The 133,459-nt window shown below is 41.8% G+C and overlaps 5 protein-coding genes and 1 long non-coding RNA gene across 17 annotated transcripts in view; 1 reads left to right on the plus strand and 5 right to left on the minus strand.

Moving 5' to 3' along the window:
- Positions 1–15,116: 15,116 nt before the first annotated feature.
- Positions 15,117–35,291, minus strand: LOC105028730 (NACHT, LRR and PYD domains-containing protein 12-like). 8 transcript variants are annotated; one of them, XM_020054105.3, is made up of 14 exons: positions 34,364–35,291; positions 32,482–32,637; positions 31,922–32,035; positions 27,504–27,605; positions 26,845–26,958; positions 26,387–26,421; positions 23,398–25,258; positions 23,146–23,319; positions 22,229–22,402; positions 20,868–21,041; positions 20,446–20,619; positions 20,293–20,339; positions 16,411–16,937; positions 15,117–16,172 (listed from the first exon to the last, which is right to left on the minus strand). In XM_020054105.3, the coding sequence occupies exons 1-14, from the start codon at positions 34,480–34,482 to the stop codon at positions 16,116–16,118; spliced, it is 3,828 nt and encodes a 1,275-aa protein (XP_019909664.3). In that variant the 5' UTR covers positions 34,483–35,291; the 3' UTR covers positions 15,117–16,115. The 8 variants fall into 8 exon arrangements, with proteins under 8 accessions (XP_019909664.3, XP_019909668.3, XP_019909667.3 ...); XM_020054109.3 differs by having other exon boundaries at positions 34,818–35,273; XM_020054108.3 differs by having other exon boundaries at positions 34,796–35,273.
- A 3,022-nt stretch (positions 35,292–38,313) lies between these two features.
- LOC114840938 (NACHT, LRR and PYD domains-containing protein 3-like) lies at positions 38,314–47,029 on the minus strand (the record flags this gene model as incomplete). The annotated part of the gene is made up of 7 exons (XM_029125527.2): positions 38,314–40,050; positions 40,344–40,390; positions 40,502–40,675; positions 41,498–41,671; positions 42,552–42,725; positions 45,091–45,264; positions 45,348–47,029. Coding segments are annotated over 7 exons (2,964 nt in total), but the record flags the coding sequence as incomplete, so codon positions are not given.
- On the minus strand, positions 47,005–54,562 carry LOC105009885. The gene is made up of 6 exons (XM_034297600.1): positions 54,511–54,562; positions 51,722–51,939; positions 51,470–51,580; positions 50,889–50,975; positions 48,215–48,240; positions 47,005–47,367 (listed from the first exon to the last, which is right to left on the minus strand). The coding sequence occupies exons 2-6, from the start codon at positions 51,916–51,918 to the stop codon at positions 47,030–47,032; spliced, it is 759 nt and encodes a 252-aa protein (XP_034153491.1). The 5' UTR covers positions 51,919–51,939; positions 54,511–54,562; the 3' UTR covers positions 47,005–47,029.
- Positions 54,563–66,784: 12,222 nt separating this feature from the next.
- Positions 66,785–91,056, minus strand: LOC105031568 (NACHT, LRR and PYD domains-containing protein 3-like). The gene is made up of 11 exons (XM_034297599.1): positions 91,040–91,056; positions 79,148–79,303; positions 78,095–78,208; positions 77,656–77,690; positions 74,655–76,515; positions 74,403–74,576; positions 73,487–73,660; positions 71,489–71,662; positions 71,040–71,213; positions 70,887–70,933; positions 66,785–68,138 (listed from the first exon to the last, which is right to left on the minus strand). The coding sequence occupies exons 2-11, from the start codon at positions 79,270–79,272 to the stop codon at positions 67,603–67,605; spliced, it is 3,414 nt and encodes a 1,137-aa protein (XP_034153490.1). The 5' UTR covers positions 79,273–79,303; positions 91,040–91,056; the 3' UTR covers positions 66,785–67,602.
- A 6,940-nt stretch (positions 91,057–97,996) lies between these two features.
- nhsl1a (NHS-like 1a) lies at positions 97,997–121,407 on the minus strand. 5 transcript variants are annotated; one of them, XM_034297414.1, is made up of 11 exons: positions 118,561–121,405; positions 111,466–111,573; positions 108,545–108,681; positions 107,301–107,360; positions 106,640–106,889; positions 106,391–106,525; positions 105,562–106,046; positions 102,915–105,332; positions 101,645–102,860; positions 101,195–101,267; positions 97,997–99,881 (listed from the first exon to the last, which is right to left on the minus strand). In XM_034297414.1, exons 1-11 carry the CDS (start codon positions 119,417–119,419, stop codon positions 99,011–99,013), a joined length of 6,612 nt encoding a protein of 2,203 aa, XP_034153305.1. In that variant the 5' UTR covers positions 119,420–121,405; the 3' UTR covers positions 97,997–99,010. The 5 variants fall into 5 exon arrangements, with proteins under 5 accessions (XP_034153305.1, XP_034153306.1, XP_012993045.3 ...); XM_034297415.1 differs by having other exon boundaries at positions 101,645–102,660; positions 102,715–105,332; XM_029125575.2 differs by adding an exon at positions 100,976–101,038 and having other exon boundaries at positions 99,773–99,881; positions 101,645–105,332; positions 118,561–121,407.
- Positions 121,408–131,852: 10,445 nt separating this feature from the next.
- Positions 131,853–133,459, plus strand: part of LOC105031567 — a 3,708-nt gene continuing 2,101 nt past the window's right edge. The window contains exon 1 of the long non-coding RNA XR_829698.4: positions 131,853–131,971. This is a non-coding gene — a long non-coding RNA (uncharacterized LOC105031567). The remainder of the gene's footprint in view (positions 131,972–133,459) is intronic.

A 133,459-nucleotide genomic window follows, 5' to 3' on the forward strand; every position in this document is an offset into this window, starting at 1 on the left:
GCCACAACCCCACACGCCACAACAACCCCACACGCCACAACAACCCCACACGCCACAACCTCACACACCACAATAACCCCACACGCCACAACAACCCCACACGCCACAACAACCCCACATGCCACAACAACCCCACACGCCACAACCCCACACACCACAACAACCCCACACGCCACAAACCCACACGCCACATCAACCCCACATGCCACAACCCCACACGCCACAACAACCCCACACGCCACAACAACCCCACACGCCACAAACCCACACGCCACAACAACCCCACACGCCACAACAACCCCACACGCCACAACCCCACACACCACAACAACCCCACATGCCACAACAACCCCACACGCCACAACAACCCCACACGCCACAACAACCCCACACGCCACAACCCCACACGCCACAACAACCCCACACGCCACAACAACCCCACATTCCACAACCCCACACACCACAACAACCCCACACGCCACAACAACCCCACACGCCACAACAACCCCACACGCCACAACAACCCCACATGCCACAACCCCACACGCCACAACAACCCCACACGCCACAACCCCACACGCCACAACAACCCCACACGCCACAACAACCCCACACGCCACAACCCCACACACCACAACAACCCCACACGCCACAACAACCCCACACGCCACAACAACCCCACACGCCACAACAACCCACATGCTACCACAACCCCACACGCCACAACAACCCACACGCTACAACAACCCACACACCACCACAACCCCACACACCACAGGGTTGGGTGGATATACAGAAGACCATCATTATGTGCTGTAGTAGTCCATATTATGGCAAGAACAACTCAAACTAGCAAAGGGAACCTGCCTGCCTGCCAGTCTACCTGCTCTGCCCACGCAGCCTGCCTGCCTACCCATTTGCCCTGTCTGCCTTGCACTGCCTACCCCACCTATCAGCCCAGCCCTTACCCCTCCAGCCTTGCCTCTGTCCTTCTACCCCAACCCTTCATTAAACACCCATGAGTCCAGTTGCTTGTGTCTGGTGTCGTGCGCTTGGGTCCACTAGTGATAGCTCCCCTAACTATACTAGCTAACGTGGGCTATAGTTTTGTAAACAATGCTGTTTGCCGGATAAATCCTCCTCGCAGACAGATTCACATTGGTTTACCAGCAGCTAATACAACTTGTTAGCATTTGTCTTTGAGCTCATATTCTATACTTGCTAATGTGAGCTACAGATGTGTAAGCAAAGTCGGTTACAGATACAGCCTCCTCACAGACCGTTTCATCCACATGGCAACTGCTTATACCCACGGAGACCTATATCAATATACCCTGGCCTTCCCAGGAAACTGAATGTATCATATATTTTTGAACACTATATCGGTTGCCCTGTTCAGTTCCATTGTAGCCTGAGAGACTTCAACACTGTAATAATTCCAAAATATGTCTCTACAGTCCAGGATTATGCTAGATAATCTGAAAAGGCTCAAAAATAGCAAACACATGAAGGACAGTCAATACAGGACATTTCAAGAACTCTGAAAGTTTCTTCAAGTGCAGTCGCAAATACCATCAAGCCTCTGCGTCCACCATCTCCAGACTAGTGATGGGCATTTTGGCTCTTGTCAGTGTGCCGGATCTTTTGCGTCCCAAATTGCATTTTTTCAAGTCAAACAGTTTGCGATAGTTTGACTATGATTGGTGTTAAAACAATTCTAATTAAATTATTAAATGAAATCATAAACTACCTTAACCACAATGTATTTAAAATGCAGCCCTCCGCCAGGGCAGCGCTTTGTCACCAATCTTGTTTGTAACTTTTATGGACAGGATATCGAGGCGTAGTCAGGGTGGGGAGGGGTTGCAGTTCGGTGGGCTGGGGATCTCACCGCTGCTTTTTGCGGATGATGTGGTCCTGATGGCATCATCGGTCTGTGACCTTCAGCACTCACTGGACCGGTTCGCAGCCGAGTGCGAAGCGGTTGGGATGAGGATTAGCACCTCTAAATCTGAGGCCATGGTTCTCAGCAGGAAACCGATGGAGTTCCTCCTCCGGGTAGGGAATGAGGCGTTACCCCAAGTAAAGGAGTTCAAGTATCTCTGGGTCTTGTTCGCGAGTGAGGGGACAATGGAGCGGGAGATTGGCCAGAGAATTGGAGCAGCAGGGGCGGTATTGCATTCGCTTTACCGCACCGTTGTGACAAAAAGAGACCGAAAGAACTAGATTGCGAGTACAAGCGGCTGAAATGGGTTTTCTCAGAAGGGTGGCTGGCTTCTCCCTTAGGGATAGGGTGAGAAGCTCAATCATCCGTGAGGAACTCGGAGTAGAGTTTGCATCGAAAGGAGCCAGTTGAGGTGGTTCGGGCATCTGGTAAAGATGCCCCCAGGACGTCTCCCTAGGGAGGTGGTCCAGGCACGTCCAGCTGGGAGGAGACCTCGGGGTAGGCACAGGACTAGGTGGAGAGATTATATTTCGACACTGGCCTGGGAACGCCTCGGGATCCCCCAGTCAGAGCTGACAAATGTGGCTCGGGAAAGGGAAGTTTGGGGTCCAACAGCCTGTACAAATAGATAAGTGTCCAAGAGCCTGTACAAATGATGTCCGTGATTGTAGGTGTTATTTACGGTAACAAAATAATTTAAACGTTATTAAAGACTGATATCAGCCTGCGTGGTAGGGCCTTAGTGCTTTTAAACTACAACAACTTTGTGCAAAATGTCACTTTTTTTTGCTGTCTTGAAAACCCCTTGATTACCTACTAGCTATTAGCATGTAATCTGATGCATTTCTTTATTTCCTGTGAAGTTTAAACAAATGACTAATGATAGTTAAACCTCCGATCTCTGGCCGTAATGCTAAAACATGCGTCAAAATAGAGAGGATGAGGTGTTTTCACGGCTCTCTTTTAAGGTGCGGCTATAAACGGGGAATGGCGGTAGTGTGAGCAGACAGAACGAATGTGTGTGCTTGAGCATTTAGGCCTGTATTATTTTATAAATTTTTTCATTCTTTGAATATAACTCTATTCATTTAAATTGTTGGATTGTTCATATCTTAATGTTTTTATTAATATATTCAGCTCTTCTGATATGCGAACCGGCTCCCAGCGTTCACCTACAAGAGCCGGCTCTTTGAGCCGACTAGTTCGCACACGACCCATCCCTACTCCAGACCTTAGCCTGATTGAGATGGTTTGGAGTCATTTGGACTGCAGAGTGAAGGGAAAGTATCCAACAAGTGCTCATCATATGTGTGAACACCTACAGGACCTCTGGAAAGCATTCCAGGTGACGTCCTTGAGAAGCTGGTGGAGACAGTGCCTAGCCTGTACAACGATGTCCCCGGGAGAAAGGGTGGTTACTTTGAATAATCTGAAATATAAACTTATTTTGATGTGTTTGTTTGTTTTCTACATGTTTCCCTATGTGTTATTTCATAGCTTCGATGTCATCATTATTATTCTACAATGTGAAAAATAGTAAAAATAAAGAAGTACCCTTGAATCAGTAGGTGTGTCCAAACGTTTGACTGATACTGTACGACTCAAACCTCACCACCCTTGTGGAGTTAAGTTTCCACGGTTAAGTTAAGGTTAGAAACATTGATCTCTCCTAAAGCATCTGATAAAGAGTCTTTGCATACTTTGTATGCACGCACACAATACCACACACACACTAGCACACTCACCAAGAAAACAGAAACAAAATCACACACACCAACACGTTCGCTGAGACACACATTCATACACACAAACATCCTAATCAGCAATCTTTAAATGGCCTATTTGGGTGTAATTACTGAAATGGTGGACATTATATTGGACAGGGCCCCAGCCAGTGTATCGGATCTAACAGGCTCATCCATCACCCCACCCCACACCACCCACATGGACACAGAACAGATCACCCCACCCACATGGACACAGAACAGATCACCCCACCCACATGGACACAGAACAGATCACCCCACCCACATGGACACAGAACAGATCACCCCACCCACATGGACAGAACAGATCACCCCACCCCACCCACATGGACACAGAAGAGATCACCTCACCCACATGGACACAGAAGAGATCACCCCACCACACATGGACACAGAAGAGATCACCCCACCCACATGGACACAGAAGAGATCACCTCACCCACATGGACACAGAAGAGATCACCCCACCACACATGGACACAGAAGAGATCACCCCACCCACATGGACACAGAAGAGATCACCCCACCCACATGGACACAGAAGAGATGGAGGAATTGAGTGTGAGAGGGGGAGAGCCCTGGAGAGAATGTGTTTGTTTGTAGGAGTGACCAGGTGTATCATGTGGACATGCGTCCAGGGTGTGTGTTTGTGTGTGTGTGTGTGTGTGTATGTGTTTGTGTGTATGTGTTTGTGTTTGTGTGTTTTGTGTGTGAGTGTGTGTGTGTGTGTAGACGTGTGTCAGAATCACATTTATTCACTGACTACATTCACACACACCCAGAATGTTCCTCAGTGTGATGGTGCTTCTGGCGGTAGACAACATAAACAGAATACACACACACACACTCACACACACACAAACACACACCCATACAAACACACACACACACACAAACATACACACACACACACACACACACACACAAACATACACACACACACAAACACACACACATGTACACACACACACACAAACACACACACACACAAAATCACACACACACACACACATACACACAAACACACACACAAACACTGAGTATCTTCTCTGGTGATGCTGGGTATCTTCCCTGGTGACGCTGGGTATCTTCCTTGGTTATGCTGGGTGTCTTCCCTGGTTATGCCTGGTATCTTCCCTGGTTATGCCGGGTATCCTCTATGGTTATGTTGGGTATCTTCCCTCGTTAAGCTAGGTATCTTCTCTGGTTATGCTGGGTATCTTTTTGGGTTATGCTGGGTATCTTCTCTGGTGATGCTGGTTATCTTCTCTGGTTATGCTGGGTATCTTTTTGGGTTATGCTGGGTATCTTCTCTGGTGATGCTGGGTATCTTCTCTGGTGATGCTGGTTATCCTCCCTGGTTATGCTGGTTATCTTCTCTGGTTATGCTGGGTATCCTCCCTGGTTATGCTGGGTATCCTCCCTGGTTATGCTCAGTATCCTCCCTTTTCTCTCTCCATCTTCAGCTGTTGATGGTTCCTTCTCAGCAAAAATAAAGTCACGTTCAATTTGATTTATATCTGAAGATGGACTTGGCCAATCGATCACTTTCCACTTGGACCTAAACCAACCCCTAGTTGCTCTGGCTGTATAGAGACATTTGGCTGTACTTAAGCAGACTATACATTTATGAATGAATCCATTCTTCTGCCGTCAACTGCTCCATCATTATGATGAGAAGTGAGCCTGTTTCAATGGCAGCCATACATGCCCGAGCCATAACACTACCATATTTCATATTGCTGTATGTGTGCACGCGTGCGTGAGGGTGTTACAAAAACAGACACGCATGCACAGACACAAGAACATACACACTTAAACTCACTGAATAGAAACACAAAGAAAAAGCAAAGGTGTGTGTGCTATGTGTCCAAAAGGGCTGATTGTGTGTGTGTGTGTGTGTGTGTGTGTCTCTGTGTGTGTGCGAGCATGGGAGGAATGTGTGTGTGTGTCTGTGTGTGTACGTGTGTGTCTGTGTGTTTGTGTGTGCGAGCACGGGAGGAATGTGTCTGTTGTGTGTATTAGTACGTGTGTGTGTTTTTGTGTGTGTGAGCACGGGAGGATTGTGTGTCTTCACATTTAACTATACTTGTGAGGATCAAAACTAACATAAGGATACTAAAACATGAATAATGGGAGGACATTTTTGAAATGTTTAAGTTTAATGGGTAACATACTTTTTTCATTATTATTTTTTGACCCCAGAAGTGCAGAAATTCCTAAATTGTGTTTGTGTGTGCAGAAGGCAGACTGGTCAAGTTGACCAATGTGTGTCAGTCCCGGAGAGACCCTGTCTGTAAGAACAGTGTAGTTATAAGGCATACTTCTCACAGTGTAGTTATAAGGCATACTTCTCACAGTGTAGTTATAAGGCATACTTCTCACAGTGTAGTTATAAGGCATACTTCTCACAGTGTAGTTATAAGGCATACTTCTCACAGTGTAGTTATAAGGCATACTTCTCACAGTGTAGTTATAAGGCATACTTCTCACAGTGTAGTTATAAGGCATACTTCTCACAGTGTAGTTATAAGGCATACTTCTCACAGTGTAGTTATAAGGCATACTTCTCACAGTGTAGTTATAAGGCATACTTCTCACAGTGTAGTTATAAGGCATACTTCTCACAGTGTAGTTATAAGGCATACTTCTCACAGTGTAGTTATAAGGCATACTTCTCACAGTGTAGTTATAAGGCATACTTCTCACAGTGTAGTTATAAGGCATACTTCTCACAGTGTAGTTATAAGGCATACTTCTCACAGTGTTCTTGAACAGGACTTAATTCCACCGGGACCAGTGAAGCACTAACCTCACCTCTTTATCCTGACTGAATAAATCAATTCAGTAGCACGGAAATCTGATTGGGCAACTAAAACAACCACGGTCACCAACTGGAAAAGATATCAACCACGATCCCCAAGTGGAACAAATACCAACCACGATCACCAAGTGGAACAGATATAAACCACGGTTACCAACTGGAACAGATATAAACCACGGTCACCAACTGGAACAGATATCAACCACGGTCACCAACTGGAACAGATATCAACCACAGTCACCCATTGTTAGGCAACACTTATACTTTTCTATCATATGCCAGGGAGAAAGCCTCTGTAGTCCAGCGAGCCAGCCGGTAAGACAGCCCCCTTACCCATAGCTGGTGTGGCAAAGCAAACATAAAGCTGGTTGTATGAAGTTTAACACACTGCCCACAGAGGATCAGTAGTCTTCACCCTGGTGAAGTGATGTTAGGAAGTAGCTTGAAGGTACAGCATACCACTCCTCTTTTCTCCATTCTCTACCCAGGACTGCTTTTCTGGGGCCCTTTCATCTTCCTTTCATCGCCTGCCAGACGAGGCCTGATTGGGTGGTGTGCCTCGTCCGGGGGTAGCAGCCCATCTTGCAGTCCATGGCCGAGTGGTTTGCACCACAGTTTCGACATCTTCATTGTCTAATTTCCTAGACCAAACAGAAATATTTTAGGGCAATAAAATGCAAACTATTGGCCATAATGCTGCATTAGATTTAAAGCATGTACATAATCCACAAGGTCAAATCTCTGACTGGGGAATTACTCCTTTTTTCTGTTTTTGTTTATTCTCTGTATGTTATTTTTGTATTTTAGATGATTATTTACTTTTAATTCATTACTTATTTTCCAAAGGAAACCATGAGAAAAATGTGATTGTACAGCAGTTAGGTCAACAAATGTGCTTTTGCAATAATTCTGTAGCTAATTCTGTAATATACAGCTAAGGAAAACATTAAGAGACCACTGCAAAATGAACAGTTTCTCTGGTTTTACTATTCATAGGTATGTGTTTCAGTAAAATGAACTGTCTTATTTCAAATAAAAATATTGTCATTTAGAGTATTTATTTGTAGACAATATCAACTGGTCAAAATAACCAAAAAAAGATGCATTGTTTTCAGACCTCAAATAATGCAAAGAAAATAAATTAATATTCATATTTCAACAACAAAGTTGTTCAGAAGTCTGAAACAGAGTTCAGAAGTCAATATTTGCTGGAATAACCCTGATTTTGTATCACAGCTTTCATGCGTCTTGGCGTGCTCTGTCACATTGCTGTTGGATGACGTTACTGTAGAGATGCTGATATAAGTGGTCTCTTCATTTTTTCCAGAGCTGTATACATCATGTGGATTTATTTCTCAAAGCTATTGCTTAAGCAACCAATAGTGACTAAACACATCCACATGTTTTAGGTTTCCAAGTTTTTGTTTCTTTTAGAAACCTACTTGTTATATTACAAATGTTGCTGCTTATTCAACTTTTCTTTCTTGGAGCTTGTTTCTTGGAATGCTCTTACAAACAATCCAATGAGAATTCAGTTGCCCAGATCCACGGCAAACCGTTTCACTAACGTAATACCAATTTTCTGATTCATTAAATATTTCACTGGAGGATTCGTTCCTCTTGCCAAACAGAAATAATATACAGATGCTGGTCATATAATTAGAATATCATCAAAAAGTAGATTTCTGTCAGTAATTCAAATAGTCAAACATGCATATTATATTCATTCATTACACACAGACTGATATATTTCAAATGTTTATTTGTTTTAATTGTGATGATTATAACTGACAATTAATGAAAATCCCAAATTCGATATCTCAGAAAATTTGAATATTACTTAAGACCAATACAAAATAATGATTTTTAGAAAAGTTGGCCAACTGAAAGGTATGAACATGAAAAGTATGAGCATGTACAGCACTCAATACTTAGTTGGGGCTCCTTTTGCCTGAATTACTGCAGCAATGCGGCGTGGCATGGAGTCAATCAGTCTGTGGCACTGCTCAGGTGTTATGAGAGCTCAGGTTGCTCTGATAGTTGCCTTCAGCTCGTCTGCATTGTTGGGTCTGGAGTATCACATCTTCCTCTTCACAATACCCCATAGATTTTCTATAGGGTTAAGGTTGGGCGAGTTTGCTGGCCAATTAAGAACAGGGATACCATGGTCCTGAAACCAGGTACTGGTAGCTTTGGCACTGTGTGCAGGTGCCAAGGCCTGTTGGAAAATGAAATCTGCATCTCCATAAAGTTGGTCAGCAGCAGGAAGCATAAAGTGCTCTAAAACCTGGTAGACGGCTGCATTGACCTTGGACCTCAGAAAGCACAGTGGACCAACACCAGCAGATGACATGGCACCCCAAACCATCACTGACTGTGGAAACTTTACACTGGACTCAGCAGCAGTCCAGTCCTTTTTGTCTTTAGCCCAGGCGAGACGCTTCTAATGCTGTGTCTTGTTCAGGACTGGCTTGATACAAGGAATGCGACAGCTGAAACTCGTGTCTTGCATACGTCTGTGCGTAGTGGTTCTTGAAGCACTGACTCCAGCTGCAGTCCCCTCTTTGTGAATCTCCCCCACATTATTGAATGGGTTTTGTTTCACAATCCTCTCCAGGGTGAGGTTATCCCTATTGCTTGTACACTTTTTTCTACCACATCTTTTCCTTCCCTTCGCCTCTCTATTAATTTGCTTGGACACAGAGCTCTGTGAACAGCCAGCCTCTTTAGCAATGACCATTTGTGTCTTGCCCTCCTTGTGCAAGTAGTCAATGGTCGTCTTTTGGACAGCTGTCTTCAGCAGTCTTCCCCATGATTATGTTGCCTACAGAACTAGACGGAGACCATTTAAAGGCCTTTGTAGGTGTTTTGAGTTAATTAGCTGATTAGAGTGTGGCACCAGGTGTCTTCAATATTGAACCTTTTCAAAATATTCTAATATTCTGAGATACTGAATTTGGGGTTTTCATTAGTTGTCAGTTATAATCATCAAAATTAAAAGAAATAAACAATTGAACTATATCAGTCTGTGTGGAATATCAGTCTGTGTTTCACTTTTTGAATGGAATTACTAAAATAAATCAACTTTTTGATGATATTCTAATTATATGACCAGCACCTGTAGTCCTGACAAAGTAGAATTATTTGTCTCCGACAAACTGTAGGATGTCATTCGGTTGTGATCCTTGACACATACCTTTTTAAGACACAGCGGCTGTTAAATGAAATGCTGATGCCCAAAGAAACATTTTAATGTTTGAAGTATCCGTGTTTCTAGTTGATTTGAGATAAAACCCAAATATTAGCAGTGTCAAATGCACTTATAGGCAAAATGTCAATAGAGGCTTTTTTTGTTGGCGGCGTATGAGAACTCCCTCATGTTCCACAGCCAAATTGTGCACATTGCTCTGATGTTTGCAAACACAGAAATCTCCTTCCCTATTTCCAGAATAACAGAACCCTCCTCTATCATTATTTCAACAGGCCCTTCCCCTATCCCAAGGTCATTAATGGAACAGTTGCTGCCCTTATGTTCTCTTTACACATACAAACATACAGAAAAACACACACACATACACACACACACCAGCTCACTGGAGTACATGCTGCAGGTTGTCATGTCAGGGAACCTGTGTGTGTATGTAATGCTGAAATGTGTGTGTCGGTCACATGGTGCGGCTGTGTAAACACACAATCTGAAAGGGTTAGATAAACAATGCATACTCTTTGGCTTTATCACATCAACATCTATGTTTGTGTGTGTGTGTGCAAATGTGCCATGCTGTAGAAATGAAAAACAGATATCCTGAGAACAAGGTGTACTGTTCATCTAGAAGGCGATCTACATATATTGAATTCCAAATGTATTTAGATAGTGACACGTTTAGTTTTTTGGCTCTATATTCTACTTTGGATTTTTAATGGTTAATGTGGAGATGCTAATCTGTGGGTATTTTCATTCATTATGGATTATCTGTTTCAAATTTACAACACATTATGCACCCATCATTTTATGTTACTAAAAGTTGTTTGGACGATTGGCATCACAGAAGTTTCTTATTAAGCAGGTGTGTATTTTTGCATCATTATTGTGTGTGCAAAATCAATGTCGGTTATTAATTCTAGGCATGGGATCTGCATTTTGCGTCTGTTGCTGGTGTCTGACAGCATGATGACCCCAGAAGTGGCCATCATAAGGCAAATCTATCAGTAAACTAACTAAAATATTTGGCGTGTCAAAATCAATTAAGAAGAAATTAACTGCGAGACCAAGGATGAACTCTGCAATAGATTATCAAAGATTGCTCATCATGCACACAATTAGTAAAATTGTGTGCATGAAAAAGTAAAAACAAGAAGTTCTGCATCAGCTACTATGATGTGCAGAAGGCTTCATGAGCCAAACTAGAGAGGGTGGCCTGCAAGGTGCAGGAAAATCCTTTTCAGCCCGAAAAACAGGATGGCCGAAAAAGCACCTAAAAACTCTACAGGGTTTCAGGGAAAGTAACTCAGCTGGGAAATAGTCTCTCCATCCATACGGGTGATTAGCCATCTTGAACACCTAAAGTGAGCAGAAAAGTACACAAACATCTGTGTGTGTATGTTAGTTTGAGTGAATGGGTATTTATGTGTGTGTGTGTGTGGGTGTATTTTAAAAGGTTTGGGAAAAATTCTTGTAGACTGATGAGAGAACGGGTACCTGAGTAATGGAAAGAGGAAATTGTGGAGGGAAAAAAAAAATGGTTAACCAAATAATCTGTATCATATGGTGTAGGGAATGTTTGGTTATGGAAATGTATGGCGGTTTCTGGAACTTGTCTTCATGGACTCTACTGACTGCAGCGTATGAATGAGGTGTACAGCAACAACTTGTCTGCTCAGATAAAACAAGTTACCTCCAGGGAAGATAGCCAATGTCTGGTGAAGTTTATAAGTTGCAGACTTCAGGCCGTTACTGCATACAAAGGATGAGCTTCTTTATTTTATGTAATATTACAGAAGCCTCATCTATTTGTCTTTTTTAACATCCCTATTAAATACAACCTATTAAAGTACAATATACATTTTGCAATGTATTTTGCTATTTTAATTGGTATTTGAAAAACCCAATTAAATTGAAAATCATTTCTCGTAACATTTTTCAAGGTTAAAAAAATGACTAAAAACACAAATCATGGGAATGGATTTTACTTAATATGCAAAGAGAAGCTTTTCTTACCTAATGGGAATGGAATAAGCTGAGAAATTAGTTCAGACATAAATTGATGTGTGCTGCTAAATTAAAATGAAATAAAAATAAGAGAACAACAAGACATTGGCTTCCACTGAAATACCAATATCAACCACAATGTGAATAATAACTTATTTACTTGGCTGTAATGCCATTATTAACCACATGAGGGCAATATTAACATAACTTCTTAACTTAGCTGTAATGCCACTATCAGCCACTTGAGGGCAATAATAACATAACTTTTTAACTCAGCCGTAATGCCATTATCAGCCACTTGAGGGCAATAATAACATTAACATGTTAACTACAGTAAGCTGTAATGTCATTATCAACCAGATGATCAACCACAAAATCACTTGGTTCTCATTAGCACCAGCATGTTTTTAATTTCCCCTCTAACAGTCACCCAAAACAAATATGAAGAAAATCAGTGAGGTGCGTGAGCGAGTAGAAAGAAGAGACAAGAATTAGGGGATGGATGAGAAGGACTGGAGGGGGGAGAAAAAAGGAGCGGGAGAGAAAAACAGGGATAGGGAGAGGGGGTATGAGAGGGGAGATGATTGGGGTATTAGGGGCAGAGCAGAGAAGAGGGTGAGAGGGAAAGGAATAGAGGGAGGTAAAGGCAGAGGGAAGGGGTGACCACTTGGCACACACATATGAACACTGCTGAACATCCGCAATATTCAACAAAACGTATTAAATCGACAATCTTTTTAAAATAAATGTATTTAACTGGAATCAAACCAAAGCAGAATAGTTTTGCCAAACAATTGTGTACACAAGGTAAACCTGAATAGGTTCACAGATTTTAAACACAAATTAAGGCAGTCAGCTTCCTAAGGAAGCCATTAGGAACCCTTTGCTACCTTTGAATTACACTTAGAAGAAACATTTGAGTAAAAAATACCTTAAGGTTTACAGTGCATACATTCTGTATACAAACAATACAATATCAACCACACAGGAGCAACAATAGAATGAAAACCCTAAGATTTTGTAGATTCACACTTTTCAAGCAATGTGCTGATTCTAAAGATTTTGTCAACTTCAAGGCTATATATTTAAGGAATAGGCCACAGGCAGTATAGTACATGGCCAGCATACCCTAGCAAGAGTTAAGTGTCTAAATACAGCTCTTATCCAGGGTGTATTGGCAATATACCACAAACCAGAATGTATGCATTACAACTTTAAGACTGATGTACTTTTACAGGCCTTTCTAGTGCAGGTCAGAATGAATGCTGAGCATAACACTGAGTCTTAACAGCCAGCAAATGTGGCACCACCCACATTAAAAAAATTGTAAATTTGGCTTGCAAATTGCTTTGTTCAAAATGAATATGAATGCACATTGAAGCATACAAAATATTTAGGGCAGATAATGATCGTGTTGAGAAGAGCAATTGAGGGGGGGCAGTTTAGAAACCTGTTAACATTTAAATGTGAGCAAGAATGTAGCTTGTTTATTATTTTATATACAATATGAAGGAAAATATTTTTGGATGTGTTTGTTCATTTCATATACCAATTTGGGAACCACAATTGGTAGAGAATAGCAAAGCTATCAAGGTTGCGATGAAGCCATATAAAAATACGTTAGATTGTAAAATTTCAAATTTTCAAGAAATTAATCTGGCATTTAGTAAACATTTAAATTAGCTATGTCGGATAACTACTTTTCCCCTCACAACCCAGTAACAGGTTGACATGGACAGGACTTGGGAGGGTTGATCTCCATGCAGGCCCTGGTAGGCAAAAGGAGGAAGTCCTACCAACAGTGTGTTGCAGTAGTCCAGATGTGAGGTGTTGGGGTGTGGTGAACACAACATCAGAGGTGATAGAATGGAGAGTAGGGATGTTGTGTTTGAGCATTGCCTGATGTCAGGGAGGGGCGGTTTCCATATGCCTGTCACCATTAGAGTGAAACATATTCCATTAAGTCTCTAAGATAGGTTTGAACTGGAGTGTGATTTCCTGAAGATTCAGAAGGCTATTTAATCAATCAATCAAATGTATTTATAAAGCCCTTTTTAAATCAGCAGTTGTCACAAAGTGCTTAAACCCCAAGGAGCAAACAACAGTAGTGTTGAATTTCAGTGGCTAGGAAAAACTCCCTAAGAATGCCAAAATGTAGGAAGAAACCTAGAGAGGACCCAGGCTCAGAGGGGTGACCATTCCCCTTCTGGCTGTGCCGGGTGAACATGTTAAGAGTACAAATTGTAATAATTAATAAATGCATGTGGGTTGAGTCCAGAGTCTATTTAAACTTAGTCCTGGTCGAGAGCATGACCAGATGGACAAGGACAGGGACAAAACAGGGGAGGGGGAGGTGTCAGCACGGTGGCAGCTGAAAAGGTTTACACTTGAATATTAATGACCACTCAGGGTCTGGGCAATATCTGATGAACATTACTGTAACCTTACGGAAAGGGTCTTCAATAATCTTATTCTGTCTTTTCAAACAGTAAGGTCCATAGCCCTGCTCCGCCTGGGCCATTAGTCAAATGGCTGCTCACTGGTCATGGGTAAAATGGCATAAAAGTCAGCTAGGGGCATGCTTGAGTGCCACTAAAATGTTGCTTCAATATGTCAGAAATGGGACTTTGGCCAACAGACAAATCAACAGAGGGGTTGCTACGTAGGCCCACTTTAACAACATCCCTGGCTCTCTGCATTAGCCTACGCATGACCTCCTCTGCCTGATTCCCTACAGATAACAATTTTTTTCGCATGTAATTCATCACCATTTCTAGATTGTACATTTCTCAGAGCCATCACCCCTTAAGTACACTGGCTCCTTGACATCAGACCTCAACACCAAAGTAGACACGTCCACAGAATTAGGGCTGCATGTGTTCCTCACAACATCGGAGGAACGCATGCTTTTACTCCCACCAGAACCTTCCATTATCACAATAGATATGTGATGTGGCTAAGCAAAAATAAATGGTGAAAAAAAGGTAAATGGTAAAAAAATACAGACTATAAAGATTTTCTTTTTTCGATAACATTACAGATAGATAGAAACACCCTGAATATAACTACAGTAAACAACATTTAACGTTGACAATTATTAAAGACAATTGCGACGCTAGCGCACTCCAGTGGCAGAAAGCGGTAAAACAGTTCAGACTATCCCTCTGAACAGCCATGCGCGATGGACGATCTAGAAGAATCGAACATAGCGAGCAGTGTGTTGGCTGGTTTAGTGGATTACTGTAGCTATACATTTAGTTTTTTTACAGTAAGTACAACGTGTATAAACGTCAATGCATTTTCATTGCTATAGAACAAACAAACGTGATAAAATACAAGCTTTCTTCTGCCTAATAAATAGTTAAGACGTAGTTAGCTAGATATCTTTATTTTCAAGTTTAATCCAACAAACGTTACAGTAACTTGCTTGTCAATGTCAATGTCAACTTTATTTATAAAGCACATTTAAAATAACTGTCGTTGACCAAAGTGCTGTACAGGAAGAAATATCAAAGTATACAAAATATATGAAATTTACAGGTAAAACATTACATAGACACACATAAGACAGAAACATTTGCAGCACAGCCATTTAACTCAGCTGTAATGCTATTATCAACCGCATGAGGGCATAAATAACATGTTAACTCAGCTGTAATTCTATTATCACCCACATGAGGGCATAAATAACATGTTAACTCAGCTGTAATTCTATTATCAACCACATGAGGGCATTAATAACATGTTAACTCAGCTGTAATTCTATTATCAACCACATGAGGGCATAAATAACATGTTAACTCAGCTGTAATTCTATTATCAACCACATGAGGGCATAAATAACATGTTAACTCAGCTGTAATTCTATTATCAACCACATGAGGGCATAAATAACATGTTAACTCAGTTGTAAAACCATTATCAGGCGGGTGAGGGCAAAAACAACCTCACTTGTTGCTCATTAACACCAGCATGTGTTTTTACTTACCCATAACCAGACCCCCAAAAACGAGATGAAGAAAAAAAGCGAGGGGGGGTGAGCGGGGAGAAAGGAGAGACAACAGGAGAGTAGGGAATTGATGAGAAAGAATGGAGGGGGTAGAAAAAGGAGTGAAAGAGAGGGTTAGGGTTAGGGTCTTATCTCTCTCACTTTCTCCCACTCTCAGTTTTCCTGTATGTTTTCGACCTCACCACAGTACTGAAACGGCCCTGATTAAAGCTATAAATTATATAAGGGTGCATATTGATTCTGATAAAATAACAGTTCTGGTTCTTTAAGATCTCGGTGCAGCATTTGGACATTTACAGATAGGCTGGAAAATTGTGTAGGACTCTCCGCATTTTTTATGCACATAGAAGCATAAAAAATATTTACGGCAGATGATTATCGTGTTGAGAAGAGCAACTGAGGGAGGGAAGTTCAGGAACCTGTAAAAATACAATTTGAGCTTGAATATAGCTTGTTAATATTTTATGTGCATCATGAAGACTAATCATTTAGGTGATAGAATGAAGAGTAGGGTTGTTGTGTTTGAACATTGCCTAAAGTCAGGGAGGGGCGGTTTCCATATGCCTGTCACCATTAGAGTGTAACATATTCCATGAAATCTTTAAGATGGGTTTGAACTGGAGTGTGATTTCCTGAAGATTCAAGTGGCTATTTTACCTGACACAGAGACACTGAGGAGTCTGACCCAACCCAAAACCCTGGATAGAGTGGCTCAGTAAAGGTACAGTGGAATGTGTGTATGTGGCTAAGTGTGTCAGACGAGATGCTGTAGAAGGACAGAGTGCCGGCCGGCCAGTCCAGATACACTCCTACTCTGTTGGGCCAGGGAGACGAGGCGGGGTCAGGTATGGACGTTTTCTTACTGTGGTGATAGGCAAAGCACCTGTTATCATAGAAGTCCAGACTCCAGGACTTGTCATTGTATCCAAGCCGACTGTCATCATCCTTTCCTTTCCTGCTGATTCCTTTATATGTCACTGCAATCACAACCTCTCCATTCCTCTCTACCTCCCAGTAACAGCGTCCAGTTAGACCCTCACTACACAGCACCTGGTTCCAGTAGTCAAATCTCTCTGTGTGGACAGGATACGGCTGCAACTCTGAAAATGTCACATTCCTGTTCTCCTCAGACACAGAGAGGTGGGTGTATGCAGTGTTAAGGTCCAGTGTGAGATCACAGGCATCTAATGGGTGAGACCAGGACAGTATTAGAAATCATCATCAACTTTCTTCACTCCCCCTTATTTCCTTCGCTGTCTATACCGCTCTATTTTTACAAACTTCCCTCTATTCCTCTCTTCCTTCTTCTCCCTCTTCTCTCTCACTTTGTCCAACTCTCAGTTTTCCTGTATGTTTTGTTCCTCAGTCTGCTCTCTTCCCACATACCTGCTCTCCTCTTCCTGCTCTATATTCTAACCTGCTTCATGTCCCCTCAGTCATCACCACTTACTCTTTTCACAATATTTTTGATTCCCCTTTCTTCTCCCCCTGTCATTATCATCTCATCGTCTCATCTTCATCCGCTTATCCGGTATCAGGTCGCGGGGACAGTAGCTCCAGCAGGGGACCCCAAACTTCCCTTTCATTAGCCACATTTGCCAGCTCTGACTGGGGAATCCCGAGGCGTTCCCAGGCCAGTGTCGAAATATAATCTCTCCACCTAGTCCTGGGCCTACACCGAGGTCTCCTCCCAGCTGGACGTGCCTGGAACACCTCCCTAGGGAGACATCCTGGGGGCATCCTTACCAGATGCCTGAACCACTTCAACTAGCTCCTTTCGATGCAAAGGAACAGCGGCTCTACTCTGAATTCCTCACGGATGACTTAGCTTCTCACCCTATCCCTAAGGGAGAAGCCAGTCACCCTTCTGAGAAAACCATTTAAGCCGCTTGTACTCGCGATATAGTTCTTTCGGTCATGACTCAGCCTTCATGACCATAGGTGATGGTAGGAACAAAAAATGACCGGTATATTGAGAGCTTTGCCTTCCGGCACAGATCTCTTTTCGTCACAATGGTGCCAATCTCCCGCTCCATTGTTCCCTCACTCGCGAACAAGACTCCAAGATACTTGAACTCCTTTACTTGGGGTAACACCTCATTCCCTACCCGGAGGAGGCACTCCATCGGTTTCCTGCTGAGAACCATGTCCTCAGATTTAGAGGTGCTAATCCTCATCCCAACTGCTTCGCACTCGGCTGCGAACCAGTCCAGTGAGTGCTGAAGGTCACAGACCGATGATGCCATCAGGACCACATCATCCGCAAAAAGCAGCGATGAGATCCCCAGCCCACCGAACTGCAACCCCTCCCCACCCCAACTACGCCTCGATATCCTGTCCATAAAAGTTACAAACAGGATTGGTGACAAAGCGCAGCCCTGGCGGAGGCCAACCCCCATCTGGAACGAGTCTGACTTACTACCGATAACCTGAACACAGCTCTCACTTTGGACGTACAGGGATTGGATAGCCCTCAGAAGGGACCTCCTCACCCCCTACTCCCGCAGCACCTCCGACCGTATCTCCCGGGGGATTCTCCAGATCCACAAAACACATGTAGACTGGATGGGCATATTCCCAGGCCCCCTCCAGGATCCTTGCAAGATTAAAGTGCTGGTCGGTTGTTCCACGACCAAGACGGAATCTGCATTGTTCCTCTTCAATCTAAGGTTCGACTATCTGCCGAACCCTCCTTTCCAGTACCTTTGAGTAGACTTTCCCAGGGAGGCTGAGAAGTGTGATACCCCTGTAATTGGCACACACCCTCTGGTCCCCCTTTTTGAACATGGGAACCACCACCCCGGTCCGCCACTCCTTAGGCACTTTCCCACGCAATGTTGAAGAGGCGTGTCATCCAAGATATCCCCTCCACACCTCTTTCACAGCAGAGGTTGCAGCCCTTCGGGTCTGTCGGTACACTGCAACCGTCTCTGGAGTCCTCCGGGATAACATATCCCAGAAGACCACCTTCTTCAGTCGGACGGCTTCCCTGACCACCGGTGTCCACCAGGGTGTTGGAGGGTTACTGCCCCTTGATGCACCTAAGACCTTTAGACCACAGCTCCCCGCCGCAGCTTCGGCAAAGGAGGCTTTGAACATCGACCACTCAGGTTCAATGCCCCCAACCTCCACAGGGATGCCAGAAAAGCTCCGCCAGAGGTGTAAGTTGAAGATCTTTCGGACAGGGGCCTCCTGCATACGTTCTCAGTTCACCCGCACTACCCTTTTGGGCTTTCCTGGTCTGTCCAGAGTCTTCCCCCACCCCCTGACCCAACTCACCACCTGATGGTGATCGGTTGACAGTTCCGCCCCTCTCTTTACCCGAGTGTCCAAAACATGCGGCATCAGATCCAATGACACGATCATAAAATCAATCATCGACCTTGGGCCTAGGGTGCTCTGGTACCACGTACACTTATGAGCATCCTTATGTTCGAACATGGTGTTCGTTATTGATAATCCATGACTAGCACAGAACTCTAACAACAAACGACCACTCGAGTTCAGATCAGGGAGGCCATTCCTCCCTATCACACCTCTCCAGGTGTCTCCATCATTGCCCACATATACGTTGATGTCCCCCAGCAGAATAATGGAGTCCCCCTACTGGAGCCCCATACAGGACTCCAATCAGGGTCTACGAAAAGGCGAAATACTCCGAACTGCTGTTTGGGGCATATGCACAAACAACAGTCAGAGATCCCCCCACCACAACCCGTAGGCGTATGGAGGCGACCCTCTCATCCACTGGGTTAAACTCCAACATAGCGGCACTCAGCCGGAGGCTTGTGAGTATCCCACTATCCAGGAGTACGGTTCCAGAACCGAGACTGAGCACGGATGTAAGCCCCACCAGATCTAACTGATAGCGCTCCACCTCCCTCACAAGTTCCGGCTCCTTCCCCCACAGAGAGGTGATGTTCCACGTCCCCAGAGCCAGCCCCTGCCGCCTGGGTCTGGTCCGTCGAGGCCCCTGGCCTTCACTGCCACCCATACGGCAGCGCACCCGACCCAAGCAGTTCCTACCATGAGTGGTGGGCCCATAGGATGGGAAGGGGGGTGACACGTAGCTTTTTCGGGCTATGCCCGACCGAGTTCCGTGGCAAACCCGGCCACCAGGCGCTCGCCAGCGACCCTCCCTCTGGGCCTAGCTCCAGACGGGAGCCCCGGGCTTGCTCCGGGCAGGGTAATTCCTCCTCTTCCTCGTTTGTACACCACTTTGCCATGGGAAACCCTACCAGGAGCACTAAGGCCCGGACAACACAGCCCTCAGTTTCATAGGAAGACACAAACCTCTCCACCACAATAAGGTGATGGCTCCTGGAGAGGCCCCTGTCATTATCCCCTGTCCTTATTCCTGTATGTAATATAATGTATAGATACTCACACACTAAACCTTGTACACTCACTACGTTCTTGAATACAAATGGATGCATATGCACATATGCCATTTACAGTGCATTTGGAAAGTTTTCAGAAACCATGAATACTTTCTGAATTTACTGTATGTTTTGAAAAATATGTTTAAAATATAATCACATTTCCGGGGTCCTGATTTCAGCCTGTCATTTTCACAGTGGTCCATACTGTAGAAAAGGCAGAGTAGCAGATTTCAGTTGACCTTATTATCACTCTATGACATGGCATACAAACACACACTCGCTCACTAATTGATCCAAGACCTCTACATACCTGAGTTTCTCCGGTCTCCATTGTAGATTGTCCAGTCCAGCAGAGAGCAGCTTCACTCCTGAGTCTCCTGGGTAATTGTAGCTCAGGTCCAGCTCCCTCAGGTTAAAGGGATTTGACCTCAGAGCTGAAGCCAAGGAAGCACAGCCTTCCTCTGTGACCAGACAGCCAGACAGCCTACAGACAGACACACACAACAGCTGTCTTAAGATAATGTACAGGTGTCAAATAACTACCATGTTGGCACCCATTCATTTCCATATGCAAGAAAATTAACATGTTTGAAAGTCTATTGGAAAAAAAATATTTCCATGTACATATATAGTTGCCTCTTAGAACCTATAAAGTTCTCTGGGTTTCCAACTTAGGGCAGAGTATAAACTTTAATAACTTATTACCAACCTGAGTCAAACAGCTGTACCTACCCCAGTGCATGTAGTTTACAGTTTGGATCCTCCATTCCAGTAGAGAGCTGAGTCACACCTGCATCTTTCAGGTCATTGTCTCTCAGCTCCAGTTTTTTAATTTGTGAGTTTGGGGAACGCAGGACTGAGGCCAGATATAAACAGCAACCCTCTGTTAGACCACAATGACCTAGACTGAAGGACAGAGGGAACATTGTTAATAAATCTTAAAAAAACACCATATAATTATTATTGATTATTATTATTGATTATCTAATATTATCTCAAAATGGTTGCACTATTATTCATATTTTGTTTGTATACAAAATGTATATATTATTAATGTATTTTGGGTGTTGTTGAAGCTTTTTTTAAAAGCCTTTTTAAAATAATATAAGCTAAAATGTATTTTAGCTAACATTGCTTTTTATTTAAAGATATTAACAATGTCTTGATAAAAAAAACCAAAAAAAAAAAAACGAGTTCAACATGATCATTACATCACTACTGTTGCTCAAGTATAAAAATACAGCTTGGAAATTTCAACACATCTACAGTGGATATAAAAAGTCTTCACATCCCTGTTAAAATGCCAGGTTCTGGTGATGTAAAAGAATGAGACAAAGATAAATCATGTCAGAACCTTTTCCATCTTTAATGTGACCTATAACGTGAATAAACAAACTGAAATCTTTGTGGGGGATAAAAAAAACAAAAAAACAATTACAACAACCTGGTTGCATAAGTGTGCACACCCTTAAACTAATACTTTGTTGAAGCACCTTTTGAATTTATTACAGCACTCAGTCTTTTTGGGTAGGAGTCTATTAGCATGGCACATCTTGACGTGGCAATCTTTGCCCTCTCTTCTTTGCAAAAGCTTGCTCTCTGGCTGGGCCATTCCAAAATGTTAATCTTCTTCAGGTGAAGCCATGCTTTTGTGGATTTGGATGTGTGCTTTGGGTAATTATCGTGCTGAAAGGTGACCTTCATCTTTCTAACGGACGCCTGAAGGTTTTGTGCCAAAATCGCCTGGTATTTAGAACTGTTCATAATTCCCTCCACCCTTATCTTTGTCTCATTCTTTCACATCCCAAAAACCAGGCATTTTCACAGTGGTGTGTAGACTTTTTATATCTACTGTAAGTATTAATATCTCAGTACCCTACACAAAGAGGCTTGCACTCAATAGCTCCTCCAGTCTAAACCAGGAGAGACTAAAATGCATGTCATTCATATTCAGCCTCCATTTACAGTAAGTGTTATATTTATTTATATTTGTGACTCTATTCTGGTTAAACTGCAATTTCTACATATTCTATATTTACAGTTGTAATCATCTGATACAGTAACTGAGGCACAAAATACAGTAGTTAGCTCACTCAAGTGTCCGTATGTTGAAGATTGGAGTGGCTGGTCCAGCACAGAGCAGTTTGACTCCTCTGTCTTCCAGGTGATTGTAGCTGAGAATCAGGTCTCTCAGGAGGCAGTTTGGTGTCCGTAGAGCTGAGATCAGAGTCTCACAGGATTTAGATGTGAGTTTACACCGAGCCAAGCTGGAGAGGGGAAATAATATCAGTTAGATATACAGTCTACAGAATAATTACCTGAAAAGAGACCATCTGTCAAACCACATGACTGAACACTCTTGGTTAAGAAAGATTAAACACACATGGTTAAGAAATTCTCAAAATCCTGTTTGTCATTGATAATGTTCCAGTCAATCATTTGATTTGAGTACATTACAGGGTAAGAGGCTGGGACACACTTTTCTCACATGTGAACCAATAAAACAGACACACCATGTACCCACTTTTCCAGGCACCGCTACACCATTGCTTCTGCTTAGGGTTGCATGGTTACTGTGTCGCTAGTGGGAAACCTCGTAGTAATATGGACCATGGAGCATAAATGAATGGGAACTGTGACCAAATACTTTCTTTTGAACCCGCCATTTGCCGAACAAAGCAAATAGTAACCATGCAACTATAGGTGGAAGCAATGGTGTAGCGGTGCCTGGTAAAGTGGGTACATGGCGTGTACCAGCGTATACCCTGCACTACACCACTGAGCAATACTGGATCCAATTAAGAGGAAATGTAATGTAGCTGAAGTCCTAAAAAAGACAGCTTGGAAATCAAGAGAGACTCGCATGCATATCAAACATTCAGCCTCCATTTACAGGAAGTGCAGTATTTATGACTCTATTCTGGTCCAACTGCAATTTCCCTTTGTCCATATTTGCAGTTATAATCCACCGATACAGTAAAGAATGCTCAAGATACAGTGGTTAACTCACACAAGTGTCTGTATTTTGCAGATTGGACTGGTTAGTCCGGCACAGAGCAGTTCCACCCCTCTGTCTTCCAGGTGATTGTAGCTGATGTCCAGTTCTTTCAGCAGGCATTTTGATGTCTGCAGAGCTAAGCCCAGCGTTTTACATGATTCGTAGTTGAGATTACAGCTACTCAGTCTGAGGGGAGGATATAATCTGTTAGATACACCAAACATTCCAAACTGCACTGCACATGTACAACACAATACAACTTACAATGCTCTCTTGCAGTTTTTCACTACCGGTAAGAACCTCTGATAACCTTCCGCTGATCTGTTGTATCTCTTCAAGTCAAACTCCTCCAGGACATCCTCTGACATTAGTAACAGATAGGTCAGGGCTGAACATTGGTGAGGTTGTAGTTTTGCTTCTGAAAGAATTCCTGATCGTAGGGTGATCTGCATGTTTTCAACAAGAGAGTTGGCACCAAGTTCATTGAGACAGTGGAATAAGTTGATAGTTCTTTCTGGTGAGGATTCCTTCTTGATCTTGTCTGACAGGTACTTCTCTGTTCTCTTTAAGGTTTCCATATTTTGCTGTGTTGTACTTCCTGCCTGTGTCAGAAGGCCTTTTAAGAGATCCTGATTGGACTTCAGTGAGAGACCCATAAGGAAGCGGAGGAACAAGTCCAGGTGTCCATTCTTACTTATCAAGGCCTGGTCCACTGCTCTCCTGTATAAGTCGTATAACTTGTCTGGCTTCCTCACTTCAACATCATCACCATCATCATTATCCTCAACATCATCACAGTGGAATGGGGATTGAGTGACAGCTTTGGGGGGGAAAACATGTTCCTCTTTGCCCAGACAAGATTCTAGAGCATGTACTGCTGCTAGAAACTCCTGAAGGCTCAAATGAACAAAGCTGAAGACTTTCTTGTGGTACAACCCACATTCTTCTATAAAGATCTCTGTACACAATGCTGAGTACCCTGAAGCCTCTGTCACATCAATGCCACACTCTCTCAGGTCCTCCTCATAGAAGATCAGGTTGCCCTTTTGCAGCTGTTGGAAAGCCAGCTTTGAGAGCTTCAGGATCATTTCTTTGTCTGTCTGAGAGGGTTCCTTTGGGTTTGTCTCTGTGGCTTTGTTGTACTTGTTCTTCACACTGGTTTGAATGAGTATGAACTGTGAGTACATTTGGATCAGAGTATTGGGAATTTCATCCTTCTCTTCTTGTTTCAGCATCATCTCAAGGACAGTGGCTGATATCCAACAGAAGACTGGTATGTGGCACATGATGTGAAGGGTTCTAGATGACTTTATGTGTTTGATGATGTTGTTGGCCAGATTAGGATTTGTGATTTTCTTTCTTAAGTACTCATCCTTTTGTGCCTCATTAAAGCCTCGTATCTCTGTCACCTGGTCAACACACTCTGGAGGGATCTGATTGGCTGCTGCTGGTCGGGTGGTTATCCAGAGGAGAGCAGATGGAAACATATTCCCTTCAATGAGGTTTGTCAGCAGAACATCCACTGAATTTGATTCTGTGACATCGTAGCACTTCTGATTGTTTTTGAAGTCAAGGTGAAGTCGATACTCATCGAGACCATCCAAAATGAAAACAGTTTTGGTTTCATCATCTTCAATACTGTCAATCTCTTTCAGCTCTGGGAAGTAGAGGGAAAGGAGTTGCATCAGACTATATTGGCCCTTTATTAGGTTCAGATCACGGAAAGGAAGAGGAAACATGAAATCAATGTCCTGATTGGCTTCTCCCTCTGCCCAGTCAAGGATGACCTTCTGCACAGTCACTGTTTTTCCAATGCCAGCAATTCCTTTTGTCAGGTTTCTCAAACCTCTCAATTTGGTATTATCCCACTGCTGTTGGCTTACTGGCTTGAAGATGTCGTTGCTTTTGATTGTTGTCTCTTGTGTGTTTTCTCTTTTGAATGCCATCTCGATCTGTCTTACTTCATGTTCTTCATTGATCCATCCACTTCCACCCTCTGTGATGTAGAGATCTGTGTAAATGTCCTTCACGAGAGTTCTTTTTCCTTGGTGTCCTTCAGATAGGTGTTGATACTTCAGTCCCAGTTTAGTCTTTATGTCTTGATGGGGTCTCAGAACAGTCTGAACTGTTGGAAAATAATGAAATTGATTTTAGTAGCAAGAAACTGGTATATTACTTTCTAATGTTAGAAAATAAAAAGGTATTGACACAATATGATGTCAGAAAAAAATAATCTATGCTCTTGAAAATCTATTTGTTCAAATTACTCAAAACATTTGAGGAAACCAGCTGCACTGAAAATATTTGAGTACATTAAAGAAATCATTTGATTAATGATGTGGGGTTCAGATCCTGGTATTACTATGAATCTGGAGATCAGAACTCCACACATTATTAATGAATTAATAGCTTTCGACATTAGTGTTTGGGTTGGAGTTAGCTGTAGATTAGAGGACCATTGGCTCTAAAATAAATGTATCTGGGAATAAGGAGGAGTGGACTATTGCCTCTAAAATGAATCTCAGGGAATACCGAGATGACTACTGCCTCTAAAAGGAGTCTCTCCCTCCCAGATTTAATTTAGTTGTAACACAATCAAATGTGGAATGTATATACTTTTGAGAGCCACTGGAGAAAAACATTGTGATGTACTGTCCTGAATGTCTATAGAGATTTTCTTCTTCCACTCCCTTGTCAACCTGTCATTGTTCTTTATCTTTTACCGCTAATGTTGCCATTCATTGTTTCAAAAGGTAACCTTACCTGTTGCACTTTTCATTCTTGCCAACATCCTGATTGGTTTTTGAGTAACTAAAATCCTGGTTTGTTTTTAGACATCAACAACTGTTGAGTGTGTTAAAACTTTGATGATTTGAGTTAAGTTAATGAACGGGGGTGTTTTCTACATCATTGGTTCCCAACTCAAGACCTCAAGTAATCCAAACTACACATGTTTTTGTTGCAGCCCTGGACAAGCAAACACATTTCAAATCAATGAGGGCATGATACAGAAGTTTGTGTCAAAGCAAGTGAATATAGTTTTGTGCATATGTGAAAAGGCTTTTGAGTACATTGTTTGAACCAGTTTTACTGAGTTATCCATTGTCAAAAACTGCAAAAGCGTCTGTCCCCAGTGTCACATTCAGTACCTGAAGCTTCAACAGAAGTTTTGAATTTGATTACAAATTTTACTGTGATTGAATAAATTCAATACTTACTTTCTATGTGCTTATGTAGAAAAGAAAACACTCACATTTCATCTGTGTTGATTTCTCATGCTGAACACGCCTGCAGAAAATCACCAGATGGTAATTGGATTATTTCATTTAATTGAACTTTCATTTCATTTTTTTTACTTTTTCATTTGAACTTACTCTTTCATTTGTAGGTGAGTTGAGCTGTGTGCTATCTGGTTAGTTAGTGAAAATGTTATCCACAAAGAATATCCATAACACGAGTATCAATTTTGATTCCCCACTACACGTGAAAAGGTAAAAAGTCACGTTTACACTTAAGGCGGTAAAACACTGACTAAGCTGTCTGTGTCCTTAATGGCCTTGTAAAGCATGAATATAGACAGTGTAAAAAAATGACACAATACTCTAGTAGTTTTTAATCAAGCCGAACCAAAACTAGCATTCTACACTGTGGTTTAAAGTTATCAATTACAATTTCAATCAATTCAAGTCAATTCCATTAAAAAGTTCTCACCCTTGATGAGAGGACAAGTCACCCTCTCCGAATGATACTGGCCGTTCCATCGTGTGATTACTCTTCATGGGCACACAGCTGGGGACAGGGGAGTCTGATCTCTCCTGATGGACCCTGAACAAACCGTAGTCATGTGACATCAGTAATCTACAACTGTTATACATAAGAGGGATGAATGCCAACTTCCTGCACATTACCATGGAAATAAAGGACAATGAATCTCTAATTCTCTAAGTAGAGTTCTATCAACAGGTAGGTACTTTCTGTTTTGCATCTATAGAAACAACCTAGTCATTTGTTCTACAACTAAAGCTCCGGGCACAAATCAAGAGACCACTGCAACTTTTTCTTTTCTTTCCAAAAAATGCTAAAAAGGAAAGCTTTGAATGAGGGACAGAGGCATTCAATTTGCAGTGGTCTCTTAATTTTACCCCTCAAAACCTTCCTTTTCCACATTCCCGGAAAGGAAAGAAAAAGTCTCTTAATTTTTTACGAAGCTGTATAATGCAAGATGGTTGCAAAGTATCTTCTTTTCCAACTGTAAAGACATTGAGATACAATACACATTATAGAATGCCTTTTCAAGACAATTAGAAATGAGTACTCAACAATGAGGTGTAAAGTTATATTTTACATCAATACTACATAGGAGTTATTACCCTTGTTCTCCCTTTCTGAAATATTCTGGCAGTCCCATCGAGTGACCACTCTTCATGGACACACAGCAGGGGACAAGGGAGTCTGGTCTCTCTGGACGGACCCTGAAGAAATCATAGTCATGTGACATCAGCAATCTACAACTGTCATGCACAAGAGGGCTGAACGCCAACTTCCTGCACATTACCATGGAAATAAAGGACCACGCTTCGGAATGAGGTACGGATGGTTCTCTAAGTAGAGTACATTTTTCCAAGTTAATGCACAGAACGAAGACGTTTACACCAATTAACTGCAGATGTCTACAAACAATATTTACAGGTGCATCTAAAAGAAATTGAATATCGTAGAAAAGTTCATTTTGTTCCGTAATTCAATCAAAAAAGTGACATATATTCTAGATTCATTACAGATTATGTGAAACATTAAGTTTTTTTTTGTTTCAAGCTTGATGATTACAGCTTACAGCTCATGGAAATCAAAAATCCAGTATCTCAACATTTTTTTTATTAAAATATACAGTACAGAAATGTCAACCTGAGAAGAGCTCTAATCAGCTAATTAACTCCCTGAGCCTCCAATCTCTCAGTCTGGTTCAGTACACACAACCACAATCATGGTTTAAGACACTCATTGACACCCTCAACGAGGAGGGTAAGCCACAGAAGGTCTTTGCTGAAAGGGCTGGCTGTTCGCAGAGTGCTGTATCAAATCCTATTCTTGGAAAGTTGACTGGAAGGGAAAAGTGGGGTAGGAAAAGGTTCACCAGCAACAGGGATGACCGCAGCCTTGAGAGGATTGTCAAGCAAAGCCGATTCAAGAACTTGGGGGAGCTTCACAAGGAGTGCACTGAGGCTGAAGTCAGTGCCTCACGAGCCAGCAGGCACAGATGTGTCCAGGAAATGGGCTACAATTTTCAAAGTTGCATACCTAGTGTCAAGCCCCTCCTGAACCAGAGACAACGTCAGAAGCGTCTTACCTGGGCAAAGGAGAAAAAGAACTGGACAGTTGCTCAGTGGTCCAAAGTCTTCTCTTCAGATGAAAGTAAATTTAGCATTTCATTTGGAACTCAAGGTCCCAGTGTCTGAAGGAAGAGTGGAGAGGCACAGAATCCAAGCTGTGTGAAGTACAGTGTGAAGTTTCTATGATTTGGGTGCCAGCAGATGTGTCATCTGTTGGTGCTGGGCAACTGTGATTTATCAAGTCCAGAGTCAATGCAGCCATCTACCAGGAGATTTTAGAGCATTCCATGCTTCCATCTGCTGAAAAGCTTTATGGAGATGCTGATTTCCTTTAACAGCAGGACTTGGCACCTGCTCACCGTGCCAAAACGACTGCTAACTGGTTTTGCCAACTTGTCTGACCTGAACCCCAAAGAGAATATATAGGGTATTGTCAAGAGGAAAATGAGATACACCAGTCCCAACAACACAGAAGAGCTAAAGGCCGCTATCAAAGCAACCTGGGCTTCCATAACACCTCAGCAGTGCCACAGGCTGATTGCCTCCATGCCACACCGCATTGATGCAGTAACTCGTGCAAAAGGAGCCCTGACCAAGTAGAGTGCATATATTAACATACTTAGGAAATAATTGAATGTGTTTCGAGTTAATTAGCAGATTACATCTCTTCTCAGGTCGACATTTCTGTATTATCTATTTTTATTCAAACATTTTGAGATACTGGATTTTTTATTTCCATGAACTGCAAGCTGTAATCATCAAGATGGAAACAAAAAAGGCTAGAAATATTTCACTTTATGTGTAATTAATCTATAATATATGAAGGTGTCACTTTTTTATTTGAATTATGGAAAAGATTCTCACAAAATTATACTTTTTTGAGATGCTGGAAAAAAACGATATCATTTTTACTTATTTCATAAGTTAATTCATACTGTCTCTTCCTTACACCAAATATGAATGTTAGTTATATCAACAGGGACTCCAGCCAGTCAGAAATACTTTTTGTTCAGTATCTATAGATGCCCAGTCATTTGTTCTAAATCTATGGACATGACCGGGTCGTGCAAGTTCCTAGACAAAATATACTTAACTCATAATACATTACACATCCCCTACTGCTTTATTTGGAAATTGGGCATAGTACTGTGGCCAGAAAATCATGGGTGCAAAATTCTGAAAACTTTCCTGCAATTCCCTAGAAAGTCCAAAAGAATCACAGCATCTATACTGAGAGTAATGGAAAATATTTACCAGAACTTTACCAGAATTGACCGCTGTTCAAAAGCATAACCTTAGTTCTTAATACTGTGTATTGCCCCCTTTAGCATCAATGACAGTATGCAGTCTTTTGCAATAGTTGCCTATGAGGCCCCGAATTCTTGCAGGTGGTATAGCTGCCCATTGGTCTTGGCAAAATGTCTCCAGGTCATGCAAAGTCTTGGGTAGTCCTACATGAACTGCACGTTTGAGTTTTCCCCAGAGTGGCTTGATGATATTATGGTCAGGAAGCTGTGATGGCAACTCCAGAATCTTCACCTTTTTCTGTTGTAACCACAGGAGGGTCAACTTGGCCTTGTGCTTAGGGTCATTTTCCTGGAAAGTCTAAGAGTGTGCCAGTAGAATGAAAATTGTCTGCCAGCATTTTCTGATAACATGCTGCATTCATCTTGCCATCAATTCTCATAAGATTTCCTGTGCCTTTAGAGCTCACCCCCCCCCCCCAAAACATCAGTGAGCCACCACCATGCTTCACAGTGGGGATGGTATTCTGTTCACTATAGGCCTTGTTGACCCCTCTCCAAACATAGCTCTTATGGTTGTGATCATAAAGCTATATTTTGGTCTCGTCACTCCAAATTACAGTGTGCCAGAAGCTGTGTGGCATGTCACGGTGCTGGCAGGCATATTGTAACCAGGCTTTTTTGTGGCATTAGTAAAGGCTTCTTTCTGGCAACTTGACCAAGTAGCTAATTTTTGTATCATCGTATTGTGCTCCTTGATACAACCCCACCGTATTTTTCCAGAGCAGCCTGTATTTCTCCTGATGTTAACTGTGGGTTTTTCTTTGTTTCCAGAACAATTCTTCTGGCAGTTTTGGCTGAAATCTTTCTTGGTCTACCTGACCTTGACTTGGTATCAAGAGATTTTCCACTTCTTAATAAGTGATTGAACAGTACTGACTGGCATTTTCAAATATCTTCAAATAGCTTCATATGATCACATTATAATTTTTTTGCATGATCAGTCATACTTTCAAAATCAATGCCAACATTTCACAATTTCTGCCAGGGTATACAAATGTATGAGCATAACTGTAGCTAGGATGAATCAAGTCATTGCACATGCCAAAAAAAGATTTATGAAACAATTCTAAATGATAAACCTGCAGTAAAGCACGATGGGAAAATGTTCCTTTCAAACATAAGTAGAAGTCAGTGTTACAAACCTTTTAAGTAATTAGTACCATTTTACTATCTTTGAGTTCAACTTACTAGAGATATAATGCAGACAAGCCAGTTTAGCACCCAGTCTATTTTACTAGCCATGCTGTTGTAATACGTGCAGAATGTGGTTTGGCATTGTCTTGCTGAAATAAGCCTTCCCAGAAAACAATGGCGTCTGGATGGCAGCATATGTTGCTCCAAAACCTGTATATATTTTTCAGCATTTATGGTGCTTTCACAGATGTGCAAGTCACCCATGCCTTGTGCACTAATACACCCCCATACAGTACCATCACAGATGCTGGATTTTGAACTGTGCGCTGATACCAAGATGGATGGTCCCTCTCCTCTTTAGTCCGGAGGACGCGGCGTCCATGATTATTTTCCACTTCACCTCAGTCCTTTGTAAATGAGCTTGAGCCCAGAGAAGGTCAGTGGCGGTCCTGGATCTTGCTTATATATGGTTTATTCTTTGCATAATAGAGTTTTAACTTCCATTTGTGGATGCAGCGATGTACTGTATTCACAGACAATGGTTTTTGGAAGTCTTCCTGAGCCCATGCAGTGATGTCCACTAAGAATCGTGTCTGTTTTTAATGCAGTGCTGCCTGATGGCCCAAAATTGGTTTTCGGACTTGTCCCATGCATACAAAGATTTCTCCAAATTATCTGAATCTTTTTATTATGTACCGTAGATGATGAGATCCCCAAACTCTTTGCAATTTGATATTGAGAAATCTTATTCTTATATAGTTTAACTATTTGCCTGTGCAGTCGTTCACAGAGTGGTGAACCCCTCCCCATCCTTACTTCTCACAGACCCATCCAGTTGTGTGGCACATATTTTTCAAGTTTAGATAATATATACATTTCTGCCGCACTTCTGGGTTGTCCATGTATCACATTTGCCGGACAAAAACAATTACAGATACAAGTATGATGAGATCACCACATCCCTACTGTCAACTAATATAAAGGTATATTTTACATGGTAAAACTAACTGTTCTTACCCTTGTTCAGAGGATAAGTCTCCCTCTCTGAAGTCTATTGGTCGTCCCATAGTGTGTTCATCCTTCTCTGACTGACAACTGGGGACAGGGGAGTCTGGTCTCTCCTGATGGACCCTGAACACAACAGTCACGGGACACAGATTTTGCTTCAACACAACACAGGAACAACCTTAGATAACTGATGTGTTCAGTTAAATATAGCACTTGATGTGGAACAACTAAAACATATAAAAACACTTAACAAGACCAGGTAAATGTAAACCTGTCACTTAACACCTTGGATGTGTGGGCTGTGGAGATGGGGATTCAGACGTTTTCAGAAAATGGGCAGGAACACCACTGTCCTAGTTATAAGCAAGGGGAAGCTTGTTCCAGGGCGATTGGGCAGATATATCCTCTCACTGGACGACCTCCAATGGGTGTGAATGAAAGTTTAATAACAGACAAGCTGCTGTGCTCTGGATAAGTTGCAAGGCTATGATGGCAAATGCAGGGAGACCTACTGTACCAACTATGAGTTCCAGGTCCAGATGTCAGATGAAAAGTGTCTGGATTGTTACCTGCGTCTCTTCCTTTTAGAGGCAGTGGTTCCCTCAAGAAGGCTCCTTTTAGAGGCAGCGGTTCCCTCAAGAAGGCTCCTTTTAGAGGCAGTGGTCCCCTCCTCTCTGTCCCCAGAGTGACTCATTTTAGAAGCAGTGGATTCAAAATCTAGTAGCCTACACAAATTAAACATGCAGAAAGAAGCAGAAGAAATTAAACAAGAAAGCAGGCAAGCCTAGTTCAGCTGGCCCGCAATAGAAAGTGATAATCGTTAGTGCTCTCCCTGGGCTCGAACCTGGGTCTCCCACGTAAGAGGCTGTATCTTTAACCACAACGCCACACAAAACTATAAACCACCTGACAGTTAGTATAGGATTTCAACATCAGATCACTTTGTCACACATTGACATCACACCAAGTTTGAGTATGTCGCTAGACACCATTAAGCATTGTGTTAAACTGACTTATATTTCTTATTAGGTTTACCTTCACCACAAATGGCATCTATGAACTGTATGGCCACTGGCTGTTTTAACAGCTTATTAGCCATTTGTGAATGGCATTGATTCAATAAACACCAATATAGGTAATGATAACTGACTTTTTTGTCAAGTGAAAAGATGAGAGAAATGTCTAGCCAGCAGGGTTTTTGTCAGTCCTGAACAAATCCTAAAACATAATTCAAAGATCCACCAGAAATAGTTGCAATATAACAGTAAACAGTTTTATTTCAGGCTTCCTATAATGTAGCTACTGAAGGTTGTAGCCAGCGAAGCTTTTGTCTATCCTGAACAAATCCTCTTTTGCCACTGGCCATTTTAACAGCTAATTAATAATTTGTGAATGACATTCTTACAGTATCTATCAATATAGGTGACGATAACTGACCTCACATGAAGAGACGAGAGGATCGTGTAGCCAGTAAAAGTGTTTGTCTATCCTGAAGAAATCGTAATATTCACCAGAAGTGTTTTATTTTATGCTTCCTCTAACATACTGAAGGTTATAGACAGCTATGTTTTTGTCTGTCCTGATCTTTGGAAAACATCATTTGAGGAATGGCTTAAAGAATAAGTTGAATATCAACAGGAATATAGCAGAGCTGTGGAAGAGGACTGGCTACTATTCTGAACTTTATATGGTTAGCTTTCTGGCCTCCAGAGCTGCTGAGGCAGAACGGTATAGAATACATCCAGCAACTATAAGACTATTTTCCCGATTTTCCCTGAACAAATTATTCACCAGACTCCATTACATGGCCTCTACCAGTCATGATATAATTGTTCATGGTTGATTGCTCTTGAAGTAGTTTTAAAGATTCTATAAAAAGTGCTATAAAATTCTGCTTTTGAAGCAGAAGGCTGCCGTTACAATATTATTCATTGATCTGAATTGTTATTATTATCATAGTACCTTAACAATTTTGGAGGCAGGACACAAGCGCAGGGAGAACGGTGGACAGTTATTAAAGAACTACAAAAAATGAAACACTACACAACTAGTTGAGACAGAGTAATCGTAACATAAGGCAAACCCCAAACAAAGACCAACAAGAAACACTGTGAAAGGAGGAATTTAAGAAGAAACAGTGATTAGGAACACATTTGAGGGTAATAACAACAAAACAGGTGTCAGTGATCCAAATGAAGGAAAGACGGCATTTGATGTGACAGTACCTTAATTTCCTCTTACACCATATATGCTAAAAACACAGTTCAAACTTTAAAACGTGCCTGGATTGAGTTGCATGCATTTGCGTAATTATTTTGTATACTTTTCATACAACATCACTTATATAAGCAATTAAGCATAATAAAACAGGTTTTGTTCGTTTACTTTTTTCTCAACTTGTTTCTGTAACATTGTAGCAAGTCAGGCAAGCCTAGAAAGAACGCTGCTAACCTCTTACGTTGACGGGCTCTGTGGCCGCGCTTAGATGACGCTGGGGCCTTGATCGCAATACAACGTATGTAATTACGCTTACGGAAACGATTTTGGATAAGAGTACGAGATCGCCACATCCCCACTATCAACTGATATAAACGTATATTTTACATGGCAAGACCGACAGTTCTTACCCTTGTTCAGAGGACAATTAAGTCTCCTCTGAAGTGAACCAAAACGTTTTAATGGTAGTGTGTATATGTATATATATATCTTCACTATAAATAGTATACATAAGCTGGGCTGGATGACGTTATTCAAACCAAAATGAGACACGCAAGACTTTAATTTACCTCTAATAAAGAAATCGCCTTGCTGGAGGACATGGAATATATAAATACTTAATTATAAATGTCACTTTCTCGAAGTGTTCTCTATTCAAATCTTTACCTGATTGTACTGAAAAACTCACAAATGTATTTTGCTTCGGGCGCGTACTGTGTCGACAAATACCAACTGCGTGCTGAACAAAAAATATTTTACTTTCGTTTGTGTGGACTGTGCAGTCAGGGTTGCCAGATTATATTGACTGTCAACCTAAAATCCCGCATGAAATGCCTTGAAGAACTCTTTTTCTGTACAATCCTATCTGTAAATCGAACCGCCCAAGCACAGTTTTGCCCGCACACAGCCATTACAGTTTTTTTCAATTGTTCTTTTTTTCAAAATATAATCACAATTATCCAAACACCACACTCAATTTGCATGATTCCTAGATTGTTTGCAAAATGACGCAAAACATACACACCTCAGTCAAAACATACACATATTTGTGAAAATGCTATTAGTTTTCATTTAACCAACACAGTCCTCAATGATCAGACACTATTGCAGCCAATTTCACACTGCTGTGATAAATAAAAAACACATTTAAAAAAAAAAACAATTTTAGAAAATAGCATGTGCTAGATATTTGGCCAGACATTGTTATGTAAGGGATAATTTAGATGACAAAAAAATGTGTGACCAACCCACAACATTCTTCATGATTAGTTTGAGATAGGGATAATGTACACAAATAGGCCTACTATAAACGTACCAAGCACTGCACAACACTGATGCTGCAGACTGAATATTTCAAGTATTTATTTCAATACTTACAGTATTTCTTACCATAACCAGTTACAGTAATCAACCACCAATGAAATAAATTAAACAAATAAAATCTGTAGACAAATAGAAATTACTGCATGAAGTACATACACCTTGACTCTGAAGAACATCTACTGTAAAAGCAACAAGAAATACTGTAACTACGCATCATCTCTCCGTCTGGCTGGATCAAGATTTCATCCACATCACAGGCCGTGTCTTCATTGGCAAGGCCCCGTTGGAAGAATCGCCTCGTGTGACGAATCCACCCCTGCACAGCTGCTGCGACATGACCACAGGCTCCATGGCCTGAATGAGGGGCAAACGTCACAGGGCCGCAGGTCGTATACCTTTCCACCGCCATGCTGAGAAAAACTCTTCTATTGGATTCAGGAAGGAGGAGTATGGGGGAAGGTATAAGACTTCAAATTCAGGGTGCTCATGCAACCAATTCTGGACCAGAGCAGCCCGATGGAATGAGACATTGTCCCAAACGACAATGTACCGCATCTGGTCCACTTGGTTTAATGCTGTGACCATCTCGTGCAATCTGTCAAGAAATGCAAGTATCAGATTTGCATTATAGGGTCCCAGATTTGCATGGTGATGGAGGACCCCATTTTGTGTAATAGCAGTGCAAAGGGTGATGTTACCCCCTCACTGCCCTGGTACATTGGTGGTTGCCCTGTGTCCAATTACATTTCTCCCTCTTCTTGTTTTCACAAGGTTAAATCCAGCCTCATCCACATATATAAATTAATGTTGAATTTCTGTAGCAACCATTTGCAAGACTCTCTGAAACACAGTAAAAGACAATAGGATGCTATTCAATATCTATTGCACAGTATTTTTTTGTGCCAGAACATTATGAGCAGTGCACAATACCACACCATAGTAAGATGAACAATACATACCTCCACATACTCATTGCGCAGATGTTTCACTCTCTCTGAATTTCTGTCAAATGGTACCCGATTCGCAACAGTATTTCTGCTGAGATTTGGTTGAACTCTTTGTCCAGCTTCCATCAGTGTCAGTCCATGGTTGATAACATGGTCAATAATTTATTGAGTCAAATTTGGTCCTCGTCTTCTTTGTTCAGGTTCTATCCACTCTTCAAGTCCTTTTTCTCCTCTTCCTCTACCTAGGCCTCTTCCTCTACCTCCTTCTCCTCCTCTTCCTTTTCCTAGGCCTCTTCCTCTACCTCCTTCTCCTCCTCTTCCTCTACCTGGGCCTCTTCCTCTACCTCATTCTCCTCCTCTTCCTCTACCTGGGCCTCTTCCTCTACCTCCTTCTCCTCCTCTTCCTCTACCTGGGCCTCTTCCTCTACCTCCTTCTCCTCCTCTTCCTCTACCTGGGCCTCTTCCTCTTTCTCCATCTCCTCCTCTTCCTCTTCCTAGGCCTCTTTCTCCTTCTCCTCCTCTTCCTAGGCCTCTTCCGCTATCTCCTTTTTCTCCTCTTCCTCTACCTGGGCCTCCTCCTCTACCTCCTTCTCCTCCTCTTCCTAGGCCTCTTCCTCTATCACCTTCTTCTCCTCTTCCTCTACCTCCTTCATCTCGTCTTTGAGCTCCCCCTTTCATTCTCACTCTTCTTCTTCTTCTAGCTCTTTCCATTTTTGATAAAGACAGGTGAACTCACCTGCTGCCTTTTATAGCACACCTGAGTGCTGCGTTTTCAAATTATCTTCCACACCTGGTGGATGTGATTATCCAATTTGTTCATTAGTGTAGTCATTGGCAATCCGGGGCTTTGTAATGACAAGGAAGTAACTTCACATTCCTTATCTGTGTCTAAGGTGTGAGAATGTGTGTAGAGTTTTAGAAATCACTGTGTGTAAAGTTTTGCAAAAAGGGTGAAGCAGACATTGTGTATAATGTTGTGCAAATCTGTGGAGGTGTTTTACTCATTGGAGTAGAATTTATCAAATAGTGTGGACATTTTTATTTTAGTGTGTAAACAAATGTAAAAAACTGTAAAAATAGCCCAATTGAGCAATAGCCCAATTGGTTAGGAAACCACTAAATCTGGCAACACTGGCTGCCGCTTACAGGAGGAGGATAAGGAGGAGCGGAACTGAACTGAACTCAACATCTAAATTCTGCAACAGCCATACATCACACATTAAATAAAGAAATGTTGTTCAGAAGACTGAAACAGTAATTTCTCCTGGAGACACCAAAAGCCACAATTACAGTGGGGCAAAAAAGTATTTAGTCAGCCATCAATTGTGCAAGTACTTCCACTTAAAAATATGAGAGAGGCCTGTAATTTTCATCATAGGTACACTTCAACTATGAGAGAGAAAAAAATCCAGAAAATCACATTGTAGGATTTGTTATGAATTTATTGGTAAATTATGGTGGAAAATGAGCCTGGTTCCTCTCTAGGTTTCTTCCTAAATTTCGGCCTTCTTAGGGAGTTTTTCCTAGCCACTGAAATTCTACACTGTTGTTGTTTGCTTCTTGAGGTTTAAAGCCAGATGTTTTGTAAAAGCACTTTGTGACAACTTCTGATGAAAAAAGGTCAGATTTAAACATCGGCTGGCATCGTAAACACTTGACCAGTTAGTGGGGCAGTTTTGACAACAGCTCCTTGCTCTGGTGAGTGGTGATTGTGGAGGCAGCAGTAATGTTAGATGAGACAGAGTGGATAATGACCAGTAAACACCTTGTATCACAGTATCCCTTCATTTATTTAAAGACAGCATCTCTCTTGGATACAGACGCTGCTTATCAACTCCCCTGCAGGTAAGACTGGCTGACATCCGGTATAACCAGAGAGCAATACAGGTCAGAAAAGAAACTAAACCATCTGAATTGACATGCCATTTTCTGTCTTTTATTGATGCTTTATAACTGTTTTTACATGTACATGGCTATGTCTACTGCTATACTAGTGTCCCAACATTTTGATTGTTTGAACTGCTCTACGAGGGCGTTAAAACATCTGATCGTTATAACTGGTTTACAAGTGTACTAAACCATCTGATCGTTATAACTGGTTTACAAGTGTACTAAACCATCTGATTGTTATAACTGGTTTACAAGTGTACTAAACCATCTGGTTGTTACAACTGCTTCAGAAGGGTGTTAAAACATCTTATTGTTATAACTGCTTTACAAGTAATTTTAAAACAGGGGATTCTAATGTTTAGCAGGTGTCTTAAAATGGTATTTATATATCAAGTGTTTCTCCAGGACTCAGGAGACTATTCTACCTGAAAGACACTGAGGAATCAAGTGTTTCTCCAGGACTCAGAAGACTGTTGTACCTGACAGAGAGAAACTGAGGAGTCAAGTGTTTCTCCAGGACTCAGGTGACTATTGTGGAAGATGGAAAATGTTTGTGATTTATTAATGAAAAAACCTCTCAGTCGCTCATATAACAGTTGATTAGTTCAGGTTTAATCGTATATGCAAGAACATGCATGACAGAAATTTACAAGTACAGAGACCAACACACAGTGGTGTCATGACAGTTTTTCTGATTTTACATTGCCGAGGTTCAAACTTATATTCCTTCCCAACTGTACAGGTGTTGAAATCAGCACTTGCAAATATGTATATACAACAAATTGTTGTTGCCATGAAGTAGCCTATAGAATGCAAGGTTGCATACAGACAGAGAGGCACTGAGGAGTCAATTGTTTCTCCAGGAATCAGGAGACTATTCTACCTGACACAGAGACACTGAGGATTCAAGTGTTTCTCCAGGACTCAGGAGACTATTCTACCTGACACAGAGACACTGAGGAGTCAGGTGTTTCTCCAGGACTCAGGAGACTATTCTACCTGACACAGAGACACTGAGGAGTCAAGTGTTTCTCCAGGACTCAGGAGACTATTCTACCTGACACAGAGACACTGAGGAGTCAAGTGTTTCTCCAGGACTCAGGAGACTATTCTACCTGACACAGAGACACTGAGGAGTCAGGTGTTTCTCCAGGACTCAGGAGACTATTCTACCTGACACAGAGACACTGAGGAGTCAAGTGTTTCTCCAGGACTCAGGAGACTATTCTACCTGACACAGAGACACTGATGACGAGTATGATCCAACCCAAAACCCTGGATAGAGTGGCTCAGTAAATGTAGAGATGAATGTATGTATGTGGGTTATTTTGTTAGAAGAGACATTATAGAATGACAGAGTGCCGGCCGGCCAGTCCAGATACACTGCTACTCTGTTGGGCAAGGGAGACAAGTCGGGGTCAGGTATGGACGTTTTCTTACTGTGGTGATAGGCAAAGCACCTGTTATCATAGAAGTCCAGACTCCAGGACTTGTCATTGTATCCAAGCCGACTGTCATCATCCTTTCCTTTCCTGCTGATTCCTTTATATGTCACTGCAATCACAACCTCTCCATTCCTCTCTACTTCCCAGTAACATCGTCCAGTTAGACCCTCACTACACAGCACCTGGTTCCAGTAGTCAAATCTCTCTGTGTGATCAGGGTAGTGCTGATTATCTCCAAATGTTACCATCCTGTTGTTGTCAGACATAGAGAGGTTGGTGTATGCAGTGTTTGGGTCCAGTGTGAGATCACAGGCATCTAATGGGGGAGACAGGACAGTATTAAGAAACCATCATCATTCTCTCTCTCTCTGTCTGTGACTTTCTATTCCTCTCTCCACAATCACCTTTCCTTCTTTCTCCCCTCTCTTCTCCCCCTCATTCTGTCTCTTCACCCTCTCTGATCTTTATTCCTATGTAGTTCGATAACTCACACGCAAAAACTTGCGCGCACACACACCCACGCACACACACACACACAAACATCGATGTGCTCCAAAACTTAGGTATACACCACAATTCCTGTGCTTATGCACAAAAGGAAATAATTACATTTTCTCAGTTCAGATTTTATCCTGAGTTCTCCACCATAGTCAATACTGTAGGAAAAACAGAAGCACAAACAGTGATTAGTTTATGACATTCTCTCTCCCTCAAATGACAAAGACACAAACAAAATGCGTCCTTACTGATCTAAACCCTCTACATACTTGACATCCCCCAGTTTTCTGTGTGGGTCCTCCAGTCCAGCTTTGAACCGCTCAACTCCTGAGTCTCCTGGGTGATTGTAGCTCAGGTCCAGCTTTCTCAGATGGGAGGGGTTTGCACTCAGAGCTGAATCCAGGGCAGCACAGCCTTCCTCTGTGACCAGACAGCCAGACAGCCTACAGAGAGCCAGACATACAGTTAGGTCATGTTCATAATTTTGATTCTGTATGCTACTACAATGGAGTTGAAATGAAAAGACCGAGATGCAATTCAAGTGCAGACTTTCAGCTTTAATTCAAGGGGTTGAACAAAAATATCCTATGAATTGTTCATTTTAAATATTTTGTCGAGAATTCTATGCAGGCAATGACTGATGGACATCACCAAACGCTGGGTTTCTGCCTTTGTGATGTTTTGCCTTTGCTGCAGCTGTCTTCAGTTGTTATTTGTTTGTGGGTCTTTCTGCCTTAAGTTTTGTCTTCAGCAAGTGAAATGCATACTTGATCGGATTGAGATCAGATGATTGGCTCGGCTTAAAAAACAACTGGGTTGTTTCTCCAGGACTCAGGAGACTGAGTCCTTACTACATTTCATTTAATATGTTTTTTAATGCCAAATGACACATTATGCCTCCTAGAGTGCCAGGAATCAATTTGCTCTAAGTGAATAAAATGCTAATTAATTATTTAAAAATCATACAATGTGATTTTCTGGATGTTTTAGATTCCGTCACTCACAGTTGAAGAGTACCGATGATAAAAATTACAGATTTCTACATGCTTTGTAAGTGGGAAAACCTGCAATATCGGCAGTGTATCAAATACTTGTTCTCCCCACTGTATGTTTCAAATAGAAAATGTGTTTTGGATTGTCATGACTAGGGCTTATTTTCTCATTATATCATGTGAATATAATGGAGTGCTTTACTATTTTGCGATTTATGTAGTATTTCTTTTGTCACTGACTGTTACCAAACTGAGTGAAACAACCATACTTACCCCAGAGTGTGTAGTGTACAGTTTGTATCCTCCAGTCCAGCACAGAGCAGAGTAATTCCTGAGTCCTTCAGGTCATTGTCTCTCAGCTCCAGTGTTTTTAGTTGTGAGTTGGGTGAACGCAGGACAGAGGCCAGATCAGTACAGCAATCTTCTGTCAGACCACAGTGCCCTAGACTGAAGGACAGAAGGACACATGGTTCAAGGGACATCAGGTTATGTCCATATTATATCTGCATCAATAATGGAAGGGAAGTGAAAATGCTTTTTAATGTGTTCTTTTCAATGTTAAAAAGTGCTTGAATTTTAAATAAACTACTGGGAAGTGCTTGGTAGTTATCTAACTTAGATAATTACTGTCCTAAATTGGCAATCAGATTCAGTTTTGATTTGGTTGTACATGTGGCCTGCAAGAGTGTACCGGCTTAACAAACAAAATGAGGGGATGAGTGGATATCATTGACAAATGTTTCAAATTTAGCTGCTGGAATAAGTTGCTGTTTAAATGATTGGTGGCTCGAAAATTATAATTTCCTGTGTGAGATTATGTGCTGAAAAGAGACCACTGCACCTTTTTCTTTCCTTTCCAAAAAAGTCGAAAGGGAAAGTTTTGAGTGAGGAACAGAAGCATTCAATTCGCAGTGGTCTATTAATTGTAACTTCCTTTTTGAGATAATTGAATTTTAGAGATAAAATGTTTTTGATTCAGTTGGCCTGCTTGCCATTGTCCTCCTGCATGTTGATACACTAAGTTGGGGGTGTTGCTAATAGATTTATTCTGTTGGTTTCTGGGGAGGCTTTGGCCTGCAGCAGGACTATTCAACTCCAGTCCCGGTGGGCCAAAACACTTCTGGTTTTTGGTTCTACCTGCTAGTTGATTGCCTTTACCTGGCGTCTCTGGTCTGAATCAGTCCCATATTAATAGTAGTAAGAGACTGTGTAGGTCAAAGTGCTGTACTGTTCTGTTGTCAACACACTGCAATTGCCTATGTCTTTCTTCTCCAGTTGAAAACAATGAATAGAGTATCTTATAATAAATACTACCTAATACACTCACTTAAGTATCTGTATGTTGCAGATTGGACTGGTTGGTGCAGCGCAGAGAAGCTGCACTCCTCTTTTTCCCAGGTGGTTGTTGCTGAGGTCCAATTCTCTCAGGGGACAGTTTGGTGTCTGCAGAGCTGAGGCCAGAGTCTCACAGGATTTATCTGTGAGTTTACAACCAGCCAGTCTGGAGAGAGGTGAGAATCATTTAGATATTGCCTTCTAAATATTTATATTCTACATCAATCATCTGACAGAATGAGTTCTTCAATTGTATTACTATTATTATTATCTGTCCTTTGTTGGGGATGGGGTGTTGTTTATACCTTATAACTCATGAGAAATACAAAAACATTGTTGAATAATACATACTTATTATGTAACTAAATGTATTACAAATACAAAATAAGTATATCTTGCAATGAAATACATTTGAAAATGTATATTAAATACATTCGTTTTTTTCTTCCTTGGTACATTTTATATTTTACTGTAAAGCAGCTGCTCTTCCTGTTGTCCAAACAAAAATCAAACCACAACAAAAAATGATACTGTACATTTTTATATTTATAATAATACTAAGGCATGTGCCAACTGCCTGAAAAGACTGCCTTAAAAGTCTCAACAGATGCATGCCCTGCACAAACAGGATGCAGGAGTGACTGACATGCATGTCACTGGCATTTGTCTTGCATGTACATCAAAGTGTTACAGTGTGTAACACATGCTGTTCTGTTATGGACCAAATGCAATTTCCCCCTGTCCTTTATACCATCCTGTTTCCAAAAATGTTCAGACGATGCGTAACGTGTGAATTAAAATGAATGGAATGATGTGCAAATCATTTAAACCCTATATTCAACATAAAATGGTACAAAAACAACATATCAAATGTTAAAACACATTTTATTGTTTTATACAAACTAAATGCCCACATAGAATTTGATGCCTGCAATATGTTTCAAAAAAGCTGGGACAGAGGCAACAAAACACTGGAAAAGTTGTGTAATGCTAAACATTTTTACCTGGTCCAATATCTCACAACTAATTAGGTCAATTGGTGACAGATCAGTAACATGATTGAGTATTAAAAGATCATTCCAGAGAGGATGGATCTGTAAGAAGTGAGGATGGGGAGGGGTTCACCATTCTGTGAAAGTCCGTAGGCAAATAGTGCAACAATTTAAGAACAAATTGCAAAGAGTTTGGGGATCTCATTATCTACAGAACTTAACATAATTTAAAGATTCAGAGAATCCAGTGAAATCTCTGTACACAAGGAACAAGGCCAAAAACACATAATGGAGGGCCGTGATCTTCGGGGCCTCAAGCGGCACTGCATTAAAAACACAAATGGTTCTGGAGTGGAAATCACTGCACGGGTTCAGGAACACTTCCAAAACCCATTGTCTGTGAACACAGTACATCGCTGTAGTTCAAACTTCAAACTTCAAAAGGTTTATTTGTCATTTGCAATAACAAGTTATGTCAATGAAATGCTTGGTTTTCCTACTCCCGACAATGCAGTTAAAAGTTAAAACGTAACAGTAATTATAATATATAAATAAGAAGATAACACTAACTATAAATAATAACACTATACAAAAAAACATGTATCAATAATAACCACAAATGTAAGTCAAAACTCTATCATGCTAAGGAGAAGCCATATATAAGCAAGATCCAGAACCACCATCGCTTTCTCTGGGCCCGAGCTCATTTAAGATGGACTGAGGCAAATAGGAAAACTGTCCTGTGCTCTGGTGAATCGAAATGTGAAATTATTTTTGGGAATCATGGACGCCGCATCCTCCTAAAGAGGAGAGGGACAATCCGGCTATATATCAGCACACAGTTCAACAGCCAGCATCCGTAATGGTATGGGGGTGCATTAGTGCACATGATGTGGGTGACTTACACATCTGTGAAGGCACCACTAATGCTGGACAATATACTGTATACAGGTTTTGGAGCAATAAACACTGCCATCCAGATTATGTCTTTTTCTGAAAAGGTCTTGGTCATTTCAGTAAAACAATGCCAAATCTGCATGTATTACAACAGCATGACTCCATGGTAAAAAAGTCCAGGTTCTAAACTGGCCTGCCTTCAGTCCAGACCTGTCACCCCTTGAAAACATTTGGCACATTATTATAACAAAAAGTACAACAAAGGAGACTCTGAACTGTTGGGCAGCTGAATTCTTAAATCAAGCAAGAATGGGAATACATTTCACTTTCAAAACTATAACATTTGCTCTCTTCAGTTCCCAAACGTAGGTATTGTTAAAAGGAGAAGTGATACAACACAGTCCCAAATTCTTTAAAATGTGTTGCTGGCATCAAAGTCAAAATGGGCATGTATTTTTCCGAAAACAATAACATTTCTTAGTTTCCAATTTTTTTTACGTATTTTTATGTACTATTTTCAAATAAAGTAAGGGATAAATGATTTGCACATTGCATCCTGCTTTTATTTCCATTTTAAGAATTTTTTTGGAAACAGGATTGATCAACCAATGAAGTATCTAATATGGATGACAGTTGACTCACACAAGCGTCTGTAAGTTGCAGAGTGAACTGGTTAGTGTAGCACCAAGGAGCTCCACTCCTTTGTCTTCCAGGTGATTGTAGCTGATGTCCAGTTCTTGTATGTGGCAATTTGGTGTCTGCAGAAATGAGGACAGAATCTCACAGGATCTAAAGTTGAGGTTACAGCCATTCAGTCTGGAGAGAATAGATCGTCTGTTAGACGTCTTCAGACAACAAGCTTTCAGAATAATGGTAAACAAGACACTGGCATAACTTACAATGCTCTCTTGCAGGTTTTCACTACCGGTAAGAACCTCTGATAACCTTCCTCTGTTGTGTTGTATGTCTTCATGTCAAACTCCTCAAGCACCTCCTCTGACATTAACAACAGGTAGGTCAGGGCTGAACATTGGTGAAGTTGTAGTTCTGTTTCTGAAAGAAATCCTGATCGTAGGGAGGTCTGCATGTTCTCAACTAGAGAGTTGGCACCAAGTTCATTGAGACAGTGGAACAAGTTGATAGTTCTTTCTGGTGAGGATTCCTTCTTGATCTTGTCTGACAGGTACTTCTCTGTTCTCTTTAAGGTTTCTGTATTTTGCTGTGTTGTACTTCCTGCCTGGGTCAGAAGGCCTTTTAAGAGATCCTGATTGGACTTCAGTGAGAGACCAATAAGAAAGCGAAGGAACAGGTCAAGGTGTCCATTCTTACTCATCACAGCCTGGTCCACTGCTCTCTTGTATAAGTCATACAACTTGTCTGACTTCCTCACTTCATCATCAACATCGTCTTTCTTATCATCATTATTGTCATGTGTTTTGTAGGGGAAAACATGTTCCTCTTTGCCCAGACATGATTCTAGAGCATGTACTGCTGCCAGAAACTCCTGAATGCTCAGATGCACAAAGCTAAAAACCTTCTCATTGTACAGCCCAGATTCTTCTATAAAGATCTCTGTACACAAAGCTGAGTACTCTGATGCCTCTGTCACATCAATGCCACACTCTCTCAGGTCCTCCTCATAGAAGATCATGTTGCCCTTCTGCAGCTGTTGGAAAGCCAGATTTGACAGTTTAAGGATCATGTCTTCATCTGACTTAATTAGTTCTTTTGGATTTGTCTCTGTGGTTTTGTTGTATTTTTTGTTTTTCACACTGGTTTGGGTGAGCAGGAAGTGTTCATACATTTGAGTCAGAGTTTTGGGCAATTTAACACTCTTTCCTTCTTTTACAATTCTCTCAAGGACAGTGGCTGATATCCAACAGAAGACTGGTATGTGACACATGATGTGAAGGGTTCTGGTTGATTTTATGTGTTTGATGATGTTGTTGGCCAGATTAGGATTTGTGATTTTCTTTCTTAAGTACTCTTCCTTTTGTGCCTCATTAAAGCCTCGTATCTCTGTCACCTGGTCAACACACTCTGGAGGGATCTGATTGGCTGCTGCTGGTCGGGTGGTTATCCAGAGGAGAGCAGATGGAAACAGATTCCCTTCAATGAGGTTTGTCAGCAAAATGTCCACTGAATTTGATTCTGTGACATCGTAGCACTTCGGATTGTTTTTGAAGTCAAGGGGAAGTCGACACTCATCGAGACCATCCAAAATGAAAACTGTTTTGGTTTCATCATCTTCAATACTGTGAATCTCTTTCAGCTCTGGGAAATAGAGGGAAAGGAGTTGCATCAGACTGTATTGGCCCTTTTTCAGGTTCAGATCACGGAAAGGAAGCGGGAACATGAAATCAATGTCCTGATTGGCTTCTCCCTCTGCCCAGTCAAGGATGAACTTCTGCACAGAAACTGTTTTTCCTATGCCTGCTATTCCTTTTGTCAGGTGTGTCAAACCCGTCCTCCTGATAGACTTGTCTTCTCCAGGTAAATGTAACAGTGGTGAATCTGGCTTATGCTCTTGTGATGAGGAAGCCCGGCCTGCCTCTTCAGATTCTGTGTGACCCTGGGCCTTTCAGAACATGTCTTCATGGTCCAATGATTTAGATGTTGGTTTCATAAGCAGGAGATTGGGTTTCAAATCCCTCTTCTGATGGTGTTTTACTGTTCTGAAGATGTTGTTACAATTGATTGGCGTATCTTGTGTGGTTTGCCTCTTGGATGCCATCTCGATCCTTCTCACCTCGTGTTCTTTATTAACCCCTACACTTCCACCCTCTGTGATGTAGAGGTCTGTGTAGATGTCCTTTAAGAAAATTTGGTGCCCAGGGCATCCAATTTCATCATATAGCATTTCATGCTTCAGTTTCAGTTTATTCCTAACTTCTTGTTGGACCCTTAGAACAGTTGGACCTGTAGGACAATCATGAAATGTATTAAAATTGTGGAATGTGAAACATTTTCTCCCCAACAAAGATGGCAAAAACATGTGTGTGTGTTTTGAGGCAGGGGAAAACTGACTCAAAAATGTGTCTTTCCAAAATGAGTCCGTCCATGAGGTAGTTTTTATTGGAATTTTGGGGGGGGGATATTTACTGGATGTAAAGCTCTGTGTAACTAATTAGAGTTTTTTTTTATTTGGATCAGATTCAAAAACCCTTAATTATATCTATTTTGATTTCCTGTTGTGACACAAAATTTCCAAGGGGGTAAATACTTTTGAGATCCACTGTGTCCTGATACCACACTTATACACTACAAAAGAAAGATCTTGTTTACCCTCCTGGCCAAATGTTGACAAAAATATTATAAGTATGTGATAAATAGATTGAATCTCTGGTACTGTAGAACTAACTTGGTTTTCTTGGGTATCATAAGAATACAAACAAATATATAATTTCAAATAACACAATAGCATTTTCATTATTTCATGTTATTATCAGTCGCAGGATTCTTGAGTGAAAAGGGTTATTCTTGGATAAATAGTTAGTTTTAAATAGAGCTCAAAATGTATGACACTTTGAGACGTTGACATAAGAAAATATATGTTTTGCATCCAATCTTTAAAATTAATGGCATGCATGTGAATTTGTAGGAAGATTTTAAAAGTAACACTTTGGGTTGTCCTGCTCTTTATTTAATTTAGTATTCAAAATGTCTATGTGACACACTGTACACAATTTATTCTAATATAGACTGTGTATGTGCTTAGGTAAAAGTAAGAACAAAAAAAGCAAACATTTCATTTGCGCTGATTTACCCCTGATCTTCACATTTTGGTCCTTCCTGCAAGAAAAGCAAATGATCACACAGTCATTAGTTCATTCTACAGTATACTATTTCTATATATATTTCTCTCTCTGTGAATAACAATGTCCAATCTTGACCCTTTGCAGATTTTGAGGAAAGTAAAGTTAGATAGCTAGGGCAAGCTTTAGGTGTTAAGTGGCTAGTAGATGGTTATTTGGTTGTATGTGTTATGGTTCCATGACAAACCTGCAGAGTGTTTTATTAGGGGCCAAGCAAAGAAGTTGCTGGAACCCTCTTATGTTTGTACGTTTTATTATAATTATTTTTCTCCAGGGCCATTTTCAGAGGTCCATAGCTCGGTCCCCTCTGGTTCAAAACGCTCCAAACTTTGGCTGATTGTAGACATGGTACCCATACTCCTCAAGGTGGCACTGTAGCACTCAGTCGAAAATGGAAAAAAGTGAAGCTCAGATCTCATGAACTGAATGTCATAGACACGCAACCAAGTTCCAGATAAACCCCTTCTCATGCTGACCAAAAAGGTCTCTGGGGTCTTTTAAATTCGCCCCTTGGATTTTCCTTCATTTTGAATTTGGTGAAAAACACGTTGATGACATCTCCTTCGAGACCGCGGAACAGATTTGCATGCCGTTTGGTGTGAAGGACCTTTGAACCATTATCTTTAAATTTTATGTAAGGAAAGTTGATATCTCAAACAATATGGCTGAAATCAGCGAATGAAATTGAGCTGGGCGGGTCTATGACTTTAGACGTCCATTAATCCCAAATGGAACATCAAACAGCTACGAAACTAAACATACTCGTAAATGTGTCTGCTATTAATGGACAGGAAAACTCCCATACAAAGATACTGCTTGGGGGCGCTATAAACATCACCAATGTTTCTCACGATTTTGACATTGATAAAAACACACTTAAACGACATCTCCTCCGAAACAGCTGAATGGATGACAATTGGTGTGAAGGACCACTGGGCCATTGTCTTTAAAAGTTAAATAAGAAAAGTTGATAGCTCAAACAATATGGCCTTTATTTTGACATCTGTGAAAACTTCATTAACGACATCTCCTCTGAGACTGCTGAACAGATTTGCATGCTATTGGGTGTGATGGACCCTTGAACCATTATCTTCTCAAGTTATATATTGAAAGTTGATATCTCAAACAATATGGCTGAAATCAGCAACTGAAATTGATGCGGGCGGGTCATGCCCATTAACATCTGTGACACAAATGGACAGCAGAAGTCAAGTGTTTTGCGTTATTTTGACATCTTAAATGACATCTCAGAGACCGTGAGATTGGCATGCTGTTTGCTGTGAAGGATCTGTGTACCATTATCTCTAAAAGTCTGTAAAAAACGTTGATATCTCAAACACTGTGGCCGCAATGCTACTTGCTTTACTGATAAACACCGAAGCCAGGAATGAACCCTGAAATGTATGAACAGCTAGCTCTCATGGTGGTGCTACAAACCTCACAGATTTTACGAAATTCATAAAAAATCTGCCAAATGTGTCAGAGACATAACTTTCTCTAGATGTTAATCACTAAATGAAGTAACTGAGCCAAACATTCTTGAGCTGAACAAGCTAAACCCTTTCCCATTCAAATGTCAATGGTATTAGGAATTCATAATTATATATAGTTTTGGCCACTTTGTGTGTATGTGACGTTCGAAAGGAAGAGGATTTTAGCTGTCAACGCAGGGTGGCTAACACAAGATGGCTAATATATGCACTCCTCCCTCCACACTATCACACACACATTATATTCTAATTTCACACACAATCCACACTCTCCACACCCCACTCCTCACCAAGACACATTCTTTGCTCCACACACATATTCCTACCCTACCCTCTAGTGACAGAATACTGTGAGATGCTTCATGTGCCCTGCTTGGCCCCCTGAAACACTGCTTGCAGCTTTAATTACATTATTGAGCTTATTCCATTGGTGAACCATTCCCGGCCCAGGCCTTCCTTTCCTAGCAATCCGCCAAATGTTGCAGATAACTGGACTATTTATTATTTTAAATAAAAAAATGCTATAAAGGAGGAAAAGAGGTACCAAATAAACAATATCATAACATGCCTCCTTTATATAAAGTACCTACATTTTGACATTTTGTGGCAAATGGGGTCGTTTTTGTCTTCTTTTGAGGTGTTCGTCCACACTAAATATTTCCTTGAGGCAACTTGAAGTCTAGTTGCCGAAGTCTTAGCCCATTCATCTCGTCTGGTTAACTTTGGCAGAGACGGCAATGACAGAGGTTTATTCTCAATTAAGCTAAATATGACTTCTGTACTACCAGCTCATTGTCCTTCTACTGCCCCAATAGTAGTATTGATGCTTTCCCCCCTTGGTTTAGATTTTCACAATATCTTCTTTTGATGGAGTTTATGAGCAAACACTTTGTTTTCACATGTTCTAGTGTGTGAAAATGCATGCAGCTTGCTTAAAGGGGAATAACGACAAATATCTATAATTTGTCGAGGTTCATAAATCACTTGAAGTAATGTGGTTTGATAAAACTAAGTAACGACTATCTACAAGAAACATTGATGTTTGTAGAATGCTTTTTCAGCCATCAGAAACAAGTATTCAGCATTGTGGTATGTAGCTATATATTAAATGTAAAAACCATGAAACAGTTCTTACCCTTGTTCAGGGGAGTCTTTGTTTCTTATATATAAGGATTGCCCCTTTGAGTTTGGGACAGGGGAGTCTGGTTTCTCCTGATGGACCCTGAACAAGCAACAGTCAGGTAACATCAGTTAACACATTTTAAATTATAATACCTAAGGGATAAACACTAAAGTTCTGTACATAGAAATAATGGAAAATCTATTTGAATGAGACAGAAATGATTCTACAATAATTTTTCTAAGTAATGTACTGAACAAATGCATTGTCAGCTGTCAACATACAACACAAAAGCACACATTTACTGGAACAAATATAGAAATAAATATATATACATTTATTTATAATATCTTTTTTTATAATAATATATTTATTTTTAAATAAAGGAATCAATATGTTTTCATCTTTCCACTGAATCTAGTCCTGAGTTATTTCAACACAGACTTCAAACATTTGTGAAATATTTTTGTTCTGTATGAACGGACACATGCAGGCATTTGAACTAAATCCACCCAGTTATGTAAATGCAACGTTCAGTTATATTCATTTATATAATATTATAAAGCTACATGTCAATTCCATAATACATTTCTTACTGTTCTGCAGAGGAGTCTTCCTCTCTGAAGTATAATGGCCGTCCCATCGAGTGTTCACTGTTCATGGACAGACAGCTGGGGACAGGGGAGTCTGGTCTCTCCATATGGGCACTGAACAAATAACACTCATTTAATGTATTGCATTTTGATTTCACACAACACAGAAAAAATAATCACTGAGCATTGTAGAATATGTAGAATTTTTTTAAAACAAATTAAAATATTAACATGGCAAATGTAAGTCTCTCTTACCCTAAAGATTCAGTGTGTGGGTTGTTCTCCACACAGAGACACAGAGTTTCAAAGTCACTGGTGCCCTCCGCTCCCTCCCCAGAGACATTTGTTTTAGAGTCACTGGTCTCCTCTTCTCCCTCCACAGAGACACTTGTTTTAGAGTCACTGGTCCCCTCCTCTTCCTTCCCATAAAGCATTGAAACCAAACTCCACATTATAAAGCAAATGGTAGTAGTCTGCAGAAAGAAAACATGCAAAAGTAATAGAAATCAAGAAAAATATATATATATCTGGAGGGCTGTTGTTGTGTGATTGTGGGACAACTTGACTCTAAACATTAGTTATGTTATTCTCACTCCCACACACATGTTTCTAAATGCTTTATTAATAGTTATACCAGTCAAAAATGTGTACAGCTCCGGAAAATATTATGAGACCACTGCACCTTCTTCTTTCCTTTCCAAAAAAAGTCGAAAAAGAAGGTTTTGACTGAGGAACAGAAGTGTTAAAATTAAAAGACCACTGCAAATTGAACGCTTCTGTTCCTCACTCAAAATTTCCTTTTCAACTTTTTTGGAAAGGAAAAAAAAGGTCCAGCGGTCCCTTAATTTTTTCCCAGAGTAGTATCTGTCAATATTGTACCAGTCAAAAACATGGGCACACCTACTCATTCATGGTTATTTCTTTAGCTTTTTATATTATCCACAGTGTAGAATAACAGTGTAAACATCAAAACTAATGGAATATGGAATCAAGTAGCGAAAACCTGTTACATTTATATTTAAGATTCTTTAAAATAGTCAGCCTTCATGACAGCTTTTCACGCTCTCTGCAATCTCTTAACAGTATATATATATAAATATATTATATACATAGTGTATAAAGCTGTGCTCTTAAGTTTGCCTATCCTTGCAAAATCTTGGAAAATATGACTGATCATGCAAAAAATCATATGAAACCATTTATTATCACATAGTTGCTTGGCTCCTTTTTAAACCATAATGATAACAGAAATCACCCAAAAGGCCCTGATCAAAAGTACGTACCCTTAAATGTTTGGCCTTGTGACAGAAAACAAGGTGACACACACAGGTGAAAATGGCAATAAAAGGTGAATTTCCCACACCTTTGGCTTTTTATATTGCAATTAGTGTCTATGTATAAATGATCAATGAGTATATTACCAATTATCCATGGGTATGCAAAATTTTTAGCACAACTGTGTGTATATATATATATGTATCTGTCTGATTTTCATAAGAATTGGTAAGAAAAGATTGCCTGGCAGGTTAAAACTTTATAGTTTGAATTGTTGTACCCAGCTAGGCTTACTTATGTTTCTGTATTTTTAACACATCTGGACACAGAAACAGCTTCTTAAATTTGTCTCCCAGTTCTTAATAGTTTGAGAAAATCTGCAAAACATTTTTCCACATATACAGTGCCTTGCAAGAGTATCCAGACCTCTAGATGACCAATTGTCTCTTTTTTTTAAATTAGAAATTTGCAAAAACACGCAAGTTGAAAAACACATGCAGCGCACCAAACACACTGGAGCCTTGTCCCACAATGCACACTTTTTTTTGAAGAATGCTCAATAAATAATGAATAATTTAACATTGCCTTTCATGTAAACTCAGTCCATACAGAACAGGATAGTCAGGTTTCGGCTGTGGTTATTTCAAAGTACTGTGCCTGTAATTTGAGCCATGACCTGACAGTCTCACCTTCAGAGAATGCAGAATTCAATGACTTGGTCTCTATTATACCAGTAAGAAAGAGAGACAACAATAGGACTACCATTTTGTTATCTGTCCACCATACTTGTATTATTTGTTTTACAGGTATAAGACCATTCCAAAACAACATTGGAATTAATAAAGACTAATTGTACACACACTAAGCACTGTAACAAATCAAGTAAATGTATATACTGCTCTCTCTTTAATGGTTATAGTCTAGGAGAGTTGTATGGGTCTATTCTAAAAAGTAAAAAACATCGGTATACCCCTGTAGTTTAGGCTTCTAATTTCAGTTTCTGGCCCGCATTCAGGCTGTGTCTGAATCAGGCAATCTGTGTTAGAATCTGCGTTTCTCCAACATTGTTTAACACCTCCACTCCCCATACCTCTCCCTCCATCGTTGGCCTGGGGAATGTTGTTTCATAACACATTCAGTTGGAACGTGTTATGAGACGACAACATTTCAGTTTCATTTTGAAGGATCCCAGAAAGGGAATGTCTGGTTTAATCTCCGGGTAAGTAAAGTGCCTGTACTTAGAATCCCAAGCCATTACGGTGTAGATTGTATAAAAACTGGTCTACTATTCCTTCATTTTGAAATGTTTTTGATGAAGCTCGCATTTTCATTAGTATCTTTGTCTCTGTTGGTTGACCTGATTTAATTCCTGATTGAGGGTTGCTATTGAAGCATTAAGAATATTAATGCAAATGTTTATACCAATGAAAAATATATACAAATTGTTATAATTAATTGTAGCATGAACTCTGTGAAGTTCTATAGAAACCAGAAAAAAATATATAGCACATTTACATGTGATGGAAAATATTGCCATAAAGGACAATGAACAGTACATCTGAAAGATGATCATAATAAGATTTAAAAAGCACATCATTTATTTTTATATTTGTGAAAGCATAAACAATGTAACATAAACATATTTTGTTTTCTATTCTCACAAAAAAACACCAGACAGCGATAACTAAACTGAAAGCTCTGCTCTGTTAACACTAGTAATAACTCAAGTTGTTTTCTATTTATTTTCTATCTCCTTCTGGAATACTCACATCATTTTTCTTTTGCTTTGACCACCTTCGGTGATGCTGTCTTGAAACGGGAGAATCATTTCAGCTCTGTTATAAACCGTACTGGGTAGTGGGTGGAGCTATAAGTAGGTATTATTACTTGTTTTGACTTTAATAGATTCAACGCCATTGTCTCTGAGTTTGTCCTTAAACAGAAGGTGAATGTTCTCAAGTGATCTTAGTGGACCCTAATGGTTAACTTACCATTTACAGGTTACCACACATCCTATTTTGTCTTTTTATTAACTTGGCTTATTACTGTATGTCTTATGTTTATTTGTATGGTCTTCTTTCCGACAATTACTTTTGCTGATAACTAACGGACTAGAATGCACTCTCTACTTAAGCTGTTTGGTTGTTTCACCTTGCTTTCTTGAAATGCATGCACTTGCTCTAGAGAAGAGCGTCTGCAAAATTACTAAAATGTAAATCTAAATTAAATAACCCACACACCTTTTCTGAGTTTAAGTATATGCATTTGTTTTTTGTTTCAAGCATCCAAATATTTCTTTTGCTAAGTGGCCCTAATATGCGACAGTGGATTTGTTGACAAAAAGAGCAAAATAGAAGAACTTAAGTCATAACTTGCCTTTCAAAATGGTTGGGAACTGAGAGGACATAAGAGATTACCTACCTGACCTCAGATACTATCACAGCAGGTTATTCAGGTTGAGCATGTGTAATTTGAGAACATGTTTGCTTTTCTTTTTCAAATGAATTGAAAGTGAAATGAATAAGCAGTGAGTAAACAAACCAAACATTAAATCAATGGTAAACGAAGGTGCAGTTTCTTAAGGATATTTATTTTTGAAACGATATGCACAGCCCATAATCTAAATAATGAAAAGCATAACAGTAAGATAAAAAGTACTGTAATGTAGTGTATTTAGAGTATAAGTCGTATCAAATGTTTCTAAACTATGTCTGTTCATATAATCTTTTTCTATAATTAACTGTATGTTGATTATTGTCCAATAATATGGTCAGGGGCGTGTTTATGAAGGCTGCAGATGATCAGGCTGCAGATGATGTTTCTTGCCCTTCCATGTAATCAGAGGGGCACCTTTACGTTAATTCCATCCCCAGGCTAATGCACAGAGCACATTTGAGCTTGGGACACCAGAAGTTGGTCTTCAGGGAAGGACCATATCATTCTATACAGTAGGTGCATAAAATATTAGTCTTCTCATGTTGTGATTGTAGTGCTCTGGTTCTCAACGAGACAGCACCTGAAAAATGGGGTTATATGAGTATGTGTTGAAATGGTAGGAAAGGAGTGGCTGCCCTATTCAAGGATACAATCCAGTGCAAAGAAAATACACTTGGAAATTTTATTTTGAATACCTCCGTTTTACATTGAAGGGGTCTCCCATAATTTAGTTTTTAACCATTTACAGACCTCCACGATATTGCACACGTTATATTGATATTTTTGCTGAACTACTCTCTGTTATATCTGTTGAAAAGAACTTGTTTATTATAACAGGGGATTTTAACATCCACATAGATAATAATACGGACAATCATGCCAAATAGCTTTTTGCACTATTTGACACCTTTGATCTCACTCAGCATGGGAAAGAGCGTACGCACACTAGAGGCCACGTTCTAGATCTGGTTATCTCCAAAGGTCTGGATATTTCCTCTGTCATGTTTAAAGACTTACCCCTGTCTGATCATTTCTGTGTCTTTTCTGAATCACTGATTAACCCAGATGATCAAGCAGGGGCGATTTTAGGGTCAGAGCTTTAGGGGTGCTGACCACCCAATGAGCCCCACTGCCACCACCCACCCTCTTTTCACACAAAAACAAAAAATATGTCTATTGAAAAATAACTTTATCATTTTAACATTGGTTCAACTAACTCCAAAATCCAGATTATTTTTTTCTTTTTTTTGAGACCTTTCAGAGCACCAGCCTATTTGTGATAGTTCACACAGACAGCCCCCTGTAACAAACACAAAACCTTCTTCACTCAGCTGGTTTCCCTACCGTTAACTCCATGTGCCTCCTTTTGTATCAACAGTCATCAGATTGGTTAGATTAGATTCAACTTTATGCTGGAGTCTGCTTTGGCCTGTGGTTCTCCTGAGCCATGGCCTAGATAAGTAATTTGATACAACAATAGATAGCTGGTTTGCATTATCTGTTACTTTAGCTTAACACTTTTCAGAAGAAAGAAAATAACAAGACGGAGGTCATTATGGACTGTCCCTAGTCTCTCACTTGAATCTGTCTTTTTTCTTTTAAAGAACTGTCGTATGTCCATTGCTCACTGGCAGGCCACACACACACACACACACACACACACAGAGAGAGAGAGAGAGAGAGAGAGAGAGTAATGCTAGGAGTTCAAGAGTTAAGTCTGGTTCAGGTAAAATCCTCTGTGTGTGAGGAATGAATAAATACAGCAAAAGAAAAACAACTTTCTTTTATGGTCTAGTTTGATAGTCAGCCACAACTTAAAAATAACAGATATAAATCTAGAAATGAATAACAATTCATTTAAAAAGTCACAGTGAGTGTTTTCACACATACTGATGGTATATACACTGATATGTTTTTTTCACTCTGGTCCAAATGCCAGGGCTTCATGTTTCCATGACGACTGACCAGAAAAGACGCACGTGATGTCATGTTTACATGACCCGATTGTTAAAATGAGTATCAAATTAATGATAAACTTTAACAACAGAGACACACGTACGCACTACACAGGTACGCAGTTTATTTGTCGCGCTGCTGTTTTTGTTTCACGCTCTAGCAGTTACAGTTTTTTTCAATCGCTAACAAGCGCTTGCCCATACTTTAGATAATTTTTCTAAACTCTTAACACAGACTCACACCTACAAAACACAATTGGCCAAATTGTTCATTTTCTTCTCAAAAACACATTTTGTTCAATATATACTAACTCTTAATTTCAAAACAGAACATGTTTTTCTCTACACACACTAACTTTACCAAAACACTGGAAATCTGACTCAAAATGAAATAATTCTGTCAAAGAGTAACATTTGTTTTCACTTCACAAGGTACATGCAGTCAAACGAAGTACACCAGGTTTCAAAATTCTGGCTATTGTTAAAATTATAAAAACTGCATAGATTTTTATGTTTCAGGTAACATGCAATCCACCGTTTACACAAAATTTATTGGTTTGGAACTGTATGTGCACATGTACAGTAATGTTCACATTCAAACGCATTCCAGTAAAAAGCAAATCAGATATTTCTTACAGTAACTGTTTACCAAAGAAGGTACAGTAGAACAGACAAGGTTTATTTTATTTTCAAGGTTTATTTACAAAATATCCATGAAACACAAGAGCATTCTGACCAAAAAAAACCAGCAAAAAGCCCAAATAAAAAGGGGGGGAACTAAAAATGGCACAAAATTTATGTATCTAATCCCTGCGATCTTCAGGGTTAGGCCACATGTTTTCGTCAACATCACATCTGATATCATCTAAGGCGATGCACCTGGGATAAAACTGCTTGGTATGTCGGATCCACCCTTGGCAATCTTGAACTGTGATATCCCTGCATCCAGCATCCATGGCTTCAAGTAGGGACATCTGGTCATGTGGCTGATGGTCATAAACCTTCCACCTCCATGCAGAACAGAACTCCTCTATGGGGTTGAGGAAAGGTGAATAGGGTGGAAGGAAGAGACTCACCAGTACTGGGTGGACTTCAAACCATGCTGTTATTGCTTGTGAATGATGGAAAGCAACATTGTCCCAGGTAATTACAAAGGTCCTCATGTTTTCACCCTCCTGACCCTGCTCTGGTACCAGGCGCTGGTGGAGATCATTAAGAAACGCAAGGAGGCGCTCAGTATTATAAGGTCCAACCTGGCATCAGTGAAGGAGTAATCCTGTATTTGCCATTGCTGCACACATAGTAATGTTTGCCCCTCTCTGTCCTGGCACATCAACTGTGGCCCTTTTTCCAATTATATTTCGTCCACGTCGACGCCTTTTGGACAGATTGAATCCTGCCTCATCGATGTAAATGAATTCATGAGGGGCCTGGTTGGCTTCCAATTCCATAACTCTCTGAAACAAAGTTTAAGTCATGTCATTACTGTGTCTACCATACTGTACTGTAACCTATTACTGTGTAGGTAACCTACTTGCAAAGTGCAAAGGTTATATAACTGGACATTGAATTGAATATACACTATACTTGGACATATTGTCGTCGTAGCTCCTTGACTCTCTCACTGTTCCTTTCAAAGGGAACAGTGTAGAGCTGCTTCATCTGCACTCGGTGTTTGGACAATGTCCGCGTAATGGTTTTGAGGCTGATGCTTTCTATATTGGCAAATATCTCATGGTCCTCCACAATTCTAGTTTTGATTTCATGCAGTTTAATTGCATTATTTGCAACAACCATTTCTACAATGGCAAGCTCTTGATCATTATTGAGGAGCTTTCCTCTTCCCCCAGAGGGTGGAAGACGTTGCATTCTGTAGAGAAAAATAAAAATATCAACATATGCATTACTGTATGACCTTATTGACATGTCAAATGAGAATAGAAACAAACCATGTAAAATGCAATACTTACCTGTTGGTTTGTTGAAAGATGCGAATAATGGAGGCAACCGTTGACCGACTCAAATTGGGTTGGACTCTTTCACCAGCCTCTCTTAGTGAGAGACCGTGGTTGATTACATGGTCAATGATAGTGCCACGAATTTCATCACTGACTACTGTTCTTGCAGCCCTTGGAATGCCACCACCACGCATTCTTACACCTCTACCTTGCCCTCTCCTTGGGCCTGCACCTGCACCTCTCACTGCTCCTCTCACTGCACCTCTTACTGCTCCTCTCACTGCACCTCCACCTCTCACTGCACCTCTTACTGCTCCTCTCACTGCACCTCCACCTCTCACTGCACCTCTTACTGCTCCTCTCACTGCACCTCTTACTGCTCCTCTCACTGCACCTCTTACTGCACCTCCACCTCTCACTGCACCTTCTTCTGCATCTCTCACTGGACCTGGTCTTCTCCCTGGGCCCCTTGCTCTTCCTCTTCCTCGTCCAGACAGTACAATGTTTGTCTTTTTCTGTTACTGTTTCCAAAAACATCACTCCTTAAAGTCCTCCTTTTATAGTAATAGAAAAAATAAGCCCCTGCCACTGAGTCTAAGCCAGACTGGAATCAGCTGTGGTTGGCCCAATTCACCAAACATAAATCAGCTGTGTCAATTATTCAATTGTTTGTTTATTATCAGCTGAGATATATTTTTGATATATTTTGTTTTTGAACTGATATCATTTCAGAAGCAGAGGTTTTTATACTGTATTTAAGGTTTGGAATATTGTTTTTGCTATTGTGGGATGTTGTGTGTTAACATTTGTAAATACTACAAAAACAATCCATAATTTTGTTGGGAGGTATAGCTTGTCTGTTAAGAAAATGTAAGCATTGTGGAAATGTGTTCACTGACTGCATATTGTGTGAAAACGACATTAAATGTGTGAATGGTATGGCCACAAAAGACCGATGCTGTGCTAATTGTGTTTAGAGTTTTGAAAATGTGACTAATGTTTGGACAAACGCTTGTTAGCGACTGAAAAAAACTGTAATAAACAGAACTGCATGCGTCTTGCGGAAGAACATTGTAACTGGCGCTTCTTCTCTCCGTTTATGACTATGGACGAGGTCCTGTGCTACTCCACAGCGGCAGGGAACCCGATGGACTAAAATAGTCTGAAAATAAACACTTATTATAGGTGTACCGTGATTCAGGATACTGACTCCAGTACTCACCGATATGGTTTCGGAATCGGAACAACTCTAGGTAAAAGGAAAGAAGTGTGAGACAGCTTTGGAGCAACTTAGTTGATTCACAACACTACGTAACGGGTTTTCACTCTGCGTCTGTCGTGCTGAGCGGAGATGTAGAAGTAGAAGAGGATGACACCATTTGCTAAGCGGGGATGTTTTCATTTTCATCCTTTACACATACATTTTAAACCACAAACTACGGAGTATGTTTTGGACATTGTTTAACCTTGTCAAAAACGAAACCACATTTTTAGAATAACAAAATTTCTTACTCCAAGTTTTAGGGGTGCTGATCTCCTTTTTAGGGGTGCTTCCTTTTTAGGGGAGATCAGCACCCCTAAAACTTGGAGTAAGAAATGTTGTTATTCTAAAAATGTGGTTTCGTTTTTGACAAGGTTAAACAATGTCCAAAACATACTCCGTAGTTTGTGGATATTAATTTCATGTCAATAAAGTAAACCCTCTTGGGAGTTAATGTTTGTAGTTTTCATAACACTTAATTAATCTTAATTACATTAAGCTTTCAGTAGCTAACCGTTTACATTAGCTTGTAGTTTACTGCATGTATGTAACATTAGCTCATTGTCCAGTAGCTTCTAGCTTTCAGACAAATGAGGTGCAAAACATGAACAACAAGGTAAACGCTACCTGCTAATAAAGGTTGCCACAGGCAGTATGATAAGCAATAAACTGCAAGTGAGAAAGGTTAAATAGTACTGTAAACGCACAAGCTACAACCAACATAGGAAAAGTCATAATAACACCATTGATAAACACCCACTAACACAGTAAAGGTAGGTGTAAGTGTGTCAAATGGTCAGCAGTTGTCAGTTAAGACCATGATGAAGAAATTACCATTATGTTACAGCATGTGTAAATATACTTTATACAATTGTTATCTTACCAGAACAGGTTGGATAATTAGACTAACCTAAAGCTTTCTCCTTCTGTCTACAGTCTGGAAGCATCCCCATCATCGGCAGCTGAGTCTGATCGCCGCTTCATGTTAAATATACTTGTGTACAGCTTATAGTCATGTTTGAATAAATGTTATAATAAAGATATGTTTCGTTAATGTCTTTTTAGAGCTTGTATACCTAACGAGTTATTAAAACAGGTACAATCTTAATAATTATTCAGCTACAAGTTTCCTATGTGCAGATCACAATTTGATGGAAAAATACACATTGAACAACAGTTTATATAATATACACAACCAAAAAAATTAAAGACACAGACAAACCAGTTAATTTAATGCATTTATTTTTAGAATGTCAATCTCAAATATAGCAAATAATATATTCAACATCTTGGCTTCTGTCTCCCTGCTTGTCTTTGGCTTTCCCATCCCCAGTGACAGTCTACGTTTGTTCCTTAGTCCCTGTTAACAGAGATCAAACACAAGAAAAATATGTTTACCGTTATGAATGCTATAACGAAACGTTACAGAACATTATACTTGTAACATGGGAAACTACACATACATTTTAGCTTTCATTTAACGTTGCTAGTGAAGTTAACAAGGGGTAGCGTTACCTACCATCCTGAAGCTACAACGGATAAACACATCATTTTCAAAATCTCTGCGAACGTGACGTGCCGTGACATTAACGGCTTATAAAAAGAGATGAAAATGCCACCGGACATTAAACTTTACAAACACAAATGGTAAAAAAGACGGCAAGCTAGCTAACAGCCTAATGTTAAATGATAGGTTCAGTTAGCTAACGTTATTTCGGGGTGTATCTACCTAACTATGATAGCTATTTGTACCAGCATTAAACCGTTAGGCTTTACATTGATTTAACACATTAGTGTGATAACAAATGTACGGCAAACACTAAAGATACTTACGTTTAAATTATTATTTCGCCGTCAGCGATGCCGCTCCAACTCCCCGCTTAGTTCCGCAATTTAATTTATTTTTACAAGCTGGCAAAAGGTGTGCGCATTGGATTGTGGGTGATTTGGGGCCGCGAAGGATGCACTTATGCATCCTTCGCCGTCTATGGGAAATTCTCCGAACGAAGGACTCAGTCCTTGGTAGGATTCGGAGGATCCTCGACATTGGAACGGTCATTCGACGGACGTCCATGACGTAGCATCCTTCAAATTCTGGCTTCGAAGGATCCTTCCTTGACATTGAGAAACACCTACTGATTAAGGTTTAACTGTGTATGTTGAATATAATTCACTATAGCTTTTCATTCTGTTGAACTGTGAATGTTATTTTTGCTTGTTATTTTTCATGTAGCCTATGTTGTGCTAAACTGGCAAATTGTTTTGATATTGCAAGAACTTAGCTTCAGTAGCTCACTGGCGTAGCATGTTAATAGGGAATGAACAGAGATTGTTGAAATAAGTTGAAATAAGAATTTATGGCTGAGACAAAAATTTGTACTGAAAATCGAGTTAACTCAAGATAATAGAAACTAAATAGCAAATTAAAGAGAAGCTTTATTTTAACTTAAGTTGAAGGACATTCTTGAAACCAAATAGGTTGAATCAAACTGAAGATAAGAAATATAGTATTTAATTTCTTTGACATTCAAAGAAAAGTTCAAACTTGAATAGATTTAAGTGCAAATATTGTGTCCATGTTATGGGAATTGTGTATTTAAATTGTGTTAAATGGTACAATTTATTTCTATCTGCTTCTAAATTCTTTCTAATCTTTTATATAAACAAGCCGGCATTTAAACTTTTCTGTCTGGGGTATTATTTATCTACAAACTGCTCCTCTGAACCTAGAGCCTGGTCCTAATAAACGGCTAATTGGACAGTATACCACAGCAAGTTCTAAGTCCTAAATATAGCCCTTATCCAGGGTATATTGGCAATATACCACAAACCAGAACGTATTTATTACAACTTTCAGAATAATGCACTTTTATAAGACTTTCTAGTGCAGGTCAGAATGAGTCCTGGGCGTAATACCATAGACATAATAAAGAGTAGACCCCGCATTGGCTGCTGGGCGCGAGAAATACGGCCGCCATCCTAGTTGCGTAGCAGCAGAAGCAACGATGCCAGAGCACTGTGCAGCATATTCCTGCTCAAATCGGCGGACCATCGAAAGCAGGGCTCGGTGGATTACTTTTCACAAGTAATATTTAACATTACCGTACTATTGGTTGTATTTTGTGACTAGAATATAACCAGAGAGTTGAGAAGGAGCAAGGTTCTTTGATATTACTGTACTGCACCAGCCTGTGTTCACCCCGCTATGAACTGAGACTTGATTAGTCATATTCCATAACACTGGCTTAGATTACAACTGACACAAGAATGCTATTGTAGAAATAAAACAAATATTACTGGTATAACATTGGCCAGCTAATTTTACACAAGTGGCACAGACTGTATAATATATAGTCGTGTATATATAAATAAAAGACAGTATCATCAGTGTTGGGCAATACTAGCTTAGCTAGTAACTTAGTATTTTGGTGGTAGCTTCTCTATTTCCAGAGTCAAGGAACTTTTCAGTATTAGTAACTCCTTTATGTACAAAGTAGCTTGGCAACACAAGCTACACTTTTCTTGTCATGTGAAATTAGCGCAACTTAATGTAGCTTCCTCTGTAGTGAACTAGCCTACTGCTGTGTTTTTGTTATGCATTGTGTTCCTAACTGCTTCTGTTTTGTTTGTCTGAATTGTTTTGTATTCAGTGTTTTTCAGGTCCTAGATGCTTCTAAATTGTATGTATTACACAACATCAACTTTATGCAGGTGTCAGAAAGATTGGTATGTATGTTGATATGATGTTATCTTGTTTAAATGTTTTTCAATATGCAGTTTTGTTTCGGTTGGCATTATCTTGTATTCAGTGTGTTTTTCAGATCCTAGATGCTTCTAAATGGTATGTATTACACATCAACTTTATGCAGGTGTCAGAAAGATTGGTATGTATGTTGATATGATGTTATCTTGTTTAAATGTTTTTCAATATGCAGTTTTGTTTCGGTTGGCATTATTCAGTGTCTTTTTCAGGTTCTAGATGTTTCTAAATGGTATGCATTACACAACATCAAGTACATGTAGGTGTCAAAAGGGTAGGTATTGCATGTGTTGTTTTCAAGTTATCCCAGTTCTGCAATTACATTGTTACAAGTTAATGTTCCTTTGTGTACAAGTATACTGTATAAGTTAAACAAGAAACTGATCCCATTCCTAAAAACATGGATGCAAACTTATTATCTATCTGCCCTGGTAGCTGTTTACCATTTTTATTTTCTGTGAGTTTGCACCCCTGTGATAGGCACTTTACTGCTTTGTATTAACAAAATCACATGGGGCTTTCTTGGGGTGTCTTTTCGCCATGATCAGAGTAATAAAACTTTTTTTCTTTTGCAGGTACTTGTCGGTCATCGGATTAGGGTTGGTGTTCTTTTAATTACAATTAATTTGGAAAATATACCTAATGAATAGCTTTATGTCTTGTGAGTAATGTATGTATTGTGTGCCTGTTTTCCATACAAGGCGGCTGGAATAACAATCCATCGGCATGCCAGTTCCAGGCCATCTTCCGCCAGCTGATGGTTCGGTGTGGTGTCTCACCTGGTGAGACAGGCAATGTGGCAGCCCAGGATAACACTGTGTCCCTGTCTGCTGTGGAGATGTCCTCTCCTGAAACTGCTGAAGAGCACCCATCTCCATTCGCCAACATTTGGCCCTTGTGTGTGATCACAGTTATCTCCCCTCTCGGTTTGGTGGTCTGGTGGCAAATACTCTGGTCTACATAGCAGGGTTTGTAGTCCGGCAGATTCTACGAAAACTGTCCTGGGATGTGTGCCGTGCGAGCTTGGTCAGAGATGCTGTACCATCTTCATTTGACAAGAGCTACCACCTTCTAACCCTGAACAACAACGGCGGCCTAGTTATTCCATCACAAGTATGATGTTAATTCCATGTATCGACACTCGGAGGTAAGGGACACAGAGACAAAGTTCTCTTGGCACTTTATTAACTATTAGGCACATATGGGAGACGCGTCAACCGCTTACACACACATAATCGTCTGAGGAGTCTCTAACTCAAAACATGCACAATCCGTATTTATTACAGTGAAAAAGGGGTGTGGTAAGATGCTGCCATCTGTCTCAGGTCAATCAAACACCTTTGTTCTATCACACAAGTCAAATGCTATCTTCTCCCACCTTATCCTTCCTGCCATAATGTTTACTGTTGTGTTTACCTAAGCTTCACACAAAGGACAGCTCTCCTTCCCGCCATAAGTAACTTCTTCAATTCTAAGAGTTCTTACAGTATCTGGACAGACGATAGATGCCCTGATGAGTTATACAGATGAGGAGATAAAGAGTAACCATTTCATCAGCTGATCCAAGTCAATGATACCCCCTTGGCAAATACCAGATCCCCCACATTCCTGAGGAACAAAAGACTGACACCCTTCTTCTAGGCAGGAGGACATGGCCCAATTGTGTCACAATCAAAGTAAAGATCTACATATCAGCCAAATGGAAAGACAGACATTTCTCAAATGTACCTTAGTTCAAAATTACCATAACACAAGGCACAGTGAAGGCTTTTTTAAATTAATTATTTATTATTTTAATCTTTGTATATTAAGGTTGCTTTGTTCTTATTTTCTCTATTTTGTAAAGTGTCTTTGAGCACTGTGTAAAGCGCTATATAAATATAATGTATTATTTTATTATTATTATTTTAATAAGGTGCTGAGAGCTGCAGAGGGGGTGATTCACCAATGCAAGCTCCTGAGGTGTCGACAGTCACACACATTGTCCGGGAGGAGATTGGAACGGAAGATGTTTTTTGCTTGGGGAACATATTGAGGAGACAGTTTGGCATCGACAACCATCAGTCTGACTTGTTGTCATTGGCTGTGTCTGTGTTTCTCAAAATAAGGCTGCACCACATTGCCAAACTCACCTCTCTTGAACTGCAGAAAGGGAGCACGAGGAAGAAGCTCTGCAAAACTCATCTTTCAGGGCTTTTAGAGCGTGTGCGTGTGTGTTATTCCATGACAATTCAAGACTTTAATCCTAAATTCCGGCATCCCAAAACTAATTCTAAGCTTTATATCTGTACTTTAACCTTACTCATCACACATAGTATCTTTGTCATATCTGTCATCATTCTGACAAGATTAACACTGAAACTGAAAGCAATGGCTTAAAAATGCCTGGAAACAGTGGTCTGTCACATTATATGTGAATACTCCTGTAAGTGTTGGTGGGTCTGTAAATACCTCTGTTTGTTTGTGTTTCATGAACTCTAGCCTCATGGTGTGTGTCTCCAGGAATCCAAATTTTGGTCTCCTTTGCCTTACACTGTGTGTATTCATTTCATCCTGCTATTTTAGACAGAGTACTGGGACCCGTGTGTGTATGTTGGGAGGGGGGCTGCGAAATTAAAGAGAGAGAGAGAGAGAGAGAAGGAAAAAAATAATATATACAAGACTTTACTGCCACTATTTACACATTAGGTGTATCAATCAGAATGATAGTCAAACTGGAAATGTCCCTGTTTTTCTCCCTTTTTGGGGATAATGTTCCCAGTTTTGATCTCGGATGTCTGGTCACTTTATATCATATATCAGAAAATTATATTACTGTTAAGCCCACTATGAATATTAAAATACCCTGAACCATGTGTCCTGTATCATAGCTGCATGTATGACCTATGCAGCAAAAATACTGCGTGAAAATCAGTATGGTATTCACTGAGGTATGATTAAATGCGCTGACAGCTCATTTCACCTGCCAAAACAGATTACACTGAGTGGAGCGGCTGACCGGTCCAAGATGGCGGCCCCACGGCTCGTCGGCGCCAGTAGGAAGTAGCGGTCGATGCGGCGTCTACTCTTTATTATGTCTATGCGTAATACTGAGTCTGAACAGCCAGCTCATGTGGCACCGCCCAGATTAAAGAGACAGTACATTTGGCTTGCAAATTGCTTTGTTGAAAATAAATATGAATGCACATAGAAGTATAAAAAATATTTAGAGCAGATGATTATCCTGTTGAGAAGAGCAACTGAGGGAGGGAAGTTCAGGAACCTGTAAAAATACAATTTGAGCTAGAATGTAGCTTGTTAATATTTTATGTGCCTCATGAAGACTAATCATTTAGGTGATAGAATGAAGAGTAGGGATGTTGTGTTTGAACATTGCCTAAAGTCAGGGAGGGGCGGTTTCCATATGCCTGTCACCGTTAGAGTGTAACCTATTCCATTAAGTCTCTAAGATGGGTTTGAACTGGAGTGTGATTTCCTGAAGATTCAGGTGGCTATTTTACCTGACACAGAGACACTGAGGAGTCTGACCCAACCCAAAACCCTGGATAGAGTGGCTCAGTAAAGGTACAGTGGAATGTGTGTATGTGGCTAAGTGTGTCAGACGAGATGCTGTAGAAGGACAGAGTGCCGGCAGGCCAGTCCAGATACACTCCTACTCTGTTGGGCCAGGGAGACGAGGCGGGGTCAGGTATGGACGTTTTCTTACTGTGGTGATAGGCAAAGCACCTGTTATCATAGAAGTCCAGACCCCAGGACTTGTCATTGTATCCAAGCCGACTGTCATCATCCTTTCCTTTCCTGCTGATTCCTTTATACGCCACTGCAATCACAACCTCTCCATTCCTCTCTACCTCCCAGTAACAGCGTCCAGTTAGACCCTCACTACACAGCACCTGGTTCCAGTAGTCAAATCTCTCTGTGTGGACAGGATACGGCTGCAACTCGGCAAAAGTCATCTTCCTGTTCTCCTCAGACACAGAGAGGTGGGTGTATGCAGTGTTAAGGTCCAGTGTGAGATCACAGGCATCTAATGGGGGAGACCAGGACAGTATTAGAAATCATCATCAACTTTCTTCACTCCCCCTTATTTCCTTCGCTGTCTCTACCGCTCTATTTTTACAAACTTCCCTCTATTCCTCTCTTCCTTCTTCTCCCTCTTCTCTCTCACTTTGTCCAACTCTCAGTTTTCCTGTATGTTTTGTTCCTCAGTCTGCTCTCTTCCCACATACCTGCTCTCCTCTTCCTGCTCTATATTCTAACCTGCTTCATGTCCCCTCAGTCATCACCACTTACTCTTTTCACAATATTTTTGATTCCCCTTTCTTCTCCCCGTCATTATCATCTCATCGTCTCATCTTCATCCGCTTATCCGGTATCAGGTCGCGGGGACAGCAGCTCCAGCAGGGGACCCCAAACTTCCCTTTCATTAGCCACATTTGCCAGCTCTGACTGGGCGATCCCAAGGTGTTCCCAGGCCAGTGTCGAAATATAATCTCTCCACCTTGTCCTGGGCTTATCCCGAGGTCTCCTCCCAGCTGGACGTACCTGGAACACCTCCCTAGGGAGACATCCTGGGGGCATCCTTACCAGATGCCCGAACCACCTCAACTGGCTCCTTTCGATGCAAAGGAGTAGCGGCTCAACTGAGCTTCTCACCCTATCCCTAAGGGAGAAGCCAGCCACCCTTCTGAGAAAACCCATTTCAGCCGCTTGTACTCGCGATATAGTTCTTTCGGTCATGACCCAGCCTTCATGACCATAGGTAGGAATGATAGGAAGGAAAATTGACCGGTATATCGAGAGCTTTGCCTTCCAGCTCAGCTCTATTTTCGTCACAACGGTGCGGTAAAGCGAATGCAATACCGCCCCCACTGCTTCGATTCTCCGGCCAATCTCCCGCTCCATTGTCCCCTCACTCGCGAACAAGACCCCGAGATACTTGAACTCCTTTACTTGGGGTAACGCCTCATTCCCTACCCGGAGGAGGCACTCCATCGATTTCCTGCTGAGAACCATGGCCTCAGATTTAGAGGTGCTAATCCTCATCCCGCCTGCGAACCGGTCCAATGATCGCTGAAGGTCACAGACCGATGATGCCATCAAGACCACATCATCCGCAAAAAGCAGCGATGACATCCTCAGCCCACCGAACTGCAACCCCTCCCCACCCCGACTACGCCTCGATATCCTGTCCATAAAAGTTACAAACAGGATTGGTGACAAAGCGCAGCCCTGGCGGAGGCCAACCCCCACCTGGAACGAGTCCGACTTACTACTGAGAACCCGAACACAGCTCTCACTTTGGACGTACAGGGATTGGATAGCCCTCAAAAGGGACCTCCTCACCCCATACTCCCGCAGCACCTCCCACAGTATCTCCCGGGGGACCCGGTCATACGCCTTTTCAAAATCCACAAAACACATGTAGACTGGATGGGCATATTCCCAGGCCCCCTCCAGGATCCTTGCAAGAGTAAAGAGCTGGTCGGTTGTTCCGCGACCAGGACGGAATCCGCATTGTTCCTCTTCAATCTGAGGTTCGACTATCTGCCGAACCCTCCTTTCCAGTACCTTAGAGTAGACTTTCCCAGGGAGGTGGAGAAGTGTGATACTCCTATAATTGGCACACACCCTCTGGTCCCCCTTTTTTGAACAGGTGAACCACCACCCTGTTCTTTAAAGTGTTCCTTCCATCGCCCAATTACCTCCTCAGTTGAGGTCAACAGTGTCCCATCCTTACTGTACACAGCTTGGATAGTTCCCCGTTTTCCCCTCCTGAGGTGGCGGACGGTTTTCCAGAAGCACCTTGGTGCCGACCGAAAGTCCTTCTCCATGGCTTCCCCAAACTCCTCCCACACTTGCTGTTTTGCCTCTTTCACATACTGATCGGTACACTGCAACCGTCTCTGGAGTCCTCCGGGATAACATATCCCGGAAGGCCTCCTTCAGTCAGACGGCTTCCCTGACCACCAGTGTCCACCAGGTTGTTTGAGGGTTACCGCCCCTTGATGCACCTAAGACCTCTAGACCACAGCTCCCCACCGCAGCTTCGGCAATGGAGGCTTTGAACATCGACCACTCAGGTTCAATGCCCCCAACCTCCACGGGGATGCCAGAAAAGCTCCACCGCAGGTGTGAGTTGAAGATCTTTCGGACGGGGGCCTCCTCCAGACGTTCCCAGTTCACTACCCGTTTGGGCTTTCCCGGTCTGTCCAGAGTCTTCCCCCACCCCCTGACCCAAGTCACCACCAGATGGCGATCGGTTGACAGCTCCGCCCCTCTCTTTACTCAAGTGTCCAAAACATGCCGTCTCAGATCCAATGACACAATCACAAAATCAATCATTGACCTTCGGCCTAGGGTGCTCTGGTACCACGTACACTTATGAGCATCCTTATGTTCGAGCATGGTGTGGGTTATAGATAATCCATGACTAGCACAGAATAACAACAAACGACCACTCGAGTTCAGATCAGGGAGGCCGTTCCTCCCTATCATGCCTCTCCAGATGTCTCCATCATTGCCCACGTGTGCGTTGATGTCCCCCAGCAGAATGATGGAGTCCCCTACTGGAGCCCCATACAGTACTCCATTCAGGGTCTCCAAGAATGCCTGATACTCACACACTAAACCTTGTACACTCACTACCTTTTTGAATACAAATGGATGCATATGCACATATGCCATTTACAGTGCATTTGGAATGTTTTCAGAAACCTTGAATACTTTCCGAATTTACTGTATGATTTGAAAAATATGTTTAAAATATAATCACATTTCCGGGGTCCTGATTTCAGCCTGTCATTTTCACAGTGGTCCATACTGTAGAAAAGGCAGAGGAGCAGATTTCAGTTGACCTTATTATCGCTCTATGACATGGCATACAAACACACACTCGCTCACTAATTGATCCAAGACCTCTACATACCTGAGTTTCTCCGGTCTCCATTGTAGATTGTCCAGTCCAGCAGAGAGCAGCTTCACTCCTGAGTCTCCTGGGTAATTGTAGCTCAGGTCCAGCTCCCTCAGGTTAAAGGGATTTGACCTCAGAGCTGAAGCCAAGGCAGCACAGCCTTCCTCTGTGACCAGACAGCCAGACAGCCTACAGACAGACACACACACAACAGCTGTATTAAGATAATGTACAGGTGTCAAATAACTACCATGTTGGCACCCATTCATTTCCATGTGCATGAAAATAAACATGCTTGAAAGTCTATTGGAAAAAAATAATTCACTGTATACTTTAAAAAAAAATTCCATGTACATATATAGTTGCCTCTTAAAACCTATGTAATAAAACCTGTGTTTCCAACTTAGGGCAGAGTGTAAACTTTAATAACTTATTACCAACCTGAGTGAAACAACTGTACCTACCCCAGTGCATGTAGTTTACAGTTTGGATCCTCCATTCCAGTAGAGAGCAGAGTCACACCTGCATCTTTCAGGTCATTGTCTCTCAGCTCCAGTTTTTTCATATGTGAGTTTGGGGAACACAGGACTGAGGCCAGATATGAACAGCAATCCTCTGTTAGACCACAATGACCTAGACTGAAGGACAGAGGGAACATTGTTAATAAATCTTCAAAAAACACCATTATTATTGATTATTATTATTGATTATCTAATATTATCTCAAAATGGTTGCACTATTATTCATATTTTGTTTATATACAAAATGTATATATTATTAATGTATTTTGGGTGTTGTTGAAGCTTTTTTTAAAAGCTTTTTTAAAATAATATAAGCTCAAATTTATTTTAGCTAACATTGCTTTTTATTTAAAGATATTAACAATGTCTTGATAAAAAATCAATTAAAAAAACGAGTTCAACATTATCACTACATCACTACTGTTGCTCAAGTATAAAAAGTCTTCACATCCCTGTTAAAATGCCAGGTTCTGGTGATGTAAAAGAATGAGACAAAGATAAATCATGTCAGAACCTTTTCCACCTTTAATGTGACCTATAACGTGAATAAAACAAACTGAAATCTTTGTGGGGGATAAAAAAATGAAATAAAAGAAATCACAACAACCTGGTTGCATAAGTGTGCACACCCTTAAACTAATACTTTGTTGAAGCACCTTTTGAATTTATTACAGCACTCAGTCTTTTTGGGTAGGAGTCTATTAGCATGGCACATCTTGACGTGGCAATCTATTCCCATTCTTCTTTGCAAAAGCACTCCAAATCTGCCAGATTGTGAGGACATCTCCTGTGCACAGCCCTCTTCAGATCACCCCACAGATGTTCAATTGGATTCAGGCTTGGGCTCTGGCTGGGCCATTCCAAAACATTAATCTTCTTCAGGTGAAGCCATGCTTTTGTGGATTTGGATGTGTGCTTTGGGTTATTATCGTGCTGAAAGGTGACCTTCATCTTTCTAACGGACACCTGAAGGTTTTGTGCCAAAATCGCCTGGTATTTGGAACTGTTCATAATTCCCTCCATCCTGACTAAGGCCCCGGTTCCAGCTGAAGAACAGCCCCACAGCATGATGCTGCCACCACCCTGCTTCACTGTGGGTATGGTGTTCTTTGGGTGATGTGCAGTGTTGTTTTTGCGCCAAATATACCTTTTGGAATTACAGGCAAGAAGTTCAACCTTGGTTTCAACAGACCATAACACATTTTCCCACGTGCTTTTTGGGGAATTTTGTAAGAAAAGCCTTCTGTCTTGCCACACTACCCCATAGCCCATTCATATGAACAATACGGGAGATTGTTGTCACATGTAGCACACAGCCAGTACTTGCCAGAAAATCCTACAGTTCCTTTAATGTTGCTGTAGGCCTCTTGGAAGCCTCCCTGACCAGTTTTCTTTCTGCTGAACTTTATTTGTGATTAATCAGAGTCTCTTAAAATGATGGCAGGTGTGTAATGACTTCTAAGTTTGAATGTGATCGGTTAATTCGGAACACAGCCACATAACCAGTCATAAGAGGGTGTGCACACTTGTGCAACCAGGTTTTTATTTTTCCCCTGCGAAGATTTAAGTTTGTTTTTCAATTGAATTGTTCACATTATAGGTCACATTTAAAGTGGAAAAAGTGATTTATCTTTATCTCATTCTTTTACATCCCAAAAACCAGGCATTTTCACAGGGATGTGTACACTTTTTATTTCCACTGTAAGTATCAACATGTCAGTACCCTGCACAAAGAGGCTTGCAGTCAATAGCTCCTCCAGTCTAAACCAGGAGAGACTAATATGCATGTCATTGATATTCAGCCTCCATTTACAGTAAGTGCTATATTTATTTATATTTGCGATTCTATTCTGGTCAAATTGCAATATCTACACATTCTATATTTACAGTTGTGATCATCCGATACAGTAACTGAGGCTCAAAATACAGTAGTTAACTCACTCAAGTGTCCGTATGTTGAAGATTGGAGTGGTTGGTCCAGCACAGAGCAGTTTGACTCCTCTGTCTTCCAGGTGATTGTAGCTGAGAATCAGGTCTCTCAGGAGGCAGTTTGGTGTCCGTAGAGCTGAGATCAGAGTCTCACAGGATTTATATGTGAGTTTACACCGAGCCAAGCTGGAGAGGGGAAATAATATCAGTTAGATATACAAAGTCTACAGAATAATTACCTGAAAAGAGACCATCTGTCAAACCACACGACAGAACACTCTTGGTTAAGAAAGATTAAACACACATGGTTAAGAAATTCTCAAAATCCTGTTTGTCATTAATAATGTTCCAGTCAATCATTTGATTTGAGTACATTACAGGGGAAGAGGCTGGGAAACACTTTTCTCACATGTGAACCAATATAACAGACACATGTACCCACTTTTCCAGGCACCGCTACACCATTGATTCTGCTTAGGGTTGCATGGTTACTATGTCGCTAGTGGGAAACCTCATATGAATATGGATCATGGAGCATAAATGAATGGGAACTGTGACCAAATACTTTCTTTTGAACCCGCTGTTTGCTGAACAAAGCAAATAGTAACCATGCAACTATAGGTGGAAGCAATAGTGTAGCGGTGCCATGAAAAGTGGGTACACGGCGTGTACCAGCGTATAGCCTGCACTACACCACTGAGTAATACTGGATCCAATTAAGAAGAAATGTAAGGTAGCTCAAGTCCTAAAAAAGACAGCTTGGAAATCAAGAGAGACTCGCATGCATATCAAACATTCAGCCTCCATTTACAGGATGTGCTGTATTTATGACTCTATTCTGGTCCAACTGCAATTTCCCTTTGTCCATATTTGCAGTTATAATCCACTGATACAGTAAAGAATGCTCAAGATACAGTGGTTAACTCACACAAGTGTCTGTATGTTGCAGATTGGACTGGTTAGTCCGGCACAAAGCAGTTCCACCCCTCTGTCTTCCAGGTGATTGTAGCTGATGTCCAGTTCTTTCAGAGGGCAGTTCGATGTCTGCAGAGCTAAGCCCAGCGTTTTACATGATTCGTAGTTGAGATTACAGCTACTCAGTCTGAGGGGAGGATATAATCTGTTAGATACACCAAACATTCCAAACTGCACTGCACATGTACAACAAAATACAACTTACAATGCTCTCTTGCAGTTTTTCACTACCGGTAAGAACCTCTGATAACCTTCCGCTGATCTGTTGTATCTCTTCAAGTCAAACTCCTCCAGGACATCCTCTGACATTAGTAACAGATAGGTCAGGGCTGAACATTGGTGAGGTTGTAGTTTTGCTTCTGAAAGAATTCCTGATCGTAGGGTGATCTGCATGTTTTCAACAAGAGAGTTGGCACCAAGTTCATTGAGACAGTGGAATAAGTTGATAGTTCTTTCTGGTGAGGATTCCTTCTTGATCTTGTCTGACAGGTACTTCTCTGTTCTCTTTAAGGTTTCCATATTTTGCTGTGTTGTACTTCCTGCCTGTGTCAGAAGGCCTTTTAAGAGATCCTGATTGAACTTCAGTGAGAGACCCATAAGGAAGCGGAGGAACAAGTCCAGGTGTCCATTCTTACTCATCAAGGCCTGGTCCACTGCTCTCCTGTATAAGTTGTATAACTTGTCTGACTTCCTCACTTCAACATCATCACCATCATCATTATCCTCAACATCATCACAGTGGAATGGGGATTGAGTGACAGCTTTGGGGGCAAAAACATGTTCCTCTTTGCCCAGACAAGATTCTAGAGCATGTACTGCTGCTAGAAACTCCTGAAGGCTCAAATGAACAAAGCTGAAGACTTTCTCGTGGTACAACCCACATTCTTCTATAAAGATCTCTGTACACAATGCTGAGTACCCTGAAGCCTCTGTCACATCAATGCCACATTCCTGTAGGTCCTCCTCATAGAAGATCAGGTTGCCCTTTTGCAGCTGTTGGAAAGCCAGATTTGAGAGCTTCAGGATAATTTCTTTGTCTGTCTGAGAGGGTTCCTTTGGGTTTGTCTCTGTGGCTTTGTTGTACTTGTTCTTCACACTGGTTTGAATGCGTAGGAAGTGTGAGTACATTTGGATCAGAGTATTGGGAATTTCATCCTTCTCTTCTTGTTTCAGCATCATCTCAAGGACAGTGGCTGATATCCAACAGAAGACTGGTATGTGGCACATGATGTGAAGGGTTCTAGATGATTTTATGTGTTTGATGATGTTGTTGGCCAGATTAGGATTTGTGATTTTCTTTCTTAAGTACTCTTCCTTTTGTGCCTCATTAAAGCCTCGTATCTCTGTCACCTGGTCAACACACTCTGGAGGGATCTGATTGGCTGCTGCTGGTCGGGTGGTTATCCAGAGGAGAGCAGATGGAAACATATTCCCTTCAATGAGGTTTGTCAGCAAAACGTCCACTGAATTTGATTCTGTGACATCGTAGCACTTCTGATTGTTTTTGAAGTCAAGGGGAAGTCGATACTCATCGAGACCATCCAAAATGAAAACAGTTTTGGTTTCAATATATCCAACGCTGTCAGTCTTTTTCAGCTCTGGGAAGTAGAGCAAAAGAAGTTGCATCAGACTGTATTGGCCCTTTATTAGGTTCAGATCACGGAAAGGAAGAGGAAACAAGAAATCAATGTCCTGATTGGCTTCTCCCTCTGCCCAGTCAAGGATGACCTTCTGCACAGTCACTGTTTTTCCAATGCCAGCAATTCCTTTTGTCAGGTTTCTCAAACCTCTCAATTTGGTATTATCCCACTGCTGTTGGTTTACTGGCTTGAAGATGTCGTTGCATTTGATTATTGTCTCTTGTGTGTTTTCTCTTTTGAATGCCATCTCGATCTGTCTTACTTCATGTTCTTCATTGATCCATCCACTTCCACCCTCTGTGATGTAGAGATCTGTGTAAATGTCCTTCACAAGAGTTCTTTTTCCTTGGTGTCCTTCAGATAGGTGTTGATACTTCAGTCTCAGTTTAGTCTTTATGTATTGATGGGGTCTCAGAACAGTCTGAACTGTTGGAAAATAATGAAATTAATTTTAGTAGCAAGAAACTGGAAAATTGCTTTCTAATGTTAGAAAATTAAAAGGTATTGACACAATATGATGTCAGAAAAAAATTATTTATGCTCTTGAAAATCTATTTGTTCAAATTACTCAAAGCATTTGAGGAAACCAGCTGCACTGAAAATATTTGAGTACATTAAAGAAATAATTTGATTAATGATGTGGGGTTCAGATCCTGGTATTACTATGAATCTGGAGATCAGAACTCCACACATTATTAATGAATTAATAGCTTTCGACATTAGTTTTTGGGTTGGAGTTAGCTGTAGATTAGAGGACCATTGGCTCTAAAATAAATGTATCTGGGAATAAGGAGGAGTGGACTATTGCCTCTAAAATGAATCTCAGGGAATACCGAGATGACTACTGCCTCTAAAAGGAGTCTCTCCCTCGTCCCAGATTTAATTTAGTTGTAACACAATCAAATGTGGAATGTGTATACTTTTGAGAGCCACTGGAGAAAAACATTGTCATGTACTGTCCTGAATGTCTATAGATATTTTCTTCTTCCACTCCCTTGTCAACCTGTCATTGTTCTTTATCTTTTACCGCTCTTTCTGATGTTGCCATTCATTGTTTCAAAAGGTAACCTCACCTGTTGCACTTTTCATTCTTGCCAACATCCTGATTGGTTTTTGAGTAACTAAAATCCTGGTTTGTTTTTAGACATCAACAACTGTTGAGTGTGTTAAAACTTTGATGATTTGAGTTAAGTTAATGAACGGGGGTGTTTTCTACATCATTGGTTCCCAACTCAAGTCCTCAATTAATCCAAACTACACATGTTTTTGTTGCAGCCCTGTACAAACAAACACACTTCATATCAATGAGGGCATGATACAGAAGTTTGTGTCAAAGCAAGTGAATATAGTTTTGTGTATATGTGAAAAGGCTTTTGAGTACATTGTTTATTGAACCAGTTTTACTGAGTTATCCATTGTCAAAAACTGCAAAAGCGTCTGTCAACAGTGTCACTTACAGTACCTGAAGCTTCGACAGAGGTTTTGAATTTGATTACAAATTTTACTGTGATTGAATAAATTCAATGCTTACTTTGTATGTGCTTATGTAGAAAAGAAAACACTCACATTTTATCTGTGTTGATTTCTCATGCTGAACACGCCTGCAGAAAATCACCAGATGGTAATTGGATTATTTCATTTAATTGAACTTTCATCTCTTTCATTTGTAGCTGAGTTGAGTGCTGTGTGCTAGCTGGTTAGTTAGTGAAAATGTTATCCACAAAGAATATCCATAACATGAGTATCAATTTTGATTCCCCACTACACGTGAAAAGGTAAAAAGTCACGTTTACACTTAAGGCTGTATTACACGTTCACTGAGGTAAAACACTGACTAAGCTGTCTGTGTCCTTAATGGCCTTGTAAAGCATGAATATAGACAGTGTAAAAAAATGACACAATACTCTAGTAGTTTTTAATCAAGCCAAACAGAAACTAGCATTCTACACTGTGGTTCAAAGTTATTCATTACAATTTCAAGTCAATTCCATTAAACAGTTCTTACCCTTGATGAGAGGACAAGTCACCCTCTCCGAATGATACTGGCAGTTCCATCGAGTTATCACTCTTCATGGACACACAGCTGGGGACAGGGGAGTCTGGTCTCTCTGGATGGACCCTGAAGAAATCATAGTCATGTGACATCAGTAATCTACAACTGTTATACATAAGAGGGGTGAACGCCAACTTCCTGCACATTACCATGGAAATAAAGGACCATGCTTCGGAATGAGGTAAAGATGGTTCTCTAAGTAGAGTTCCTTTTTCCAAGTTAATGCACAGAATGAAGACGTTTACACCAATTAACTGCGGATGTCTACAAACAATATTTACAGGTGCATCAAAAAATATATGTATATCGTGGAAAAGTTCATTTTGTTCAGTAATTCAATCAAAAAAGTGACATATTCTAGATTCATTACACATTATGTGAAACATAAAGTTTTTTTTTTGTTTCAAGCTTGATGATTACAGCTTACAGCTCATGGAAATCAAAAATCCAGTATCTCAATCTTTTTTTTTTTTATATACAGTACAGAAATGTCAACCTGAGAAGAGCTCTAATCAGCTAATTAACTCCCTGAGCCTCCAACCTCTCAGTCTGGTTCAGTACACACAACTACAATCATGGGGAAGACTGCTGACTTGACAGTTGTCCAGAAGACACTCATTGACACCCTGCACGAGGACGGTAAGCCACAGAAGGTCATTGCTGAAAGGGCTGGCTGTTCACAGAGTGCTGTATCAAAGCCTATTCTTGGAAAGTTGACTGGAAGGGAAAAGTGTGGTAGGAAAAGGTGCACAAGCAACAGGGATGAAACTAACTGTTCTTACCCTTGTCCTAGTTATAAGCAAGGTGAAGCTTGTTCCAGGTCGCTAGGGCAGATATATCCTCTCAATGGACAACCTCCAACGGGTGTGAATGAAAGTTTAATAACAGACAAGCTGATGTGCTCTGGATAAGTTGCAAGGCGATGATGGCAAATGCAGGGAGACCTACTGTACCAACTATGAGTTCCAGGTCCAGATGTCAGATGAAAAGTGTCTGGATTGTTACCTGCGTCTCTTCCTTTCAGAGGCAGTGGTTCCCTCAAGAAGGCTCCTTTTAGAGGCAGTGGTTCCCTCAAGAAGGCTCCTTTTAGAGGCAGTGGTCCCCTCCTCTCTGTCCCCAGAGTGACTCATTTTAGAAGCAGTGGATTCCAAATATAGCAGCCTACACAAAGTAAAAGTGCAGAAAGAAGCAGAAGAAATTAAACAATAAAGCAGCCGGCCCGCAATAGAAAGTGATGATCGTTATTGCCCTCCCTGGACTCGAACCAGCGTGTCCCACACAAAAAGTGTTTTTAACCACTAAGCCAGACAAAACTATAAACCACCTGACAGTTAGTATAGGATTTCAACATCAGATCACTTTGTCACACATTGACATCACACCAAGTTTGAGTATGTCGCTAGACACCATTAAGCATTGTGTTAAACTGACTTATGTTTCTTATTAGGTTTACCTTCACCACAAATGGCATCTATGAACTGTATGGCTTTTGCCACTGGCTGTTTTAACAGCTTATTAGCCATTTGTGCATGACATTGATACAATAAATATCAATATAGGTAATGATAACTGACTTTTTTGTCAAGTGAAAAGATGAGAGAAATGTGTAGCCAGCAGGGTTTTTGTCAATCCTGAACAAATCCTAAAACATAATTCAAAGGTCCACCAGAAATAGTCGTAATAACAGTAAACAGTTTTATTTCAGGCTTCCTATAATGTAGCTACTGAAGGTTGTAGCCTGCAAAGCTTTTGTCTGTCCTCAACAAATCCTATTTTGCCACTGGCCGTTTTAATAGGCCATTTTAACTTTTACATTTTGCCACTGACCATCATTTGTGAATGACATTCTTACAGTATCTATCAATATAGGTGACGATAATACTTTTTCGTCATGTGAAGAGATGAGAGAATCGTGTAGCCAGCGAAGTGTTTGTCTATCCTGAAGAAATCTTAATATCCATCAGAACTGTTTTATTTGATGCTTCCTATAATGTAGCTACTAAAGGTTATAGACAGCAAAGTTTTTGTCTGTCCTGATCTTTGGAAAACAATTTGAGGAATTGCTTGAAGGATAATTTGAATATCAACAGGAATATAGCAGAGCTGTGGAAGAGGACAACAACTGGCTACTATTCTGAACTTTATATGGTTAGCTTTCTGGCCTCCAGAGCTGCTGAGGCAGAACGGTATAGAATACATCCAGCAACTATAAGACTATTTTCCCGATTTTCCCTGAACAAATTATTCACCAGACTCCATTACATGGCCTCTACCAGTCATGATATAATTGTTCATGGTTGAATGCTCTTGAAGTAGTTTTAAAGATTGTATAAAAAGTGCTGTAAAATGTAAATACATCATTAGAGGGGCTTTTGAAGCAGAAGGCTGCCGTTACAATATTAGTCATTGATCTGAATTTTTATTATTATCATAGTACTTAAACAATTTTGGAGGCAGGACACAAGCACAGGGAGAACTGTGGACATTAAATAAAGAACTAGAACTACAAAAAATGAAACACTACACAACTAGTTGAAACAGAGCAATCATAACATAAGGCAAACGCCAAACAAAGACCAACAAGATACACTGGGAAAGGAGGAATTTAAGAAGGAACAGTGATTAGGAACAAATTTGAGGGTAATAACAACAAAACAGGTGTCAGTGATCCAAATGAGGGAAAGACGGCGTGGATCGTGACAGTACATCTTACACCATATATGGTAAAAACACAGTTCAAACTTTAAAACGTGTCTGGATTGAGTTGCATGTATTTGCGTTATTTGTTTGTATACTTTACATACAACATCAATTATATAAGCAATTAAGCATAATAAAACAGGTTTTGTTAGTTCACTTTTCTCAACTTCTGTACTTCTGTAACATTGTAGCAAGTCAGGCAAGCCTAGAAAGAACGCTGCTAAACTGACCGACTCTACTGTAGCAGCGCTTAGATGACGCTGGGGCCTTCACAATACAACGTATGTAATTACGCTTACGAAAACTATTTTGGGTACGAGTACGAGATCGCCACATCCCTACTATCAACTGATATAAACGTATATTTTACATGGCAAGACCGACAGTTCTTACCCTTGTTCAGAGGACAAGTGAACCAAAACTTTTAATGGTTTGTATACACACACGCACACATATACATATTCATAGATTTATATCTGTAAATGACCCGCCCAACTGCTTTTATTTATATATATATATATATATATTTTTACTATAAATAGTATACATAAGCTGGGCTGGAAGACGTTATTCAAACCAAAATGACTCACGCAAGACTTTAATTTACCTCTAATAAAGAAATTGCCTTGCTGGAGGACATGGAATATACAGTATAAATACTTACCTAATTATAAAAATCACTTTATCGAAGTGTTCTCTGTTGAAATCTCACTTCTCAATTTCTTCAGGCGCGTACTGTGTCGACAAACACCAATGACTTGATCTGTAAATCGAACCGCCCAAGCACATTTTTGCCCGCACATTAAAGATAGCCCAATTGAGTTATAGCCATTATATTTATGCAAATGTTTATTAAATTAAAAAAATATATATACATATTTGTATTATTATTTGTAGCATGAACTCTGTGAAGTTCTATAGAAATCAGAAAAAAATATATAGCACATTTACATGTGATGGAAAATATTGCCATAAAGGACAATGAACAGTACATCTGAAAGGTGGTCATAAGACTTAAAAAGCACATCATTTATTTTAATATTTGTGAAAGCATAAACAATGTAACATAAACATATTTTGTTTTCTATTCTCACAAAAAAAACACCAGACAGCGATAACTAAACTGAAAGCTCTGCTCTGTTAACACTAGTAATATCTCCTTCTGGAATACTCACATCATTTTTCTTTTGCTTTGACCACCTTTGGTGATGCTGTCTTGAAAAGGGAGAATAATTTCATCTCTGTTGTTTATAAACCGTACTGGGCAGTGGGTGGAGCTATAAGTAGGTATTATTACTTGTTTTGACTTTGTCTCTGAGTTTGTCCTTAAACAGAAGGTGAATGTTCTCAAGTGATCTTAGTGGACCCTAATGGTTAAATTACCATTTACAGGTTACCACACATCCTATTTTGTCTTTTTTTAACTTGGCTTATTACTGTATGTCTTATGTTTATTTGTATGGTCTTCTTTCTGACAATTACTTTTGCTGATAACTAAGGGACTAGAATGCACTCTCTACTTAAGCTGTTTGGTTGTTTCACCTTGCTTTCTTGAAATGCATGCACTTGCTCTGGAGAAGAGCGTCTGCTAAATTACTAAAATGTAAAATGTAAATCTAAATTAAATAACCCACAAACCTTTTCTGAGTTTAGGTATGTGCATTTGTTTTTTGTTTCAAGCATCCAAATATTTCTTTTGCTAAATGGCCCTAATATGTGACAATGGATTTGTTGAATAAGAGAGCAAAATAGAAATACTTAAGTCATAACATGTGGGACCTGAGAAGACATCAGAAAATATCTACCTAACCTCAGATACTATCACAATAGGTTAGGCAGGTGGAGCATCTGCTCTGAAGTTACAAGGAATTTGAGATTTTTTTTTGCAGACCAGAAGTGCAAATAGAGAACAGAAAATGTACAAGTATATGTGTGTTACAAGTGGAAAGTATATGTGTACAATGAAGAAAAATGCAGTACAGATGGCAATTCTAAATGTGCATTGAAGGCAAATAGAGGATTTACGAATATTAAGTATAAAGTATGTTACAAGTGGGATAAATAGTTGGGCGGGGATTCCAGGATCAGTTTGCATCAAGCCTATTCCACTGTAAACCCTTGTAGCCATAAACATAAAGCTTAAAATTATAAAATCTGTCTGATAAACAGTAAAACCACTTTAAGCTCTGTTAGCCTGCTTGATGTTTCAGTTAACTTGGTTTAAAAACCGACAACTTGAGTAAAAAAATACATTTGCTGTACCACCCCAGTATATCCAGTTGCTTGATGGATAAACCTAATCTACACATCTTCAAAATAATGACCTGACTCATAATCAACGTTGTGTGCACAGGTGTGAGTGAGCAATCTAACTTACATAACTTACATACCATAGTTATCTTACATTTGTTTTGTTCTCATTTTTCCTGTTGCTGGTTGTGACAGTTGTGTATTGTTCTCTGCTGTTCAAGTTAGTTTAACTTCTAGTTTTCTTCTAACCCTGCAATGTACTGAAATATAAATTGGGATAACTTGGGCTGATCCGGCCTCTGTTGGTTATATATGAATTTACACAGAGTTGGGAACCTACTAGACCAGGGTGAACTGTAGGTCTGAGTTTGTCCTTAAACAGAAGGTGAATGTTCTCAAGTCATCTTAGTAGACCCTAATGGTTAACTTACCATTTACAGGTTACCACACATCCTATTTTGTCTTTTTATTAACTTGGCTTATTACTGTATGTCTTATGTTTATTTGTATGGTCTTCTTTCCGACAATTACTTTTGCTGATAAGTAACGGATTAGAATGCACTCTCAACTTAAGCTGTTTGGTGGTTTCACCTTGCTTTCTTAATAATAATAATAATAATAATACATGGGATTTATATAGCGCTTTTCAATGACCCAAAGACGCTTTACAAAAACAAGCAAAACAAAGAACACTGAGAAATAAAATATACAACAACAAAGGGGCTATGGGAAGGCTTGTTTAAACAGAAATGGCTTAAGGCGGAGGCGCAAGGTGTTAAGAGAGTCAGAGTCAAGGATGGATTGTGGCAGTGAGTTCCAGAGCTGGGGAGCAACCCTGGAGAATGCCCTGTCACCACAGCTCCGTAGCTTGGATCTGGGGATGATGAGGTGGCCTGCTGTACAAGAGCGGAGTGAGCGTGAAGGTTGAAATGTATGCACTTGCTCTGAAGAAGAGCATCTGCTAAATTACTATAATATAGTGGCCCTAATATGTGACAGTGGATTTGTTGACAAAAAGAGCAAAATAGAACAACGTAAGTCATAACTTGCCTTTCAAAATGTGTGGGACCTGACAGGACATCAGAGATTACCTACCTAACCTCAGATACAATCGCAACAGGTTAGTCAGGTTGAGCATCTGCTCTGAAGGTACATGCAATTATTTTTATTTTCAAATGACTTGAAAGTGAAATTAATAAGCAATGAGTAAACAAACCAAACATTAAACGATAGTGCAGTTTCATAAAGATTCTTTGAAACGATATGCACAGCCCATGATCTAAATAATGAAAAGCATAACAGTAAGATTAAAAGTACTGTAATGTACTGTATATAGAGTGTAAGTCATATCAAATGTTTTTCTATTGTTAACTGTATGTTGATTATTGTCCAATAATTTGGTCAGGGGCGCGTTTAAAATTAAGGCTGCAGATGATCAGAAAAGGGCACTGTGTCTTGCCCTTCCATGTAATTAGAGGGGCACCTTTAAATTAACCCCATCCTCAGGCTATTGCACAGAGCACATTTGAGCTTGGGACACCGTCCATTAGAAGTTGGTCTTCAGGGAAGGACCATATCATTCTATACAGTAGGTGCATGAAATATTAGTCTTTTGTTGTGACTGTAGTGCTCTGGTTCTCAACGAGACAGCACCTGAAAAATGTGGTTATATGAGTATGTGTTGAAATGGTAGGAAAGGAGTGGCTGCCCTATTCAAGGATACAATACAGAGCAAATAAAATACACTTGGACATTTTATTTTGAATACCTCTGTTTTACAAGCGTTCTCCCATAATTTAGTTTTTAACCATTTACAGACCTCCACGATATTGCACACAATTTATTGATGATTTTGCTGAACTACTTTCTGCTATATCCGTTGAAAATAACTTGTTTATTATAACAAGCGATTTCAAACATCCACATACAGTGGGACAAAAAAGTATTTAGTTAGCCACCAACTGTGCAAGTTCTCCCACTTAAAAAGATGAGGCCTGTAATTCTCATCTATGAGAGACTAAATGAGAAAAATAAAATCCAGAAAATTTCATTTTTAATGAATTTATTGGTAAATTATGGTGGAAAATAAGTATTTGGCCAATAACAAAAGTTCATCTCAATACTTTGTTATATACCCTTTGTATATACCCTTTGTATATCATTGTCATGCTGAAAGACCCAGCCACGTTTTATCTTCAATGCCCTTGCTGATGGAAGGAGGTTTTCACTCAAAATCTCATGATACAAGGCCCCATTCATTCTTTCCTTTACACCGATCAGTCGTCCTGGTCCTTTTGCAGAAAAACAGCCCCAAAGCATGATGTTTCCACCCCCATGCTTCACAGTAGGTATGTTGTCCTTTGGATGCAACTCAGCATTCTCTCTCCTCCAAACATGACAAGTTTAGTTTTTACCAAAAAGTTATATTTTGGTTTCATCTGACCATATGACATTCTCCCAATCTTCTTCTGGATCATCCAAATGATCTCTAGCTCTCAGACGGGCCTGGACATGTACTGGCTTAAGCAGGGGGACACGTCTGGCACTGCAGGATTTGAGTCCCTGGTGGCGTAGTGTGTTACTGATTGTAGCCTTTGTTACTTTGGTCCCAGCTCTCTGCAGGTCATTCACTAGGTCCCCCCTGTGTGGTTCTGGGATTTTTGCTCACCGTTCTTGTGATCATTTTGACCCCACAGGGAGAGATCTTGCGTGGAGCCCTGGATCGAGGGAGATTATCAGTGATCTTTTATGTCTTTCATTTTCTTATAATTGCTCCCACAGTTGATTTCTTCACACCAAGCTGCTTACCTATTGCAGATTCAGTCTTCCCAGCCTGGTGCAGGTCTTCAATTTTGTTTCTGGTGTCCTTTGAAAGCTCTTTGGTCTTGGCCATAGTGGAGTTTGGAGTGTGACTGTTTGAGGTTGTGGACAGGTGTCTTTTATACTGATAACTTTAAGTTCAAACAGGTGCCATTAATACAGGTAACGAATGGAGGACAGAGGAGCCTCTTAAAGAAGTTACAGGTCTGTGAGAGCCAGAAATCTTGCTTGTTTGTAGATGACCAAATACTTATTTTACAGAGGAATTTACCAATAAATTCATTAAAAGTCCTAAAATGTAATTTTCTGGATTTTTTCTCCTCATTTTCTCCTCATAGTTGAAGTGTACCTCTGATGAAAATTACAGGCCTCTCTCACCTTTTTAAGTGGGAGAACTTGCACAATTGGTGGCCGACTAAATACTTTTTTGCCCCTGTATGTATGTATGCATGTACACACACACACACACACGTGTACACACACACACACACACTTCTGCTATAAGTAGTATAAATAACCTGGGCTGTAAGACACGTTATTCAAACCAGAATGAGACACGCCAAACTAACTTACCACTAATTTAGAAAATCCCTCGCTGGAGGACATGGAATATGTACTTAAATAATTATAAATGTCACTTTCTCAGTGTTCTCTGTTCAAATCTTTACCTGATTGTCAGTGGCGTTTTTATATGTAAAAATTGTCGGGGGGACAAACCATTTAAAAATATAGGATACATAACAGTAAAGCTACAAAACACCCTCTTGCTATTGTTTACTTAACACATCAACAAACAGTGTGGCTCCACAAAACACTTTTAACAACAAAGCGGTATGCTTCTACCAGGTGTTGTAGTACACATACTGGAGGGTGAGAGAACGAGACATTCTTGTGTAAATAAAGTCTGAGGGGTACAGACGCTAATGAAAGAGACATTTACCCTTCCAAGTAAACCCAATTTCACAGCATTGAGGATTGCGCTCATGTTTTGCAATCCTCTCAGAAAGATGTTTCAAATCTTTGTAACCCATCCTTGACCAAGTACCATTTCCACCAAATAGCAGACATGGAAAACAGAAGTGCCTTCTTTTGTATGCAAACCGTTAGACACTTTTTCTTCAAAAAACAGTCACGGTTACTTTTACCAGCTGTTTGAGTGATGACAATATCCCGTGGCTGATGGGCACCAAGTTGCTTTACTTGAAGTTTCTCCTCCAAATTAAGGATTTCAAACCGGTGCTCCAGGATGAAATCCAATTTATTATTTTTCTCAAGTTATCTGACGTTTGTGAAGCTAACAAGCTAGCTAAGACAATCTACCCTCCTTGCTCTTCTTGACGATTAATGTTGGCGCCAGACAGACAGCCAATCAGGTCTGAAATACGAAATGGCGCCGTTGTGGGGCTACCGGCTGTCAGACCCACTTGGCATCAAATGTGTGTGATCTACATTGATCACAATAACATTGCGAGCATGCGTATTAATATTTTCACACGTACAATGTAAATTGCATTTTGAGAGAGGGGCTAGCCCCACATTCACGCTTAGCCTATGGCCTACTACTGCGAACTCGAATCAGCAGAACGCAGTCTGAAGCAGCAAGGCAGGGACCAATGAACATGAAATAAAATCCTAACACTAATGATATGCAATTTAGGAAGATGCTATATTCACAGATAATCAATTCTAGGAAGTAATCTTTGAGAAATAAAAATAAAAATTTTGTTGCACTTATGTCTGTTGACAACAGGTGGGGATGTGCCCCACCTTCCCCTAATTACCAGTCGCCCCTGCTGATTGTACTGAAAAACTCATTTCTCAATTTATTTTGCTTCTGGCTTGTACTGCGTCGCCAATTTCAAAATGTATACTGAACAAAATTACTTTTACTTCCATTTCTGTGGACTGTGCAGTCTGGGTTGCCAGATTTTATTGACTGGAAACTATGCAATCACCAGCAGACTCGACAAAAATGCTGCACGAACCCAATTTTTTCTGTACAACCCTATCTCAAAACAACCCACCCAAGACCATTCATGTCCCCACACAGGTTTTAAAAATAGCCCAATTGAATAGGAAACCACAAAATCTGGCAGCACTTGCTGCATCATACAGGAGAAGGACGAGCTTTCTAAAAAACAAAACATCCTTGTTTTGCTAATATACAGCTCTGGAAATTTTTTTTAGACCACTGCACCTTTTTCTTTCGTTTCCAAAGAATTTGAAAAGGAAGGTTTTGAGTGAGAACAGAAGGGTTAAAATTATCACTGCAAATTGAATGCTTCTGTTCCTAACTCAATCCCTTCCTTTCTTTCCAACTTTTTTGGAAAGGAAAGAAAAAGGTGCAGTGGTCTCTTAATTTCTTCCAGAGCTGTATATATATATATATATATATATATATATATATATGTATATATATAATCTACCATGTTTAATGAGGTGAGAGTACACTTAGCAAAAGCATATGAGACCATTCGTCAATGCAAAATCCACTACGAAATGATTAACTGAACTCAACATCTAAATTCTGCAGCAGCCATACCATCACACATTAAATAAAGGAATGTTGTTTATATTTCAAATATCCTTCAACTTTTCCTCAACGTGAAGTCTACAACAAGCATTTCAACTAAAATTACTGTTACAGTGGGGAGAACAAGTATTTGATAACCTGCCGATTTTGCAGGTTTTACCACTTACAAAGCATGTGGATGTCTGTAATTTTTTATCATAGGTTCTCTTCAACTGTGAGTGACGGAATCTAAAACAAAAATCCAGAAATTCAAATTGTATGATTTTTAAGTAATTAATTAGCATTCTATTGCATGAAATATGTATTTGATACATCAGAAAAGCAGAACTTAATATTTGGTACAGAAACCTTTGTTTGCAATTACAGAAATCACTACTTTCCTGTAGTTCTTGACCAGGTTTGCACACACTGCAGTAGGGATTTTGGCCCACACTTCCATACAGACCTTCTCCAGATCCTTTAGGTTTCGGGGCTGTCGCTGGGCAATACAGACTTTCAGCTCCCTCCAAAGATTTTCTGTTGGGTTCAGGTCTGGAGACTGGCTAGGCCACTCCAGGACCTTGAGATGCTTCTTACGGAGCCACTCCTTAGTGGCCCTGGCTGTGTGTTTGGGGTCGTTGTCATGCTGGAAGACCCAGCCACGGCCCATCTTCAATGCTCTTACTAAGGGAAGATGGATGTTGGCCAAGATCTCGCGATACATGGCCCCATCCATCCTCCCCTCAATACGATGCAGTCGTCCTGTCCCCTTTGCAGAAAAGCATCCCCAAAGAATGATGTTTCCACCTCCATGCTTCATGGTTGGGATGGTGTTCTTGGGGTTATACTCATCCTTCTTCTTCCTCCAAACACGGCGAGTGGAGTTCAGACCAAAAAGCTCTATTTTTGTCTCATCAGACCACATGACCTTCTCACATTCCTCCTCTGGATCATCCAGATGGTCATTGCCAAACTTCAGACGGGCCTGGACAGGCGCTGGCTTGAACAGGGGGACCTTGCATGCGCTGCAGGATATTAATCCATGACGGTGTAGTGTGTTACTAATGGTTTTCTTTGAGACTTTGGTCCCAGCTCTCTTCGGGTCATTGACCAGGTCCTGCCGTGTAGTTCTGGGCTGATCCCTCACCTTCCTCATGATCATTGATGCCCCACGAGGTGATCATTGATGCCCTCACCTTCCTCATGATCATTGATGCATGGAGCCCCAGACCGAGGGAGATACAATGTGATTTTCTGGATTTTTGTTTTAGATTCTGTCTCTCACAGTTGAAGTGTACCTCTGATAAAAACTACAGACCTCTACATGCTTTGTAAGTAGGAAAACCTGCAAAATCGGCAGTGTATCAAATACTTGTTCTCCCCACTGTATATGGAGATGCTTGTTAAAATGTTGTAAAACATGTTAATTAAACAATCAAATTTGGCACAGAACTAGATTCATGGACACTGATTAGATAAATATATACAGCCAACGCATTCTGTTGATCCTGCATCTTGGTAGGTTGTATCTGCGACCAGAAGGAAGCAACCTGAACAGGGGTGAATAGGGTTAGCAAGGACTGACCCTTCTTTGTGACTCTGACTTTGCCATTGGGAGAGGTCATTTAGATTTATGTCTGCAATTTTACTGAATAGTATAACAATTCCCTGCAACCGGTTAGAAAGGTTAAAACAGACAAAAAAAGCAATGGTTAAAACAGACAAAAAACAAGAATCAAACATTCTCATAAAAGTGGTTTCAATATTAAAATATCTAAGCTTCCAATAAAAGTACATGCACTGAAGGGACTTTGCACAAACAACATGCATATTTGGTTCAAAGGTTAACTTATTATAAATTATCATTCACATATACTTGTACTGTTGAACAGCTTCACCATTCTGACCATAAATAACAGCAAGAAGAACCTGTTGGGAGGTTCCCTATGAAAATATTTTTGGGGTAGCAAAATCCACAGTGCCACTTTTGATAGGTATATTAGTAAAATATGGGAAAAAGTATTGTTGGGAAAAAACACACTACCTGGCATGCACTTCCTGCATAAATGAGGCAGCAAACTAATCTATGTTAATCTATATTGTACTACCAAGCCTTTTTAATGAGCACAAACACTGTTTTGATAAGCAGTCGCACTGTGTTTGTGGGATTGGAATGATAACCATTATCCACATCTTTTCACCTATACAAATGCATTGAAACCTAAGGACATTCTTAAAGATGCATTTTGTATTTTTAGTCAATGGTTGTAAAAGCGATGCTCTCGAGCAATTTAAGTCCCTGAAAATAATTAATTTTCTCATTTATGTTCCAATATGAGCGCCATAGAAACCATGCTTCAAAAAAATTTTATTTGGTGGCTGACTGAGGTATGAGAGTTATTTTATGTATAAATCTTAAATTGTTCACCCTTTGATAAGTTATGCTCTCTTTAGAGGAATTGAGAATATTTTTGCTTTTATACTGAAATGCATAATAATATTTAATTAAGTTCATTTCTAGTCACAGTACATTACAAACACATTGCATCTTAAAGTAAAAATCCTCCAGTTACCTCCAGTTAATCAACATTTCTGTCTCTAATATCATTGATTACCTTTTCTTAGACTTAATTTTTCCCTTTGGTAATATTGTTTTTGTAAACGTGTGCGAAGCTGCTCTTCTTCTAAGCGACAACCGCGTAAAGGGGGCGTGCCCTGAAATGAAATCAGTCTTGAAGGACGCAGTCTGTTCCCTGTAGATTAAAACCAAGCTGATAAAAACACTCTTTGTTTGAAATCACAAACACCCGCTTCCCTGTAGCTTGTTCCTCAAGCAGAATGGGGGAGTCTACACAGGCAAAGGATGTTCTATTACCCAGATTTATTACTGTGGTTATTGTAGAAACTGTTGTTAATGCAGTTTGTGTCTCTCTTTCATTTCTGTTTTCCATTGTGCTTCTTTGTCAGCCGGCGGTCAGTACACCAGCAAGGTGGAGCGCTGGAGAGGGAGAGAGCATGCAGCACCACGCGGTGTCACGTATGAGGTTGTGGTAGGACACAGGCGCAGAGTCAAAAAAGTGGGGATAATCCACGTTTAATTCAAAAAGAAGACAAAACAAAAGAAGTAACCAGTGACATGTGCTATCCAATGCACAGACAAACCAAAATGCTACATAGGGAACATAAATAGGGTCCCCAATTGGAGGCAACGATCAACACCTGCATCCAATTGGGGAGACCAAAAGGATCGGAGGTGGCTAGAGGTGTCACCTCCTGTCCTGACTATGGCCCTAGCCCAGTGCAGAGATGGCTACTGGCATAGCCAGGACGTGACACGCGGTTAGGGTTAGCCATCACATTTGTAAATAGAAGAAGAAAATATCTCTCCTTTCTTCCTGTCTGTCTCTGTGAGTATGTGTGCTGTTTACATTCCAGGGCTTCCCCCAGATAGGGCCACAATGTCACTGGACCCCCCTGTGTTTTACGCTGCTATATTATTGTGCTGGGGGAATAGGGTCAGTTCTCCTTCTCCACTATAAATCCTTGTAGATCTAAGAAATGCATTTTCTAAATGTTCCCTGTCTCCTGCCGCTTTAAACTTAGGAGGACATGAGGTCTCGGCCCACACCTCCAGGGTACCAAGCCTGAAAGACTCGTTGCTGTCCAAAGTCTTCCTGGTTGTGTTGCAGATCATGATGATACCTGACGATTTCAGATGCCACTCTGCTGAAATCGTCAGAGTGGCAGCTGACCAGATGTCCCTGTCCTTGTTCATCTGGTCATGCTTCCGACCTGGACTTGGTTTAAATAGAATCTGGACTCAGCCCACGTGAATTTAATAATTATCACAACTTGTACTCTTAATATGTTCACAGTCAGAAGAGGACTCTTCTGAGCCTGGGTCCTCTCTAGGTTTCTTCCTAAATTTCGGCCTTCTTAGGGAGTTTTTCCTAGCCACTGAAATTCTACACTGTTGTTGTTTGCTTCTTGAGGTTAAAAGCCAGATGTTTTGTAAAAGAACTTTGAGACAACTTCTGTTGAAAAAAGGTCAGATTTAAACATTGGCCGACATCGTAAACATTTGACCAGTTAGTGGGGCAGTTTTGACAACAGCTCCTTGCTCTGGTGAGTGGTGATTGTGGAGGCTGCAGTAATGTTAGATGAGACAGAGTGGATAATGACCAGTAAACAACTTGTATCACAGTATCCATTCATTTATTTAAAGACAACATCTCTCTTGGATACAGACGCTGCTTATCAACTCCCCTGCAGGTAAGACTGGCTGATATCAGGTATAACCAGAGAACAATACAGGTCAGAAAAGAAACTAAACCATCTGAATTGACATGCCATTTTCTGTCTTTTATTGATGCTTTATAACTGTTTTTAGATGTACATGGCTATGTCTACTGCTATACTAGTGTCCCAACATTTTGATTGTTTGAACTGCTCTACGAGGGCGTTAAAAAATCTGATCGTTATAACTGATTTACAAGTGTACTAAACCATCTGATTGTTATAACTGGTTTACAAGTGTACTAAACCATCTGGTTGTTACAACTGCTTCAGAAGGGTGTTAAAACATCTTATTGGTATATTAGTATATTAAAACATGGGATTCTAATGTTTAGCAGGTGTCTTAAAATGGTATTTGTATATCTGTTTTGCAAGTGTGCTAAAACATTTGATTGTTGTAACATTAAAGATGTGCAGTAAGACAATCTAAAAAATTTCACAATCATGCTTTATTCCATGTGTTATTTTTATTTGTAAAGAGTTTTAGCCACAATCGGTGTGTGTGTGTGTGTGTGTTTCATCATATCAGAAATGTGAGTGTGTGTGTTTCAGCATATCAGAAATGTTTGTGTGTGTTTCAGCATATCAAATATGTGTGTGTGTGTATCTAACGTGTTGCGCTCCACAGCCAGTGTGTGCCAGGCCCACCAATGGGAATTTGAACTGAGCATTGAACTCTGACCCTCTCCTGTCCATGGCAACCACTGAGCCTCTATTGTCCGTGGCAACCATTGACCATCTCCTTGCCATGTCAACTCCTAACCCCCTACTCTCCATCATAATTGTTGTCCCCCTGGTTTCCATGGCAACATTTGACCATCTCCTCACAGGATACGTCAGTTGAAACTGAAGGTGGCTGTGGTTGCTATGGGCCCTGATCGGCACTCTGGCAGCTGCATGGCGGGAGGCATCGGCCGCGGGGTCACTCCATCTGAGCGTGTGCAGTAGCGAGGCCTTGAGACTGGCCAGGGTCTTAGTGTATGGGAACAGACGGGTCAGAGACTCCATGACACAGTCAGAGAGAACGTATCAGAGAATGTTAGAGAACTTCAAGAGAGAATCGTAGAACGTCAGAGAACACCATCTGGAACTTCTCTGAATGTCTGGTAATTGCAGGGAACCTCTGGTAAGAAGATCACAGTCTAGACCAAAGAGAGAAAGACAGAAAGACAGACAGATGGAGGCAGAGAGGCATAAGAACATAAAGAGAAAAGAGCACAGAAAGCCAGGGAGAGAGAGAGAGATACAGCATTAGATTTTGCTTTTACAAGTGTGCTCTTAGGAATAATTGCATAGGAAACCCTTTGAATAGCAGGTTGGATACCCAAACCTTGTGGCGGGGTCCCACGGACGTCCCTTATTGCGACTGTAAACTAACTCTTAAGCCTGTGATGGATCAGGTGAATGAATTAATATCTACCATATAACAGTCAAGCATCAGTGTTTCCACGAAGAGAGGCTTTGAAAACCACTGCCAAAGTCTATAAAGGCAACTAATCCAATGGGTTAGATAGTGAACCTCTCCACTGAGGTCTCTGGATGTTCCCGTCCTAATCTGGTCCAGATTACACTGTGGCCAATCTGTCACACTGCTTATCTCTGACAGGATGACATAGCATGACCACACATGAACTGCAAATTAGCAGCTGTTGCTGAGTCATTGTTGGTTGATGGTGTTGACACTAACCATGTCAAGTGTTGTAGATGTCTGTTGGCTCATGGTGTTGACACTAACCATGTCACGTGTTGTAGATGTCTGTTGGCTCACGGTGTTGACACTAACCATGTCAAGTGTTGTAGATGTCTGTTGGCTCACGGTGTTGACACTAACCATGTCAAGTGTTGTAGATGTCTGTTGGCTCATGGTGTTTACACTAACCATGTCAAGTGTTGTAGATGTCTGTTGGCTCACGGCGTTGACACTAACCATGTCAAGTGTTGTAGATGTCTGTTGGCTCACGGTGTTGACACTAACCATGTCAAGTGTTGTAGATGTCTGTTGGCTCACAGCGTTGACACTAACCATGTCAAGTGTTGTAGATGTCTGTTGGCTCACGGTATTGACACTAACCATGTCAAGTGTTGTAGATGTCTGTTGGCTCACGGTGTTGACACTAACCATGTCAAGTGTTGTAGATGTCTGTTGGCTCATGGTGTTGACACTAACCATGTCAAGTGTTGTACATGTCTGTTGGCTCACGGTGTTGACACTAACCATGTCAAGTGTTGTACATGTCAGAATAGACAACTGTACTTGCAGAAGAAGGATGGTGTCATTGACACACAGAAACAAAAAAAGTCTCACAGTGGATATCCGACAAATCCTTAACCTTTTTTATTATAACGGGCCAACATTGTTGTGACTTAAGACTGATTTGGATTCTTTAATTTGCTTCATAATCTTTAGAAATTCCACTAGAAGTGGAATGTCACTAGCTGACCTACAGAAATCCGGGGTGGTAGTCAAAGTCATTTTAACGCAGTTGACTGGTGACTAAAACATGAGGATATCTTTGCGGGGTTGACATCCAATCCAAATGTCACACACTGATTTTCTCATTAGCATGCTGTGAAGTACACATATAAATACATTTTGCTAAAGAGCCACTGACAACATTTGTGATCTACACCCAAATGTTTTCATGGCAGTACCATTCTTTAGGTTTAGTTCTTGTAACGACTTTACCACATCTATGGATAGGCTTCGATATACATTATGTACAGCCAGGAAATGTTAGACAGATCAATAGATGTAGTTTACAAACAGAAATAGAGATATGAATCTAGAAATTGAGAAGACTATGGTGATGATGACCTACTTGTCAGATTTAGATGGTGCTGTCCATGAATTGCTGTCCACCCACCGGACTCAGTGATGCCCCTCTGGCCCCTGTCGGCTCCTCAGTGATGCCCCTCTGGCCCCTGTCGGCTCCTCAGTGATGCCCCTCTGGCCCCTGTCGGCTCCTCAGTGATGCCCCTCTGGCCCCTGTCGGCTCCTCAGTGATGCCCCTCTGGCTCCTTCGGCTCCTCAGTGATACCCCTCTGGCCCCTGTCGGCTCCTCAGTGATGCCCCTCTGGCTCCTTCGGCTCCTCAGTGATACCCCTCTGGCCCCTTTCGGCTCCTCAGTCTGCTCCTCTCTCAGAGGCTGTTCTCTCTGTTACCCAGCCCAGTGAACAGTGGAACAGTCTTTACTGTCTTACGAATCATCCAGAGCTCCTGTAAGGATTAAGATGTTTTGGCAGGTTGTTAGTGTGTTTGTGTGTGTGTGGGTGTGTGTGTGGGCATGTATTTTTATACTTGTGAGGACCAGATGTCTTCACAAGAATGGAACATGGAACATATGGCGAAGTGGGTACAGGCTATTTAAGGCATTGGGTTGAGGTTAGTGTTTAGGGTTCGGGTTAAGGTTAGGTTTATGGGATTGGGAAAATAGGGCATATTTTTTCTGGTCTCCAAAAAGGATAGAAAAGCAAACAAATGTGTGTGTTCATGTGTTTGTGTGCGTGTGCATGCGTGGGTAATATAATATCTGACATTTCGAAGACACTTTCGTCCAAAGACAGTTACAGTCTTTCGTGTTTTAATTTTAATCACAGGTGGTTCTGGGAAAAGAGACACAAACATCATGCCCTTCCAATGGAACCTTCCAGTGACACGTGTTCATTCATCATTCACAAAGGCAATGTAATTGCCCCTCAGCTGGTCCAGCTTAGATCATCAACAAATTAACTGGAGACGCCCATTTACAAAACCAATCAATTAGCAACCAATCAGAGGAGAGATGGGTGTATGTAACAAAATCACTGTGGTCATGTGATTAATGACAACCACACATTGAGGCAGTTAGTATTGATTATTCACTGTATGGATGTGACAGTTAGGAATCAACGATGAACACACACTCATATAAACCCACACACCTTTTTGAAACCACACACTCACAAAAAACCTTTGTGCTGTCTTGAAACCCTGTCCAAGGTAACAATAGTGATGGTAATTTACAAAAGGTAACTGATTATTTATTCTTCATATTTTTAACTGAAAATATATGATGATTTACGTTTACTTATGCTAAGTACCGTGCCCATAACTAAAACAATGTGTTGACAGAAAATATTACCAAATTAATTTGACTAGTGTAGCTTTGAAGCACAACAGATTGAAAATATCCTAATAGTCTACATAAAAATGGTTTGTCACAGTTGCTAACATACCAATATTGTTAATAAACCATAGCTAAGCAGCTATACTGGCACTCACAATGCGTTGTGCGGTATACCACAGCATATACCACAACTCTCAAATAGCACAGTCTGGTGTACCCAAAATGGCCACTAGATCTAGTCTACTGACAGATTAGATGAATTCCTTGAAATGTTTACCGGTGAACATTAAATCAAAGACGTTTTGGTATGAAGATAGGCAGGAAGTACTTTACCAATAGAATTCCCAGGTCACACTTTCAAGTGACATAATGGTGACGTGATGTCACATCTCTGCCTTTAAAACCGTTGTGATTTAATGTTTCAAGTAAGAGACCCCACATGACCTCTGAGCTTTTAGTTTTTAAATAGTATGTTCAGTTAGTCTAAACAGAATATGAATGTTCAGTCTGTAATGTGCGGTTGTGTGTGTGTGTGTGTTTGAATGTGTGGATGTCTGCATGCATGTATCTGTTTCTGTGTGTGTTTGCTTGCATGTTGATGTTTGGATGTGTGGATGTGTTTGGATGTGTGGATGTGTTTGGATGTGTGGATGTGGATGTGTGGATGTGTTTGGATGTGTGGATGTGTTTGGATGTGTGGATGTGGATGTATTTGTGCCAATCAAACAGCAGTGGACAGTGTTCCATCATAATGCTCTTTATTAAATGGACACCCTGGGCCTTCTTACCTTCATCTATACTTATATCTCTCTTCCTCCATCTTCCTGTGTCTCTTTCTCTCACTGACTCTCTTAATGACTTTGTCTGACTGTCTCTTAGTCACTCTGTTTCTGATTCTGTCCCTTTCACTGTCACCCTCTGCCTCTCTCACTGTCACCCTCTGACACTCTCTCTGACTCTTCCTCTGACACTCCCTCTGACTCTCCCTCTGACTCTCCCTCTGACTCTCCCTCTGACTCTCTATCTCTCTGACCCTCTCCCTCTGACTCTCCCTCTGACTCTCTCTGACTCTCTCCCTCTGACTCTCTATCTCTCTGACTCTCTCCCTCTGACTCTCCCTCTGACTCTCTATCTCTCTGACTCTCCCTCTGACTCTCTATCTCTCTGACTCTCCCTCTGACTCGCTCTCTCTCGCCATCTGACTCTCTCAATGACTTTCTCTGACACTATCTCCCTCTATGACTCTATCCCTGACTGTCTGATTCTCAGTGTGCTACATCCTTCACCTCACATTTCACGATCGTTCACTCACCCGATCACTGTCTCCCCCAAAACCACTATCCCCTACCTGAGTCTCTGTCCCTCTATTCTCTATTTCTGGTTACCTCTCTTTCTCTGGCTCTCTCTCTTTCCACCTCACTTCATACCTCAAAATATGTGTTATATATGCCATAGAAAATCTATTTTCTCCATGACCCCTGACCTATAAAATCTAACCTTTAAGCCCTATCTCCTTATCTAGCACCATAGATAACATGTTTGATTTTCACAATTGTCAAATAAATACACTAAAAAAATACCTATACCCAGAACAACTGTTAGAAAATGTATGAAGTACAGGTTTTAAGGTACAGTAATATAAGGACTTCAGTTATTTTATAGAAATGAGATGAAAATGCAAGGTACAGTAAATGATGTACTATATTATTTACACAATAATTTTATCAAAATAAAATGATTTGAACTAAATGAGGATTTAAAGAGAATTAATGTGTTTGATTTGAAATGCGTATAGGACTACATAAGATGATTACATTCTTCAGATAACAATCCTCATTTTCAAACAACAAACCAATCACAATCAAGGAGACATTCTCAGACACATTTCCTGCTACAGCATTACTTAGAGGGAACTTTTTGCCTTGGCAACTGAAACAGCACAATACATTTCTAATAAACATTTTGAGTATAACTTTGTAATCTGAATTTCCTGAAACTAGTAACAAAACTGAAGCAACACTTATGTTGCCCAATCTACGAACGGAGACAGTCATTCTGTACAGTACTAGCTGAACGGTAGTTATTGTCTTCCAACAATGCCCCCCATCTTTAGGAAATATAAACCCCCATATGTGTGCATTTGGTCTGGGTATGAGGAGGACCGTCAGTTGCTTGTCTGGTGCTCTACCCACTGCTTTCCAGGGAGAGAGCGAAGGGAAAGGAGAACAGCATGTTATTGATATTCGTTGTCCTTCTGTCCAGCCAATCAAGACTGCCATTGGTAGCCCTGTCCTGTCCATCAGTAAGACTGACCAATTCAAACGCCTCGTAGGAACCACCAGCCAACTGCGTGGTCTTGGCCGGCGCCTTGCCCCCCGTTGAATCGTCGTCCTCCTCCCCATCCCATTCTGAGATTGCAGTCATCGGGCTGCTGAGTAGTCGGCTGCGGGAGGCGAAGCGCCGGCTGGCCGAGCAGGGGGGAGTCGGGGAGCGGGGAGGCCGCCAGCTCCAGAGGGTGGGTGAGGAGGGTGGGAACAGGAGCTCAGCAGGTGACCACTCCGCCTTTCTCCCACGTCTGTGTCTGTACGGGGGCTTGTCTGCACACACCAGGTCTGCGTGTGGAGTAGCGTAAGGTTTGTGTGCGTTTAGTGGAGAGGGTTGAGGTGTGTGTGGAGATGCCTCGTGTGCACGAGCGTGTGGCTCCACCACAAGAGGCATGTGTGCTTCTGACTGGGTCTCGCTCTGTGAGCTCTGGTTCTGTGGTGCTGGCGCCCCCTGGTGTCTCGGGGCGGTACTGCGGAGTCTCTCGGCTGCAGAAATACGAGTGGCAGGGTCGCGGCGACTTCCTTTCTTCAGCAGCAGAGCCTTGAAGCCGTCACTGCTGCTACGGACCCCCGACCTACGACTCGTACTTCTGAACCCGATTACCTCGAGAGGTCTTGGAGGGGTCGAGCCAGGGTCTGTAGAGGTCACTGGATGTGAGGAAGAGGAAATAGGGAAGACAGGGCATGGTTCCTCCACAGACTTCCTGCGACCCAAAACTTTCCTCTTTGACCTGAGGGAAGGAGGAGGTAATACAAAAGGACGGAGGAAGAGAGAGAATTAACATTTACACTACGAATAGTCCTCCAACTACCACTGACCCCCTGAACCAGAGATACAGAATCAGTGAACCACCAAACCAGGGAACCACTGAAATACAGTACTGAATGGCCAAAAGCTGGCCAAAGCCTGCTTATGAGACAAATATCTTGACACCTTAAGCATGTAGCAGGCTAAACGTTATTAAACCTATCAACTCTGTATTGTCTGTATTCATAGGATTTGCAGATAACAGTGTGCTTGTTCATTGCTATTGCAGTGTTTTTAGCCTTTTTCTGTGTTCTCAACTATTTCCGTATTCCCAACTATTTCAGGTATTTCAGTGTTCTAAGCTATTTCTGTCAAGTCAATATAATTTTTTACTAACCATATTTTCATTGTATAGCAAATGAGCTGTATCATCAATAATGAATCACTAATAGCCATAATATTAGTGGACTATTTATAATCTCATATTTCATTACACAGAGTTTAGTTATAACCTCATGTTACATCACTCAGGGACTAGCTTTAACCTCATGTTTCACCATACAAGGACTAGTTATAACATCATGTTTCACCACACAGAGACTAGCTATAACATCATGTTTCACCACACAAGGACTAGCTACAACATCGTGTTTTACCACACAAGGACTAGTTATAACATCATGTTTCACCACACAGAGACTAGCTACAACATCATGTTTTACCACACAGGGACTAGCTATAACATCATGTTTCACCACACAAGGAGTAGCTACAACATCATGTTTTACCATACAGGGACTAGCTACAATATCATGTTTCACCACACAGCGACTAGCTACAACATCATGTTTTACCATACAGGGACTAGCTACAACATCATGTTTTACCACACAGGGACTAGCTACAACATCATGTTTCACCATACAGGGACTAGCTATAACGTCATGTTTTACCACACAGGGACTAGCTACAATATCACACTTCATCATAGGACCTAGTTTTAAACAATACCAATCAAAGAACTGGACTATGGGATAATCCTGCAACTAACATCTGGCTCCAGCCAATAGGTGTTACCTGTAGACAATACCATGCCCACACATGGGTGTTCAAACCTGTGTGCCTTCCCAGAATGCAATGCTACAGAGAGACGCAGACAGACTTCTTTTAATAATAATAAAAAAAAATGCAGTGCAAAAAAAAGATTCACATGAAATGATCAGGATTGTTGACCAGGTTTGAGAAATGTGGACATTCAACAGTTGTAGATGTAGTCTCAGTGCATTCATTACATACCTGTGAATGGCAGCAAATAGGTCCTCTGTAGTTCGTGGCCTTGCTGGTGTTACCATCACTGAAGTAATGTCACCTGCGAGAGAAAGATACAGGTTTGATGAGGTTAAGGCAGAGCAATGGGGGTGTGGTGAGAGTAAGACAGCATTAGTGTTGGGTTGCCAGGTCTTGTCAGGCAACAGCACAAGGTCTGGTAACAATGGCCTCGCACGTTGGAAAAAAAATGTGTGTTGACTTCAGACAAACTCTCACAACAAACAACGGCTTTGAGCAGGTATGGACAAAACTTTGAGTGGGAATCGTGCTGTCATCTTCCACCCAGAGGATGGGGAGGTAGAAGTCGTACAACGAAGGACAAGATTTTTGTGTCAGTAGAAGGGTAGAGGGAAAGAGCGAGGTAAACATTGAGGGGTACATTGAGGGAAAAACGAGAGAGAAGGATCAATAGCTTACGATTATCTTGTCTGGAGCTCAGGGACCCTGTGGAGCTGCTGACGCCATCTGTGTCAAGGCCACAAACCTCCTCCCTCATGCTGATTACTTCCTCATGGATGAGACTGTTTGGGAGTAGAAGCTCCTCTTTCAGGCTGTCAGTGGACAGATCACTGCTCAGAGAGTCTCTCCGCTCTTCCAGAAGGAAGCTTCCAGAATCACTGCTGTCCTCATCCTCCGTCGCTCCCCTCTCCTCTTCGTCACCCTCTTCTTCCTCTCCCCTCCTCTGGTTCAGCGTGCCCGTCTCCCGAATCCAGTCTGTCAAGTCCTCTTCGTTCTTTTGCATCACCCAGATCTCATGTAGTTCTGAGGTCTCCAGCTCTGCGTATGATACTTGCACACGCTGAGTATGTCCTGGAGGTATGTCTGCCTTAGCCTTCAAAGTACTGGACTCCAGCTGGGACTCTGGAAGACTGGACTCCTGCTTGGGCTCTGTAAAACAGAACTCCGGCTTGGGCTCCTTAAAACAGGACTCCTGCTTGGGCTCCTTAAAACAGGACTCCTGCTTGGGCTCTTTAAAACAAGACCCCTGCTTGGGTTCTGTAAAAAGGGACTCCTGGTTGGACTCTTTAAAACAGGACCCCTGCTTGGTCTCTGTAAAACAGGACTCCTGCTTGGTCTCTGTAAAACAGGACTCTTGCTTGGGCTCTGTAAAACAGGACTCCTGCTTGGGCTCTGTAAAACAGGACTCCTGTTTGGTCTCTGTAAAACAGGACTCCTGCTTGGTCTCTGTAAAACAGGACTCCTGCTTGGTCTCTGTAAAACAGGACTCTTGCTTGGGCTCTGTAAAACAGGACTCTTGCTTGGGCTCTGTAAAACAGGACTCCTGCTTGGGCTCTGGAGGACCGGATTTCTGGGGGAACTCTGGACGACAGGATTGCTGGTGGGGCTTTGGAAGACAGGGCTTTGGTGGTAGCTCTGGTACATAATACTTTGAATGGTAGAAAGTCTGAGACTCTGTCTTGGGCTTGGTTGTCCTCTGTGTGGGTAACTCTGGCTCTGGCTGAGACTCCGCCTTTGTCTTGGTTGTCCTTTGTTTGGGTAACTCAAGCTTTGGGTGAGACTCAGTCTGGGGCTTGGTTGTCCTCTGTATGGGTAACTCATTCATTGGGTGAGACTCAGCCTGGGGCTTGGTTGTCCTCTGTATGGGTAACTCATTCACTGGGTGAGACTCAGCCTGGGGCTTGGTTGTCCTCTGTATGGGTAACTCATTCACTGGGTGAGACTCAGCCTGGGGCTTGGTTGTCCCCTTCATAATAAAGGAACGTTTGGGCTTCTGCAGGGTGGCGGGAGGCTTCTGTCTTTGTGGGGAGGATGAGGGGGAAGCAGGTGAGTGTGTGGGTGTGTCAGCCTTCCTTGAGTACTCAGACTGACCGCTAGTCAAGCGGGGAGAAGTTTCCTTCTGAAGCATGGACTCGATGTTCTGCGGTACTGGTTCTCTGTTCTCAGGAGGCGGACTAGAGCTGAGAACCACCTCTTTCAGTGTGAAAACAAGTGGTCTAGGGAGAACAACAGGCTTCTCAGCAGTTTTAGACATCTCTGGCATCCCAAGCTTCTCAAGCACTCTAGGTTTGTCTAGCGTGTTAGGCTTCTTCAGAGTTCTAGTTATCTGTGGGCTTGAATCTTTCCTTCCAGTCTCCTCTGTGGTTGCGTCAGTCTGCCAGGCAGTGATCAAGGCAGTGTAGGGACGGCACGACCCTGACAATGTCTCTGCTGACATCTCGTCTTCTATCAGCATAGCGCCATTGTTTTCATATCTAATTGCAGCCTCCGCTGGCGGGGAGTCATTCGTTTCATTGGTCTTTTGGCAAATTGGCAGAACTGCCCCAGCTGTTATGGCCTCAGCTTCGGTAATGATGGTGTCAATCCCCTCCACACTATCTGACACAGAACTGGCTTGCAAGGCATGTATGCCTCTCACTCTCTCCTTGACGCTGGTTAGCATGATATCATTTAGCATAGAACACTCATTGTCAACACTCATTGTTTCATAATTAGTTGACAGAGCATCAGTTGGAATAATGCTGGTTAGCATAGTATCAGTGCAATCTAAGCTCTGCTCAACATCAGCGGATATAGGGTTGGTTAGCACAATGCTAGGTAGCACCAGTGGGGCTAGCTCTTGTGCCCTTTTTACTGAGCGCAGTGTGACTCTCTGCAGCGCCTGGGTTGTGATCAGGGGTCGGGGGGGCTGCCGCAAGCTCACTCTGGAGATGCTCTGGACTTGGGAGTGACTCGGAGGGGTGTGGGTGTAAGGGGGAGGTGGCGGAGGAGGAGGGGGAGGGCAACTGATTGACAGGTCTGATTCCTCTGCAAGCTCAGGGGAAGGAGGCGGGGGGAATCCTGTCACCTCAAGATTGTCGGGTGCGTCAGGGAAGACAAACGGTTGAGGCTGAGCATGTTGCAATGCATATGTATAAGATGGTGGCGGAAGAGTGGGAAGAACGGGATGAGGAGGTGGAGAGTGGAGGGACTGTTGCTGAGGGAGGGATTGGTAGGGCGGAGGTAGAGGAGGAGGTGCGCTGGAGCAGGGCAGGGGAGTAGAAGGCGGAAGAGGGGGATTTCTGACAGAATCAGAGGAGGTGAAGGAAGAGAGGGATGAGGTGGAGGAAAAGGACGAGGAAGGCGAGGAGAGGAGGGAGGACTTTCTCTCTGGGACGGGGGGTTTTGGTGAGTCTTTCTTTGAACGTGTTCTGGGGAGCGAGGAGTAGGTGGTGTGGGGAAGGGCGGACGAGGCGGTGAGGGGGAGGGAGGAGGAGGACGTCAGGGGTGAGGATGGCGTTCGGGGTGAGGAGGTGGTTGGGGTGTTGCACTGGCTGGAGTATCCGCTGGAGGCGGAAGAGGCCGGGCTCTGGTGTCTCCACGCGGCGGCGACCACCCGATGACCTGAGGTCGGCCTCGTGGGCATGCTCACCCCACCAATGCTGGCTGAGCGAGTCACAGGCGGCAGGCTGAGAGGCTGCTGGGAGTTGGGGCAGGCCGGGTGGTCCTGGTCTTCACCGGGGCTGGGCTGATGGTGGAAGCTGTGGAAGTGAGGGATCTGCCTGCTGGTGTCGGCACCACCCTTGACCCCCTTGCCCAGGCTGCTGAGGCTGCTACAGCGAGGAACCCAAGGGTCCCCAAACAGGCCAGGAGACACCGTAGGAGAGAGGGGAACCAGACAGGGAGTCTGGGGACTCCTGAGCACCGCATCATCTCCGTCCTCAGGACGGCCGGAGGCACGGTTGAAGCTGGAGCGTGGCGGTTTCCCCCGGCTGGGATCACGGCAAAGCGACGTGGAGCGGGTGGGAGGGGGCGGGGGCTTCTTGGACTTCCTCAGGGAGATGCTGTGCGACAGGCTGCCGCTACTGAGCCCGTCGTGGTCCGGGTTACAATGGGCAGAGTCATTGCTGCCGGTGGCGTAATCGACCGAAATGCAGCCGTGGCTGTGTGACTTCAGCCGCTGCAAAGGGGAGTGCCTGGTGCTGTCTGTGTTCTCAGAGCAGAGGGAGCTGCAGTCGGTCGAAGACGGGGAGGAAATTGGATGAAGAGGGGAGGAATGGCTGGAAGGCAGGAGGGGTTCGTAGCTCCAGTCGTCGACCAGGGAGGTGCTCTGACACTGGGATCTGCTTTTCCAACCCTCCTCGGAATGGCTCTGGAGGTCTTGTTCCTGGAGTGAACCCAGACATGATAAACAGAATAACATAAGCACAGAATAACAAAAGCACAGTTAGTACGTGTGGTCAGTGAACAGTGCGTTACACATCCAGGCTATGTTTTCTTTTCTCCAGAATTACAAGGTAAGAGGATTTGGGAGATTTCTGCCAGATCACAAAGGTTTTCCAAACCTCAATATTTCTGTAAACCGAGAACGTTCCGGCCCTAATTCTGGGACTCACCGTAGAGCAGGATTCAGCGTCACAGAGTGTGCCGTAGGGGGAGCTGAGGCAGCTGCTCTCAGAGCCCAGGGAGGACGTGGTGTCTTGATGGAGGAGGCTACGGAGGCCCTCTCCTCCATCGTCACCCTCCAGAGAAACACCTGCCTCGGAGGGGGAGCAGGGGAGACTGAGGGAGGGGGGCGCTTGGGTTTGAGGCATCAGGGAGGGGTTAGGGGTGAGGGTCGGGGTGAGAGAGGCCATCAGGGAGGAGATTCCCTGTCCTCTCTGCGCTCTGATCCGACGCACCGACGCCTTCACGACCCTCTGGTTCTCCTCCCTGTTTTTCTCCTCCTCCGTCGGGTCCGCCTCTGGGGTGTTTGAGGGTGTGTGTGACTGTGTGAGAGGGCATTGCCGCATGGCCGTGTGGACACTGCCGGTCCGTCCTACGGTGGAGTACTGACCGGGGAGGACCACTGACCCTCCACAGCCCTCAACCGGCTGGCTTTCTGTCGAGGAGGGAGGAGAGAAGGAGGAGGTGGTGGGGGAAGAACAGAGAAGAAAGGGAGAGAGGTTTTCACAGCAAAGACAGGTACTGGCACACAATCACACACACACATATACAAACACACTTATTTCCAATTATAAACACGGTGCTTTAAATCCAGAGTGCTGATTGTCTGAAAGCCATGGTATATGAGACTGTATACCACGGTTATGACATCGCGTCACTTCTTACTGCTTTAACCGTGTTGGTAACCGGCAATAACATATATTTGGGGATTTTTGGTATATTGACACACGCCATGATACGGGGTGACAGCTGAAGCAGAATGGAGCAGGAGAGACATACCCGGAATTCTGGTGATGTCATCAGGTATTCCGGTGATGGTCTTGCGGCGTGTGAGTTTGTTCCGGGGTCGCCGACTCAGAGTGTCTGTGTTGGCTAACGCTCGCCGGAAACTTGCCTGACGCTCGAAACTCTCACCTGAACGGTGACACACACACAGATTTCTGGATATCTGTCAGTCCTCTTATGCTTTCCATTGGATTTGTGTGTGTGTGTGTGTGTGTGTGCGTGCGTGTGTGAATGTGTACTTACCGGTGATGTTAATGGGTACCACTTCAGCGCCGATAGCCAAAGCCTGCTGCCTCATCTTTTCCTCTGGCGTCGGCAGGGGGAGGGTCTTAATCCACTCTGCATCCTCCCCAACTGTGAGATCACAGCCGTTAGCTGTGACATCACAGCCGTTAACCGTGTCGTTAATGTTTCGGTAACAGTTAGGCGGGGGGCTGGGTGGTGGCCGGAACGAAAAGGCCAAACAGTCCTCGTCTGGCGATGACGCTGTTGACTGGTGGAGAAAGAAGAGGCAGGAGGGACTCCTTTACGTCATTAATACCGCAGTCCCCACAATCCCCCGGTCGGAAAACAAAGTAAGGCAGAACCATGTTGGAATATTTAGACAAATTCAAAGGTTTTCCTGAAATCTGGAATCGTCTAACCAGGATCTCCAGAAAACCTAGGAAATGTTGTTGAATTACTGGAGTTCTGCCATCCTACACCCCAGTAAACTAACACAAGCTAGCTACTAGCACAAGCTAACCACAACGGAGCCCAGTGAGTGGTAGCGGTCTTTTTTAGCCACAAGCTAAATTCACTATTGACTCATAGTCCCTTCAGGATCTATGCTATCTATGATTCAGGATCTAAGGCTATGGTGTTAACTACCGCCTCAGATCAGCCCTAATGGGGCTTGTGGTACCTTTCTCCTCCAGCAGACGGAGAAGCAAGACTGATACAGATAGTCCAGCAGCTTAGACCTCTGAGATTGGAGAAGCAGGGGCGGAGAACAGAGGGAGCGAGGAGAAGAGGAAGGGAGAAAAAAGACAAGAAAGTAGAGGCAGTAAAATGGAAAAAGAAGAGAAAAGCAGAGGAGTAGAGAAAGAGAAAGAAGAAAGAGAAAATTGTGAAGATGGAAAGCACATTAAAAGAGGGCTCTGCAGTAAGCTCAGCCTCCCGGTTAATGGACAGACCGTAGTACCCCTGTACTCCCAGCAGATGTCAGTGAGTCACATAACACATAATAACTTCCAGTAATTGTATCTCTGTATCACCAGTAGTGGGCCGTGTTGGGTTAACTCAGAATTACATTATCTAACACTTTTTTGGATGTTCCATAGAGATGTTTTGAAGATGTTCATTACCTGTCAACAATCTTTCAGTTTGTGATCTAATGACTTTGGACCGAATCCTTATCTTAGCAAAAAGCATTCTTATCAAAACATCTACAGGTCATCCATTTGGGACGATTCAAATACTGTAATGTGTAAACAGAGCAGCTGGATCTGTCTAATCTCCCCTCAGGCCCCAGGCATTTCAACATTTTGCTTCTGCCCTCTGACCCAACTGACAAATCTGATTAAATGAGTTAAGCCAGTGCCTAATTGAATACGGTGTGCCAGTTTAGGGTTAACCCGAAACAGTCTTGGGAGAGGAACAGCCCCACTGTAATACTAACCAACTGATGTTGAGCACCAGGCTGGACATTACAGGAAGGATTAGACTTATATCACACACCCACTCACACATGATGAGGGGCCCCGTGTCCCGAGATGTTTACCTGCCCTGGGTGGGTTTGGGTTGCGATTAAGTTGTGGATGAAGCTGATGAGTTAGTTATTAAGTTGTGATTAGGTGAGTGACGTGTGTGCATGCAAGTGATTCGAGAATACATTAATACGAGATTGTGATTGTGATTCAGATGTAATAAGGTTGAGATGACAATGTGATGAGGTTATTATTAACATGTGATCATGTTGTCACAGGCTCGTTATGTGGTTGTGATTTAGAATAAATTGGGATCTAACTGTGTTTTTATTACGTTTTATTGATAAGGTTGTGAGATTAAGTTCTCTTGAGGTCTTATGAACTTTTAACAACAAAATGGGACTTGTCGATATGTGTGAATGTGTGTGTCTGTGTGTGCACATGTTTTTATTCTTTTTACCTTTTTCCAGCTTTGGTCCTTGCTGTCTTTCTCATTATGAAGCCTGCCCTCTGATAGGCTAGGGCTGAGGTAGGCAGGGTTTTGGGAGAAGTAATGTGAACTGCCATATCCATCGTTTCTTTGATTCCTGTCACATTCTGGAACACACACGCATCCACGCACGCACACACACACACACACACACACACACACACACACACACACACAAATGCACAATTTACTCCTCATAAAGGACAATAAATCATGAATGTACATGTAAAATAAACATAATTTAGATAGTTAGAAAAAGCTTATATTCAATCACATCCAAGCCCTTGAGTAGCTGACATAAATACAACTGTGTTCCAGCAGTGTTGGAGGTCGGACAGCATTAGAGCTGTCATATCAGTATGAGAGGATGCGTGTGTGTGTGTCTGCGTGTGTGTGTGAGAGAGAGAGAGAGAGAGAAAGTGTGTGTGTGTGTGTGTGTGTGCATGTGTGTGTGTGAGGGAGAGAGTGTGTGTGTGTGTGTGTGAGAAAAGTGTGTGTGTGTGTGTGTGTGTGTGTGTGAACTCTGTGTCCAAACAACAGCATTCCTTTCTCCCCCTCCCTTCTCACTGTCACACACTCTCTCTCACTCTCTATCACAAACGCTATCTCACACTCTATCACACACTCTATCTCACTCTCTCTCTCACTCTCTATCACACACTCTCTCTCACTCTCTATCACACACTCTCTCTCACTCTCTATCACACACTCTCTCTCACTCTCTATCACACTATCTCACTCTCTCGATCAGTAATTAGCTCATCCTTTCTGCAGCATTCTCCTTCACTGCAGCTGCTGACATCAGGAGAAACACACACACATGCCAAGCACACAAACACACTACAAGCGCACACACACACACATACTATACAAGCTATTTAAACAGAACCTCCTGAGTATAACAGCAATGATAGCTAGATGGCTATCTCAGACTGTGATGTATTCACTCCTTGCAAAACCAAGACAATGACCTACATTCAACATGATAGAGAGGGAGACAGAGAGCGAGAGAGAAATCGGGTTCTGGAAAAAAAAATTGGTAGCGAGATGGAGAGAAAGAGTGTGAGAAAGAGAGGGGCAGATAGAATGTTTTTCAGTTGACCTGTCATCACCATTTCACACAAACCCACACACACACACACACACACACCCACACACACACACACACCCACACACACACACACACCCACACACACACACACACCCCCACACACACAGGAGGGAGCAGGAAGTGTTGGGCTACCTTGACACTGACCACATGCTGCTATGGCGACAACCTGTCCGGAGAGCTCAGAACGGCACCGTATGGTCAATTTACACACACCCACACGCACGTACACACACACGCAAACACATACACACACACGCCCACGCACACACACACACACACGTACATACGCGCACACACATGCCCACGCACGTGCACACACATGCCCAAGCACACACAGACACATACACACACGCCCACGCACACTCACACACGTACACATGCGCACACACGTACACACACACACGCCCATGCACACACACACACGTACACACACACACATGCACACATCACAGGTTTTTGGGAATTGGTTATTAGACCAATTAGATAAAAATAGTTTTTTTCTTTGTGTACAGGAAATATCTTCTGAAATCTGCGCTGAAGGAAGACATCTCTAGTAGTTTAAAAAAAATATATATCTTTCAGATATACCCTGAAAGTACAAATCCATGTAATTAATATTAAGTAAGGGTCAAGGTTAAGACTTGAAGTAAGAACAGGGTTTTATGAAGCTAGGACCTTTGCAATGCAAGCTCTGCCCTATACAGTACCTGGTTGAAATGCAAGAAAATATACCTTTTCTAATAAGCACGTTGTGTCTATTTCACCCATACCCGTGACACTGTGCTGCGGCATTTTGTGTGACCAATCATGGGTGAACCCTGATGGCATGCGGTATAACACAGTGTGGTGAAATATGGCATTGCACGTTCTGGAATTGGTGTCAGATGAAGTTGCCTTTCATGTTTGTGTGATTCCTTGTGGTAAATCGGGCGGCTGAACGCTTAGTTGTACTATTTGAATGCATTCTCCTCCGGGCGTGAACTGTGGATGTCGGCGAGTACTTCCTGGTTGAGCAAGCATTTTGTTAAGTAGCGGAACAGCCTGGCTAAGATGCGGTTCAGAGGATGCAACTCTTCCTAAACCTACTGAGTGTTAGCTGCGAAGAGGCACAGTATTGAGGCAGAGAAACGTCTCTTACCAGTGAACCTGTCTCTATGTACAGGCCAGATACATGTATCCTATGATGCAACTAAATGTTGACATTCTGAATTTACTCTTAAAACGGCTTCTGGCCTACGGCTTTATACTAACCCAAATACTGAATCAGTCTGGTGACTGAGCGTGTTGGAAATAGTTCACTAATCTCTAATCAGTCCTCTGTTTAAACCGCAGCTAATTCAGTCTCCACTTGTCTGCCTGAAGTGTTTCTGCCTGCGTTCACTCCCGGTCAAGGACTTAAACCCATTGGGTGGACGTTAGTATGAGCCAAACCTCCGGAGGGTGTCGCCACCGTCTATCATTAGTCCATCAACAGTCTTGTGACTCATTCACTGCCAGTCAAATGCGTGGACCAAGGCATGAATCTAGGCGTTTTTCAGCCATGTGAACAAGAGTGGGCAACAACGACATGGTTCACGTCCCTCACCTGGAACTGCTAAGAAACCTCACCTGGAGCCGCTAAGAAACCTCACCTGGAACCGCTAAGAAACCTCCCCAGGAACCTCTAAGAAACCTGACCTGGAACTGCTAAGAAACCTCACCTGGAGCCGCTATGAAACCTCACCTGGAACCGCTAAGAAACCTCACCTGGAACCCTCTGATGTACACGCTGACCTCTTACCTCTGAGATCAATGTGCAGGTCATCCTTAAAGGTGAGCCGTGTTTCCTGCTGAGGCTTCTGGGATGAGTAGTGTACTGACCATTTCCTGTCCTCATCCAGACCGACAGCTAGAGAGTCAGAAAAAATAACAGAAAGATAGAGATAATGACAGAGAGAGGGAGAGAGAGGGTGGGGATAAATATTTTCCCTCAAAAAATGAATAATAACATTGTATGTAGGAACTATTAAAAACAAAAATGTGTTTAACTGTGTGTTTGTGTGTGTGTGTGTGTGTGTGTCTGTCTATGCGTGTGCGTTACTACTAAGCACAATAGTGAAACAAGGAAAATCATGTGACATGAGGACATTTGGCTTTATCTGACTTGGGGCTAAGTTTAGGGTCAGGGTTAGTTTTAGGGTTAGAATTAGGGTTAACATTAGGTATTAAGGATTAGATTTAGTTTCAAAGTTAGGTTATCAAAGGTAAGCTTATGCTTAGGGAGTATTTTTAATGGATGGTACTAAATTGCCTGTCCTAACTTGGATATTACAACCAATATCTGTGTGTGTGTGTATGAGCAAAGAAGAGACCAGAATTAAGAAATAGAGCAGGGTGAATTAAGGTGTTCAAAGCAGGGTGGTTTAATTGAAAATCTAGTTCGGCATTTAATTTACACCTGCTTTGTACAGTTACCCCCCCCCCCCAAAAAAAACATCCTGTTACAATTAATCACCTATAAGAGATAATCAGAATTACTAACGCCTTCAGGTTATGTCACATCTGGTCTCTTCAGCCACCCACCCCTACAAGAGGTCAGCTCCTGTTCAGGCCAGTCAAAACTCTTCCCCATCCTTTCACCACAGTGCTGGAACACGCTTCCTCTTGAGGCATGGACAGAAGAGTCCTCACTCATTTTGCAAGAACAGAAACACTCTTTAAAGAGTAAAATCCCCAAACTCCACAGCACATTGAAGGCAAAGGAACCTGACAAACGTTAGGCGATGCCCAGCTCGCCAAAGCTCGAATACCTGCCCCAATCAACCCTCTGAATCACCACTGTCACTATACCATGCTTTTCCCCCGTGCCATAGGCAGGATCAAGTTGGCCATGGCACACATTCCCTTCAGGACCTCCCTATAGGTCACACATTCCCTTCAGGACCTCCCTATAGGTCACACATTCCCTTCAGGACCTCCCTATAGGTCACACATTCCCTTCAGGACCTCCCTATAGGTCCCACATTCCCTTCAGGACCTCCCTATAGGTCACACATTCCCTTCAGGACCTCCCTATAGGTCACACATTCCCTTCAGGACCTCCCTATAGGGCACACATTCCCTTCAGGACCTCCCTATAGGTCACACATTCCCTTCAGGACCTCCCTATAGGTCACACATTCCCTTCAGGACCTCCCTATAGGTCACACATTCCCTTCAAGACCTCCCTGTAGGTGCCGTTCAGACTTAGACACCAGCGGAGCTTTGCTACCAACTCCTCATCCTAGATTTACAGTGTGCCAATAGTATCAAGGAAATTATAGTATTTCGCCAATTTAGCTCAGTATCTTGCAGCTGGTCTGCCACAAAACATCCATGTTCCTTAGGCTTATGGACTGAGGGGCTGAAACTAGCCCTGTAGGGAGAGTGGGGCTAAGACTGGCTCTGTAGTTCACCCTTTGGACTAAAGAACTAGCTACTGTAGCTTCTCTTCTACCAGAGGCATCAGATCTAGCCCTGCCTACCCAATACAATTCAGCTCTAAGAAAAACACCTCCTTGCTAGCTTAGCTGTAAGGGGAATATCTAGGTAGCCCTCTGCTTTTCGATGAAGTCAGGACAAATGGGAGGACAATGTTTGGAAGAAGCCAGGAATGGTGTCAGGACAACACCACCGGACCAGGACTGCTCATTGGCTGACCGGGGAGATGTCATGTGCATTCCGGGATGCTCTGCCACTTTGCATCACAAGTCAGTGAACTCTGACGACTCCCCGGCTTTGCCCATGCAGATATTTGTGTGGCAGCGTTGGAGGAATCAGCCGCTTGCAACGTTAATGTTCAGTCACCCTTTGGGACAGGCATCGGTTTTCCCCATAATGGCATACCATCCCCATCCTAATAAAACGGTAACACCTGGCTTGGACACAATGGGTCTTTCAACTTATGGGTCAACACAGATATTGATTTCAGACGTTAACGGTCACAGGAACACGACACAACTGGACTGCTGGCAGAAGAATTAACAAAAAGGTGTGACTAAGAAGGGCTGCAAAAGTATGACCCAGGCAGAGACACACCAGGCGACGCTTATGCGGATCAGTGGATGCAATGTCAAAGATGCTTGGGTATTGAATGCAAAGCTTCGGTCTGCTTGTCCTGGCTGGAGGTCTTATGCATTGTCCTTGGCTAAACTGTCAATCAGCGCAAACGCTCTGTAAAATCATCCGGTGACAATGTCCAGGAGGGTATGAAACCTTTACTAAATGGACATTAAAGTTGATGCTAAAGCAGGTAGTAAAACTGGTCCAAGAGTCTACAGTCTCAGGCAAGATTTTCACGGTGGCACTTCTCTTTTCCCATTTCCCACCTTTCATCAAGCCTCCTTCACACACAAACACACACACACACACACACGTTCCTATTTCTCGAACTCCTCTCTCTTCCCTGCACAAGTCAAGGTGACCTGGAGAAACACTGCACTGAGCATCAGGGCCGTGTGCACCTTGCTGTCACACACAGACCAGTGCACACTCACACACACCTTCACACCTCCAAACCAAACAGCTGCACTACACCGCACTGGAACAGACATGCTGCAATGATGTGAATGGCTCTTTCAACGGTAAATGACATACAGTGCATTATACTGAACATCCACTGAGATCCTATACTGTAGCCATCACCCACAGGTATATAAATGTATGTCTGCTTGGTGTAGTTTAGTATCCTGTGGTTGACAACCACCATCAGCAGCATTACACCAAATACCCTCCAGGGAATGGAGAATAAAGGTGATGCTGACGCCTGCACACCTCCAGCACACCTCCAGCACACCTCCAGCACACCTCCAGCACACCTCCAGCACACCTCCAGCACCTCATGCCCCTGACGTCCTCTCAGCTGCTGCTGGACCGCTGGACGCAGTTCTGACACAGTTCTGACACAGCGCTGACACAACTCTGACATGGCTCTGACACAGTTCTGACACAGCTTTGACACAGCACTGACACAACTCTGACATGGCTCTGACACAGTTCTGACACAGCGCTGACACAACTCTGACATGGCTCTGACACAGTTCTGACACAGCTTTGACACAGCACTGACACAACTCTGACATGGCTCTGACACAGTTCTGACACAGCGCTGACACAACTCTGACATGGCTCTGACACAGTTCTGACACAGCTTTGACACAGCACTGACACAACTCTGACATGGCTCTGACACAGTTCTGACACAGCGCTGACACAACTCTGACATGGCTCTGACACAGTTTGGTCACACGTTGCCGAGTTCACCAATTCAGATTCAAATCTACACATTGCATAAAATATGGTACCCACCACCCACGCACGCGCACACACACACACACACTGTTACACAGAAAACACTCTCACACACAACACATACACACACACACCGCAGGCAGAAAATAATCGCACAGCTGTCTCTTACCTCTGCCGTTCCTGTTGAAGTACTTGAGGACAGATTTCAGAGCAAAACCGATGAACACCATGGCTGAAGCTGAGGTGTGTGTGTTGGTGTGTGTTGGTGTGTGTTGGTATGATAGTGTGTGCAATCCCTCCCCGGCGATAGATAAAATAACTCCTGGTCTCTACTCCATTAGAGGTGTGGCATGACGAAAGAATGAGGAGAGCAGAGGAGGATGAGCTGGGAAAAGAAACAGGCAGTGCTACAACATTAACACCCTGCAGCTCCTCCCTCCCTCCAACCATTTGTTCATTTCTCTTCCTTTGGGACTCACAGCCCTCCCAGCTTCACACACAGAAATTCAGGCACACATGCAAGCACGCGCCCCTTGTTTTACACTGGAGTAAAGCAGACCCCTTGTTTTACAGTGGAGTAAAGCAGACCCCTTATTTTACACTGGAGTAAAGCAGACCCCTTGTTTTACAGTGCAGTAAAGCAAACCCCTTGTTTTACACTGGAGTAAAGCAGACCCCTTGTTTTACAGTGGAGTAAAGCAGACCCCTTGTTTTACAGTGGAGTAAAGCAGACCCCTTGTTTTACACTGGAGTAAAGCAGACCCCTTGTTTTACAGTGGAGTAAAGCAGACCCCTTGTTTTACACTGGAGTAAAGCAGACCCCTTGTTTTACAGTGGAGTAAAGCAGACCCCTTGTTTTACAGTGGAGTAAAGCAGACCCCTTGTTTTACAGTGGAGTAAAGCAGACCCCTTGTTTTACAGTGGAGTAAAGCAGACCCCTTGTTTTACAATGGAGTAAAGCAGACCCCTTATTTTACACTTGAGTAAAGCCGACCCCTTGTTTTACAGTGGAGTAAAGCAGACCCCTTGTTTTACAGTGGAGTAAAGCAGACCCCTTGTTTTACAGTGGAGTAAAGCAGACCCCTTGTTTTACAGTGGAGTAAAGCAGACCCCTTGTTTTACAGTGGAGTAAAGCAGACCCCTTGTTTTACAGTGGAGTAAAGCAGACCCCTTGTTTTACAGTGGAGTAAAGCAGTTTGGGGCTTAACTGTGTTTGGAACTCTAGCAGTTCAATACAGATCAGTGATTACCACTAATATGTATCCCTCTCACTCCTCTCTCTACTCCTCTCTCCTTACCCGTTTCTTCCAGAGATGGATTTTTTTTCATCTGAATATGCAACTTATCTAATCACCATGGGGACCTTACTCCCCTTCACACACACACGCACACACACACACACTTCTGAGGAAGAGAGTAGATGAAAGCATCTAGATAGTGACTTAGCTCAGTTAGACTGTTCTGATTTTGCTGCAGTGACAATGTTCTGGCTAGGGGACAGAAAATAAACCTTTGATTTAGCTCAGACCCCAATCACACACACACACACACACAAATGATACTGGTTGATTTTTCTTTTGGCATGTGTCCAATATATTTGCCCTTCATGTGTGTAGAGCTCAGGTGATCAAGGACATCTTCAGATACTGCATTACACACAACCCACACACACACACACCGCCAGCCAAGATTCAGTGTTCTAGTTCCTGCAACTAGGCCACCAGTTTTAATCATGTTATAAATGTGTTCACTTACTGGGACAAGGTGAATGTGATTTTTTTTTTTTTTAAAGCTTCTGAATGTATAAACCAACAATAGAATGTCATATTGTTAGATACCATGACCTTTAAAACCAGGCCTACTGGCATCAGAGTCACTCTAATGCTTTTAGTAGATCTACTGGTCTAATGAGGTCACTGTGGCTTGACGATATGCAGGGACAGAATAGTTGAAAGTATCTCTCGGTTATTAGATTGTTTGCTATGCTATCTAGTTGTATGGAGATGAGCAGAGTTTTGGGCTGTATTACAGTTATTCTGTGAACAGTTAAGTGTTGTCTTACCAGCCTCCATGTGGCAGATGTTTGGTTGCTCAGTGCCACGTCATGAGGAATCAAACCATTCAAGGAATTCCTGGGTCATGATTAATCAGGACCACATGAACCATTACCTGGTGAAGGCGACAGAGTCGACTGTTTTTTGTGGGAAAGCTAGTCATCGCCATAAACATTAGGAGACACATATATGCAAGTTAGCATTGCTAACAGAATCGTTATGGAGCACAGTGTGGGGCAGCGTGAACTGTCAGGGAGCAAGCAGTACTGTTAGCAACCACACATTGTTTTGACTAGCATCATCATAATTAATGCCATACGAGTTAGCATTACGAGCATCCTCATTCTTATTGACATAGGTGTTAGCATTTCTAGCATCATCAATATTATTGTCATGGGAGTTATTATTACTAGCGGCATCATAACATTTTGGTACAGGCATTGACATAACTGTCATTATCTTCATGAAAACCTGTAAAAATTTAGCATTGCTAGCATGTGCAGTGTCTCTGTGCAGATGCTGGTGTCTAACAGGTCTGTAGTGCTAGCCGACAGATTGAGTGTATATGACCGGCAACAGTTGTTGGAGTCCAAAGCCTGTTTCTCACTAACCTCATTACTCAGAATTAACACTGTTTCCGGTTATCAGCGAATAAACCTATGGCTTCACACACCTAATCTCTCTAGCGGGGTGTATTTGTGTGTGCGTGTGTGTGTGTGTGTGTGTGAATGCATGCGCATGTGTTTCTTAATAACATAAGGTTGTATTGAGTTGTTATTTCAGAAGGGTAGCCACACACTGCATTAGGTTGTGGCCCTTTGTTGGTCAGTTGGAAGAGCAAGTAAGGTTTGGTTCCGGGTTAGGTTTAGGGTTAGGAAATATAGAACATGGATTTCTGGGTCAGGATTAAGTCTCAGGTCCCCACTAGGATAGAAAGATGAGCGTAAGTATGTGTGACACACATACAGCATTGTGTCAACAGCCTACAGACTTACAGTACCTACTTACCCACATTAAGCAGCCTCTTCTCCCCTCTCTACAGGTGCCACCTTGGATCACCCCGATCCTTTCTAACCCCTAGTCTTTCCCTCCTTCTCTAGACATGCCAAATTGCCCAAATCTGGCCCTGACCCTCCCCCAGAGAACGATAAAGGAGGGGAAGAGGGAAAGTGGAAAGAACGGGGTAGAAAAACATACTCTGTAATTACGGGAGAACAATCCCCCTGGGACATGAGAGTACCGAAAGACAGACAAAGACAAAAAGTCAGACAGAGTGAGAGAGAGAGAGATGCAGTCACAGTGAGAGAAAGAGAAGAAAGAGAAAGAAAGCGCTAACACGCTAGGCATGGCTGTGTCAAAGCAAATCTGGACTACTTCATTCCCACAAACTTAGCCAGGTTGGGTAGAGTTCATTCAAACATTCCTACATTTTACTTCATCCACTCCTACTTCAATTCATCCACTCCTACGTGAAAGCACAGCACATTTATTTCTGAATCACATTGTTGCACTAAAAGGAAACAGTTCCATAAAAACCCCCCTGAGCATGTTACCTCTCCAGTGTGGGCGCTGCTGTGCGTGAAGGAGGGGCGTGTGCGGGGAGGGCATCTTGCGGGCCTTGGAGCTGCGCTTTCGGAGCAGGTTGAGACAGGAGAAACTCTTTCTTCGAGAGGAGAGGCCGGGCTGGGCCTCGGTGGCCAACCCCAGGTTGGAGATGTGGCCAGGTTCCAGGGGCGAGGAGTTGGCGCCGTAGGCCAACCCCTGAGGGGAATAACCATAGTGGGGGTACGAGAAGCTGGGCCTGTGGGCCGGGGTGTGGGCTCCTGCTCGTGGGCTACTGCTGGGGCTTGTGTTGTAGGCAGGGTTACAGTACCCTGGGCAGGAGAGAGAGTAGCCTGGGAGTCCTGTTCCTGGGAGTGTGTACACTGAGGGTCCAAAGTTGGAATAACCACAGGGGCCAGTTTGGGTGTAGCTCCCTGCTCCTGAGGGTGTAGGGGATGTTGGGGGGAAGCTGAACCCAGGATGTTGGTTGGGCGTTGGGGGAGAGTAGCTGGTCCTCCTCAGATGGGCCAGGGAATGGGAGTACCCCTGTGTGTGTCCCTGAGAGCCCTGGGGGTAGGGGTATCCCTGCCTGGGTAGGGGCCTCTGAAGGTCTTTGCTGTCCTGTGGCCCCTGGGCAAGGGGCCTGGGGGCCCACAGGGCGTCTCGCTGCTGGTGGATCTTGGAGGTGAGCAGGCGACGCCTCAGGCTGCCCTCGCTCTTTGGCTGCAGGGCCGGAACCTTCCGGACTTCTTTGGGGCATCTCTCCAGAGGGAGAAGCTCGTCCTCGTCCTCACTGTATCCACCCATCCAGCATCCACGCCCCACCCCCACCCCCACTCCTCCCACTGCGTCGGGGGACAGGCAGTCCATCCTCCCTCTCGCCTCTCGCTCCCGTCCGATCAGCTGTGGTCACAGGCCAGGAGGCCGGTCATCTCTCCAGAAGGTGTGTTCCCCCGGCGACACTGATCCAGAGAGGACCTCGGGGGGGTTTACGGAGTCGTTCCGGTCGTAAACTCTAAGAGTGTCTTAAAGAGGTGTTTGTGAACGATCTCCCAAGGCGTAAGGACCATCGAGAAACTATTAGAGAGAGTCCAGAGTCTGTTTTAGTGGCGTATTGTGGAGAAGGAAGATCCCAGAGGCTGTACTGTCTCTCGGACTTCATCACCCTCTCTCTTTCTGTCTCTCAATCCACCCTCGCTAATCTCTTAACTAGGATTATCCAGACGAAGGCCTGCCTCGCATATGGTCCACACGGAGTTAATTACACATACGCACGCACGGTCGCACACACGCATCAGCACACAGACACACACGCACCGTTTTATTTAGGCATGTTCATTAGACGTAGCAAGGTGTCAGAGATGTCTTTGAGTGCCTCGCCCAATTACCCCACCTGCTGGCCGCTTCTGGGACTGCCGCGTTGCAGTTACAGTGCCGCAACTACTGAAACCGCACATACACACATACACACATACACACATACACACACTCACACCAAGCAGCCTATAACTACAGGAGGAATGTGGTCATTGGGCTGATTAAATCATTGGCTGTTGGTTGGCTCCACTTGAAATCATGCTCAAGTCACATGACTGATGATTGGTCATTAAAAAGCAAATGACATCATGCTTCTGATCTGTGTTATTACCACAAACACACACACACACACAACTTGCCAAAGAAAGACTGTGGGGACCTACTGTTCAGGTTTTACTATCTTTGAGGGGTCTAGGTACACAGACAGGGATCGAACACATGCATTTGTTTTTCTCTAATTGAGGGGACCAGAAACCCAGAAAGTCATGTCTCCCATACAGTTAACCCAATCCTAACCATTAATTAATTACCTAATCTTCATGCCTAACCTTAAAATAGTGCCAACGCCTCAGCCGAACCCTAATAACACTTTACAGTTTTATGTTTCACTCTAAACCGCTGAACCAGAAATCACATTTTACCTTGTGGGCACTGATTTGTCAGGTTTTACTGTTTTTGTGGCAACCTCGTACACATAAACATTTACACAGGGTGTTAGATTAGCCAGCTGGTCGGTAATAGGCCAGTAGATGCTAACTGCATTCCGTTGTACTGTACATGCACTGTTCAATAACAATAAAGTTGAATCTAATCTAATCTAAATGAAACGTTTCTGATTCAAATCCCAGATCCAACAATATGAAACATGGAATCATTCTTTCCCTCTATTACCTGATAAAATAAGATAAAAAGTCAGCTTGGATGATCTCAGAAACATGTTAGCTTTACTATCCCTGTGGGCTAATCTTGTACCTAGTCTTGTTTTACTATCCACCTACTTAATATTGTTTGGACTGTGTATGTAAATGGAGGAATACACTCTATCCCCAGATACACACTTTCCCCAGATACACACTTTCCACAGTTAAACACATTCCTCAGTTAAACACATTCCACAGTTAAACACTTTCCACGGTTCAACACTTCCCCCAGATACACTTTGACCAGGTATACACTTTCCTTGGTTTAATACTTTCCTCAGATATACACGTGAGCAACAGAAGAAACACAGGGTCAGAACATTTAACCCCTAGAGTGAAGGACACCTGGTTCATCCTTAGAGGTGTCTGAATGTATGTGTGTGTGTGTGTGGGTGTGTGTGTATGTGTGTGTTTGTGTGTGTGTGTGTGTGTGTGTGTGTGTGTGGGTGGCTGAGCAGAGCATTGAAACATTCAAGTACCTTTTCCAAAATTCCAAGGATTTCCAGAAATCCTGCTTAAATGGTTGGTTAAAAGACAGCAACTACGGATTCATGATTTATTAGTAGTCTTACTTATACCATTTAGATGAGTAGTTGTATTCATTTGTTTACTTCCATTCTTATCAACTTGTGTCACACCCAATGTTTTTAGAATGTTTTCCTTTTTTATGTATGCTATTTAATTACATTGTACAGAAAATATTTTCAAATTTTTACCTGTTAAGTCATTGAAGGACATTTTATTATATATTATATGTTATATGAAGTAAATAAAAAAATAAAAAAAAATGTTTTAGAATATTGTACTGCATCCATACTGAATAAAAAAGAAATATGCAATTCCCAAATCAATTGTTTTTATTATCAACTTTTAACAAGCTAACAGACACATGAAGCTAACAAGTAAACATACACATCAATGTTACAGACACATAAAGCTAACAGGTAAACATACACATCAATGTTACAGACACATAAAGCTAACAGGTAAACATACACATCAATGTTACAGACACATAAAGCTAACAGACACATAAAGCTAACAGGGTAAACATATACATCAAGCTTACAGACACATAAAGCTAACAGGTAAACATACACATCAATGTTACAGACACATAAAGCTAACAGGTAAACATACACATCAAGCTGACAGACACATAAAGCTAACAGGTAAACATACACATCAAGCTGACAGACACATAAAGCTAACAGGTAAACATACACATCAAGCTGACAGACACATAAAGCTAACAGACGTATCAAACTAATTAACACATCAAGGGACTCCAGTTCAGTGAAAACATAAACAGACACTTTAGCTGGTAGATTCCAGTGTAGATTCCATTGCATGAGCCTCTACATTCATAATATTTAAACTAACATTCTACGTTACCATGGAGATTTTGTTACTCCTTCATTGTTACTCAATATTCATTTATTGCTCCCATCAATGCTGTATGGTTAGTACTGTAGGACAGACAAACAGACAGACAGGTGATTGGTTAGCTGGCTCTATAATGACAGACAGACAGGTACATAGTTAGTAAGGATTATAATGAAAGACAGACAGGTACATGGTTAGTAGGGTTTATAATGACAGACAGACAGACAAGTTCATAGTTAGTAGGGTCAATGATGACACAGACAGAGTGACAGAAAGCATATGATTAGTAGGCTCTATGATGACAGACAGACAGGTTCATGGTTAGTAGGTTTCTATGATGACAGACAGACAGGTTCATGGTTAGCAGGTTTCTATGATGACAGACAGACAGGTTCATGGTTAGTAGGTTTCTATGATGACAGACAGACAGGTTCATGGTAAGTAGGTTTCTATGATGACAGACAGACAGGTTCATGGTTAATAGGTTTCTATGATGACAGACAGACAGGTTCATGGTTAGTAGGTTTCTATGATGACAGACACACAGACAGGTGGACATCTGTTCTGGTCCAGCAACATGTCTAAACAAGCAACTAATGCTTCCTCCACATGTATACATATACTGTATACACACACATATGCACATATTGTACATATACACACACTTACAAATATATGTACACACATATATACACATAGACATGCACACACACACACACATGTACAAATATATACACACACGCATACATGAAAGGTCACTAAGATAAATAGTTACAGAAACCCCCTGACAAATAAATTCTCCAACCTAACATCTCCCACACACCCATGAAGTTTCAAACACATACACACAGACCTCTGAATGCACACACACTTGCAGACACAGACACACGCATAACACCAATGCACATTCACACACATTCACACAGCTGGAGAACTCTTCAGTACTGTCAATTTGGCAACTCTGACAAAGAAACTCTCCTCTTTCTCCATTTCTTTCTTTCTGTTTTCTCCCTCCCTCTTTAGTTTCTCTCTCCATCCCCTCCTCACTTTGTCTCTTGCTCTTTCTCTCCCTCTCTATTTTCTGACAGCTTTCACTTTTTCCTCAACAGGAAACAATGGGGACGAAGAAGAGGGGAAACATAAACACCAGTTTTCTCTTTGTCTGCAGAGTTGCCCCCTGTCCAGACCCCCCTGTCCAGACCCCCCTGTCCAGACCCCCCTGTCCAGACCCCCCTGTCCAGACCCCCCTGTCCAGTCCCACCCCGTCCAGCCCCCCCCCCCACATCCAGCCCCCCCTCCCGTCGGTTACCCTCCTGTCCTGTGCCCCCCCCACGACCAGTTGCCCCCACCCCATTCATTTCTTAAGAAAGATGGTTCTTACCCTTTAAGCAGAGCATTGTACGTCCTCTATGGCCGAAACCTGTGTGTGATAGGGGTGGGTGTATCCTAACTATCCCCAAGGAAGGACACAACTTCACTGTACTCTCTCTCTCTCTCTCTACCTCCCTCTCTCACACACACACACAGATTCAATCCCAACCCCCCCCCACCAGGCAAAAAAAAAACACTCCCACCATCTCAAACTTTTTCTTGCTCTTTCTTTCTCCCTCCTACTCATACTCCCTCCTTCACTCCCTTCTTTCTCTCAGTCTTCCTCCTCCACTCCCTCTTTCACTCTGTCTTCCTCCTCCACTCCCTCCTTTCTCTCTGTCTCCTCCTCCACTCCCTCCTTTCTCTCTGTCTTCCCCCTCCACTCCCTCCTTTCTCTCTGTCTTCCCCCTCCACTCCCTTCTTTCTCTCAGTCTTCCTCCTTCACTCCCTCCTTTCTCTCTGTCTCCCCCTCCACTCCCTCCTTTCTGTCTTGGCAGTCAGCCAGTTGAAGGAAAACAGTTGTCCTCCAATCCTGAGTTGTCTCTCAAGCTCTTGGGTCTGATTCAGATCAGAACCGTGCAAGGCAACACCCATATCTTTTTTTTTTTTTTTTGCAGTGTTGGGGCGGGTATGACGACTGAGTTAGAACTTTCAAATCTTTCAAATTCTCTACTGAGAACCCCTGCCGTGAGGTTCAGGACAATTTCGTCATTTGACATTTTTTAGCAGTTGGGATGGGTACGGTTTGGGGTCACCCCCACTGGACAGCTCAAGGTGGGAAAAACTGTCATTATGGCTTTGAGCAAGGCGGTTAACCCTTATTGCTCCAAGGTGGTGTTTTGTATGTTTTTGTTTTCTAGTAAATAGACCCAGGGAGGGGAATGCTTAGTGAGGTAGTCATGGTAACCATGACCACTAGATGGCAGTAGACACAAATACTATCCAGGTCGAGGAGGAGATGAGGAGAGGTGAGGGGAGTTGAGGAGGAAAGGTGAGGAGCAGTGAAAACGAGATGAGGAGAGATTCCATTCACAAGCGCAGTAAGTTCCCTATTACTGCATCTGACACCAAACATTTCGGGACAGATTGATATAATGTCATGAGTGTTTCTCTTTAACAATATTTGAAAACTAGATTGTGTGCTTGTTTTATTAAAAGTTGCCATTAATTGCACCATTCAAGTCAAGAGTGTGTCCCGGTGTTGATGCGTGGACAAGAGTGAGTCTACAACCCAAGTGCCTCTCGCAATAAGAAATCACATCACCGTTTCTTTGGCTTATTGCAGCCTAGTGGGGAGCTCTGTTGGATCTTTACCCTGTTGTATTGTTCTGGACAGGACCAGCACGGCCGGCTTCACTAACTTATTTCATTAACATTCGGCGTCCTCGCTTGAGGATAGTTTGCTGACGGTTCTTTGGGCCCGCCTCCCTCTCCATTCGCCCCAGCCGTCTGCCTTTAGGAGACAGTGTTTTCCCTTCTAGGACTCGTTGGGTGTCCACTCTCTTTTGTCCTTCTCTGTACCCTGTATGTGTATTCGTGTTTTTCCCCTTCTTCTGCCCTAACCACAGTTGTCCCTTATGTTCCTGATTGTTCTCGTTGGAGTGTCCCACCTGTCAGTCATCAGTTCGTCTTCTGACTGGACCAATCAGTGGACACTCCTCCTGATTGCACCACATGTTCCTTTTGTCCATTGCCCAATCACATCACACCTCCTCTGGTTTAAAAACCCAGTCAGTTGTCCCCCCCCCCCCCTAGGGAGAGAATTTATTTTTTGCCTTATCACACATGCAGTTAGATTATATAGACACAAACTTGACAATCATATCTTTTGACATACAGGCACTCCTTTGTTCATTCATACACCACATAGTTTTAGCATACATCACTTTGTCCTGTTTCATGTGAGTATGTTTTGCTGTGGTGTTTAGTTTGCTGTTGTCTAGTAAATGTTGTGCTGTTTGGTCCCTGTTTAAACTGTCTGGTTTTTTTTGTACCTGGGGAAACTTTGTCTAAAAACACTAGTTAGTTTATTGGTTAGTAGTTAGCTAAGCTGTTGTTGAGACAGGTAAGTTCCGTGTAGGGGTTTTTGACTTTATTTCATTCCTTGGGTACAGCTCAGACCCTTTTCCCAAACCGTTTACCGTCTGTTTATAATAAATGTTTTATGTTTGACGGTAGCTTTGGTTGTCTTTTGTTCTCACTTCCTTCACACTATTACACTTTGCATGAATTTTATGTTATGGGTCTCTATACCATCCACGCAAGACTACTGGAGCCATGGGGTTTGTAAAAAAAAAAAACTGTTTTTATTTTTTAACCCATTATTTAAGCATCTATTAGAAGCCCCAACGGGTCAGCTGGAGAAACAGCTCACTGCCCTAACATTACTTTCATCCAGAGGAGTCGTGGTTGCTCTCTGAAACTGCATAGCTACAACAGTGACACAGCATAACTTTTTTTTGTTTTAGGTCTGGTCGGATCCCAACCCTCAAGCTTTTCCCCTTGCAGCTCCCCAGTTGCATCTGTTGACTGTCACCATGTTGTCATCTAGAAAACACTGGCATTCAGTACACTGAACTCGCTGGCATTCAGTACACCGAACTCTGTTGCATCTTATTCATCTGTACAGGTTGTTGTAGATGCAGTAGGTAGCTAGGTCACGGCTAGCTGGATAGAAGGCTCCAGAGTGGATGTTAAAGGTGGTTTTAGTGGTGGTTATAGATAACACAGACATGAGCCAGACACAAGATCCTGAAATAGTGGACTTTATTGAACTGTTGAACTGAGAGAAGAGCTGAGGAGAGGGACAGGAAAGGACACAGGAGGGTGAGAGGAGAAAGAGGGAGAAGGAATAGTGATGCTGAGGTGTAGCAACGGAGAGTCAGAGTGAGGTACGAAGGGAAGGAGGTAAAAAGTGAGGAAAAGAGAAAAGAGCTTTGACAGTTGTCTTTTTACACTTTTCATTTAAACGTGTAATATACAGACCAGATGTTTCATTGGCTCTGCTCAAACTAATTAGCCACTATTACCGTCCATGTAGCCCTTCAAACATCTGTCTGTCATTGAGTTGGACTCAATGCAACGATAACAGTTGTTCTCGCTACATCGATATAAGGGGATTATTTGATCGATAACCTCAAAAGATTTTACGACATCAATTCTTGCAGGATTTTCTTTCGCCCCACCAGAAACAGGTTCCCAGACTTTCTCATAAACAAATGCCATATAGTTTCTGTTCCTACCCTTAAATGCATTTTCAAGGGAACCTATGATGCTTTTAGGTCCATTTACTTTCATACACGCCTCCAGGCAGGGAGAGAGTTTGGTGAAGAAGATTATACAGTCCTCATTGCTCTGTATAAGTTGAAGTACGGGGGGGAGAGGTAACCCTTCGTCTAGGAGATAAAACTCTGCGTGATGTGTTGACGGTGTGGCTGCGATGATCTTGTCCTGTGCAAAAATGCTGTCTTCCTTTAGTTTCTTCTTCACCTCCTCTGGCTTAACATTTAAATTAAATTGACCTTCTGTGCACTGATCTTTGGTTAGTCTGACAGCCATGGCATTTTGACCTTTCTCTGGCCCGTATCTAAACAACAGCAGAAAACAAGGGATAGAAGAGGAGAATAAAACGGATGGAAGAGGAGAATGAAACAAGAGATGGAAAAGGAGAAGAGCACACGATTTCCATTTACATTGGGAGAAATTCCCCATCATACAGTAATAGAGTTTTTTAAGAATTCGTCATCCAGGAGTGCAAAGTAAAACCATAAGATATGATTACAAAGGAACACAGAAGCTCTCACGTTTTCATTGGTTTTATCAGCTCAACTAAGGTGTGTGTAGTGATCTGGGCTCCGCCCCAGAGTGTCATAGCTGTACTCCTCTGAAACACACAAGATTAGCATCAACACACAAACACACATTTGTTTTTCTAGACAAATGACTCCCTATTTTCTGTAACCCTATCCCCTAAATCTTCACATGTTCCTATCCATAACCTAATTGAACCTAAGCTGTTCTCCATGCGTAACCTTAACCCCCAATTGTTTCACCCTAATTCGTTACGCATTTTTTACCATCCGTGTTGATTACTTGCTGTTGGCTGACAAAGATGGTAGTAGTTGGCGATGGTTTTTGGTGGCAGCGGGAACACCGTGCCGTGCCATAAAGTCACAATGAAAGCTGAACAGGCTGCAAAAAGGTTTAAATAGAAATGTCTGATCTCTGATTTCTCAGGAGACACAAACTGATGCAGGATAAGTGTTAATAACTCAATGTTGACATTGCAAATGAGAGAATGTCACATTATTGTCTTGGACTGTGGGTGTGTTAAGGGAAATACTGTAGTCTCTTGAGACTGACCTGGAGGTGACAAGATTTGTCAGTGCTGTTTGAATATAGGGCACAGTTTGCTGTCTCACTCAGGGACAGGTTTATACATACACCTAATCATGATGAAATATGAAGCACGGCAACACATGCAAAATGTATGTGCCCAAAAAAACAAAACAGCAACCAAACAACATAAACTGGATATATTAGAAATGCAGGTCCAATGAGGAAGAGATACATTTTGTTTCACAGAAACATTATTTACTATTTGAAGATGAGTGATGACGATTTCTTCGACCCATGTTACTGTCATTAATAACTCAGCAAAGGCAGAACCTCACAGTTACAGTCATGACACAATTGGCAATATGCCTTTAAGGCTGGGCAGTTTTAAACAAAAAGTCTGTTCATTTTGTTACTGTAAATTGTGTTATATTATTACTGACATATGGAATACACATGATTTTTCTTACTTTGTGCTTAGTGTTTAAAATTTGCAGTGTGATATCCTCTACTGTAATGAACAGTGCCCTGATGAAAAGCGACAATTGTCTTTGACAAGAAAGACTGTGCATCTCCTTTTCAGGATGAAGGTGGAAGGTCTATGACCACCATCCCCATGAGCATGTCACCCTCCTTTAACCCATGGATTTGCCCTGATATCACTGGTGTCCAATGTCAGGTTTGGATTTGCCATGACACATTATTTTTCCTACAGTGTATGAAAAATGCAGATATTCATTGTGACGTTGACAAGATATCATGATGGAATGGCAAAGAAAGAATTTATGCAAATGAATGTAGTGTGTGCTAAACATTGACATTTCTTTCTAGTTTCCTTATGTTAGTAATTGTTACAGTTGATTAGACACAAAAGCCATGTTGCAGTGAAACGTTAGTCCTTTTGCATCAATGTTTGTAGAAGATGTCTTCATTGATCACAATTTTGATTATAGGCTAGAAATAATGGAATTTATTTTCTTCACCTTTAGCACATGTATAGATTACCTGTCCAAAGTAGGTCCTAGCCTTGAGCACCAGTCATGTTAAACCTACATTGTATTCTGTAACAAGAAAAGCTAAAAAAAAGTTCAAATCCCGGTTGCAGTGTAGTGGCAGTGGCCAGGGTCCTGTAGAGGGCAATTTGCCAATTTGCTTAACAACATTCAGGTTGGATGGGTAGAATGTGGGACAGGGTTGCCATGTCTGATTATGCCTCTCCTGGTGGGTCAGGAAACACAAAGCTGCCTCTCCTGGTTGAGCGAGGTTAAACAAAATAACAAAATAATTGAAAGTTCCCATCCGCAAAAACTAAGTAGCTGGTCAAAAAGTTCCTTATTCAGGGAGGTGACCAAGAACTCAAAGGCAACTATGACAGAGCTTCTGAGCTCTTCTGCAGAGATGGGAGAACCTGACAGAATGCATTCCATTGACCAGGCTAAAAAGAAGACCTGTAGATCACAGTTCACCAACATTCCCAATTCAATCTGACAGGGCTTGAGAAGAACTGCAAAGAATAATGGGATGATAAATAAAGGGTCTGGATACATTATGTACATGATATATTGCAGTTTTTCCATTTTCAATAAATTTGCACTGATCTTGAATAACTGGTTTTTGCTTTGTCATTTAGTGGTATAATGGATTTATAATCAATTGTAAATTAATTCAACAGTGAAAATGTGATGGTGCTAGTGTAGCGAGTGTGTAAAAGTGAGGCAGGTGAAAGGAAAAAACCAAAGAGCAATAGTGATTCAATAATAGTTCATATTCTTGTGCAAAAAAAAAAAAGGAACGCACCACACGGTATCTCTTAAGACGAAACAATAATCCTTGAGGTGCGGAAGGTGAACAACAAATATAAACACAACTGAACAGTGATTGGAAACAGGTGTGTCCTCGGGGTGTGCTGCTGCCATCACTCTCCTGCCGGTGGTTAGTACACCGCCGAGGTGGAGCACCGGAGAGGAAAGGCAGCCGCGGTGCCATGAGGAGCAGACGTTACAGGAGTCTGAATACTCACTGAAGGCAGTGTACAGGGGAAAATAAAAACGTTACATATAGTGGCCCAAGGTACGTAGCAGGTTTAGAATAATGGCAGAGCTCCAAGCAAGGTTATTTATATCGCACAATTCATACATAGTAGCAATTAAATGTGATTTACTGAGAATACAAATATAAATAGAATAAAAACTCCACTAGAACGTTGAGATGTAAGAAGTGTAAAATGGATGGGAACATAAAACACCACATGAACGGGTCATGAATGAGATGAGCCCAGCATACATCATTCACAAAGATCTAAAAATTAGTGCAGAGTGCCCTCTAGTTGTTGCTACAATTGCTACAAGAAGAAAATATTCAACATTGTAGTGGAATATTGTAGAGATTAGGGATCTTGTTTGGCTGTTTTTTAAAAAAATAGGAAAATGTACATGGATCATTTAAAAAAATATGTTCCCCATCAACACACTTTTACATTGGTTCTCAATACATAGAAGTGGTTTCATTCTTGTTCTTTATTGTTTGATATTTTGAGGAACTGATGGGAAAATATAACAGAGATGAACTTGTGTTTTTAGATTTATTTAAAATACATCACATTGTAACATTAAAATGGAATTATGTTGAAACCAATCCTAGGATCAAAGGAGCAAAGTGACTAGTAGACAGACATTTCTGATCATTCTGATGGGAGTGAGTGTGAATGGATGGAGGCCTCTGCCACAGTTGCCTTTGGCCACATTGTTCAGAGTCCCACTACTCTGAACGGCACGATTCTACTATCCCATCACCAATTTAGAAGGGAACTTTGGATAATGAATATACATTTTGTTTCCCGAGGAGAATGGATCACTACGAATACAGTATATTTCTTGTGATTATTGTCTATATGTACTCTCTCTCCCTCTTTATACATAGTGTTATGTTTTGCTATACATATATATCACATTTTAACATTGGGGTCTGTACTTAAAAATATTCAGCTTACATATGTTGCTTATGAAGCAGGTGATTTAAACTATTGCCTAATCCTTGTAAACAACAGTTTTCCCGGCAACAGTGCCCTCTAAAAAATATTTATTCTAACCCATTCAATCATTTACAATAAAGGTTTCTTGACCTAAACTCCTACCACATTAAAATAAACAACTGCACACAACTGGTGACATTTGCTTTCTTTCATTTCAGAACATGATACTTTGTTTTTCCTTATAAATAACATTAATTGTTCCAACAACATCTGGGTTTCTACCCTCCTCCCCCCTGAGTAATGCCTAAAACACTGTCATGGTACAGTAAACAGTACTGTACGAAAATATGAAATTACATTTTAACAGCTTGATTAAATTGTAGATGAGTAATACCATATTGATCATAACTATAATTTGTTTTAATATCTAGATGGGGGATAATTTCATATACATTCAGTAGTTCAATGAGAGTATGACAAAACATTTCTATATATATATATATATATGAAAATAAGAAACAATTATACTCTCATTGAACAACTGCATGCATTTGAAATGAGCTGGATATTTTATTTCAGCTCATGAAAGTGACATTTAGAGTTTTAGAGTTTTGTTAATTTAGAAACTTGTTTTTTTCTGTGTTGTTCAGTGATGAAAACTCATAATTAATGTATGTACTGTTTAAATTATGAATATATATTTTTTTATTTTATGTATTTATATTAATATGATTAAAACCCATAGGTGGTGAATTGTATGCTGTAGGTAGAGAAATCCAAATGAAGTAGCGGTTGATAAATGCACCTTTTTGCCTTTTTGAATGTGGCTAAATAACATGTAAAATGTATTTAATGAAATATAAACCTGAAATGTAAACCAAGAAAATTGACAAATATTAGCACAAGAAACCACCACACCCTCAACATGTGTAATTGCAGAATGACATCAGTGCACAATATCCTGACAGAAGACCACACCCCAGTACTATTTAAACACCTATGTCTCTCCACCTCTCAATTCCAGAGAACAAACTCAACTCTACTACAACTAATACCAACTGCCACATCAACTACTTTAGACTATTACACAAGATCTAGTAATACAGCTACTTCTACACAAAGGTAAAAATCTACTTTTAGTTTTTGCTTCATTTACTGAGGTCAAATACATTTATTCACAGTAACATCTGGTCTATATTAGAATTAAACATTAGAATATATTAGAATTAAACATTGTTTTAATTCCAATTTGTCGGATCAATGCAAAAAGACAAGGAAAAAATACAAATAAAGATAGTAATGTGAATAAAGATTAGAATGAAAACGGAGTACAGTTGTGTAAACATTATTGTAAATATTTATGTATTATATGTTGATTCACATGGTGGAGCGTGACAGTTTGAAATGCTCAGTAGGAAATAGCAACAGAAAGTGAGCATTTATTACTAGTAAAACAAGCCTGGTACAGTAACGTCACATTTATTTATTCAGGAGAAGCACGTTGACAACCAGTTCTCTTTTGCAAGTATCTCTTGAGATACAATTTAAATAGGTAGAAAATAGTGAAACAAAATAGTGAAAAGGAAAGGTAAAATATTATAGGTTGTCAGTTTTACCTTACATGTGGATATTCCCAGGGGTTCAGAATAACTAAAACATTTTGGGTTTAGAAAATATAAAATAATAAAATGAACATCATTCTCTTGTCCACATCCGTATTTTTCTCAACAACTCTGAAAATCACTCAAAATGCCCACCACTAGATGGCAGTCCTCCCTTATTTCTTGAACTCTGAGATTTTTATTTATGGGGTGCCTTGAATAGGGGGTGCCTTTATTTCTTTTGGGATTCCCTACATGTGCCATATCTGGAATCAGTGAGGATTGGAACAGGGATGTGTCCAGGCATCCTCAGGACGGTTACAGCCTCAGGAGAGGCTCCACAAAGACCTTGGATGATGGATGATGAGGCTGCTGGTTGGCATGTTTTGATTCTTCTGGAGGTCCTTGTATATTATGTACACATTTGTCATGGCAATGTCTATAAAGTAAAAGAACAGGGTCCTGTGTACATATCTTGGTCCTGTGGCGCACTGTGCAGTACTGGATCAGCTGGTCCCATAGGTACACCCCCCCACCCCGATATGTGTTGTATTCAACAATGCCCAAATCCTGACAACAGACAACCCATGTTTGTGAATGTTTTCATTTGCTATTTGCATCATAGAGGGAATAAACAACAAATAGCAACGTAAACAAAATGGCATCTCCTTTTCTGCACACTCAAAGACGCCCCTATGCAGCTTAAAGTGCAATAAGAATACGCTAACAAAAGCTTCCACTGCCAACTTCAATCTACAAAACTGTAAATATTAGCCAGCCTTGGAAAAAAGCCAGAGGTGTGGGAAATTCACCTTTAATTGCCATTTTCACCTGTGTGTGTCACCTTTTATGTCTATAAAGCCAAACATTGAAGGGTATGTAAACTTTTGATTAGGGCCATTTCTGTTATCATTATGATTTAAAAAGGAGCCAAACAACTATGTGATAATAAATGGCTTCATATGATCACTATCCTTAAATAAAATACTTGTTTTCATGATCAGTCATA

This window comes from Esox lucius, chromosome 15, assembly GCF_011004845.1.
Source record: "Esox lucius isolate fEsoLuc1 chromosome 15, fEsoLuc1.pri, whole genome shotgun sequence".
NCBI classification, from domain to species: domain Eukaryota; kingdom Metazoa; phylum Chordata; class Actinopteri; order Esociformes; family Esocidae; genus Esox; species Esox lucius.

What these genes read in the sequence shown, in the direction of transcription:
- LOC105028730 (XM_020054105.3), bottom strand. Translation starts at nt 34,482, where the DNA reads ATGTGGCGATCTCGTACTCTTATCCAAAATCGTTTCCGTAAGCGTAAT. An exon ending in GACTTATCCTCTGAACAAGG is followed by an intron (nt 27,606 to 31,921) that starts GTAAGAACAGTT and finishes TGATTTCTTCAG; the next exon opens with GGTCCGTCCAGAGAGACCAG. An exon ending in TTCAGAAAGGGAGAACAAGG is followed by an intron (nt 26,959 to 27,503) that starts GTAATAACTCCT and finishes CGGTTTGTTCAG; the next exon opens with GGTCCATCAGGAGAGATCAG.
- LOC105009885 (XM_034297600.1), bottom strand. Translation starts at nt 51,918, where the DNA reads ATGTGGAGTTTGGTTTCAATGCTTTATGGGAAGGAAGAGGAGGGGACC. An exon ending in CCACACACTGAATCTTTAGG is followed by an intron (nt 51,581 to 51,721) that starts GTAAGAGAGACT and finishes TTATTTGTTCAG; the next exon opens with TGCCCATATGGAGAGACCAG. An exon ending in GAAGACTCCTCTGCAGAACA is followed by an intron (nt 50,976 to 51,469) that starts GTAAGAAATGTA and finishes TTGCTTGTTCAG; the next exon opens with GGTCCATCAGGAGAAACCAG.
- LOC105031568 (XM_034297599.1), bottom strand. Translation starts at nt 79,272, where the DNA reads ATGAGTCACTCTGGGGACAGAGAGGAGGGGACCACTGCCTCTAAAAGG. An exon ending in GACTTGTCCTCTCATCAAGG is followed by an intron (nt 77,691 to 78,094) that starts GTAAGAACTGTT and finishes GATTTTCTGCAG; the next exon opens with GCGTGTTCAGCATGAGAAAT. An exon ending in GAAATCAACACAGATAAAAT is followed by an intron (nt 76,516 to 77,655) that starts GTGAGTGTTTTC and finishes ATTTTCCAACAG; the next exon opens with TTCAGACTGTTCTGAGACCC.
- nhsl1a (XM_013137591.4), bottom strand. Translation starts at nt 119,419, where the DNA reads ATGGACTGCCTGTCCCCCGACGCAGTGGGAGGAGTGGGGGTGGGGGTG. An exon ending in AGGACCAAAGCTGGAAAAAG is followed by an intron (nt 107,361 to 108,544) that starts GTAAAAAGAATA and finishes CTCCAATCTCAG; the next exon opens with AGGTCTAAGCTGCTGGACTA. An exon ending in GGTACCCATTAACATCACCG is followed by an intron (nt 106,526 to 106,639) that starts GTAAGTACACAT and finishes GTCACCGTTCAG; the next exon opens with GTGAGAGTTTCGAGCGTCAG.